Source organism: Vidua chalybeata, chromosome 3 (genome assembly GCF_026979565.1).
Source record: "Vidua chalybeata isolate OUT-0048 chromosome 3, bVidCha1 merged haplotype, whole genome shotgun sequence".
Lineage (NCBI taxonomy): Eukaryota > Metazoa > Chordata > Aves > Passeriformes > Viduidae > Vidua > Vidua chalybeata.
In genome coordinates, this window is record NC_071532.1 from 30,763,555 (window position 1) to 30,907,733 (window position 144,179).

Sequence of the window (144,179 nt, forward strand, 5' to 3'; positions counted from 1 at the left end):
AGGACATGAAGTTTAGGGGTGCACAGAGAAACTGGAGCAAGATTTGATGTAAAATGGTTCTCACCAATATTGACGGGGCTCACCCCCAGATTGGGGTGACCCCGGGAGGTGGTACAGTCTCTCCTCCAACCCGGGTCTTCAAAGAAACACTCAGTAGTCTTCAGTCATCCGGTCTCAAGGTAGTTTATTGCATGTTATATCAAGGCACACAGACTCCCTGACATTCTGTCTGACTCCTTCTCCCTCTGCGTCTCTCTCCGTCTCTCTCGCCCAAGGGCTGGTGCCATCCTTTATATCATATATTACGTGTTAAATGTTTATAGTTTTTCCCCAATGCCTATCACCTATGTTGAACAGTGACTTTCTACTCTAAACCAATCTGTGAGTGCCAACATCACCAAGTACATGGAGGATAGGAAGGAGAAAGAAGGAGGACAGGGCATGCCCAAATCCCTCCATCTTAGAACTTCTGACCCCCATGTACAAAACTCAGACCCCTCTGTACAAGGCCTAAAACCCCCCTGTACAGCACTCAAAAATCCTTCCTTTCACTTTGTGACTACTTCTATTATAATATCTAAACTTTTGTGATTTCTTGTTCTTCCTGCAAGGCTGGTAAATTGTTCCATGGGTCAAATTCAAAACCACAGGGGCTTCCGGCTGCCTGCCAGGGTCTCAAAGGCTTCTGACCTGGACCCGGAACATCCAAGAGTGTCTGAGGGACACCTTGGGTTCCGACACAATATGAATGGAAGGATACAGAAAATAAACATTGCTGTATTTGTGTGCCTTTAAGTTGACAGACAACAAGATTTAGACCACAATTAGGGCTTGCTTTAACCTAGAATAAGATGCAGGAATTGGATTGCCAGTTTTTAGTAAGATGTAGGTCTAAGAGTTGGAAAATAGAACCTTGTTGTTGTCTGTTCCTGCCAATATGTGACTCCCCTAGAGACACCAATCCAGTAATGTGCCCATGTGTGCTAATGTAATTAAACGCAAAAACAAATAAAAGTGGTTTATTGCTTTAGTGAGTTTTACAGACATAGGAATAACAAAAAGAAAAATTACAGGTTCTCCTCTCCCCTGCATTTGTCTCCTCTTTCTATGAACCCAAAAAGCCTCAGATGCTGACAGTGTGATCGATATGCTCCGACAGCTGTAGTCCAATGACATCTACAATCTTAAATGAAATAGATTTGCAACTGAATTAATACATGCACAAAGTTTTTCCCTTATCAGTCATGGCAAACCTTTTTGTTTTTCCTACAGAAAAGGAAAAACAGAAAAGGAAGAGCCTTCTGCACAAACTAGTGGGTCAAAATTTAGTGAAGCATTTAGATGCTTGAAATAATCAAGGTGCTGTTATTTTAACAACTTAGGAAGGGAGATGCTTTAGACTTTTAATTTGGAGAGCAACAAGAAGTCTGTCTTTAGGTCCTTTTTAGTTTGCTAATTGTGCTGAGCTAATCAGATCTGTGTGATTCCAGTAAATAAGCCCCATCAGATTTGGTTGTTAGTACCTGCTAATCTGGACTGATACACAGCTGCTTTCCTGGCTACTTACTTCACTTTTTTATGGGGTGTACTTTTCCCTGCCAGTTTACTCTCTAGTGATTAATTTTATCCCATGGTTTGATTTCTATTTCTGTAAATACCTTCATGTTTTGGACTTTAGATGAAGACTCTCAAAAATTCCCAGGACTATCTCCCACTGCTGCTGGAGACTGCTCAATTGGACTACATATGTTTAGCTCTTGTGAAGAAGTCTCAGTCAGTTCCTGCAACCACATTATTATTTTGAAGCTCTTGTCCAAAGTCCTTCATGTTTGTTTACATCTTTCTGAAGTTCAAATGAAAACACTGCTGGATTGTCGCTGGCCTTGCAAAGAAGTACTTTTTGCCCTTTCTGAATGCAGTCTTCTAAAAAAAGACTAAACTTGTTGATTGTGTTGTTCTCATGTTGTAATGCCTCATCTCATGCATGGGATAAATTAGCTCTTGCTGGAATTCAATTTAAATGACACATCTTTGCAGCAGGGATAAAACAAGATCAGCTCTGAATTTCACACTTCCATATTACTGTGTTTTAACTAACATTTATCAAATTATTTTCCTTCCAAACACTGTGTATAGCCGATACTTTCCCAGGTTTGATTCCATTTAACATTGTCCTTATTCCTAACCCTTTTCTGGCTCTCTTCTGTTCAACATATAATCTGTGAATGATGATTAAGATGCCATTCAAACCTGCTTTTAATACAATTTTTAAAAATACTGATGAAAATTTGGTCTTTCATAACTTTATTCCTTTTCTGGAAACACATGATATTGCCATTGATCCCAAAGAGAGTATTTAACAAAAAAACCTGAAAAGCTGAAGCATCACTTCTGCTTCATATACTGTATGGCTTAACTAAAGCCATTAGCTTTGTTCTAGACAGATCCTTACAGTATTGTTCAGCCTAAGTGTCAATTAAAGATCTTGATCTTCATTGATTTACACTGGTTTGGAGTTCTATAAGGATATTTCTGAGTCCTGTCATATTGTTTTTCTTCTGCTCAAACTGAACTACATGAAGTATTTTAGTTAGGATGGAACAATTATACAACTATTGACAAACTGCTCTGTGATCTTCATTGTCCACAATCTAGTTGAATACCTCCTAATCTCAGGTATGTGACATCAGTGTTTAAAGCGAGGTGATTATTGTATTATTAAAGGAGTGTAAAAGTGAATTTAGCTGTTAAATAGCATACAGTAAATGGCTAAAAGTGAACTTTTTTACTGTGGTTTCAGTTAATTCTTACACTTGACTTGCTGAGATAGAGTACCTTAAGATTTTTTTTACCTACTCTCAGTTCACTCATTCAGCCACTTCTGTAAAGAAGCACATTCAGACTTTTGGGTTTTATGAGAATCTGTTTTATAGAGTGTCCAAGGTGGAAAATGCTTTCGGACCAGGAATGAATGCGGTACAAAGCAATGAAGGTAGGAAGTAAACTTGCAGGTGATGTTGGAAGAGGCCCTGTGCTGCATTACTTCTTGTCAGCGGGCAGAGTGTACCAGCAAGGGTGCAGCAAGCTTTCTCAAGCCTTTTTATAGTCTTAGAGGCAGCCCATCTATAGCACCTATTAGCAGAAGATCCCATTGGGAAACTCCCAAAATGTTTATTCTACTACATAGCAATGCAGATTTTGTGTGGTAAGATCACTTTTATTTCTCCTACTTTGAATTTCAAAAGCTTATCAACAACCTTCCTCCTTTTCAGCCTTAGGATTTATGTACAAGAAAAGACCTTTTCTGTTCTAGTGTGCCTGGTGGAATAGTGCTGTGCCCTTTGACAAGGCTGCTGCTCTTGCACAGTTCCTCCAGCTTGAGGTGTGCTTGAATAGATGTTGCATTCCAGAGCTGCCTGTGAAGGCAAAGGACATCTGTCCCCTGATCCTCTGCCCCTTTTGGGAAAGGCATGGGGCAGAGTGTGGAGCTGGTGGTCCCATGTGCCAGCAGTTCCAGACAAATGCTGGAAAAGCAGCTAGCTAATATGGGATCAGCTTGTAGCTGATGTATGGTAATTTAGATTGAGATCAGGAATGGTATCATTTTCCACTCAGAGACAAGGGAGTTTGTTGTGGTGCCTGTGGCTACTCCCATGCCCTAAACGCTGATCCCATTGCTAGAGAGCCGCTGCAGTTTATTTCTCCAGTGGTTTTATGAGCTAACCACACCCGCTGCTGGTTTTTACAGTACCAATTTACAAGACTGACTGGTTTGGATGAGGAAACCCACATTTCCTGAGGTATCCCAGGGAGCTCAAAAGCCAAGATCTTAAGAAAATTAACAGAAGTGGTGATTTTTTTTTTTTTTTCCCCAGCATTCAGCTTTAGAGAAGGCTGTTTGTTTCTCTTTCTGTGGAGGAGGCAGCTGCAGACGCATGCTCTCAAGCATCAGGAGCTTCTGGCATTGCTCTTGTTGCAATAGTTGGAATTGCTAGCCAATTGTTGGTTTTTAGTCTTGATCCCACAATATCTTTCTGCCTAGGAGTAATTAAACTACAGTCCTTGAGTGCCTTCACTCAGGTAGGTGAGAAGCTGGGTGGAATAAGCAGATGCATCCATTTTAACCACAAAGGAGGAGAGTTCTGTCTCACTCCTCTGCACCAGCTGCAGGCTGCTTGGATTCTTTGAGATGAGTCAGCCTTAATACTAGCACAAATTTATGTCCTTTACACGCTCTTTTCCTCAGTTTGCTTCCTCCTGGGTGAGTCACAGAATGCTTGGGGTTGGAAGGGATCTAAAGATAATCTAATTCCAAGGGCCACCTTCCACTAGACCAGGTTGCTTAAAGGCCCATCCACCCGACCTTGAACACTCCCAGGGATGGAGCATCCACAGCTTCTCTAGGCAAGCTGCTCCACTGCCTCACCACCCTCACAGTAAAGAATTCTTTCCTAAAATTTAATCTATATTTATTATCTTTTGGTTTGAAGCCATTCCCCTTGTCCTGTTGCTATGTTTTCATGTAAAAAGTTCCTCTCCAGCTCTCTTGTAAGTACTGGAAGGTGCTATAAGGTCTCCCCAAAACCTTCTCTTCTCGAAGCTGAGCAGCCCCAAATTCTCTCAGCCTGTCGTCATAGGAAAGCTAAAGTGGCTGATAGGAATAATTTAATATAAGAGAGGAATAGGTTTGGGAAGCTGGATAGAGACAATACTTTTCACCTGTGATGAACAGGTAGGTCAGCACGTTTGGTCCCCTGGAGCTACAGTATTTTTCCTGCAGCAAGGCCTTACTGCTTGGGACCTCTTGTAACTAGGGAGAGAGGAAAAGGCTGGTCCACACCAGCCTCAGCCCCTTTGGACCTCCAGTCACCTGCTGAAGCTCTCCTGTGCTGGCCCTGCAGTTCTCCTGAAGTGCTAGAGTGTTACAAAAGTTATGCTTGGGGAAATAAGGAGGGGTGGACACCTTTTTTTAAAAAGGCATTAGATATTTGAGTGAATCTTGTTTAGCTTGTAAGGAATTGCTGGCATAATTCTAAATAGAATTATTGCAGAATAATTACTGTTAAATTTTATGTACTCAAGGAACTGAAAATACAACTTGCAGGCCAAACTATGTTCTTTGGAATATTAAAGTAATATTGCAAATGAGTTATAGACAAGACCCAGTCTAGGGTAGTGCAAGGCTAAGGCTATACATCTGGAAGTTGCAGAATCAACCCATGTAAAATATACAGCTAGAAACCTACATTAGTACAGCAGCATATCCAATCAATTTTATGGCAGATATTTAACAAATGCTGAAGCGTGTGATTCTCCTGCATAATGACTGCATCCCACCTAGCTGAGGTCCCTGGGAATTCTCTTCATCTCTCTGGGAAGTACTTTTGGGCATCTTGCAGGAAAAAAAATACAGTAAGATGTGTTCCATCCTTGAAGAGTCCATTGGTAACATGCTAATAAAGGGTGGAGAAGGAAAGATATAGGAAAGGATAAAGGGTCACCATGAAATGATGGTCTGATAACACAGCCTGGGCATGCTCACAGTTTGATGATTTATTCTCAATCCTGTAACTTGCAGCAATCTACCCACTCACTGCTCCCAAAGTTCCAGAGGCTTCAGCAGTTTCCACAGTAGGCAGCCAGTGTGATATATTTTTCAGGAAAAGATTTTTGAAAGTAACAACAGTGACGATAATTGCTGTTGGTACCTCAGCTATTGCATTTCTTACCTTATAGTTTCCTTTAAAAATTATCTCCTAATCCTTTCCAGGGCTTCATCCTACCAACTAGCTTCTACATTCATCTTAGAAGTACTCAGGGTATACACTGTTTAAAATTTGAAACGCTCTTCTTAAATGTAGATATCTTAATCTTGCCTCCTAGCAAGTACACTCTCTCACATAGGAGCATGCAAGGAAAGCTTTGAATTAAGCTCCTCACTCCAAATGAATCTTTAGTGTGTTTTTTTGGCAGAAAGGGAAGCTGTTGGCCTGTGAAAGGATGTCACGTGGTCGTGAAACATTCAGGGTACTGGTAGTTTCAGCTGCATGCACGACTTGACACAGAATCCAAGATCCTAGAATTCTAGTGCTACTGTTTATATGGTTAACTACTCTTGTAAAAAATATTCTTATTGACAATAATAATAATTATTATTGAAAGAGACCTGAATATGCCATTTTGTATTGCTCCCTCTTTAAAACAAAGACCTTTTTTCTTTGCCTGAAAGCGTTTCTTTTTAAATAAATGTCATGAATCAGAGCAAGACTTTCTTAAAACCAGAGGTATAAGAGAATGGGAAATTACTTTTCCCAATAATAAAAAAGCAGGTAATTTCTTACAACTTCCCTTTGCTTAAGAAACACCTTTAGAGAAATGAGTTGGAAATTAAGGATCCAGCCAAGTGCAAGCACTGAAGTGCACACTTGTGTTCAAGCAGGAGTCACTATGGGAATTGCTCTTGTACTTAAGATGGAGCATTGTGCTTTATGCTGCAGAGCAAAGTGAGCCTGCCTTTCTAAATTCAAGACTATATTTATTATCTTTATTCATTTCTTGTGGTGCTTTTTTCTTCTCTTATAATGTGAAATAGTTGCTTATGAACCTGGCTCAACTAGCACAGCCATATGTACTGATGCAGACACACACACAAGCTCCTGTGCGCAGATGACCCTGAGTCTTCTTGTGAAAATGAGGAGTGGGTCTACCCAAAATGTAACCTCTACCCCAAATGCTCCATATTGCCCCAATGCTCCATATTGCCCCTTACTTGCTCTGTTCATGGAGAGATAAAGAAGGTATTACCTCTTCATGTCTGGCTAATGATCTGGCCAAAAGTGAATATAGACTTCATCGCAGGAATGCAAAGGACTGAGATGCTACTGGCATCTGTTCAGAAGCAAACCTCCTCTGTGGCTGCCCCACCAAGGTCTTGCCAGTCTGACAGGGCTCTGCCAATGGTGTTCATGTGTGCTCCCTGAAAAGCACTAAACCACCTTGCTGGGTTAAGATTTAGGGCCTCCTGGAAAGCATGGAAGCTGATGGCAGCTCTTCCATCTCCAAAGTACTGTGAAGTGTGCTGGTTTGCCTTGCTGCTGGTGTTAAGGGGCCTCTGAGAAATGTGGTGGTGCTGGAATGGACAGAACTCTGGCCCTTTTCATTCCTTGCACTTTTATACATATGTATTCCTTGTTCTGTTGTTTCTGCTGTGTGTAATGATAGGTACTTCCAAAGAGGCAAAAGGGCTTCTTTTCTTATGGATGTGATGCCTTAAGTTTCAGCTTTCACATTTTCCAGATTCCGTACGGTATTGGTATATAATTCTGAACTTCTTATGAAGTGTTAGCGAGTTCTCTTCAGAGTTTAGTTAGACAAAAAAATCCTCTTCCAGCCTGAGAAACAAGGACACTGTTGCAGCTTCGGGCCCAAAAACTATAAACAGCAAATCAAGCAGAGCAATCTGTGAGGATGGGACTTTATAACCTGAAGCTGTAATTGGACAATTAACTCCAATATGTAAATGGACCGAAACTTACAAAAGTGTGAAAACTCGTGACCCGTGGTCCATCTTGGGTGTTGCCTCAGCCGGGCTATTGTACTGCCTAAGGTGTGTCCTTTGGAGGCCTTTTTAATAAATACCTACTTTATTCCTTTAACACTGTCTAGCCTCTGTTCTAGGTAGCCTCTCAAGGCATCAGCTGAGTGAGAGACACCCCAACATAAAAAAATCCCCTGTGTGGTGTGGCACAAATGGTTAACAGCAGCCAATACTCTTAACTAGTCACAAACACATTGGTTATCCCACATCAGAACTATCAAACCTCTTCTTCTGACAGCCTCACACGAGAGCTCTTCTTTACTGCCTGATAGTCCATCCCTTAAACTGTTGATGAATAGTTACATGTCATGAACCCTTAACTAACATTTTAAAAAGTAATAATCAAAAAAACATAGATTTCTTGAGTCTTTTGATCTGCTGTGGGCATGTGTCCTAAAGGGACATTTTCTTGATCAATGTGGTTGTATTAAAGATTCTTTAAAAAGTTTAATTGACAATTTTTCCATGCATTAAGGTTTGAGGATAAAGTGAATCAAATCTTGGTTATCTGCAGAGAAAGTATTCATGACACAGAAGACTACAATTCTAGGAGATGGATTTTTGTTGGAGAATGTGTGTGTATTTCCTATTTTTATAAAGGTGCTGTCTTTTTATTCTTTACCATGTATTCACATAATTTAAACAAAACAATAACAACAAGAAAAAGCAACCAAACAAAAAAACTCACAATCAACCTTTTGCTGTATCAGTGTAGTTGTAAGAACTCTCATATTTTGGTGCTCTTGGAGTTAGTTGATAGAAATATTAGTTTTGGTGGGAATAAGACTTTAAATATTTTTTAAACAAGAGAGGCATCTGTCTCTAAGGATCTGGGTGCACAGATGGTGTAGGCAGTAGGCAAAAGACGTGAGCACTGAGAGACTCCTGTCCATCCATAGGCTTCAATCCAGAGAAGTACTCAATGTCAGTGTCTCTCTTCAACGGCCTCAGCCAAAATACTCTAAGCTTTGGGATAAACTATAGAAGTTACCAAATCTGGTGATCTTCTGCCTGAAGCATCTTGGTGTGATTCCGTGCTAACAACATTTTAGACTTGTGCATTTTGAAAAGCAGAAAGTTTGGCATTTCGGTGGCAGGTGGACTCTGGTTCAATGCACCTCTCTAGTATATTGTAATGGTTTTTTTGGAATTGCTACAAGTAAGCCAAGGTTAGTACATCTAATGAACACAAATGAAGCCTGAAATCAAACACAGGGCAAAATAAAATTATTGGTATATAAAATAAATAAATAATGTTGAGGCATACTTGTGGGATTTCCATTGATTTCTTGGGTTACATATCAAACTGGAAGAGCATAGGTTTAGATTAGATATTAGGAAGAAGTTCTTAACTGTGATGGTGATGAGGCAGAGGAATGGGTTGCCCAGTGAAGCTGTGGATGCCCCATCCCTGGGAGTGTTCGAGGTCAGGTTGGGTAGGGCTTTGAGCAACCTGGTCTAGTGGAATGTGTCCCTGCCCATGGCAGAGGTGTTGGAACAAGATGATCTTTAAGGTCCCTTCCAACCCAAACCATCCTATGACACCACAAACAGGTGAAAACCATGGTATCTGGTCTAAGAGGTGTGGAGGAAGGAGATGCATATTTGTAGTGCAGCCTTACTTACTGAGCTAGAAGTACTTATACTGAATTCTTCCAAGGCAGGAAATTCTGAGCTATTGTAAATGAATTGAGTTCATTTATTGTGAGGTTGCTGAATTTAAAAGAGGCACCTGATCTACAGCAATTGAGTAGCTGCATGTATTCAGCCTTCCTCTGCCAGGTACTGGCAAAGGAGACTTACGTGAATAAATAAAGAAGAAAATGCTTTCTTATACTGTAGCCTACGCACTGGACATCTAACTTAATTTGTACCTTTGTGTTAATGCTTTACATGAACAAAGGTTTAGTCTGTACTGCTATTGGAAGCCATTGCTTTTAGACAGAGCCTCTGCATTTAGAGTATTTATAAAGTCAGAAATAAAGTGTTATGATGAAATTAATCCATATCTCTGTCATAATTTCTCATGATAATAAAAATCTTGTGTAAAACTGTATCTGCTAACAGAGCATACAGACCAGTACTGTCTGTATTATCCATCAAACAGGCAGCATTCCACTGCTGCCTGCTTGTGGAATTTGTGCTCCTGCAGTATAGTACTTAGGTTTGATCTAATTCTCACTGTAGTCTACAAGAATGTTCTGACCTATTATTTTCATTTGATAAGTGGTTAAAGCTGCAATCCCTTAGTCTTACCATGATAACTGCATGATTGTGTAAGGAAACAAACTCAGAGATAATCCTAAATTAGACAAATCAAAAGAACAGAAGATTATTGTGATAAAGCATCAGTTTAAATTACTTTCTCCATCTAGTTGGGCTTTTTAAACCTAAATTAAATTAACTATTAAAAAAGGTGATAGGGTGATCAAGCTGAGGTTTACAAGACAATTTGCAGAGACTGAGGGCCAGTTCCATCAGGCAGAGTAACTGGTGTAATGTCTCTGAAGGTTTCACCTGTTGCATCATAACATTAGCTATGTTGATGACATGTAAGCATGGGTAACTGTATAAATCTATTTTTCCTTTAAGTTGAAAGGGAGGATGTGTGTGACAGATGTGCAACATGAAGCATATTAATGCAATGTAAAAGTTGACAGGAAATAGTTAATAATTCATGGGTTCTGCAAACTGTCATACTACGTATTTAGATGCCTGTTTGTCTCTGCACCTAAAAGATAGTACCAAAATGTACTGTAAACAAGAGATAACCTTCCATGAGACACCTGTGTTAAACTCCTCCTGAGAATTTTTCTTACTACTGAAAGTATTAAAAACAATATTCTAAGTGGCAATCTGTTCTTCTAGGAAAATGCCAAATAATAAAGAAGTCACCCTGTTTCTAATAACCATTCTCTTTTCCCCCCTCTCCTTTTTTTTTTTTTTTTTTCACTGATTAAAAAATACTTCCTGGTGCAGTTGGAGAACTTGGCAGGCAGTCTGCATTTCAATTGAGCACAACTGCTGCCTTTTCTTCCCTTGGATTCTCCTCTCAGCCCAGCTGTAGAGGCTTCCTCCCTCCGCTGGCTCTGCTCCTTGTGCATCCAGGACCAGGTGGAGTCTGGGGCTGCGGTTATTTACATCAAAGCTTTAATGCTCTTCTTCCGGCAAAATGTTATGGAATTTTTGCTTCCCAGATCTCAAGTATTTTACATTTGAGAACAGAAATGTTTATTAAGAGACAGTAATAATTATTAAGAGACATTAATAATATGAAGACCCAAAATATACTGAATTTAAAAGGAAATAATAAATGATAGCCTGGATGGAAACTAGAACATGCCACATTACAATAGTAGAGAGAGATGTGCTTCCTGCTGTGGTGGTTTGTAATGGTATTAGTCATAGCTAGAAAACCCTCATTGGGCATTTTGTGGCAAAGGCACTCTGAAACCAGTTGTGAAGTCTCAAAGGCTGGTGTTCTATCACCAGGAGGCAAGGTCCCCTCAGTGGTGTTGACATCTCACCTACGTAAATTAGTCCACTGACACATGCTGCTTTCCTTGGAAACTGGTTTTTCGCTATTGCATTCTAAGGAAGAGTAGGCAATAAAGTAGGCAGGCACCTGACTGAGACCTCTAGCAAAGCAAACCAGGCAATTTCAACTTGGTTATTCATGGGTTGATATAATTTCAAGGTTATGTTATCTCATGCAGTTATTTCTAGCATTGTTCTCTCTTTGAAATTTGCCTTCCTGCCCACTCCAACATACACAACAGATTACTTGGTAAGGCAGCAAAGAACAGCGACAAATCGTCCTGTCTGTGTGTACAGTTCTCCACCACACAGCTCACTTGAAGAGAAGCTAGAAGTTGTCAAGCACCTGTTTCAATACACATATAAAAGCACAAAAGAGCACATAGCTCTTCTGATGTTCCAGCACCAGTTCAGTGCCTCAGAAACCTCTTATTTTACAAGTCTCCATACAATTGTGCATTTCATGTAGTAAAAATAAGCTGAATTATATTTACATTATTTGTAGATTCCATAGATCTGTAGCCCAATAAATTCACTCCATAAATTGCTGCTTGTAAAACAATAGGGGGGGAAAGGCTTCCTTCAACATCTTTACTTGCTTTCAGAAAAACACAGGTAGACAGTTTTGCCAGTAAGTATGTGAAGATCCATGGTAATTGATTCAATTGCCCTGAAGTGTATTAGGGCTCCCTTCTTGTTTCTTATTTTGCTGTTTATTGGGATTTTTTTCTTGGGTCTCCTCTCTTCTGTTTTTTTCCTGATCTGTGATATTTTACTTGTGTCATCTTTGCAAGTTTTCCTCTGAAACAGTGAGGTTTAGAAATCTGTTTTAATGAAAGCTGAGATTTTAAATTACTTCTAAAGCAAAAATTATCAACAGTATGATATGAACAGTAGAACTAAACATTTCAGTGTTCTTGACTTCATAGGGGCATGGACGGAAAGAGGTCTCCTGACTCTAACTACTAACTACTGACTCCTAACTCTAACTACTCTTTGTTACTGCACATGAATGTCATAAAATCTTTTTGAAAACATACCAAGTGATATATGTAAACTGTTTAGATGTTTCTTGCCAAATCCTTTGGATACACGGCTATTTATGTTGTTACTCCATCAGGGACGGAGCTCATTCTTCCAGGTGGGTACCTACCACTAGGGAGGAGAGATGATCCATGTTTGAAAATAGACTCTGTAATTTCTCTTTGATTATAAGATTAATAGAGGGGGAAAAAGTTTATTGATTATGTTTTAACTCTATTACATTCACACAAGTTTGTGAGCAGTGCCCTATACACCTCTTGCCAGTCTCATACTGCTGAATCTCTGCCTTCCCATGCCAGCTGCAGGGGAAAAGCCAGGACCAAAGGTAGCACCTCAAGAAAGGATCCACAGCTCACTCCCCCTAGTGATTACTAAAATCTAAGTCTATATAATTTAAGTCTCATAGAATTATAGAATTATTCAGTTTGGAAAGGACCATTATGACTGAGTCCAGCCATAAATCTAACACAAGTTCACCACTAAACTATGTCCCCAAGTGCCACATCTGAATGACTTTCAAATACCTCCAGGGACGACGACTCCGCCTCTACCCTGGGCAGTTTTTTCCACTGCTTGGCAAAAATTTGACAAAGAAATTTTTCCTAATATTCAATCTAAACCTTCTCTGCTGCAGCTTGAGGCCATTTGCTCTTGTCCTATTGCATCTTGCTTGGGAGAAGACAGCAACCCCCATCTGGCTACACCTTCCCTTTAGATAGTTGTAGAGAGTGATAAGGCCTCTCCTGAGCCTCCTTTTCTCCAGACTAAACAACCTCAGCTCCCTCAGCCACTCTTTGGAAGAACTGTGTTCTAGAAATCTTAGTCTCAGTTTTGCCCTTTGCCCAGCAGATGATGATTACCAGATGATTACTTTAGTTTTTGCAGAAGCTTTCTGATGTTCAGGCACTTTGACCCCCTTGGCATTTGATGAGTTGATTGATGATCTGAAGTCATCACTTGTTTCTTTTCTTCAGACTTTCTTAAAAAGTTTTGATGGATGTTCAAAATCTACTTCAGGTAGCTGTAGTAAGGAAGCTGCCCATGCAGGAAGAATTAATGACTGATGCAGATGAGGCTGTCAATGATAGAGAACATGCAACAAAAGGAAATAAATGAAAATGGCCATTGGTGGAGCTGTGAATGGTAGAGCCTAGGCTGCAAGGGATTTAAAAATATGAATAAAGAAAATGTTATTAGTTCACTTGAATGTAGTAAGAGAAGAATAAGCAGTGATGCTAAAGGGCTGAACACTTATATTTGTGCTTTGTATTTGAGAGAAACCCAGTGAAGTAGAAATTGCAGGATGAAATCAAGTGTTTCAGCATCACTCATAAGAAAGCAGCACACTAAAGAGGAGTTTCTTGACTTGCATATTAACAGGCTGAAATTACTTGCATCTATAGTTTCAGAATAGCTGGCTGGCTGGGTCTCTCAGACAGTGACTTCCTCCTCCACATGGTATTTGATACCATGGAGGAGATGAACAGATTTGACCTAGACTTAACATTGCAGCAGCATTTTTAGAAAGATAAATTATAGTCTAATTCTGGAGAAGAGAATGGAACAACTAATACAAAAACTGGTAAAGAATGAACAGGTGAACTTGGTACCACACAATTGTGCCCGCTAGGCAAAACCTTTCTGGAAGTTTTCTTCCAGAAATCAGGAGTCTTCAAGCAATATGTTCTCAACATTTCAATTGATGCCATACACTGTTTACATAAGGACCTAGAATAACCTAATTTAATGCAAAATATACTAAATGTATTAAAACCATGTGGCTGACAGGTCTCAAACCAGACCTCAGTATCAGGTATGTTTGTAACTGTAAATACTAATGTGATCCTTAACTTTATGAAGTAGAGTTTCAGGCAGTATCAATAGAACCTATCTTGCCTGTATTTTACAGAGGAGATGCTTTTATGGTACTTTTCATCTGGTCCAGGAGATTCATCTGGGAATAATTAAAAGAGCCAAAACCTGCTTGTAGTGTGCCACAGGGAGGAAATACGTGCCTGAAGAGTCAAGTAGCAAGAAAGAAGCTGACTATACTGCAGGTCATGAATATGTCCCAGGCAATAGGAAATGAAATTGAAAAAAAAAATCCTATTGATTTTGAAAAATGTGTAGCATGTTATAGGAAGTAGAAGTCAGGACATTTCATGTTTACTATAGGCATTTGACTGGGAGGTTAAGATGTCAGAGCTTTTAATGAGTTGTGAGGGATTCTTGCCAAGAAATATCTTAAAGATACTATAAAACTTCTCTGTGATATGCTGGTTTATTGGCTTGTATCTATGGATTTATGACAACTAGATTTAATGACTCTGTTTAAATGGAGCATTTTGAATAAAAGTGAACTGTCATTTCAGAAATGGATGAAGAGTGACATGGGGAAAAGGCTGTGAAGGGGGAGTCTGGGTGGGTCTGTGGGAGAAGATGGAGGGAAAGAAGAGAAACAGTGAGGATTGGAAGTCAGAAAGGAGCTGGAATTTCATCAGCAGACTCCTGCAGAAGAACAAGTAGTTAGGAAACAACGCTGACAGTGTCAGATAGCAGACAAAAACATAGGAGTCTTTCAGTCTCACTGAAAGGGAGGAGTGCTGTGGTAATTCCTAAAGAGCACTTTGCTTCCTCCCAGTTTGGGTGCAACCCCAAACTGCTGAAAATCCCACTTGCTTCTCTGTTACTTGAGAAGTGACATGTCAGACGCTTCCCAGAATTGGAGAACTAAATCTTTTGAAGAATGCTTTCATGGACATCTTATAAAGCATGAAGATTAAAATTAACTCAGACTTCACAGAGCAAAAAAAGCAAATTCCAAGAGGAAAAAAAATTAACCCAAACCCATTTATAAGGTATAGAATCTTTTGGTCAGCCTGAACAGTACTTTGTGTTTCTCTTTTCTTTTGCCCTATCCTCTTCCTCCCTGTGATGGAACTTTTCATACCACAAAACAAGTATTTCATAGCCCACTTTCTGTTGGAAGCTAATAGGAACTAACCATTGCTGTTGTTCACAGATAAAAATCTCAGCTACAAAGTGAAAGTTTTTCTAAGTCTCTCTAAGTGAGAGGAAAACACAAAGTAACCTTTGAGCTCAGTACTTGCTAGTCCTGCTTTGATTCTGACACTTGCCTGTAACACTGCATCCTTCATGACAGGAGCTGAGCAGCACAGTTTCCAACCTCAGTACTTTCATAATCTGTGCTTCATAATCTGCCTCTGTTATTTATTAAAGAAATTTAGGGTATCAACATAAATTACTTCTCTCAGGAGATTAATTCTCTCGTTTGTTTGCCAGGTTTCACTGGAAAAGAATTCAAAGCTTCCTTACAGAACTGATAGTTCAGGCTTGTCTCTGTTTTCATTCTTTAAAGTTGCATGATAGGGATATTGGGTATTTTCTGCTAAGAATCGCTTCTAAAAATATTCAGTATTTTTTAATGTGAACTAGCTTTTAATTTCAGTAGAAACTCCTGTTGAATTTGCATGCACTCGGACTGCAAAAATTACTATTTCCATCAAAAAGCATTCAGTCACAAGCACCTTTGCTTCCAGAACATTTTTAGGAGATAAGACTACAGAGCATAAACAGAGAAATTAAAAGTAAATAAAACATGTAAACAAAAATATTTATGTACAAGGCAAATGAAGTATTAGTAATGCGGACACTGAGTTAATTTAGCTTCTTGGAGAACTCTGCTGAAGTCATTTATGTGCCTGTAACTATGGAAATATGCCAGCATCCTGTGTTAAGCCAAATCATGAGTATGAAGTCAACGAAGAACTTAGAAACTTAAGTTCTTTACTGTGTTCAGGACAAAACATGATTTATTGAAGTAGGACACTGAGTCCATGTTGCTACCTTGCCTTTGGACATTGCTACAAATTATTGATGCCCTTTTATTTTGCTGACATCACGATATGTGCAGATTTTCAAGTGTTTTGCCTACGATCAGGTGCATTACATCACACAGGTCGAAAGACTTCTAATAAAGCATAAAACTGCATAACTAGATGAGTCTCTGTGCAATCAGTGTTTGGAAATGGGTAAATTCCAGGAAAAGCTTTAATATCCAAGAGAGTTTTGAGCTGAATTGTGATAACAGAAATTGGTGTCTTGATGATTTTATTGAAAACTTTGTGTCATTGTGAACATTATACTCAAGGATCACTGGTGGAAAATCCCACCAGTAGTGATCATTAAGCATCATGAAAACACTTATGCTGATGGTGAGAAATATCTCAAATTGACTGCTATAGATGCCTTTAGTGTTGATTGGGAGAGTGGGCAGGAGGGCCTGTTCTCAGTTTTATAATTTGCTTGGGCATTCTGTAGGACTCGTGCAGCAAAACTTCCACCTGCATCTCTGAAAATTTGAATGGGTTGTTCATGTGTTGTTCTATTTCTGATGCAAGGCCTGTCTGGGACTCTGCTGTTCTTGTCTCTTGAGTTGGTGACACAACTCAGGGTGAAAACTTGCTGAGCCTGTCAGACTGGCCAAGATTTTGGGCCTTACTGGTCTGACATGCTCCACTATTTGAAAAATGTAATTGGAGGTTTTAGCTGTCTTCCCAAAGCCTTGCTGTCTGAGGAGAAAAAGTTCTAAACACAGTTCTCTCCTGTTGGCTGCTGCCCTTACCTTGTCTATAGGACATGTCACATAAAATCAGTAAGTCAACAACTCACATAGCTTAAGCAAATAGTTTTTTACAACTGTTCTGAAGTAGAGGGTAGATGTGGAGCTCTAATAAACTTGCTAGAGATGGAGATTCAGAGGGTTTGTCACTTTCTGAAATTAATTTAGACTTTTGAAAGGCAGTGTGAAAGTTTGGACCAGCTCCTTTTTCACTGGTAATGAAAGAAGAAAAAAAACCCAACTATCTATGACAGTGTCTCATATTCCATGTTGCTGAACAGGATTTTCAGATATTTGCAATCTGACTGTAGTTGTCTTTGGCAATGTAAAGAGTAATTTGGAATCAATGACTATGTGAAGGTATTTATATAGTCCCCACATGAAAATTTACCTACCCTTGTTAATGTGCTGCTGCTTAATATTGGTTTTGAATATGCAAAAATAGGATAATATACTCTAATTTGAATGTATGTGTTGTGAGCAAACTCACTACTCGATTAAATTGTCTTGAGTTCATCATTAATGTTAATTTGGAGAAAGCTGTAATGGTCCTTCTTATTTTAATTCTTATGACTACTGAAACCCAAGGGTCAAGGATTTGGAGATTATAAAACCATTGCCATATCAAAGCAACTTGCAATTAAATTAAATCTATTTCTCCACATAAGTAAATGACTTGGGATATAACAGTTGCAGTTTCTTCCTATCCTTCCTTTTTTTTTTTTTTCCCTTGGTGAAATGATATTTTATAAATTATATATTACAGTATAATGACAAGAAGTACCCATTAGTATGCACAGCCAGGGCCATTATGGATAACAGATGCCTCATGCAGTACATAGACATGGAAGGAAAACACAAAACACAACAATGGCTCTGAGGGAAAAAGGGGGATGACTATCCAACTCCTTGTCTGTATGTGAATCACTGTACTGTTACCAATATTTCATCTTTTCTCTACTTAAGAGCCTATAAATACTTCCAGGAGCACACCTACTTGAGAAACCAGCATTAGACCCATGCCAAATGAATTTTGAACTAGTTCTCAGACACAGAACAAGTTTCAGGGCAAAGAGGGAAAAAGGTGAACTTTACCAGCGCTGTCGGTACTCAGGGTTCTGTAACCTCTGGGCCTTTGAGGAAGCCACTCGTGAGCAGCAGGAGTGTGCTGGGTGGGTGGAGGCTGTCCCAGGTGTCTCTGAGGACTGAGGTAGACTCATTGCTACAGGTCACACCCTCAGGGAAGCTTTGTTTTCATCATTGACTCGGAGGGAGCGAAGGAAGACTTGGTTACAGTAATTCCCTGTGAATATCTACCACTGCCTTGGGTCAGTTAAGGTTTCCGAGCACCGATGCATTTGGGAGTGGTACAGCAGCACCTTTGGACTGGGATTTCAATTACCAAGATCTTCACCTATTAAAAAACTAACCTTCCTCTAGGAGAAAAAAAACAAGTATCTAGAAGTCAGAGAGCTTCAGCAGTAATGTGTGATTATTTCAAAGGACAAGGAAGGACAAAGGATAAGGAAGTTATCTTTTTAGGACAATTTTCTGCCCCCAGGAAAGGGATCCTTGGCAGGGATTTGGCATTTAGGATTGGAGTGGCTGAAGAATTTAGGATCATTTTGCATATTTACAATAATTTGTCACCTTCTTTAAGTAACAAGTGTCCACAGGGTTAATTGGTTCAGTGGCTTTGTTGAATTTAAGGATGGTTTAAAACAAACACTTTTCAAAACCTTTTTAAAAGTAAATTAGTCTTTGTCAAAGAATAAAAACAAATTTTAAATCTATTTACCTGAATTATGCTTACATTAGAATTTAGTGCTGGGATTAAGAAGAGATCTCATTGCTTTAGTTTCATCCTAAACTGAATTTTTATTAAGATTATGATGGAAATTCAGTGCTCTACAGAATGTTACCATAAGCTTGAGCATCACTCATGTGCCCTGCAAATTACCTAGAGGTAATTGCCAGAGATTAAAAGATTTAACAGCTGTGCTGTAGTACTAAGGTTTCTAAAAATCAAATAAGAATTAAAAAGACCCAAACACAAACCTAAAACAAACAAAGAAAAACATAAACAAACAAATGAAACCAACAACAAAACAAAACACAACAAAATTAAAAAAAAAAAAAAAAAAAAAAAACAAACAAAAAAAAAAAAAACAACCCAAAACACAATCTCTTGTCTCTTTTTAAAAACTCAAAGTTCTGCAACAGGCCTGTTACACTGCCTCCAAATAAATATTTGATGAGTGACTGAATGTTAACTACTAGGCATTGGTATTGGCTTCAGTATTGCAAAAATCTTCAATCACAGTTTCCCTTCTCTCTGAACGTTCATCCAGGATGCAGTGCTATTGCTCTTGTTGATAGAGTTCCTCTTCCTCCTCTGTGGTGATAACTTTCTTGGGGATAGGCGATAATGAGTGCTAACAACAGCGCTACAAATTTTGGCTTTTAAAATCCATCTAGAGGAGCGTTTACCCTTCCCATCATCTAAATGTTCCTGTTACTGTTGCTGGCTTTGAGTAAAACATGCCTCTTCTAATCTTGCATCCACATTTCCTCCTCAGAGCTGCTGTCAGGGAGCAGCAAGAGGCTGCAGACCTCTTCTGCCCAATGCTAGTGCTGACAGCTGGTGTGGGTGATTACAGAGGCTGAGGTAAATGGGTGAAAATGGAATAGGAGGCAATCATCAATATTACACCTGTAGTGTGCCTAAACTTCCAGAAACATTGCAAAGGAATTTATGAAAATTAAGTGAAGACTGCATCCACTTCATACTTCATTTTCATTAAACTGGACTTTACTGCATTTTATACCAAAACCATCCATTAATAGACTATATTCCTAGATTAACCTCACCCCTTTCAGGATTTTTCTTAATATGGTGGAATCTTGTTTGCATTCTACATGATGAGACAGGGTCCTGCTTAGCAAATGTGTTCAACTTTTACTGTGTATGGAACAATTTTTAAAAAGTCCACCTTGGAACCTAGTATTTCTAAATATTAAGATATTGAAGGTCAAGATGAAAACACAAAACAAAACCCTTCTCCATTTAACAAGCTGGATTGCATCTGTTTTCTCCCTGGTTTCTTGGTTGAATTTTCCCAAAATTTCAAAATTATATTTTCCAATATCATGACAGGAATGTTTCTGTGTACTTCAACACACTTCTGTGTTAATTAGACTTTGTTTGACCACCTTGCCTTGGGTTAGGCCTAAGATATCCTCAGTATGTCATTTTGAAAAAGGCAGAGAGATAAGCAGAGTAATTTTAAGCCTTTTAATATTTACAGGTACATTCCCAACATTTTGGCCATCATATCTTTTTTTTTTTTTTCATGAGAGTGTGATAGCTGAAATGTCTGGAATGTGTCTGTAAGTAATCAATGCCTCAAAATACTGGGGCTTATCTGTAAGCCTTGCTTGAAGGTGTGCACTCAGTATTTGGAAGCTCTCAAAAACATCTTAATGTCTCCTTCCCTCAAAACTACATTTTAGACTGGCCGGTCCAGGATATCATAGAGACTGTGTATTGCTTTTGGCATAGGGCAATGGGCAGTGCTGCTGTAAGATATTCTTAATATCTGTTTATGTTTAAGGGCAGTCTATGTGTCCTGTTTTATAATACTTTTTAAAAAATTATTCTTATTATTATTATTATTATTTCCCCCCATGTTTCAGGCATATTTTTTTTTTTTTATATTTCCACCTGAGTAGTCTCTACTTTCTCTTGTAGATCTTCTGTATTCTGTCTGTATTTCATAGGGATCTCTTTTCCCCTGCTAATAAATCAACCTGAAGTTTGAAATTTTACTGTCTCACTTGCTATTGTGCTTAATAAATATTTTGTGGCTTTAACTTACTCTGGTATGAGTAAGCGAAGAATCCTGTCTCCTTCCTCCAAAGGATCAGCTGTGTTGAATAACAGGGCTCTCTTTTCTCCCCTTCTTTCCCATCATGTCATTATTTGTTATTACAAGAATCAACTTTTTGCTTTTGCAATATTGAGGAGCCAGAAAAAGAAAGAAATCAGACAGGGATTATCAATGAAGCTAAAACACTTTATCCTCTCAATAATCTGTTTTTAAGAGCTGCTTTTAATTTTAAAAAATATGCCTCCCCTGCAAGAGATAGAGTATCCATGTTTTCTTCTGACTACTCTGGAGCATTAATTGCTGAGCACGTCAAACTTCTGCTTTTCCAACACTCTTAATTCAGTACAGTGCCAGTAGCATGCATACGTAAACCGGAGTACTAGAAGTGCTTTCACTTGGTTGACGATGGCTATGCGCATTCAAACCGGTGTAAGTACTGATTTGGATGGTTGATTCCATACATATGCATATCTTGGAAAAAACAATGCAGCATAACTGGTCCTAAATCACTGGTGTGTTTCAGAATAAGTGGTAGTAATCAGGAGCTTGCCAGCATCTTGTTTGGGTGATGGGGTGTTCTCCATGAGCACCAGGGGCCCTGTCACTACCCTGCACAGATTTCCCAGCTTGTCAATGTAGTTTAAACTTCAGTGTGGGCTGTGAAAGTTGCTCTCACACCACCGGGTTTTTTTGTAAAACTCTCTTTTCCCCAGAGTTTAGTCCAGACACAGCTGACATAAACTGGCCCCCTCTAGACTTGAAGGACCCTTCAAGAGCCCATCTGATAACAAGACAGATGTCAATGATTTCTCAAATACATCACCTGAAGGCTGCTTTTAGAAATTAAAAACTTTGTGTTCCTATTGCATCTCTAGAATAATTCACATAGGAACAACGTGGGTCATCTTCTCTAAGACACAGCAGCTTATATTTTCTCTGACCAGTAAAAGTAAAGAAGTCCCATCTGGTATGCTGATCCTGCTGAAATCTTTGATGGGGGAGGAAAAAGAGGAGTTAACCCCTGTTAAGTTCAGTTCATGACGTTTCCTGAGCACTTTTTCCTCTTCCATGAGATTTTATCTGAGTTACATCTACTAAGCAAAATGTAAAACGTAGCAAATGCAAGGTAAAATGTAAGGAGTAACAGAGGAATATGAAATGGAAAGAGCCTTTACAACGGTAATAGTAATCAAGAGAACAAAGTATGCTTGCTGTCAGTTTAAGGCTTTGTTTGGCTTTTCTGGCAGCTGTATCTTCTGTGGTTAAATAGAGCAGATTTGTAGAATAAATGTGCTCACTAATGGCGTAGTTCCTATCGAAGCTTCTGAGTAGTATAAGGTAAGAGAAAGTCCATGTTATGCTGGGTACTGCTGTTAATAAATACTGACTCATCATAAAGGAAATTAAAGTAGTAACGAGATGCATTTGAAAATACAATTATGTCATTCTCTCCACTGTTATCCAGCAAGGAGAAACCCCAGCAAGCCTCCCCAAATGTGCTGTGGGGTCCCTTATCACCACAGAATGCATCTAGTAAATTGACAGTGGTATTAAAGATACATTTGATCTTCCCCTCCCTGAACAGTCCTGGGAAAGAGAGTGAATTAGTAACTAAAGTAAGCTCTAGAGGACAGGCCATTTTTTTTCTTCATGTTCAAGATGGGGAGCTCATTTGCCAGAAATAATAGTATAGACAACTTCAAGAACTGAAGCTGTGATGGAGCTGTAAGAATCACTCAGTCTTGCTTGCTTCACCTTCCTGATGCAGCAGCAAGATTCTTGTTTTTCTGGGCACAGACCTGTGCTGAAGCCCACCAACCTGTCTGTGCAGAGGAGGACAGGACAGGTGGTGGTTCTTGAGTGGTGCTCAGATGTGAATTCTCCCATTGCCAAAGCACCTTCAGGCCCTGCTGGCCAAGAGAGAGAGAGATTGACACTGTTAATCAACGACACCGTATCCACGTAGGCAGAGCCAACAGGAGTCTGGCCAATGAGCTAGATGTGAAATAATTCAAATTTACTGAGTGGTTTAGATTCAGTCAGTTTGAATGCTTTCCTTGTCTGATTTTTGAAGGCAAGTTGTTTATCCAAGTGAAGTGCTTTAAGATACAGCAAGGAGCATTGACATCAGCAGAGATCAATGAAGGATGAAGAGGTCTATTTAATCTAGGAAATGAGTGACTTGGGTCTTTGATCCTGTTGCATTCTCGTATTCCCAGAAGGTTAAATTTAGTCCTGCATACACAAATTCTGTTTGACTAAGTTTACTTAGGTTTTAAATATTTGTGGGTTTCTTTTGTTTAGGTTCTCTTGTATAACAAGAAAAAAACCCCAACTGTTACCACATAATTAGGCTATTGCTGTGTAAGCATGTGTAGCTCTTTTCAGACTTGAGAGCAGAATATGCAAATTCAAACCCAAATGCATTTCTTTAAACTTTCATACTGTATAAAAGAAACGGAAAACACCCTCTGACCCATTGTATACAAACGAGCCTCTGAAATGGCATAGGGAAATGGCTCAAATTTGTATTAGCAAGAAATAAATCTTGTTTGGCTGATGTTGCCTACAGTACTTCCATTTTCCAGAAGTAAAGAAGACCTCGTGCAGCCTAATGCAAAGGTGTGCATTTGGTTCAAGATATAAAAATGTAAGGTAACCCTTAGAGAACATAAGGATAAGGCTGAAGTTTCTACTATGCTGAAAGACAATATCAGGAAAAATTTTCATAATCCCTTGTCTAGGAAGGTTAGCTGCTTTGGAGTAGTCAAAGAAGTCAAAGCAAGAGGGTTTTTTATTATTTACATTTATCTTAACTCCAGCAAGCTATAGCAGGTGCTAGCATGAGATGAGCTTTGGCGCTTCTTGCCACAGACTCGCTTCACCATGTGTCATCAACCAGGAGTTTTAAAAGTGCCTGAATTGAAGTATCCATTACGACACAGAAAATAAAATCGAAAAAACAGGGAGAGGAAGGAAGTCCCATCAGGGAGGTAAAAGAACAGCCCTTGCTTCCTTGCACATCCCTCTGCCCCAAGCCGCCGCCACGCTCCCTCTCCTCCGTGCGCGACCCGGGCCGAGGGCGGCCCCGCACGCCTGCGATGGCTCCGGGGCCTCGCTCCAAGCCCGCACAGTCCTTGTGGCTTTTATTTTCGTAATTATAAATTTATTTTTTCAACACCCCTGCCTCGGGCTGAACGGGGGGCGCTCCAGGGGGCGAGTGCGGGGCGGCTCCCCGCTTGTGGGAGCAGCGCTCGGTGCCGGGGCAGCACCGCAGCTGCTCCGCAGCCGCCGGGCAGGTGTCGCGGCGGCCCTCGGACCGCACGGGCGGGGAGATACCACGTCTGAAAAAAAAAAAAAAACCCAACCCAAAAACAGAAAGAAGGAGGAAAAAAAAGTTTAATAACAAAAAACTTAAATAACTAAAAAATAAGACAGCGGCGGAGGGATGGGTGCCCGTGTGCGGGAGCCCCGCCGCAGCCGGAGCGGTGCTGGCGGGGCGGAGCGGCCCCGCTGACCCCCGGCCGGGCCGGTGCCGGGGGCGGGGAGCCCGGGGCGCCCCGCCGGCCCCCATTGGCCGGCGCGGCGGCGGCGGCGGGGCCGGGCCGTGCGGGCCGGGTCCCGGGCGGAGGGGGCCGGCCCTGCCCCCGCGGCCGGCGGCTGCCCAAGGTTTAAAGTGAGAACTTTCTGCGGGCGGCGCCGAGCTGTACAGCCCCGCCGCCGCGTCGCTCCTGTCCCGCCGCAGCAGCCGCCGCTACCACCGCCTCCCCCGGGCGGGCCGTACAATCCTCGGCAGTGTCCTGAGACTGTACGCCCGCCTCGGGGGCGACCCGGTCGAACCGGACCCCGCTCCTCGCCCGCGGAGCCCCGCGTCCCGCGGGCAGGTGCTGAGCGCGCCCCGGCCCGAGAGGCGGCGCAGGAGCCGGCAGCAGCCGCCGCGATGACAGCTGACAAGGAGAAGAAAAGGTGAGGGGCCGCGGGCGAGGCGCCGGGCTGCTCGGGCCGCTGCGTCCTCCTTCTGCGGCTGCCCCCTTCGGCCGCGGGACTCCCCGCGGGCAGGGGCCGAGGGGGCACTGCCGGCGGGACGGCGCGGCCTCGCCTCCCCCCGCCACAGCTCCTGTGCGAGGGCTCGACCCGGAGCCTTTGCGGGGACCAAGTGCGGCGGGAGTGAGTTAATTCGCCCAGCCCAGGCGGGGAAAGGGCCAGGGGAGCAGCGCCGCGCCCCTCGGGGGTAATCCGCGCTCCGTCCGGGCCGCCGCCGAGCTGGGGAGCGCCTGCCCGGGGAGCTGCCCCCGCCGGGCGGCACCGCGGCCGGCAGCGCACTCGGCCCCGGCCCGGGGAAGGCGGCCCCCGGCCGTGCCGGGCGGCGGGCAGGTGCACCTGGCAGGCAGGGCCAGCCAGCCGGTGTGCGGCCAATGTCATGTACGCCCATGGCAGGGCTTGGTATCAGCGAGGACAGAGGTAGTAGGTAACTATTTTTCAGCTGAGGACGGGGGTTTTGAAGGTAGCAGCACTCTTAGCAAAACGTGTTTTATAATTAAAGTCGCGTGGATGAAACTGACAGGCTGTGTAAATATTTCGACACCTCCCCGCTCCAGTCCGAGACGCTGGCCGCGGTGCATCTCCCGCGGTTCACGGAGCTCCTCAGCTGTCAGCGGGTTTTCCCGGAGGGCCGAGAGCTCCAGGAGTGTCCAGCGCCTCGTTTGCTGCTGCCCTTCGAGAGGGAAGTAAAGCTAGACATTCCCACACTGCCAGAGCGACCCTTCCAGCGGGAATCAAAGTAACGCACTGGTGGTTTTGTAGTTCATCAAAGAGTGTGTTTTCTTGTTGGTTCTTGAGAACAAACGTCAAAATTAAAGTCAGCGGTCCATAACACAGAAGTTACAGGTGGAGATTAAGAGAAGAATTATCTACTTATTGCTCCAAAGTTATAAACAATTCCTATGGATGAGAGAGGGCACCGACATGGGGAAAACTAAGCAAGTGAATAAAGGTCTGTGAAGTCCTGTGAAAGGATATGTATTCAGTCTGTTTCATACAGCCAGCAGCCGCAAGGATCCATTGATTATCAGCACAGGTTCTGGCTATAGATTGTCTATAGAGATGTGAGTTACAGACTAAGAATTTTATGTTGTTATTTGTCGTGCGTCCAGTTGACCATGCAGTAAACTTTAAACCCTGGGTTTTTTTTTGTGTAACAGCTCATTTTTTATTGAGTCACCCTATGACGATGTGATAGGGGAGGTATAGTGGTGTAAATCATACCTTTTCCCTCTAGTTCTGTTTTCCTCAGTTTTCTGAAAACTAACTTATTAAGGTTAAACAGTTGCTTCAAGTGTATTTTGTTAAAGTGCAGAGCACAAAATATATGTACATTTTGTGTCTTATGTTGAAAAAGTAAAAAATTATAGTACAGTACAACGTAGTTAAAAATGTGTTAGCTTATGAGGCAAGAGAATGAAATAGTGTATATATTGGAAATGCACTGCATTCATTGTATTACCTCTTTTTAATGGGGCACTCTTAATCTCTTCAGTTTTAACCTCTTGCTTTCAAGCAGAGTGAGGGATTGGGCACTGTCTAATCTTGCAGGACAGCAGACTGAAGTGGTTTGGGGAAATACTCTTCGGATACTACACAGGCTTCACGGGACTGAAGTCTGAACCCTGATCCTGACTCTGTCACTGCTTTTAAATATTGTGACATTCAGTAACAATTTTTCTGTTTCTCTCAGAAGTAGGCTAATTGTTATCTGGTTCATGGGATTGTTGCGTAAAATAATGTTTGTGGAAGAACTGGGAGAGTGTCATATGGGGGACATCAGATAACTGGCTTGTGCCTCCCTGTCAGTGTGCTGTGGGTATCTCTACTGAGGATGTACCCTATGTAGCCCATTGAAACAAGATAGTTTTGCTTTCTTCATTTTCCAGTACTATTATAGAGTAGTTTTATTGCCTTGAGTTCAACAGTTAGTATATTGTTTGCTATGTTTTCCAGAACTGAATGGATAAGACACAGCAGCCTAACTTGCTAAGAAGCATTTAAAAATCACTTTCACGGAGAAAAGGTGGGGCGATGTTATCAGATTTCCAGGCAGCTCTGAAACTAAGTTGAGGAGCAGTTATCTTACTGTTAAACAAATGTTCTAAGGAGGATAATCTTTGATTCTTTTAATGGTCCGTTTAAGCTGAAGAACATCCTCAGGTCCTCATTTGAAGCTCTGTTTGCCAGCAGAAAAGAGCAGTTGCTTTATTTAGAACAAATGTTATGGCACTTTCAGTAGGCTGATTTCCCACCTTTAAAGTTAGTCCAAGATACAGAGCTGAGTTTAATATGATTGTTCTTTTAATTAAAAAAAAATTATCTACACAGTATTAGATATTCTCTTAGAATGCCAGTAATTAGAAACTGGGAGAAGGAGAAATAAAAGAGCAGAACACATTTTAGCAAATAGTAAAAGCAAAGGGGAAAGTGTCTGATCTGTACAGCTGTGCAGTACAACAAGAAGTAGTAGGTAAATCCCAATGTAATTAGAGTAGTCTGATACAATATCTTGGCATATTTTTTTGTGGTTTGCAAGACAGGACAATTTTGTTAGGACTGGCTGCTGTGTTAAATGAACAGCTCTGGATGGACAACAGTGTCTATCTGAAAAAAGTTTGAAACCAGGCTCAGGACAAGTCAAGTACCACTGAGAAGGATGCATCATTTGGCTTCACCTTTTCAGTTGTGTTGTTACTTGGGGAATTCTGTGTTTGTTTCCCAGTTGTATGAAAAATAAACCAATTTTGCAGCTCAGGGTGTTTCTGTGCTAGTGGTCCCCATGTAATTACACAATATGTTTTGTGACCATAACCATGTAATGTTACAAGAATCCATTTAACTTCTTCTGGCCCAGATGGTAAAGAAATGGGATTGCCCCCAGTTATTGTCTAGGTAATAGACTGCTTTCATTTACCCTTTTACTTTGGGCTTTATTTGATATTGGGCCCCTCTAATGAGATTGCTTTGTGCCTCAATTTTTGCCGACCTTTTCCTTCAGGAGAGTAGTTTTGCCAAGCTGAGGTCACTCTTGGCTGTTCCTCCTCAGGATGAGGAAACTGTCCTGATGGCACAGCTCTCCAGAGCTCAGGTAGTTGCTTGCTCGTAATGGATATAATTTGTATGTCAGGAAATGTGAGCATCTGGATGTGCCAAGGTGTTAAACTGCAGATTTCAAAAAACATACAGTCTCTGTTTTGTTCTCCCCAGTGCATTTTCTGTGTGTCACTATTGCCAGGTATACTCCCTATTGCCTGTTATTCTGTGATGGTGGTGACAGATGATCTTGTCCATTCTCTTGCCAACCTGGGTTTGTTCTTATACTCTTTTAAACCTCACTTTGTATACTTTAGCTGATGGAGCTTTGAACACTTTCCTTTGCAGACTATTTCATAGATTACTCAACTTCATTAAAAAAAAATAATCAAGTTTTATTATTGCTCAACATCTCCCCATGTATAGCCCACATATTTTATTTACTTCTCTTTGCTTTTGTGTTCACATCTGCCCTTGCAGTTTTTCTCATTTGGAGTTATCAAAAGGAAATATGATCTCCTGAATTCCTGGTGAACAATGTGTTGAAATTGGCTGTTTAGCACACGCTTATGGTGTGTTAACATTAAGCAATTCGTATTTACATTTCAGCACCACAAATTCAGGCGCTTCATAGCTCGCAGGTCATCTTGAATGATCCTGGTCACTCATAGCCCTCCTACTTTGCTATTGCCCCTTCTGTTTCTGTACTCACTGCCCCTTCTGATTCCTACAGATGTCTGGCTTTTCTACCAGAGGGTGGCCCAAGGGTACAGGCTCTGCCTTTGCCTGCAGGGACATGGAGCAGAGGTTGGGCTGAGCTCTGGCTTGGTGACCTGGCCTGCTTGGGAACTCGACTTTCTGCTGCCCAGCTCCTGTGGTTTCATCTCGACAGAGCCAAAGTATTTCAGCTTGATGAAGACTGAATGCCATTTGCTTGGGGATGGTGTGCAGTGTGAGTGACTCCCCGTGTGTACCATCCTCCCAAAGTGATCAGGGCATCTAAGGATTTGTGTTTCGCAGGGATGCTCCAAGGGCTTGCTCTGCTTGTGTTTAGCCCTAGAGCAAGTTAAAAATCTGTCAGCCCTTCATAAACACAATCTTTGTGTCATGTCCTTTTCTCTGCATCTCTGTCACATTCATCTTGTATGGGTCATTAAGAATGTCTTGCATATTTGAGGTACTCTGTTAATTACCAGTTTTGTGTTTATGCTGCAAATTTGGGAGATCCATCACGAGTATCAAAAATAGATCTCTCTATATCTTTCTCTAATATTTTTTTACTATGATGGATTCATAAACAGTAAGTATTTTTGTTTTCAGGTTCCAAGCAGGAGCTGGTGTTAGGTGTGGTGGGGGCACAAGCATTGAACTTTTTACTGTTCTTAGGATAAACATTAGAGTAAGGAAATGAGCAATACAAAGGCAGAATGTATTTAAAAATAATTTAAATACATGGAATGGTTTTATTCTGCTAAAGCTATTTGTGAAATGCAGTTGTGTTAATTACTCCAATATTCATAGTGACATGTATATCTTAATAGTTACAAATAGTTCTACTCCTAGTAGCTGGCAGAAGATTGACAGAGCCCTTCTCTTAAATGAAGAGAAAGTGCAAGTATGAATATTAAGCATCTGGCAGGTTTTCTCTCATTTATCATTCTTGTGCTCAATTTGCTTAAAAGGAGATATAATGAAGTAGTTATCTGGTGAGGATAAAACCCTAAATGTTTATATATTAAAAAATAATTTCTTTCTTACATTTACAGAGCTATTTTTCATGGAGACACTTTCTGAAGTCTGTAAAATGGGAAACTATTTTATTATGCATTTGGAAAGTAGCTTAATAAAGTACAGTAGGCCAACTGGCAGATAAGTAAGTAGTGTTCCAAAGTAACTCACTTAATTATGCTCTTCTTGAGCTCAAATATAATTATGATTTTGGTTCTTTGCTCTGTGACTTTATTTAGGTCTAGAAAATTCAGCTGAAACAAAATCTGCCATAATATATTTTGATTAAATGGGCATATTTGGGCCTGAAAACAGTTAGACTTGTAATTTAATTTACTTGACTGTTATTACAAAGTATTTGGAGTTGGATAGCATCTCTATTGTGCTTCTCTGTCCATTGCTTTATGTGACACAGCAAATATTCAGTATTTATTTTATAGAAAGTCATCAAATGTTTTGCCAGACAAGAAGCAAATTTGCTTTAGTTGAATTTTTATGTCTGATCTTCAGTCAAAGAGGTGCCCTGGTCTTGACCCTTTCTCTGCGTGCTAATATGTGGAATCAGCATTTTGCTTTGATTTAGGGGAATGTTTAGGGTGTTGCCTCCAAGAAGTTTGAAAAATTCAGATACTAACACATACTTTATGTTAGCCTATGGGTGGACAATTAATACTGGCTTGTTGCAGCTTTATAAACAAATTCTGTGCATTTGGGCAGGAGGAAAAGCCACTTTTTTCTTTTATTTTCCTCTCAAGTAGGACAAAACCAGGACAATACAGCTCCTCAGTGGTTTTGATTCCTAACGTAAATTTGTTGAACCACGCCCCAAGTTACAAATGCTGCTTCATTCTATTGTGTATGTATTTATGCACTGATTTGCTTTCAAACAAACATTAAGTAGCATGTGTTTTAATCTCATGTATTTGTGGAAAATCTGTAGAACCAAACTGACTGTTTGGTCAAAGACATTTCAGCAGCATATCATGTTTCCAACAAGAAGCATCTCTCAAACCGCATCTTGCCTGTGCCTGGTTATTCCTCCACTCCCTACTTCTTGAGCATGTCCCTAAATCCCAGCTCTGACCTGCATGAATGAAACCTCCAGGCCAGAAGTTGGACAGTCTGTAAAGCAGGAATTTGATGGAGAGAACAACTGGACTTTTATGGGATTTGGCTGGGATTTCTTTGCTTGTGTTTTTCATATATTTATAAGAGAACAGTGATGAGTGCAGGGTCCTATGCTGTTGCATGCCTCATTCTTTAAATCCTCCCCCCACAAACAAACAAAACAAAACAAAAAAAACCCAAACAAACAAAACAAGAAAGTAACTCCTGTTTGTTTTCACCTCCTTCTCCACAGCCCTGCCAGAACAGAAGGCTGAAGCTCTGACACATCCCTTTATATTTGGATATGAAATATTGTGTGCATTCAACTACTTTTACAAACAACAATATTTTCACAATAACATTTTGGAGCTAGAAGAGCGTGACCAGTCTCTTTTTGTTTCAGGAAATTGTGTTATCTAAGGAAAAGCTAAAATTAGAAGTGATATGGGGAGCGTTGTGCATGGTGACTTTTTTTTGGGGGGTGTGGTGTGGTTGAGTTGTGCGTTTGGTTTTTTTTTAAACAGAGCATCTCTCCTAATGGATGAATCATGTGGGTGTAACTTATGGCATTTGGTAGCAGGCAATCTGTCTGAAGGTATATGTGTAGTAAGATTACTGGGATCATTTAGAAATTATTTGGAACTACTGAAACGTGAACTTAATCTATTGTAAATATTTGTTACTCATTATCTAATATATCAAAATATATGTGGTCAGAGTTAGGCAAATGAAGGTAAGATATAAAGTGCAAAATTTGAACAATGGGCTACCAAGTCCTGGAAAAGCTGCAGATGCATTTGGTGAATATTTTCTGTAAAAACAAATATTTTCTTGGAAAATAATTTTCCAAAGCACAAGGGAAATAAGAGTTAGTGTTCTAGTTTGAGCTAGACTAAAATGAAGGGATTGGGTTGAGAAATTGTCAAGACATATGGAGACTGCTGAAACATTTTAGATTTGGCTTCATTTTTATAAGGTTTCCTGTGTTACACTGTGTTGTTAATTGAAAACCACATGTTCTAAATTAATTTGAATGAGACTTAAGTAATTATTAGTCTCTTCTTAATATAAATATTTTTCTTTTTTTGTCTTTCTTTTTTGCTGTCGGGCTTAACTGGGGTTTTTTTCCAGATCTTTATGGTACCGAAGTCTACAACACACATATATGTGTCTGGTTTGGTGGCTTGACCTCAATCAGATTCCTGTCTTCCTTTCAGGAGAAATCTTCAAATTTATCTGCTAAACCAAAATATTGGCTATTCCTTTTACATTATTTACAAGGCCCTCATTACTTAAAGCCTTGAATTCAAAACAGTCCCAGTCTTTTAATAACTGCAGTTGCTTAGACAAGTTACCAGGTCTGATGAAAATACTTAGTTCTCTTTGGCTTGGGTTAGGCAGGAAGTGTGACTTGGCAATGACAAAGGTCTTCTCTAGCTTTGGTTATGTGAACAGCTTTTTAAAGACTCTAGTATAATTGAAAACATCGCAATGAAGGCTCTCCATAACCCCTTACTGGCTCCTGACACAACAGACAAGAAAGTCAAAATATGGGAGAGATGAAAAGAGCATGTTTACAGAATTTCTAAATTGTTCTCAAAGGACTGATAATTTCAGAGCCATGTTCTCAAAAACCTGCCTGCATATGCTGAGAGATAGATATGTTTGCCTTTCCCAGGAAAACTATTGCTTCAAGTAGCAGATATTATTATAGATTGAAATACAGTCATCCCAGGTGATAACCACCTTTGGCCTAGTACATGTGTTTTCTTTATGTAGTCAGCTTCTGAGTCCATTATATATATACATTATTTAATACACAGAAAGTGCTTTGCTGAATGGTTTCAGTTTAAGAGACCAGTTCAGTGGCCTGAATAAGTTGCATGAAATCTTAAAAATGTGCCCTATTCTTCTCTTCTTAAAAGAGAATGCTGGTGCACATTTGTTGTGGCAGAGGCCTTATGAACTTTTTTTAATCTGCGTGGGGAAAAATCATTAAGGGCTCATAATTTTGGTGCAAGTTTTCTGATGGTGTTCAAAAATTACTGTATAGTATTTTTCACTTAAGATACATTCACACTCTTGTAAGATAAATATTTGCTTAGGTAATAAGCTGAAGCAAGTATGAGGTGGGATGCTTATTAGGCAGCTTTTATAAAGGTGGTGGAAGTATGCTTTAAAGAACATTCCTTGTATTTTGTGTCACCCTTAGCATATCTAAGGTATTTAGTGCCATAAAAAAGGTGCTTAAACTGCTTAAGCTCATGGTATCACAGCTGTAGTCGTTTGCACTTGCATTTGTATGATAAACTACAAAGCAATCCTATTCAGTCATTGTGTTTGGGACATTCTCTGGCTGCTGTTGGTCTTCAGGCCCTGTCTGTTCATTCACAATTGTATCACCCTCTCTGCCAGTAAATTCTAGGTATTATTGGGTACTTATTGTCAAAATACTTCAAAGATCATTGAGACGTTAAGAAACCACCCCACTCTATTTCTACACTTGTAAATGTGGAATGTTGCTAGGAATATTCCCAGCTTTTAGCTGTCTGTGCAATTTGTATCCAAAAGTCGTTGCAAATAGCAAAATATCTTCTGAGATGATAAGCATTGTTGTTCTTGGTTAGATTTTTGTGTGGCATTATGATGAAATAACAAACTCGTTAGCTGATGGCAATGGCAGTGTCTTCAGATTCTTAGGTATTTATGGTGAATATTGACTTAAAGCTGATAGGAAGTTTGCTTAGAACAAAAAGCCTTTTGAGTGATCTGTGGAATGTCAGTGTCATACGTGGATGTGTGAGGAGAAATTCAACTTTAAATTGCTTTATCATGCCACAACTCCTTAGGCAGTATTTCTCTGGAATACAAATCCAGTGACCATTTACAGCCATACTCCACTCCAGGTTTTTTTTTTAAGGTCTCAGTTGCCTCCACTGTGTTTCATAACCTGTGAGAGAAGATTGCAAACTGGTGAAAGTGCTTTTGGTATTTTCCTGTAGTTTTTGCCAGATGATTCTTTCGGAAAAGCTGCATTTGTTTAATTCAGTGAAGGTGGAGAGCCTTTGGAAAAGGGTAAACATTTTGGAATAGCCTCTGCGTATTGCCTTCACGATATGGTCTTTGGAAGAACAGCAAGGCTTTGCCTACTGCTGGTTTTTCCCTTTCCTCCTCTGTCGCTAAGGAAAGCCATGGCAAATGTGGCTCTTGGTTTACTTCTTCCAATTATCCCCATATTGATCTGGGAGACAGTTCCCGTTGTCCTGTAAGGTTGTCTTTCACATCGAAGAATGCAGAGAGTTGAAGTTTGCCAGTTCTTGCACATGGGATAGCTGACTTTTGCTTGCAGAGCAGGAAACCAATGCCTCAAGACAGATAATTATGCTTGGTCTTAACAAAACAGTGTTATTTACACTTTCAAAGGAAGGAAGACATTTGGGGGCGTTGACCCCCTTTATTGCTTAATGCAGCACTTTTATGTGCGTGATTAGGTAGAAGATGTCACATTTCACTGAGGGAACATAGCTTGGTTCAGCTGTGGGTGGGCTGTCTTTGTGCTGCAGCTGTAAGATTATCAGTTTGTGTTAATAAATCTGGTTCTTGTTTTTTTTCGCCATGAATGATTTGAAGGATGTGTTTATTGCCATTACTAATCAGAGGGACGTTTTTATGGGAACATCCTTTCTGTGCTCAAGTTGTCTCAATGCTTCTACTGGCTTTTTTACGTAACAGCACAGCCGTATTTATGTTCCCAGTGATTCACAAAAGGGGACTATCCCGTTCGCTTAGGCATGTGCTGGCTTGAAAATGAAATAGAAGCAAGTGGAGATATCTTGAGGGAAACTTAATGCTGGTGTTTCGAAACAGCCATTATTTCCCATTTAAGAAAAACCAACCCCCCAACCCTACTTTTGTTTGTCAGCTGCATGACTGGCCTGAACAAAGCCTCTCTGGCATGAGAACCTGGGCCAAAGCACAGTGAAGCTGAATAAAATCATGATTTCGATTCTGTCTCTTGAGCTTGTTCACCGCTCTCAGTAAAGCTGGCTGTGAAAGTAGCGTCTAGTTGCTGACCTGGCTGCTGAACAACAGCTTTAGCAAGTGGGTCTGGCCTCTGCAGTTGCGTCTTCTGTCTCCTTTCCCCTCCACACCTTCTCTGAAAGTCCCTTGCTTAGCCCGGCTCTTTGTTCTGCTGGGTACTCAGGGCATTACGTTGATAATGTAGCCTGGACAGTGTGGTGTGACTGATCACTGTAGTTATCCTAGCTCCTCTGTCTGGAAAACTGGGATGGTAGTACATCCTTCCTTCCACCCTTTGTGTGTCTTATTTATTTAAACTGTAAACTATTTAAAATAGGGACTTTCTATTTCTATGCCTAACACAATGCTGCAGATATGTTGGCAAGAAGCTTGTAGAATAAACCTAACTTGAAAATGCTTTAATAGGAGGTTGTCAAGTGGAAGGAGTTTGGTTATCTCTCACTCCTATATTACCTGGTTAATTGCTTTCTTTACTGCACCACTCCATATTATCCCTCAATATGTAGGTTACACCCACGTGCTGGCAGATGACCTACGCCTTCATTTGCTTCACCTTTGAATTTGTCCTCCTGTCATATAAGATCTATGTGCAATTTAGACGCCCCAAGCAATTGAGAAGGTGGGGGTGTTGGTGGTGGCAGCAGGAGATCGCAACACCCTGAAAGCATCTCAGAGATGATAACCCCCTTATTCCTTGAGATTTCATCACGGAGCAGGCAGGTGAGTAACCCACAGGGAAATAAGAGTGAAAAGGTGTGTTTGACGATCACAACAAAACCGGTCTTTTCTGCAGATGGGGAGTTCAGCAGGGTTTCAGCCAGCAATAATTTGCTCTCCGTTCCTTTGAACTTACGTAAGAAAGTAGAAGAGTGCTAACATACAGGGTTATTGGGACATGGGTTTAGAGGTCAGAATACGCAATCTCATTCACAGAGACTGAAGCCTGTGGATCTTCATTAGTTAGGCTTCTCTTGCATACGGGTGCCAGGGTGAGCCTGAAGGCAGAGCCCATACAGTGTTTAGTGTAAAGAAGAAACAGTGAGAAAAGTCTAACATTTTAGACAGACTTGGCAGCTTTACATGCTGTGTGCAGGCCCTGAAGAAGATAGTGGAAGAAGCCATGTTATCTGTGTAACACTTCTTTCCCTTTGCCTACCAAATCATAGGACAACATCCCCTGCCCCTCAAACCTAAATGTCACTGTAAACATGGTATAACTAAATTCCAGCTTCTCAAATGGCAGATATGAAGCAATGAACCAGTGACCAGCACTATTGCTTTCTGGCATTTTTAAAAAGAAGTATTTTAAAGGAAGCAGATGACAGCAAATGTTGCTTATCCAAATAGGAACTTTTCAGTGCTCTTCTAATGTGGGGAATAAAATGAGCAAGGAGCAAAATTGGCATTGCAGGTCACAGTAGGGATTTTGGGTGCAGTGACAGCTAATGTGGAGTAGAAGTCCATCTAAAGGCAGAGCTGAAAGAGGAAGAGTGCCTGCCACCTGACCTGTTAAAACCTTTTAAGAAGAAACACTGCCAACGTGAAGTCATTACAGAGCATTCCTTCAGAGGGAGTCATGTGATGAATACGGTGCAACTAAAAATGATTTCATGTTATATTGCATTTTGAGTAGGTTACAGCCAGGGAAAGAGCCTACTGAGTTATTTGGGCTGTGTGCTCCTGTTGATTTGGTTCCCTAAGTTTCTCTTTGTTTACCTTAATTAACAGTTGGAGTGCTCTGACTTTTGTACCAAAAAAAACCTCCATGTCCATAATGTCTAGAACTTTTATCAAAATGGAGTTCAGTTCCTGCCTCAGACCTCTGGGTACTGTTTCGTGAAAATGCCTTTGAGGAAAATAAAATGTCAGCTGTGTGTGATATAAAACTTCATCCTTCTTTAAAGAGGGTTTTGTGATCATTTCACTTCAGGGCTTAGCTGGTGGATTAAGCAAATGAAATACCTTTGCAAGGTATGAGGAAAGTAAAACAAGCATCTGTTCTTATACTGTTACTTGTATAGGAAGTCAGTTCTGATTTACACTTGTAAGAGGGAATATTTGGTGGGCAAATGAATTTCATTGTGCTGTGTTTGCCCGTATACCAGGAGATGTTTTAGTGAAGCTGTGGAATATGAAATCAATGTATTGAAGGAAAATAAAGAGGAAGCCTCAACCTAGAGATATACTTGCTCCTGAGTCAAAACAATCTCCCCTCCCACCTCAGAGGAAGTAAATACCTTTTTGTTCTTGTGGTTGGAGGTATATTATAGTTTGCTGTTGCTGAATATGGATTGCATATAGGAAGTCTGCATAAGGATTATGGCTCAGTGAAGTACTTGGAAATCAAAAGAAACTTTAACAGATGATGAGACAGTGATTAGATGAATTATCCCCTTCTAGCTTGTTTCCTTAAGGGATCGAGGTTTACACAGTTATAGTATGGCTACCTCTATGTCTGATAGAGCTGTAGAGACCTCAAGGATATTAAATAACTGGGAGTAGATGTTGTAATGGCTACAGGGAAAAGTTACAGCCACAAGTCCATTTCTCTGTAGAGACTAAAGACTTGCTATGGTTGAAGAAGTCCAGGTGTCAGCCAGCTACACGCTTGCAGCTTGCTGTGCCATTGGTTCCAGGATCCACCAGGAGTCTGCAGAATCTGGAGGAGTGTGTTTTTGCTATCGCCCTTGTTGGCACAGCAGCTTGTTGCTTTTGTAGCGTGGTTCACTAGTTAACCCTTGTGATGTTTTAAAAACTTACTGTGAGCTATTTGCCTTGCTATTTGGCAGAAATAGATACAGATAAAAGGCTGGTCCTTACTCTGGGCATTTCTGAGTGTTTCAGTGTGCTTAGACCTTACTGGTTTTGGATGAAGAAACTGCTGTGCTACTATGATTAATACAAACACTCAATACTGTGGGCTACTGTAGACTGGCCACATTAAAACCACCAATGTATACTACACACAGGCCTTGAAAAGTGTAGCTAGACTTGTTTCTGCTGGATGGGGATCTCTGACTTCAGCTGGAGAAACAACTGCACTTCTCAACAGCTTTAACTCTGGGTCAGGCTGTAGAAAGATCTGTTTTGGTTGGAGAGGCCCAACTGTGTGTGCGTTGGTGTTGATTGCTGGGGTTGTGATTAATTTTGGGCATTGTTATACTGGTGGTAACAATGAAGGCATTGTCACCACTAACATTTTCACTTTCCTGTGTTGTTGCAGGGCTTGTTTAATTATTTTTGCAAGAGCAGTGGGTTATGGGAATCTTTTCATGTACAAACCGCATTGAAGGCGGGAATCTCCTGTTAAGAGTTGCATATTTTTGTTGTTCCCATAAGCAAAGGTAATGATGAGAACTTTTAAAATTGGTTCATTGGCTTTGGCAATTGGTATCTACTGAAGATCTCTTATGCTTCTCAGAATCACTTCCCCCAGTTGAGGCAGTACTACTGTTTGGTTTTTGTTTGTCTTGTGTATTTGCTGGAAGGAGAGCGCTATTGTGTGTTTTTTGAGGGTGATTACAAACATAAAATAGATTCTCTTGAGAACGCTTTGTCTACTCTCATCACAATTGGTAATTGTTTTGTGTTGTGTAAGACTGCATACCGTGCTTCTTATTTGGCAGTATGTGTGTGTGAACCTAAAACTGGATTTCCACCTCCAGCATTTTATCACTGATGTTTTAAAGGTGAATCCTGGAACAAAGCATAAAACCTCTCTGAACTCATGTATTGCTGTACGATGAATGTTTACTCAATTATGGCCAATTTTTTCAGTCATTTGGGAAATCAAGTTTGCTACATTTTAATGGATGTCTTCTCCAATTAGGACCTGCATGAGGTAGCTTTCAAAAATTAAAAAAACAACCAAACCCCACTCTCAAAACAATTACTTTTGACATTGAAGCAGACTAAAATAGTATATTTATGTGCAAGGTGCGTGTCATCCTTTTGCACCAAGTGTATTTTCATAGGTCATTCCAAAACGCCAAGGGAAAAGGAATCTGTACTCCTCATATATCCTATTAGCAGAGTCTTGAAGTAGAGATGGGCAAGATGTGTGGAAAAAATGTGGCTTCTGCAAAACATTTTCTTTGTAGGTCACTTATTGTAGTTGAAATTACAGGGAGCGTAAGAGCAAGTGATCTATTAGCAAAGCCATGAAAATAAACCATTTGCCACTTCTAACGAGTGTTGGACCAAAATATGCCTCAAATTTTAAAAATAAGTGAAAACTTGGCAAAAAGTAAGACCCGGTTTTATCTGCATTTCATCAGGTACATGGCGTCCTGGAACACAGCCCACTGGCAAAAGCATGGGGAGTGTTATCCTTTGCAGCACTGGGAATGTTCTCTGCTGAATTTGGCGCCAATGACCGAGCTTTGCTTGTTAGCTGAAGTTCACACAGACTCCTTGCCAGGCCTGCCCAGAATGCTGTCTCCTCTGACTTCCTGTGGTCTTGCATAATATTTCCTTGCTTCTTGTATAACTGCGGCTCATTCTGGTCACTGCCCAGTTTATACGGTCGACTTTTTAAAAGGCCAGTCCTGCAAACGTGCGGCCGAGCCATGTCAGTGGCAGGAGGCGTCCCGGTGGTGACGCCAATGGAAGCACCCTTCCACGGGGAAACCACCAGCAGCGGGGGCGTATGTCAGTGCCGACACGTCTGAAGGCAATAAAGTTGGCTGCTGCAGCCTCGTGACAAGATAAGCGTGAGGCACGACTTCAGATTGACTGCACCTTTGAAATACGTGCCGCTGTTGCTCTGCTTTCTGTAACAAATATAGGCGTTTATTAAGGGTGGGGGAGGCAGCACGCAATGAAAGCGCATTTTCAGGTGCTCTGAAATTCTTGTTATTGCTAATAGTCCCTTAGTTAAAAGTCCTTACATTTGCCTTGAAAACATGCTCTGGGTATCCAGAGTGTTAAAGACAATGATAGGAGTGTCAGGAAGGAGTTTCAGAAACCAGTATTTTCATGCTGATGGTTTTTAATGCTTCCACACAAGTTGTTTCTACAATTGTCTGTGGTTAAAAATATGCATTAGTTTTGCATTACTGTTGAAGCAAGTGTATTTGATAATGTTTACCATTTACTAGCCTAGATTATTTGTATGTGTTTTGAAAGTGTATTTCATAGCAGCTTGTGCCATGTCACTGCATTTATGCTGATTATTTTCTAAACATTTGTGTTTGCATATGTACTTATATGTAGAACACTATGTGTACTTGCAGAGCTTTGTCAGTAACTCATTTTCAGAAAGATGTTTGTCGAATTTGACACTTTCTACACAGTTTAAACACAGTTTTCAAACTGTTACTCATGTTCTGTGGCAAACTTGTTCCTGGCATGGCTTTGAAAAGCTGAAGGGTAGAGATGATAAAATAGTCACTTCAGTACGTTTGTAAACTTACTCAATAGACTCTAGTGTTTTTTTCTGTTATGGTTCCTGGGTCATGTATGATCTTCCAATGAAATACTATCTGCTTTGAAGAAACAGAAGAAATATTTCAAGGGAAAGCATTAGAATTGACTTAGTCATCTCAATTATGTGAGATAGTGTTTAAATTGTCTCATACTATCATCTTTTCCATGAATCCAGGTTATCCAGTTGTCATAGAAAAACTCATGCTGCCTACACGTGATTTCTTGCAACACTGTCTTTTAATCTGGTTAATTTAATGGAAAATTAACTTTTACTGGTTAATGTGTGTTATGAGACAGCTTTCCTGGTCACTTAATGGCTGTAGTCTGGTTTGTTACCTTGTATTCTTAGGATCAACATTTTAATGGCTACAGTCCAGCTAATGTCATACTTGGAGAATTGTCAGAGTAATAGAGTGGCGATACTACTGACATCCTGCAAATCATTTTATAGTATTGAGAATATGAGCACTTCTTGGGGGCGAGTATAACAGATGGATGCAAAGCCAGAAATCCTAGTATGGCTTGACCATACAGTTTGGTTGCCAAATAAACCAAGGTAACCTCAACATGTTGTGACCAATGATGGAGAAAAGCAACAAGCTTGCTCCACAGTGATGGAGTTTGTAGTCCTGGATAAGCCATCCAATATGAATGAAGAAGTAGAAGTAGACTGATGCTTGGGTTGGCCCTAAGATTAGGGAAGACACATAAGAATTGCAAAAGGTGTTGGGCTGAGCACTGTTCAGTCAGCTGGAGAACACATTTCACTGTCAATAAAGATGGATTTTTCTCTCCAAATGGAAGCAGTTAGATATTTTAGGACTTGACAGTCCATTTCTTTTAATAAGTGTATGTTCCTCCTGTGTACATCATTTTAAATGATTTCAGAAAAATTGTTTTGCCTTATAAAGTCAGAGCTAGAAATTTACTTTGCATATAGAATAAAAAGATTTAGAAACTCCTGTTCAAAAAAAAAAAAAGGGTTGAGCCTTAGTCCTCCTTTTGGCAGTGTTAAAAAGGCACACATGCTCTCTGAATCCAAATGTAGCCAAGTGTTGGAGAGATCCATGGTCACATGGGCATGTTCACTTTTCCTTTTTCTTTGATGATTTAGAAATGTGCACATGGGCACTGCAAAAGGCTTGAGGGTTTAATCCTCAGCTGTAGAGGCAGACAGATACCCGCTGCATTCAGTGGGAGTTTTGTCCCAGTAAACAGCTCGGGATTGTTCCCTTGTATACATGTCTAAATGTGGATCTCAGTCAAGTAAACACATGTGTAGCTGTACTCGTTAATCTGCTCTCAGAGCTGGGAACACCCTGTGTCCCTCACGTCACTGGGGACACGGCCACACCTGGAGCTTCATGCGGGCCTATGTTAAGGACACCGATGGCCCATCCAACATGTGTCCTGCCGCAGGAGAGGAGTGATAGGTATCTCTGGGGCTACAGCAGCCTCCGTCACTCGGCTTTTGGTGCATGGAGATACTGCTCTCCTTTGAAGGATGTGTTAGGGCAGATACACGCTTCCAAAATGCCTGTGCTCACAGATAAAGCAGAAGGGAGCAGCTCGCCTAGCACCAAGTATTTTCAGCCTACATGCCTGCTCCTTCCTGAAGCTGAAGAGCTTGCTTGGTGTTTCTCAGGCTGAACTTTTACAGAAGCAGGAATAAACTTCTCATCTAGGGAAGAGTCTGTATAAAGGTTAACTGGGAGCAGCAGAAATGTGGCTATGCTCACAGTGCCAAAGAGCTTTAGAGTGCTTCTCGTGAGCTGTATGCTGCAGCTGGCAAAGTGGCAACACCTGTGAACCTCTTTCACAGTCAATGTGCAGAGGGGAATAAGAGACTTCTCATACAGGTACTACTGTGGAGAGAGAGGGGCCGATATTTATTTTAGATTATTCTTAAAATTTAAGGTTTTTTAATGGCACTTGCACACAGGTTGTAATCTGTCAGCAGGGAAAGTCAACCTTGTGACATTACAGCAGAACATGCCATGTCTCAGTGTAACTTGTATGCTGTCATTAGGGACCTGGGCACATGAGGGAATGCTGTAGGTGTGTAACAACAATTTTAATGCATATTATAAAATCCAGTCTCATTAACTACTGAAGACCTCAGGAGTTTTGGAAGAGCTTCTCCTACTGCCTGATGTAGTAATTCAGTATACTTAGCCTCTTAGAGAATAGGTCTAATAACAACAATTAGTACATTTGTATGTTTAAGTATGCTTAAAAAGCTTAAATGGATGTGGTTTGAAAAAGTGAAATGAAAGAACAGTAAAATTAACACTAAAATCTAGCATATGCTATGGTGAGGAAGTATAGTCTTAGCCATACTCACAAAAAATAGAGTTCTGAAAAGGTTCCTGGTTGACAGATCTGTCAGAACAAGCAAAAGTGAATAGTAAATGTTAACTGTTGCTTATTGTGTATTGGATTTTTTTTATTTTTTATTTTATTTGAGTTTTTCAAAGCATTAGGGATGTGGTGCTGTGCAATAAAAATTATGAAAATACACCTTTTCAAAATGTTAACACAAAAGTCCCAGAAAGAACTATAACATCTTACACAGTGTTCACACTTCAGTTTTTCTAAATAGGAAAAAAAAAACCAAATTTTTTTTGTTTGCTTTAATAAATAAGTATGGGAACATTTTTGAAAGAAGAGCTTAATGCAAAAGGAGCTTTAAGAGAGGACAAGAAGCACTTTCCTTTTGCTGTTACTAGAGTCCCTGTGAGGTTGTGTTTTTGGGTGGAGGTGGCAGCACCGATTCTGTGCTGGGGACTGGGAAGGAGCAGAGGGGGTCTGCCCTTCCTGCAGAGGGAGCTCTGTTCAGCAGCACGGCTTTCTCCTGAGGAGTTTGCTGTATGGGAGTATGCCCAAAGGGAGGGCTGGCAGGACAGGACCAGGAGCTGTGAAGGTTCATGAACAGTACTTGTCCTGTGTCATGCTGGCTTACCACAGCAGGCAGCTTGAAGGGGTTCTGCCGAGGCTTGTGTGTGTGTTGGACTTCAGTCATCAAAAGCACCCATAGCCACTGCTGGAGGTTTGACAAACAGACTTTCCTGGGGTCAGTGCTCAGGGGAAGGCTGAGAGGCAGGGAGGCGGGGAGAATGTTTTGGGGAAACGTCTCTGCTTTCTGTGTCCTCCTTGAGGTGTCTGCTGATTGAAATAGGCTGATGGAAGATGCTGGGCTACATCACCCTTTCACCTTGCTTGCCAGGGCTATTGCTGTGTATTCCTCTGTAGGAAAGGGTACACCAAGGGGACAGAAAGGGTTGATGAAGGGGCAAACTAGATTTATTTTCATTCTGTCCAAATCAACAGCATAACCCATTCCCACTGATTTCAGTAGCCATACATGCTTTTTGACCAGACATCTCATGGTTTTATATTTGTTAATATGTGTATGAACCAACTTTTAGTCTGATGTTTAATAGATAAGGGCTCTTACAAAATTCTGATTTGCTTTTTTTTTGCTTTTTTTTTTCCTTTTTTTCCCCAGAGAAGCAATAATACAGTCCCAAAGAAGCATAATTATTACATACCAATTATTCAGGCTATTCACCAAATTACATGTGGTTGTTTCCACAGCAAAACACATTTTTACATACCCATAGCACAACACTAGTCTTGGCCTAAGTCTGGGGGATTATAGAGATAAGATATCAACCATGGTTAGCATCATCTTCTGATAAACTGGAGCATCAGTAGGGTGCAGAGCTATAGCCTTGAAGGCAGAGAAAATGGTATTTAGGGCTCTTTGAAAATCTTGATTTAGGGATTGCATAGGAATGATAAACAGATTTTTGCAAGGTTGTATGGGGACATTGTTGTTAACTTTTGCAGTAATTATTGAACTCCTTTCTTGTTGCTTGAGAACTGGTAGTCTCATTCGTTTGTCACTGTTCAATCATTGGAGTGAAGCACTTGGTAACAAATTGCAGCATGGGGAAGTACTAAGGTTGTCTATTTCAAGCAACATTTGAATACTGAAAACATAGGTAAAATGAAAGGCGAAGGTTAATGATTTAATAACAAGGTCTCCAGGACTGTGCCTTATGTCTAGAAGGCAGTAATTTGCATTTGTTTCCTGTAGGGTGACTTTACTAAGGAACTGAAGGCACTTAGCATATGCAGATGCTGAAACTCTTCTATGCATCTTTAAAAAATATAAAGTCTGTGGTGGAGACTTTAGAGATGTCAAAGGAGAAGGAGTGAGGCACTGACAGACAGAAGGGTGTTGGTGTAGGCAGGGAGTGACTAAGAGTGGAGATGGTTATGTGCCTTCAAAAGCTGTGGGGACACCAGGTTGGTTAATAAAGGCAAATAGGCTCTGTTTAGGGAAGGGATGTTTATGTGCTTGATAGAATTGCATATATAGCAAATCACCTTAAATACATTTAGTGGTTACCACTACTTGTATACAAAGCAAAACCATAATTACAAAGCTGTTCTTGTTTTTGAAATGTCATGTGCCAAACAAGTTGTAGATATTTGTAGGGCATGGTAATGTCAAAGATCACCTGAGTGTGAAAAAGATAGGTTTATGGGTAGCAGATGTACTCGCAAACCAGCTGAAGCTAAATTCTCATTTGTGTCACGTTGTGAAAACTCAACTTTCTTCAAGTATTTGACGCTGGCTTCTGCAGAACCTGCAGCAGATGTGTGTGGTGGGTTGCTGTAGACCGGGCATCTGGTGGAGCAAGAGACTGGCGGCCTCAGGCTCTTCAACATTTCTCTGATGCTGGTCAGGCTGTACAGTACATGCAACAGCATCGTTAATGTCCCTTTGTTCTTCCCCAGTGCTGTATGAACAGCTTGGGGCAGAAAAAGATCTCTTTATGTTGAACTTGCTGATTATGACAATGTCTTGTGAAACTCCGTAGTTTCTCTTTGCCTCTTTGATCATGCTGATAGCTTCTTCTGGAACCACCTCCATTATATTGACTCTCTTACTTTTTTGAAGTGTTTCAAAAAGTTCAAGGAAAAGTGTTGGGGGTTTTTTGGGGTTTTTTGATTTTAATTTAATTTTTTTGGTTGGTTGAAGGCAGTATTACAAAAGTGAGTCCTAAGCACAGTTGGAATGGCAAGTTCCTAGACAGTTCAGCACATACATCCAGCAGCATTCCCTCTCCTACTGATTTCCCCAATGTTGTCTGAAGATAAATTACAGATATGAAATAATGCACAGGTCAGATGCCTAGCACAGGAGCCAAGGGCTTTAGCTCTGGCCGAGTGGCCAAACTCCCACCAGGCGTCCCCCAGGTTAGCTGCAGGGTATTGAACTCGCTGCTCCAGTCCAGCTTGTAGAGCTCACAATCTCAAATTACTCAAAATTGTTCACTGGATCTCTGCTCAAAACAAACAAAAAAAAAAAAAAAAAAAAAAGTGAGCACCCCCAAGTCCTTTTGTAAAGCTTAATAATAGTTCACAAATAATCGTAATATATTAGGGGGAAAAAATACACCAAAATATGTCCAATGTCTGCAGTAAGGGACTGGTTTTGTCATCCTTTCACAGCACATTTTAAAAGACTGTAAGAGCACTAACTGTTGCAGACATAAGTACTAGGACTAGCTGAAAACGTAGCCATTTGGTGCTTTTGCCTGCCCTGCTTATGCCCTGTTCAGTACTAATGGGACTGTATGGGATGTCACTGGCCACAGCACTTTTGCTGTTATATATAAACTAAATTTAAGGAATTTTTAGTGTTTGTTGTGCACAGTGAACCTCTGGGAAAGCTTCAACCTTTGACCTCTCTAGTGGGTTATGACAGGGAAGATTCGTAAGAGCTTGATTTAGACTCATCTCTGGAAAGCTGGTTAAAAATATTCAACTACCATGTTCTTCCTCCTCCCCCATCTCAGTAAAGGTCCTCTTAAAATACTTACCCTGACACTTCATTTTTGTCATTTCTTTGGGAGCCCTGTAGAGAAGGCTGCTTGTAAGGAAATGATTAAATTATATTCATGTTTGTGCTTTAAAATTGTCTTGATGGTAGTCCAAGAAGTATTTTCTTGATCTTCCAAATTTCCACGTGCTTTAATATTAATCTATTTTTATCAATGTGACCTGCCCCAGCAGTAACATTTGTTTGTAATAGGGCATGTAATGTTTGCTGAAGAGACAGAAAAACTAAATTAAATTTATCCGAGACTTTAAAAAATCTTATTCTGAGAAAAATGAGGGATTTATTAGAAAATATAGACATTTGACAAGATTGGGCTAATATGTCACAAATCTGAATAGTCAATAAAGAAATTATGGTAGCAGAACTCTTTGATTTTGCTTCTACAAAGTAGAATTTTCTTTCTTTGAAATACTTTGTTGCCAGCTTTTAATTTTGTATTATATGTTAATAAATGTTTATGCTTGGGTTATGGCAGCAATTTCAGACTGAACATCTGGTAATGGCTCTTTGAGAAAGAGCCCTTTTATGTGGGTTGTATATCACAAATTAGAACTATCCCAGATATCTAAAATTAAAGAATATATATATATATATATTTTAATGGTAACACAAGTAGTCTTCAGACCAAGCCAGAATATCTGTCTGTCAGTTCAGACTTTGAAATTCTGTTTTTCTAATATAGCTTTTTTTGTTAAGCCCAAGTGAAAGGCTATTTAATAAAAGAACAGAAGTGACTGGATTATTTAGTTAGAATGGTTATTACTAATGACTAATTACTTGCACTTTTAGAGCAGTCAATAATATTTTGTTGTTTTTCTTGCAAAATTGTTTGTAATCAAAGCCATTAAACTATCATTTAAATGGGGAGCCCGCTGTTTGCCCAGAACAGCTGGCTTGCTACATTAGCTTCTATAAATAAGTTTATTATTTTAGATGAAAGTTATAAAGCAATCTGTTTACCTCTACTGAAGTAAGTAGAATAGCTAAAAACATTGGTAAAAAAAAAGGACGAAGAGGAGCACTGGAGCAAAATAAAGTCCTCCAAGTGTTCTTTATGCTTATTTATTATTTTAATCAAGCACAACTTCTCTGTGGTTTTGTGGTCTTAAGAAAACGGGAAGGAGGAAAAATGTTATTTCACTTTTTAGTTGACTGAAATGTAGTATTTTCCTTCTTTAAAATACTGATTCTCCATGATTGTCCTGAGATGTTTTTGGAAGCACAAAGAACTGAATGGAGAAAAAATATTAAATATGAAAAATTACAGAAACTTAACTGTGTGGAGAGAATAAAAGCATTAGCATGAAATCTGTTCTCCTTTAGAAACACATATTGTTTAGAAACAGAGACCTCAGTGCCACATATGCTGAAAATGTGGTCTAAGAGCTTTAATTTACCTTCATCTGTCAGTGTTAATGGACAGAGCAAGTGCTGGAGCTGTTGTAAAACAAATCTGTTTTCCTTTTGTCTGCTCTGCCAGATAATGAAATAAAAGCTAAATTATCACTGATAAAAGTAATTTGCAGAAAAGCATTGATAAAAATATAACAGAGCTTGCCATTAGCAGTTTAAATGGATAATGTTTACTTGTAACCTACTTCTGTCCTCTGGTTTTTATTGTCTTCTCCCCCTTCCCGAGTGAGGAAGGGCCTTTTCGGTAGGGGCTTCAGGCAATAAAATTATGGGCATACTAAATCCTGGCATTGGTAAGTTTCTGAGGGATAACTCCTACTTTTTCCTCTTCTTTTTCTGTACTACAGTATTGCCAAGTCAAAGTTTGTGCACAATTTGAAGTGCAATTCTCAGTATAATTTTATCCATCTCACCTTGAGGAATGTGTCTGCTAATGACGAAAACTGAGAAAATTATTTCTGTCATTGCAGCACTGGTAGTTCCTACCATGAGTTACACAAAGCATTTACTGTGAAGGCCTTCATTCCTCATGTTCAGGTGTGAGACACGTACTTTCTTTTCTGTCTCTCTGTATGTCTATGTCTTTTTTGTATTTTTTTTAATTTAATAGTTTAAATTTGAAGTTGTGTCCCAGTTGCTTTCAAAAATTCAGAAATGGGAAGGCAAAGACTTCTGAGCCCCATGTTTGTATGTTCATGGTGATTCTAATGTGTACAAATATGAATGTACCCACACATCTACAAACATTTAAATTTTACCATTTTATTGTAAACCAGACTTACTTTTCGTCATTTTTAAATGCTTGGACTTCTTATTACATTGACAATGGGTAGCCAGTGTCCAGGGTAAAACATTAGCCATAGGGTATATGAAGGATGTTTAGTGTCTTGCAAAAGCTGGACATGCTCACTGGTACATTTGCAGTTTGTAAAAGTATTTATTTAAAGACATTGAATTCTGAGTGACCAAATAGGGAACCACTGCTGAACTTTAGCTGCAGTACTTAAAGTATTTTATAGTTGCAGCCTGGACACTGCTGTAAAGTGCTTGCCAGTTTGCAAATGTCAAGGACAGTTACCCTCTTACATTCCTAAATTACTTGCTCCTGACCATCCTTCAAAATACCTGCCCTTTCTCCAACTCCTTCTCCAGCTATTACTGCCAATTTCTGTTCTGCTGTGTGACTGCAAGGACTGTAATCCTTGGGAAGGCTAGGTCTTGTTGGTCCACACAATCTGCAAAGTATACAAACTCCCTCTCCTTAGCCTAAAAACTAAGACAATGGCACCTGAAAAGGTGGAAAGTCTTTTCCTGTGTGTAGCTGTGTAGATTATTAGCTAGAGCAAGAGTCTTGCTGGTCTTGGTCAGATAATTCCTTACAGGCCCAGGCTAATACAATGTGCAAAGGTACTATTGTTTTAATATTTCATTATGCATTAATATCTTCATGTCTAATGTAGGAGAAAATATCACAAGTATGAACTTTCCAAAGTACTTTTATCTGACAAAAACCTTTGTGTTAATCTTGTAAGCAATATGGGTCTGTATTGTACTGTAGTGCCTTAGCATTTATTGTGGCTGATGCTGTTTTTAGAAATCTATAATGTTATAATACTTTGAGCATTGCTCCTGTATTATGCCCATTCTGTGGGTAATCCTTTATTCCCTCTGAAGCTTCAAAGTGTTTAGAAAAAAGGGTAGTGTGCTATTAAAAATGTGTTTATGGCAGAACAAGTAACTGAATTCCTTTTTGTCAATACTGGTCAAATACATTAAAGTTGTCTTCAAAGGTGAATTAGTGGCATAATATTTAGATAGCAATACAATGGAGTAATAACAATGCCATACTGTAAAAAACCCTACGTTCTAGTTGACTGATATAAATGCAAATTTAGGGCAATAACCTGAAGGTATGGTGGCAGAGGTTTGTTTGCAGTGTAGAGCAACAGGCAGGCAAGATGTGATGCACAAGGTGATTTCGTTCATGGCATGTTAAACAAAACTTCAGTGAAGTTAAACTTTGAGTAACATCAAAGCTGTATTACCATAGCTGGATAACAAAGCAGTGTAATGTATTGGCACTGTGTTTACACCTGAGAGAGAACAAAATGGAGTAGCAAAACTGAGGGAGTGTGAATGCCAATGTACAAGTAGATACCGGGGAAACTCTGCTGTTTGTCATATTTACTTACTTATTTGTGATCTTGTAGGTATGACTGGATGTTGAACAAAGCAGTTTCATGGCAGAAAATGGTCCCCAGTTCCCTGATGACAGAGTGAAATAGAGAGGTAACTCCCAGAACTACTGAAACAACAGCATGAAAGGAAATAGGAAAACAACACCTCTGGTGAAAACTCAGTGTAAAATACAGATAGAGATGCAGAATTAAATCCTCAGGACAGCTAGTCTTAGACTAAGTTCTAGTTTGAACTTCAAATTCACCTTCAGGGAGGAGGATGCAAGGGCTCAACTCCTCCTGGCTTGTGATGTGAGTGTCAGAAGCACACTAGAAAATGAGCCAATTTAGGTAGTTTAGGTGAGCAGTTGGACCAGGGATAAAGCATGTAAGATCAGAGATACTTGGGCAGACAGCCATGAAAAGAAGTTTACTCAGGCCAAATTGGAAAATACTTTTCAATAAATGAAATGGACTTTGCTTCACAGGACAGGTGTTCTCACTAGGGCAGCACTTAACTTTCTGAGGAGGGCTAGCAGTGGCCTTGCAGGTGCAAGGGGTAGCATGGAGCTCACTGAGCAGGTAGCCATGGGGGCTTGCCATGGGCAAGGATACAGCAAGCTTGTGAGCAGAAACATGGGAAAAAATACTTAAGCATACAGAAAATAGATCCTGACATAAAGTTTAATCTAGTTTTAGTTTTTTTGGGTTGTGGGGTTGGTTTGGTGTTTTTTTGAGGGCTGAGTTGTATCTGCACAGTTGCAGTCATGTATATTTGTATGAAGGTACATTTTCATCTTCCCTTTAAAGTTTTTATGCAGTATCTTTTCCTCTTCTTTACTGGATCCCTATGGGAATAAGAAGTGTATCTTTCTTGATGAAGCTACTGTGCAGGCTGAGCCCTGTTGTTCTTAAAAAGCATTATTCATGGAGTTAAACAGAATTAATCTTTGTCCTCCTGACAGTTCTCAAAGCCTGGTTAATTAAGATGATCAGTGCTTGCATAACTAGGACTTAACAAAGTCCAGATGTTCCTGTATTTCAGGCACACCTGCACCTTTTCGCCTTTGTGAAGCAAGACACTTAGGGTGAAAAGTTCTTGACTCCTCTCTTTATGTAATTCTAATTGTGCACTTGGAAATGTTTTCCATATTCTTGAAGTCTTTCTACACTCATGGGATTTTTTTTTTTGGTTGTGTGCTTTCCCTTTCCTCTCCCTAAATCTGCTGACGGCACTCCCAAATCTTTATCCCATTTTCTGAATTGTGTTATCTACTTCCTCCAGAGATGGTTTGATAAAAATCTGGTTTCCAGTTCTCTCCATGTTTCAGGCTTCTGTGTGGAAGAGAACATCATTTAATGAACTTCTGTTTGTGGTCTTTCTTGCCTTTTTATATGGTTTTCATTCCAAATGCTCCCCAATATTTTATTTCTTTTTCTCTACTGAAATAGATTTGTATTGAGGCATTAGAAATACTATATCACATACTAGTTACAGATTCATTCTCTCATGGCCTCTGGAATTATGTGAAACTCCCATTGTTTTCTATAATAGACTTATAGAAAAAGTTACTTTTTTTCCTTGCAGAGCCCTTGTTTTGTTTAAACTTTTTCCAAAACTGTTGTTTCTACCTACTTTCTCTTTTAAATCTTTATCTCTCTCTTGATAGCCAAGTAACAGAGCTGATGTGGGTATGTAGATGTTCCTTCCCATGCTGAACAGTCACTGCCTCTCAGTAGCTGATCTGGTGTAAGGAGTGTGACATGTCCCAGGAGAGTCTGAGAGAGAAGTATTTCCTGTTTTTTGGCATTAAAACAACAGAAGAAAACATAAAACTTACTTTGAAGAGTTGTGTTCCAATCTCCCATTGGTGCAAGTCAGAATAACTCCATTTAAGTTAGTGTGATGAAGTAACAGGGACAGGTGTGATGTGATTCCTGCGAGAAACACTTGGGAGGGGAGACCTTGCCTTTGTAGTATCACAGGCTAGTCCTTCATCCTGAACTCTGTTGTGTCCCCCCTGTGTCCTCTTCCTTCGTACCACAAGTGTTGTTTGGATGGAGTTTCAGATGTTTTTTGCTGTCCCTCCTTTCCTCAGGTCCCCTGTTTGTGCATAGGGATGAGTGTCAGTATTGGATCCCTGCTTTGAGTGGGAGTCAGATGGGTCAGACATGGGACATGTCATGGCAAGTATGTTTTTCCCAGTTGCTTTGTTGCTGTTTTGTTTTTAATGCTAAAATGAGGAAGTGAGGAGTTTAATACTTCAAGATGATAATTTAAATATAAAATAATTTAAAACATAGGATAGAAATGTTTTGAGACTGGCTTTGCAAAGCTGCTTTTGTCAACTCTACCTCAGAGGGTATGCTCTATGGCATTCCATCCTTCCCATGTAAACACTAGAGAGGGAGAGGTCACAGAAACAGGCTTTGCAGCTGCTGCCTGTAGCCACTCTTTGGTTTTTACTGTCCAGAGGAATCTGTCTGTAGAAATTTTGTGCCCAGCCCATCGAGTGCTGATGGTGCGTGACAGTGAGTACGAGTGACAACAGTGACTCTGGAAGCACCTGAGGAGTGACTTGCTGTGGCTGCTGCCTGTGGAAGGCAGAAGGGGAAACAGCGTTCACCAGAGGCAAACACTGGATTTTCTGGGAACTGGGGTGGGGAGTGTTTGTGTGTGTGGGGGGTTTTTTTTCTCCCGAAACCCCACAGCTTATCTTGCTTGTTTCTCTCCCCTCTGGCCAAAATCGACTTCGTAATTCTTTGCTCTTTCCTGCTTGACCTGATGTCTTCTCATGTTAAATGTTGGGTTTGAATTGGCACCTAGTTTCTGCACAGAACATAGGAGTGATGCAAGACCTGTTGGTTAGGAGGTTTTTCACAGTATGAACAGAGACTGAAAGTGAAGTGGTATTGGGTTGGTACACCAGTGCCCAAAATAACTTCAGGCCTTTAAAAATAGGCAGTAAGAAATAAATTATAATGGAGGAAAAAAGAAATCTATACAAATATTTTGACAGTGAAGGTGACTGACCAGTACAGCAAGTTTCTAAAGGTTCCAGTGGGTTGGCTTTGGTTCTCCATCCTTGAAAGTTGCTTAAGTTGGTCAGACTGTTGTTTTAAAGAAATGCTCAGATTCAAATTGTATTAATTCAAGTGAATCCTGCAACCTCTGATCTACAGGTTAGACAAGTTTTTTGCATTCTTCATTTCTGGGCTGATGAGGTTTGACGCTGTCATTCATCCTTCTCCCAGAGCTGTTAGCAAGCCAGAACTTCAGGGAAACAAATCTTCATTCAAGTTTTTAATAAAACCTGCTGTAATCACAATGAACAAAATCCCTGTGTCTGCAGAGGCACAGACCTATGCCCTATATCAGTATGAGTTGGAGCTTAATTGAAAATATAGCAAATACAGGAGAGCCTCTTTCTTCTTACATCCACTTCTTACGTGGTAGATTGGTTTTGTTCACTGTGTTTTTAGAAAGGTTTTGCCAGGCTTTGTTGTTAAAGCTAAACAGCCTGTTGTCATCTGTGGTAAACATTTATTGATAGATAACGAAACTTTATTTAGTATCAGTCATGAAAATCTCCTGTTTGATTCTTTGTGATCTGAGAGACTGGTTTCCTCTTAAGTGGATAAACTGTAGTTAAAATATTCTTCCACATGGGTTTGTTCTGGTAACGGCTGTTGTCTTACAGTCCTTGAAGATTTTTCCCAATGTTTTCAAGTTTTCTTCAAAATCAACAGAAATTGAAGTCCATTATCTGTATGGGAAAATGATAATATGAACAAAGGAGAAAAGTTTATATAGATAATTTTTGTATACAGTCATTAATAAAATGGCTTTTAAAATTTTTAAAATGTGTGATAAAATCAGTAGTATGTTCATGAAGTATATTTCTTCAAGGCTTGTTGCTTTATAAATGTACCATTGACTAAAAACTATGTTAAATCAAGTCATATTTGTACAACTTAGATTGTCTCCATTAGATGTTACTATGTCTTGCTCTTTAATTATGACTCGTTTTCCATATGCCTTAGTCTTAAATGTATTTCACAGTAGCATAAAGCTGTTCCAGCAAAAGAGTTAAATATTTATTCATGTTCTGTATTCTGTACTACAGGACCTTTTTTTTTCCCTGCCTATGAAGGGATAAATATATTTTTATAACTACCCTTGACCACAGCAGCATGTTCTGTACAAAGGTAGCTAACTGCACTGGCAGACACACACAGTTCAAAAGAATACATTAGCGCAAGAAGCGACGTTCCCTTTTGGATTCAGCTTCTATCAACATGCGTACGTGGTACTCTCTCTGCGCCTGCCTCAGCCCTCCCCTGCACTTCTACTGGTGGTGGTACAGTTGTTTCTCAGCCTACCTCAGCTTTGGCTCTGTACCATCCCAGTTGTGTTTTCTAACAACATAACCATGATTTTTGGCAGTGAGTGCAGCTTCTTTTCTTTTATTCCTTCATTTTTTTTCTTCTTCTTTTTTTTCCTTTTTCTGAGAAAGTAGTTAGGCTTTGGGAAATTATGCAGTTCAGTTAATTAAGTTACATAATTTAGGGAAAGGATGAGAAGAAAAAAAAATGTTCTTTTCCAAGAACCACTGTAAGGAGCCAGGTTTACAAAACAGTGTTGGTAGTTACTGGGATGAGAGCACCCTCACTCCTGACTTGGGAGATGCCATCTGTTTTGTGTAACTCTTGTGGCCACTTCTGTGTGTACTGATCCAGTTGCATGCATTTCAGCATGTGCATCTTGGACATTCTCATCAGAAATTTGGTTGCTGTATAGTTAGAATTAAAACAGTGAATACTGAGGTACCACACCCTGACAGATGCACAGTTCTGATAGATCTCCAGGACCTGCCTAGTTGTAATGCAAGTTAGCTGTAATGTTAAGCTGTAAGCAAGTTAGCTGTAATGTTAAGTAAAGCTGACAATTGTGGATGCTATCATATGAAACAAAAAAATCTTGTTTCTTTTCTGGAAGAACTGAGTTCTTCCTACCTATGTTTTTCATAAACAGAATTTATTACAGCTGACTTCTGCCTCCTGCCCTCCTGGGGTGATGGGACCATGGTGGAGATGAGAATCAGGCCCAGTGTATGCATATGTGCCTTGTTTGCTTAAACTTAAGGAGAGCAAAAGCTCCAACAGGAATAATGCCAAAATACTGATACGTTAATTCATAGTTCTGAAGTAAAACCCAGAAAATAGAAAACAAATGTGACCATGGGAATTTACTTCTGTATCTGTACATAATTTCTTCCTAGCTTTGCTGCTTCTCATGTTCATAATATTTTTTTTTCCTTTTCCCAGACTAACCATTTTTTTATTGTAGCTACATAGAGGTTTAGGAGTTAGAAGACAGTAGGAGCGGGGAAGCAATAAAGTAAGAAACACCAAAAGAGAAACACTGCATCCACTTATTTACTTTGTGTTACAATACAGACTGCCTTTATATCAGTTCCCTTTGAATATTAGTGTTTAGTGAGTAATTCAGGTGATGTGTCAGAGGAGCTAACGGCCAATTCCCAACAGAACCAAGCTTTAATTTGTAAAATATTTTAAATACTGCCGTTGAATGTTGAGGGGCCACAACTGTTTCTTCCTCAAGTACTGGAGTTTCGATGTCCCTCCGGCTTCTGCCACAAGCATGGGTGCGGAGGGGCAGGCCAGCAGTGAGAAGACTCCTCAGGACTTTGCCAGGAGCTGAAGGTGTGTGTTTTGGGGTTACTGATTGCCCCCAGGTTACATCACTCCAGGTTCTGGTTTTAGCTGTAAATTTAGAGGAATTGCCTAACTTGGCTGAAGTGACTGCTGCTTTTCTGGCCAGGTAGCTGAAGCAGTCTGAACCTTTGGTATTAATCCTTTTACCTTGTAGTTAGCAAAGAACAAAATTTACCCCAGCTCAAGCTACTAAATTTCGATTTTTATTGACTTAAACTTTTGAATAATGAGAACTCAAAATCACAGCATGCAAAGTTATCACTGCTCCAGTTTAACCCAATGACTTACTTAGGAAGAGAGACAATGAAAGAGCTACTGTATAAAATAACAGCCCTCCAAAGAGAAAGCAGGGGCTGAGAATGAGCTGTGTCCTTGGATGTTTGTACAGACAAAACCCACACTCCACAGGGCAAAAAATATAGCCTGGCCCTCAAAATGCACTTGGTCATTATTGCAGGAAGTGGAGGAAGCTTTGTTACAAGGAATGATCAAAATTTAGATCATCTGTATTGTTACTTTCAGGAATTATTATTCCCTGCTTGCCAAAGAAATGCCTGTTTAATCTTTCTTTCTGGATATTCATCATGTTACCATGGATGGCTACAAATAGCCAAGAGATAGAGAAGGAGAAATCATTAACTTCCATAATTACCAAGTGCACATGAACATGGTTAAAATCCAAAAAGTAAAGAAGGGTTGGCATTATTTAATACAGATTTTATTGCAAGATCTGCTTTCTTAACTTAGTATTAGAAGATTTGACACTTCAGGAGGACAAAGCATGACTTATTAACAGAAAACAATTTTAGTGAGTGTTTTGAATGTTCTCTAAAGGAGACAAAACATTTTCATTTAGAGTTGGCGTGTGCCCCTGCTGCAGTCTTCAGAGCATCCATCACAGAGACCTCATGCTTGAAACAAGGTGACACAAAGTGTCAGAATTTCTGTTGTGGGTGCTCCGCTGCCTTTCCATACAGAACACACGAGTAAGGGTGCTGTAGCGAGCATCATCAGAGAGCAGCCCAAAGCCTCAGGAGAAGGAGCTATTTCTGTGTTCCCAAGGCTGGGGCTTCACTTGCTCAATCTTTGCTCTCTTGGAAAGCTCGCCGACTGTGAAAGAGACAAGCCTCTGTGAGACTGGCTTCAAGTTTACATCTGTCTGCTGGTTTCAGAGACCCATTTAATTATGAATTATTTATTGCTTCTTTCTCTCTGGTTGCTGTTTTACCTGAAATATTTTATTAGTTCTAGCTGAAATTGGTAGGAAAAAAAATCACAGCTGAAATGCATTGTACTGGACTGTTTAGCAATTTTTTCAATTGTGTCAATATAGTTACTTTTCAATCCCTATAAATGCTTGTTATCCTGTATTTGCTAGCCAATACACTTTTAAATTTCAATTTTACTCTGAAAATTAGGATGTCTATTTGAGTCAGCTTACATAGAGCGCCTGTAGATGCATAAGAGAAGAAAGGGGGTGTGGAGAGGTTTTGGTGGATGGCCTTTTACGTGGCTCTTTATGATGAAGATTTCTACATCTTTATGGCTTGCTGGGGGGTTTCAGGGGTTGGAGAACATACAACATATTGAAGGGTGGGCTGTTTATTTTCCCTGTGTTGTTTTTATGTACTGAAATATTGTAGTGAAAATAGCTGGGTGGGGTGTAATGAATGTTTTCAAAGACCTTCCTTTGAAAGAGGCTTTTTTCCAGCCCTTGGTGGTCACCACCCATTTTCCTGTGCTGTGCAGGCCTCTTTCATTGTTCCTACCCACAAAGGCCCCTTGTGTGAACCTGTCAGCAAATGTGCCAGCACAACAAGCTAAAATGTCATGAGATAGTGGTCCAAGCCTGCTGAAGCCCCAGGGATTGCCCCCACAAATGTTGGTGGGTATTGCCCAAGGGACAACACAGAGTTAGATCTTAAAACTTGGGATTTATCAACAGTGCTCAGCGTGACTCTCTGAACTGTTTACAGTTGAGTGGGTTTGGGGCTGAAGCGTAGGTACGCATACCACTGACAGCAAAGTCATGCGATGGCAATGTTTGTCCCTTAGGCTTGAAATAAAGCTTAATTGAAAAATTGTCCCTGTTTACCTGCAGTTGTGCCATCTTGTTAAATTATGCTGGCTGTGGTTTGGTATGGGCTGGGGATGTGGTCAGTGCCCCATTGAAAAATGAGGCTGGTTTTGAATTTAACTATGGCCCACCTCCCTCACCCCCCCAGCCTGCAAATTGCACTTCATTCACCTTTAGCTTTAACCCACTGGTGAAGAGATAAAGCACATCCTTTCATATGTGTTTTTTTAGAGTAGGTAAATAGTTGGGTTATCTGAAAACAGATCTTAGCAATACCTGCTGAGCCTTTGAGAAACAATGTGTATGGACCTCTAGATTAGCTGTCAAAATTGACTGATTACTACAAGTAATGTCCCGAGATAAGGATCTGTAATCTCTCAAACACAAATCATTGATAGCCATCTGGGGTTGTGCATTGTCATAACCAACCTTATCCCCACCACTGCAGTGCGATTCCAGGAAAGAAAAGCAGAGCGATACATTTATCACCCACAAAAAACAATTTGCTGATTTAAAAGAAAGTTCAGTTTTGGCCAATGTTGAAACAGTCATTTCTGTTGTGCTGTTTACAGTGGTTGGTGCTGGGCCTTCTTTAGTCTGCAGGTTATCTCTGAAGCTTGCCTTGTCTTGGCTGGTGTCAGAGTTGATTGCCACAGGGAAGGAATCCATGATGCTGATGAAGAAAAGCAGTGCAAAACCAGTCTGGGGAGGGAAGACCTGAGCTGAGATGAATGGCTGGTCCACTGAGATTTGACCATATGCTGTCCTCCTTGTTTCTCTCCAAATGTCTCTAATATTTGAGAAGATGGAGGACGTTTTAAAAGAGGGCTGATTTGTTTTAAATGTGCGCGGCAGTAGCTTTACAAAGGTGACTTGGAGCTGTTTTGACCCTTTGTGAGCAGTACTGATGCTTTCTGAGCATGCAGTGACTTGGAGCAGGATACTGCACTTCCTGAAAGCTACGCCAGAGTAAAGTCATCTAGCCTTAATATAGGCAAAAAGGCAGTGCCACTATCTGCTCTAACAGCTGATCAGCAGCCTGGCATCTCCTCTGCACGCTGTGGGCCTCAGGTGGTTCCATAGGGCTGTGCCTTGCCCTGGACAGAAAGCATTTGGCACATCCTCTGAGGTACCAGGCTTGTGCTGGCGTGGCAACTGCAGGACAGGCTGGCACTCTCAGCATCGTAAAATAATCCAGGAAAAGATTAATGGCTGCCGAAATCCTAATACTTATCTTTCTGGTCAAGGTACTCATAAAACCAGAGGAAAAAAGGAAGAACATAAATCCTTAGACATTGTTTTGCTTACTATGATTAAATTTATCAGACTCTGTTGACATACTTGAGCCTAAATTCTTTAAAAAATGTCAGTGCTCCTGCAGCCTCAGTGAGGTTTGCAACATTGAACTTCCAAAGTGCTACATAGTTGCTGTGATAACTTTAGTATTTACAGTGATACCTTAAATTGCACTTGCAAAGTGTTTTTCTTTTAGTAGCTGCATTAATGCAGTTAGTGGTATAAAAAAGATGCCAGTGCTATAAACATTTTAAAACTGTATAGGTGTAATGCTTTTTGTCTTAGTACCACCTTTTTTTTCTTTTTTTTTTTTTTTTCACGAATCAATGCCAAGAATGTTAATGAAAATAAATAAAATACAAACCCAATCCTTTAATGCATTTAAATTATTATGACTAAAGGTTCAATCAGAGATTCAGACACTGGAAAAGTTATAGTCTCATGTGTGCCTTTAAAGTACATATAAATTTATCCCCTGTAAAGAAAACCTGTTCCTGTGTATGTTACTGTCAGCTGTGAAGGTCTTGGTGTGATATGGCTTTAGTGAATCATAAATATGTTCGAAGGCACCAAAATGTTGGTATTCATTTAGGCCTCATCTCTTGATACTGTGTTCGTAGTAGCCAAATCCTCTGTTGTTGTGCCAAGCATTCTAATGAGAATGGAAATGAGTTCCTCACTCTTAATTAACTCTCTTCTCTCCTCTGTCCCTGAGACACTCAGATTTCTCATTTTCCTATCATCTCACCTTTGGTTTTAAACTCTGGTGAAGGAATTACATCAATTGCTATGGCAGTAGGTGCCAAGCTTTGCTGAACTACAAGGGATTTGTTATTTAATGAGTATGTACAGAAACACAAGAAATTCCTCAAACAGGCCAAGGAGCTCATGGGGAGTTACTGTAAGTCAGGGCAGCTTTAAAGGAAGGGTGGAAGATACTTAATTTCCTTTTTTTGGTAATAGCCCTTTCTGTTAGTAGCCTTTCTTGGTACCTTCGAACTTTCATTTCCTTTATTAACAAATTCCCCATTCTGGTGTCCTTTGAGTTTATTTTATCTTTGTACTGGGTACTGTATCCCAGTGGGCAGCAATACTGCTTTAGCACTTGCCCTCCATGAGCACTCCACATATTTCAAACTGGTTTTGGATTTTTTTCATCAGCCTGAAAATAACTCTGTGTCCTTTCCCTTCCTTTTGCTCTTGCTGGTGTGCTGAACTTGGGCATCTGGTGTCTTGTCAGGCTTTAGAAATAGTTATTTTCACTGGAAAGAGGTATAAGGAGGGATCTGCATGGCACTGTGTATGGGTTTCCTTCACAGCTTTCATAGTTTGGCCAGAGTTCATGGGGATTGAGTAAATTGCTGCGTCTAGCACTTTTTATTTACCAATGGTCACTTTTATTACTTTAACGGAGGGAGCTTTCAAAAGCACAGCATGCCATCCAGAATAAACTGCTTTTCAGGTAGAATGGTTACAAATACTTTTAAAAGGAATTTTAAGGCTAAGTAAGCATGACTGCTGGCTGCTTGGTGTCTACAAGCACATCTCTGGGGCAGTCAAGTGGTGTGGTTCTGAGATAGCTATGGAGTGCCTCACAGTCAACAAAACTCCTTTTTTATTATTCTGGTTCAAATAAACTAAGGATTTGCCAAGCAGAAAGTAATGCAAAATATAAGCTCAGCAAAAAATGTATTTGCTAGATTGAAATAAATCTTTTTTGTTATCTAAGGTAGTACTGCCTGTTAAAATATTTTTATTGAGTTTTTACAGGTTTGAAATCTTTTTATGCTAAGCATCTGATTTTTCATTTATCTGTACTGTAAAGTATTTTCTTATCTTTGCATGCACAGAATGTATTTTTCTTGTTCTGCAAGTTAGCATTTGATGCTTTAAACCATTTGAAATGAGCATTTGCTAGAGAAATTTCATGTGACAACTTAATTAACTGTGGATTCTTGACCTTTAAAGTGCTGAAGCTAGAAACATTTAATAACCAGCCATTGGATATAAAGTAATATGCTTGTTGTTTTACTAGCTTGCATACATGGCAGTTTGAAGCAAAGTCCAAGGGTCAACAAAATCATGAAGTAAACTCAAGCGGGTCTGTCTGAACTGCATAATTCAAAGTGCTGTCCGGATGTGTCACACAGAATGTAGGTACGAGCGAAGGCTACCGGCTTACTTACGAGATATTTTTCTGCAAGGTGTGCATTTCAGTTTCTCTGAAAGCTTCTGTGATCTGGAGCCTGCACAGTGGGCGTGTAATTCAGTGCAGCTGCTGCACTGCTGAATCTTAAACAAGTGTGTCTGTGTGTGTGTATACAACCTGAGTATCGACCCACATGGACTCGTGAAGAGCAGCGAAACCCCAAGCAGAAGACTGCTGTCCTGGCAAGTCCCCTCCATCAGCTTAGAGGAGGTCACCAATGTCCTTGACAGAAGGGAGGACCCCTGATGCTGACTGCCTGGCACTCTCATCAGCTGAGTGGGTACCAAGGGCTTTGAGGGGGTTGGAACAGCCTGCAGGAAGGACCAAGCAGATGTATGGGTGGAGGTGGTGGGCAGGAATTACTGGTGTAGATGAAGTACTGATGGGATTTAAACCGCAGAGAGCGAATACTCACAGTCAGTGGAAACAGGATTGAAATCTCAGCTTAGTCCCTGGCTGCTGAGTTGAGGAGGACTGCGTGGGTGCCTAACCAAACTTTGGATCAGTGAGTGACGCCGTGTGCCGAAGCTCCCAGGCGGGAGATGATCTGTGTGCCCCATTGTTTGTGGGGCTGATCCTTCCTGTCTCTGGGTCACAGGTACCTTCTGAGGATATGCTGCAGCAGGACAGTGGCAGCAGTGCAGCCTCTGGCTGAGTTTAGCTGCCTCAGCTGTTTTCCTGGCTGCTGGAGCCTGGAGCTGTCACAGCCCTGGACACTGAGAAGGCAACTCCTAAGCTGACATGGTAGTTTTGCAAGATTGTTTAAACCAGATGGGTTATATGGGGCTTCAGGTTTTGCCAATAAGTGCAGTCCCTGAAGTTTTTGCAGTCCTGCAGTAAGAGAGGCTTCAGAAAGTCAGATTATGATCTTCACCCCGGGTGTGCAAGACCTTTGTCTGCAGGCATTCCTACTGATTTCGGCGAAGCTGTGTTGCAAGGACCTGCCAGACATGAGCAAAGAGATAGGAATCTGGCTCCTGGGATCCATGCAAGGCATTTCTACATCACCTGGGGTGTTTTCACCCAGTGGGATCAAGAGCTCTGTTCCTGGGCATGGGTGTACCCTTGGGACTAGTTTGGTGTTTGGATTCTAGGGAGAACAAACTGCTTATAAAAATTTGGAAGCTTCACCTTGGGAGTGCAAACAGTTGCCAGTTGTTTGTCATCTTTTCTCACGTGCATTGGCCCATAAATTCTATTTTCAGAGTGCAAGCTAAACCCACCAGGAAGGAGTGGGAAATCATGTAAACAGCTGTCCTGAGGGTACAGTGCTGTACTTGTGTTCTATGTCACAGAACTGCCTGTGCCTCTGGAACTCTTCCATTCCCAATGGCTTGCACGCCCATAAGCAGTGCAGCACTGGCACATCATCCATCAGCCCTGGGAGAGTCCTTGCTGGGAAGCAGCACCTCCCTCTTCCTTCTCAAGTCTCCTGACCACCTTTTATGTAGCCAAGTCCTGAATGGAGTCACCAGACCCATTCCTCAGTTTGGCTTCCCCATTTCCAAAAGAAATTTGAGCTTCTCCATTCCTTTCTTGGTTTATTGCGACCATTTATGCTGTGATTGCAGTGTGAGGGTGCGTGTGCAGCTCAGTGGAGTCTTATCCTGCCCGATACTGGGATTCCTGAAGAAGCAGGTGTCCAGGAGCTCCCCAGAGGGCTTACCTTGGAATACCCTGGGGCTTTGGACCAGCGTATGGGTGGCTTGATTGGTGGTGGCTTTCTCTGCGCTTCCCTCTGCACTTTTAGAAATCTGTCAGAGCAAGTGAGGTTTCTGCTTGTGTTGCTTTCTCCAAGCAGTGACGCACGCGTGTGCTTTTTTTCTGCCACATAAGTGGGTGGTTTATGTGCTAGGAGGGAATGATTCATAAATTAGCTAGAGCCCAGGCCTTTTCTTTATTGCCCGGGTGATGTGTGAAGAGGATTCAGTGTCAGCCTTTCTTTCTTCTGGCCTTCAGTCATGCAGGTTGCAGTCACTTTACCACTCTCCAGCTACGGGTGGTCCAGCCTCACCCAGGGTGAAATGCTAATCATGTAGGCGTAACTGCAGAGAGAATTACTAATGGCCTACAGGTCTGCAAATAAAAATCATGAAAATACTGCTTTTTGCAGAATTCTGTCACTCAACTGCAATTTTGGGAGTCTTTTGCAACCAGGACAAGCAAGCGCAGAGTGACCATCTTTGACATGGACATCCCTGGGAGGCACAGCAAGCAAGCTTAGATGGAGGTCTTGAGTGGGGAAATGGCATGGGAGCGTTTTGGGTCTTGGTGGGCTTATGCTGCCCTGGCTACAATAGCAACATGACTCAAGGGTGTGCTGCATGAGGGGAGATGGGGAGGAAAATTGAAGTGCAGGAAGCCACAAGAGGGGAATGCTTAATAGGCAAGTTGTTTATTTATTTGAAATGATAATGGATGAGCAGAAAAGTCTTTTGAAAGCAGCCTGGCAGGCTGATTCCTCCCCGTTTTCTGATGTGAGAAAGCTCTTGTGTGGTGTGTAATGAACGGAAATGTCTCTCTGCAGAGGACCTTAGCAGGACAGTCAGAAGAAGTGTTGAGGGAATGCATCTGTAACAGAGAGAAAATCTTTCTCTGCTTATAGTGTTAATTATTAGAAACTGTGAGCAACCCATGGTTATTGAAACCAGTTTGTCTCATTAGCCACACTTCAAAATTATATGTACAGAGGTTAGAAAACTAAATATTTTTTTTTGTGGCTGCAGTGGTGTCATGAGAGACCCTGTCTTATACAACTTATTTTTACTGTATAAATTGTGACCTGGCTTTGGCCTTGTTTCCCAAAGTTGCATAATTAAATGAGGAGGAACAGGATCTTGTTTTGCCCAAGTTGATTGTAATGTGAAAATTGTGGCCTCTAGATTTAGAACAGAGCTCAAACATTTATAGTTGAAGTTATATTTTTCCAGCGACAATTGGAAATGCTCACAAATACCTCTACATAGTTTTTGTCTGTTTGGTTTTGTTTTGCTTCTACTCTTTTATTTTCTTGGTATAATTAGAAACTGAGATTTGTTCCCAGTCTAGCATCTGTACAGGCACAGAGCAGGCACATTTTTCTTTAGAGAGCAAGACATGTTTCTGAAAGTACCATTAGTATATGTATTATACGTGACTCTCCTGTAGCCAGCAGCTGCCCCAGGACAACATGGGGCATTTTTTGTTGTATCTTCTCAGATAGTTGTAAGAAGGGACTTTTTTTTCACATGGATGTAGTATGACTCTTACTTGGCAAGGAGAAAAGTATTGAGTTAGTGTCACCCTGTGAATTTCCTTTAGATTCAAACTTAGATGGGTTGGTGTTCACTTCAGCAATACCCTTGAAGTAATTATTGAAGTTGGATCTTGCCATTATGTACTGAAATGTGTGTAGGTCTCCTCCAGTACACACCTTCTGTAACAGAGACCATTTTACAGAACAATCACCTTGGGCAAAATAATTGTGAAAGTGGTTTGCTGAGGGCTGATCATGGATCTTGAGAAGATACTATAAGAATTTGAGCCCCCTTGCCCTGTTAGCACACCCATTAGTGAGCACCTGTCTGATCCCACATATGTGTCTTACTAATTCATGAAGCCTCCTGTGGTTTCAGTGCTAGAAGCTTTTGCAGACTGTCTATGTCTTGAAGAAGCAGTAATCTTCTTTAGAATACTCTGCTATGGATTAATACTCCTTTTCTATTTTAGGCAGTTTAGCATGAGACTAATCATGATTGAAACAGTTTCTAGAATTAAGTACTGCAATTAAGACTTGTTTTCCTCAAAATTTTCATCCAACAGAATATATTTATTTAAACTCTTGGTTTTGATTGGGTGGGGTTTTTTGGTTGGTCCATTTTTAGTTTACAGGCTCATTATTTTATATTGATGTTGGAAAAAACAAGTTATAAGCTGCTTAATTTTTGGGAGCCTTGCTAGTGGAGAGAGGTGCTGCTGGTGATTCTAGAAATGAACGTGCAGCCAAAAGAGCAAAAACAGTGAAACTGTTCTGTGCTCAGTCAAGTGGCACTGGTGGACTGTTGCAAAAGTCAGCCTGAAAAATGTATTTTGTGTTGGTGTGACTGCAAAACCTCAACTCATGCAAGCATAGCAACTTGTAGTATCATCAGAGCTACGTGGGGTTGAAATGGCTCAGGGTTTTAAATGGATTCAGATGCTTCATGTTCTGAAATTTAATGAAATTGTATTTCATTAAAGAACTTTAGAGTCATAGAGCTTGCTCTTAAAATGCCCTATCCAGAACCATTATAAATTTATTCCTTGTGCTTCTCACATGTTAAATTTAGCTTTATGTCCCTTGGTGGCTTTAATTTGCATACTTGCTTCATGAAATGTCTTCCCCTTTGTTGTTTCCTGCCCCTCTGTTTTACATGGAGCTCTAGTGGTTATGTTATTTTACAGAAGAAGCAATTATTTTCATAGACAGTGGAGAGATGATTTAATTAGAACAGCTTCTCCAAAGAAGGACTATCTTGCAAGCGACAGTATTTTCCATTTTGTGCCCTTCATGGTCAAAGAAAGATGGCTTTCTGGACAAATTTTGGATTAAGAGCTGAGACAGTTCTATAGACCAAGACAATCTGATACTCTACTACTACTTTTATTTTAATGTGGAGTGCAGCCATTGAAAAACTCCACAACATTGTTGTATCTATGTCACAGTCATATTCACTGTAATTATTTAGCTTTAAAAATGGATTGCCACCCTGTTCCAGAGTAAGTAAATTTAGATTGAACAAACAAAAAAATTAATGTTTCCTGAATCCAGAAGTAATAATTTGCTATTTCATTTTGAATCTCTTGCCTAAGGCAGATCTCAATTCTGTTGTACTGCTTGGGGATTCAGGGCATGGAAAGACTGACTCATGTACAATTTGAGCCTTTTCCAGCTGTGGCAGTCCTCTCCTAATTCCAATTCAAAGGGCACAAATAGGTATTAAAGCTTGGCCAATTGATTTCAAACACTTGACAGAATGGATTCATTGCTGAGAAGATACACTCTTGTAAATGCCTCACAAGTAGTGAATTTCATTTCAAAAAATGTTTTTTCCTTTCTCTTCTTTACCTATCAGAAGCAGTTCCGAACGGAGGAAGGAGAAATCAAGAGATGCAGCAAGATGCAGAAGAAGCAAAGAGACCGAGGTTTTCTATGAGCTGGCACATGAGCTGCCCCTGCCCCACAACATCAGTTCCCACCTGGACAAGGCATCCATAATGCGCCTGGCAATCAGTTTCCTACGGACTCATAAGCTTTTGTCTTCAGGTAAGATCTGGCTAAAAGAAGTTAGGTGTCTGGGCTGGCTGATGGCAGCTTGGTAAGATTATGCTCTTCTCTGACTACAGAGTTACCAAAATAACAATTTGTGCAGGGTTTTTGCCTCTCTAAATAAAACCTCTGAGAACTCTTTAATGTGGTTTATTGATCTCAATTACAAGATTTTGAGCTTTTAAGAGTTTAATCAGAATTCAAACATATGCCTTAAGCTTCCATGCTGAAACAAAGAATTTTTGATTTGGCATGGCAAGCATGTTTGTGCCTGCACATTCAAACAGCAGCTGGGACTCTCTGAAGGTCCAATAATTTGTTTGAATGGAGTAATTGTGCTATCCACTGGCAAAGAGTAGTAGGTAGGTTGCTTAAAACAGGCTATACTAAGATAGTTATTACAACTGCTAAATACTTGATGTGAGTGGATTCTATACAATCAGTTTTGCTCATGTTGGACTAGTAGGAAATGTGAACAAACATAATTTTTATAGCCTGTGAAAACTGATAAAATTAGGAATATTCTTATTTTGCCCCTATACTTGAATAAACACTTCGATGGAAATATGTGGCTTTAGTAGCCTGTAGGATCAATGAAAACAACTGATGTTCCAGAACTTTCACATGGTGACCTATGAATGTTCAGAATATGTTAAGAAAACAATGCCTGCATTGTTTGTGAATGGCAACCCCAGAATTTTGTCTTTTCCTTCATTAATGACAAGACTCCCAATAAGGTCACGATTGCACTTCCTCTACTCAGAAAAGTTGAGTCATACAACATCAATTATTTTAATAAATGTTATTAGGAAGCATCCCATTTTGTGGTCTAATTTGCTGTTGGTTTTTTGTTGGTTAGTCTGAAAGATACAGCAAATTCAATTCTGTTTCTCTATGCTCTGTAATTTCTTGTAGCACTTTTGGCTTTTGCTGAAGCCTACTGTATAAAATGTAGGTATTTTTATCTTAGCCTATAGAATGTGGTTTTATCATGTACTTCTGTGAAAAGAAACATTTATGTGCTGAACAGTCTTTGGAAATCATCTCCGATTTTGTCATGTAACTAATACTTGAAGAAGTTGCGTAAATAGGTAAATGTTCTTAAACAAAGCCAATTTGTTAGTAATGTTCTCATAAAAACACAGCCTCTGCTTTTCAAATATTTATATGGCATGAACTAAAGACTGACACACCACAGGAAAAGTAAACTTCTGAGAGGCTGTAACCGATAATATAAGTAATGTGCGTGCCTGTAAAAATCGACATGAAATAGTCGGACACAGTCATCATCAGAATAATACATTTGCTAAACTGCTAAGATTAAAGTGAACTTTTGAAATTAATTTACATTTCTCAGTGAGAAAAAAATCTACTAACTAATACATTTATTTTGATGCTATAGTGTTACGGCTTAGACTCATTATTTGATAGTGATGACAATTCAGTATATGTGTATAATATGCATACAGACACGTAAAGATATGATATTTCTGAGATATATTTCTGTGACAGTGTTTGAAAAATAATGTGATTCATGTAGACAATTGATATTTTCTTGAAATACTACCAGTACCCAGCATCAGAAAAGAATCTGGAAATAAAATGCTACAGTAGCAACAGGCTGTGCTTTAATATTTCATGCTTTCTCTATATTAGTTATTTGCTTAGCCTTAAATCTGATGGACTCACTTCCTCAGTCCAAATATTAACTTGGAGTAAATCCTCTCATTAAAATTTGTGTTGTTAGTCAAATGCAGATTTGTCCGTGGCTGCATCTTTAGGCACCAGAGGTGTAGATAAGGGTTTCAAAGTCTTAGATGCTTCTATTCTGAGGAATTGAACTTAAGGTACTTTAAAAGGATGGATTTTCTGGAAATCTTGGGTATTATTTTCTGATAATGAAAATACATTATAATTAAAGAACTCAAGTCAGAAAACCTTGACTGCTTCTCATCTACTCTTCTGAGTATAGCTAACATATAAATTAAATTTCCTATCTTTGTGGACCTCTGAATAATGCCAGTCTTTGTAAGGACACTGGCTTTCACTAGAAGGCCATCCAGTTTAATTCAGAGTGGTAGATTTTTGATGCAGCTGGAGGCTCACAGATCAAGAGGTTTGCTACTTATCCTGTTTTGACAAGTGTGAAGCAAGATGGAAAATGGGCTTGGGTGATGTTTGTACTCGTTCTGTTCTTGCTTCTGCTTTAGACCCTTTCTGAGCCTCAAGCAAAGCTGCAGCAAAGGTTTCATGTGCATGTTTAGCAGCCTGGAATTTGACCATAAACATACTGTTGCATTTGAGAAATCTGATTTGACTGATAGGGAGCATAGGGAACACTGTATCATCTCTTGATGGATGAACTGGGACATAGACAGGTGGAAGTGCATAGAATCAAATGCCCACCCCAGCCTGCAAACCCCTCTTTGCTTTATGTTGTCTTTGTGGAAATGGTTTGGATTATTTGGGCTGGATGCCTACTGTAAACTGGAGTTAAGTGAGTGTATTTGTTCTGTCAGTAATTTGGACGTTGAAATAACATTTGCTGCAACTTGAAAAAAGTTTCAAAATGGGATAGAGATAAAACTACTGCTTGATTACCATTTTTCTTGTTTCTAATTTAGTCTATCAAAACCTACTAGCACACCATACTTTATTTTGTGTTACTGTTCGTGGGCACAATTCTCAAACACATCCCTGTTTTAAGGCAATTTTGCCTGGAGCAGAGAGAACAAGGCCTCTCCCAGGACTGTACCCTCATCTTTCTGCAAGCTGATGCTCCAGGTGGGATTTTGGAGATGGCTGTAGGCAACTTGCCAGTCTCACTCTACTGGCATTGAGTGTCTCATGCCCTTTCCTATTATTCCCTGAGTCGGAATAGGGCTTTTCACTTGTGTAACTTGGGCTGTTTTATTAGCTGTGTCTGCATAATGATCATTTATCTGTTGGGAAGCCAAGACCTAGGGAAATCTATGCCCACATTCTTTCAGCAGGTGAATGGCAGAGCCCCTGAATCTGAGCCCTCATTGAAAGCTCTCCCGCTACGTGCCTCAAAAAATCCCGACTTCTGGATTGCAGAGTGCACGTCTCCTGCAGGCGTTGTAGGGCCCTTGTATCCTATCATAATAGGAAATAGCTGGTTGTATATCTCAGAGTTCAAAAGGGTAAAAAATACCAGGTTTAGCTTTATAAAAGTTGCTGCTTTACTTAGTAACACGTTACCCTTTGATTTTCACAGTAGGCAATTCTGTGTGGGAATGTTGGAGAGGAAGCCTTTAACATTTAGAAATGCAGGCTGTTCGTCTGACGGCCTGATTGAGATTAGTATCACAGGAAGCAAACTGAAACAATAGCTTTATAATACTGTTTCCATGTTGTGCACAGAACAGTACATGGTATAATTGGAATGCTAAGTAGAAATATTTAATTGTGATCATCTTAAATATTTTTCAAGATGTCTACTAATTCTGTTGGCATAATACATTTTTACCATCATCACATTCAAATGTTTGGGATAAATTTAGAACTGATCTTTGTTCATTTCAAGTAAAGGTTTTGATCCCATAAAGTTGCTGCTGAAAATAGGCATTCTGATGCTTATCAGTAGTGGAGCTTTTGGATTTGGGACCTTATGTCCTTTAGTGTGGTCAGAAAAATGTTAGCAGTACTTTTCCCATATTATTTTCTAGTATAGCTAGTAACTAAGGCTTACTAAGTAAGGCATTACTTAAGTAATGCTTTTTGGGAAGCTAATAGATGGCAAAAGAGAAATAATGGCTTTTGCTAAAGAATGGCTGCCTTGGTTAGCAGCTAACATTGTGGTAGCTGCTAAGGCTGCCTCAGATATTCTCTTTTTGTCTGTATATGAGGAGGAGAGTCAATTTTAGGAAGACTGTTTGTACACTGCCAATAATTTTAAGTGTTTATTTGAACCATGCTGATGCTAAAGGTGTTACAGGAACCAAAACTCTTTAGTACAGTGAATTTCTCTGTGCCAGGATGATGAATTTTTTAATCAGGCTAATCAGGCAAATACAATTTTATTGGCTTGCCTTAATCCCATCCCAATTTTGTGGTCACCCGGGTGTCTTTTCTATGCAGAAATCCAGCAAAGGAAACTGGCTGGGAGTTGTTCTTGTGCAGGCAGACAGGAGCAGAAATGGGGAGGGAACAGGGATACAGACAGGAAGTTATTTGGGAGAAGGGAGGCCACAAGGAAGCCAGTGTGAAGGTTTCAAGGGAGGGAGACAACAGAGCCGGAAAGCCAGCAGGGAGCAGAAGGGGAAAAAATAGCTTTTCTCTAGGCTTTTAAGGGAGAGGACAGACTGTAGGGAGAAATGATGTGGGCATTGTTTTTGAATGTCTGGACAAGCGGCATCTAATGTCAGACCATTGTGGCATAAAACAGTGCTTTAAAAATAGCATGTCTACTTGATTGCTTTTATTACATTGGAAAAATAGTAATTTTATGCCAACCATGCTGCTAGGAATGAGAGTGAGTCAGGTGCTGAGTGTTTCGGCTGCTCAGAGTGATGTCCCCTTTCAGGGAAAGGTGCATCCAAAGGTCCCATGGGACTCAAAGCCTGATCTGATGGGGTGCTGTATTCCCAACATTCAACACCAATGGCTGCAGGACTGCAGGCAAGTTCCTGGGAGCGGCATCTGAATGATTTGTCTAGATACAAACTCTGCAATCAAAACAACACTAACATAAGTGTTTTCTTTATCCAAGATTGCTTGTGCACTTGGAGATAAGAGCCCTTCAGGAAGCTTCAAGTTTAAGTGTAGCTTTTTCTTGATGTATCTAAATTGAAAGCTTTTATTGAACACATTGAAAATATCCCCTTGAACAGGATGTACTGCCCTGTCAAGACAGAAAAACGGGGGGAAAAATCACTTTCCTTTGATGGAAAAAAAGAAACCAGGAAGAGATGTCTGTCCCAAAGCTGCTCTCTCTGATGCAAGATGAAGCTGCTGTTAGATCTTCCCTAACTTTTGCCTGCTGGCATCAGGCAGGTTTGGAACCCTCCTCTGGAGTGGCAGCTGTAGCCTGATATCAGTTATGTACAACATGTAAACAACTTACTGGTACTTATAAGAACCAGGATGAGACAAAGCCAGAAAAATTCTGTGCAGGTGATAATGTGACCTCCAGTAGAAACACGTTTTATCATTTTCTACCTCTGAACTGACCAGAAAGACCCCTTTGAGTCAGATCAAAGGTGTTGAGAGGAGTTACAGGCTGTTCGCTAGGAGGTTGTTTATACCTGCACAGTTATTTCTTTTAAGAAGAAGCCTGATTTTTGAGCCTTCTGACTCGTTCCAAGAGGTTGGACTGAAGGAAATGAGCAAGCATCTACGGAAAAAGTGTTCTTAAACTTGGGAACAGTGCACATCCTGACAGTGAGAATTAATCAAAGCTTGTTTACAAAAGTTATTTTTAGCATAAAAGGTTATCATAAACACTGCAATAAGCCTTTGCCATTACAGTTCAAAGTTTCTTGTCAATGAATAAATTCTATTTGGTGTTTAGAAAATTAGTCAAAATAAATACTTACCAAAATTTAATACAGACTGAGACATGGACTGAAAAATAATGTATCAAAATTCAAGACTTTCTGCCTTGGGGCAAAGTGAGCAGTGGATGACCCATCAAATGTTGGGACATGGGACACCATTGCTCTGTTCCTGGTTCCCCTGTAGCTCTTACAGTCATTCCAGGAAGGCCACAGCAGCAGTTTTACAAGGCTTTTTGACATGTTTCAACATCTCCCAGTCTCCCCTAGACAGGGATTCTCCTCCTGTATAGGCTTTCCAGCATTACATGAACACAATCTTGGCTGGACTCCATCAAGTCCCTATAATATGAACAATAATATTACAGCACTTCATTCTGCTGAATGTGCTGTTAATTTAAACTGCCATATTTGCAGTCCAGTGTCCCTGCTATACTGTCATGGTGTCAAAACTGAGGTATTCCCCTTGAGACGAGTGGAAAATGTTGTAGGAAAAAAATCAGAAACACATCCTTATTTCAAAATTTAGCTAGCAGCTATTTTGAAATGCAATGCTAACAAAAAAAAAATCAGACAAAAAACCCCATCCTCTAAAAATCAGTATAAACTGAGTCCCACTGTTACCTTTCCCAAAGACCTGCAAAAACCTGGCAAGTCTACATGAGGTGATGTTCTCTGGATAAAGTGACCTCAGACCTATTGGAAACCCAAGGCTGAAGTTCTGCTCTCACCTCCTCATGCTAACTTCCCACTTCCCTTTGGTCCCAGCCTTCTCAAATATTTTCTATCTGAAGCTGAATTTTCTTACACTAATGCTCCTGTTCAGCACCAAGGTAAATTAATGAAGACAATTTAAAGCAAAGTGAAACACAGTGGGGATTTCAGGGAGGAGCTTGCAGTAGCCATGCCATTATTTGTTTTGCATCAGCAAAACAGATTCTTTCTCAAGCAAACCAGAGTTTTGCTAGTGGCAATGACTGAACTGCTTCTGATGTATCACTCTCTTAAAGTGTGTATGTCCTCTGTGTATTAGCAGCTAGTGTTTTCCACAGAAGAAAGGGAACGTGCTCTAATGCTGACACTGCAGCCATAGGAGGGACTCCTATTTATTATTTATATTACTATAATTATACCAAGTTACCTGATACAGGGCATACCAGGGCCGCCACAGTGCAGCCCAGCATATTTCTTTGCTGCAGACTTAGGATCCTCAGGTAGCTTGATCTGCTTCAGAGGGTTAGCACACATGACACCTTCTGTGTTTGCAAAGAACCTGGAAACAGTCAAAGACATGAGCACCTTTGGGGTGTTCCCCAGTGCTGGAGCTGCACTGGGTAGGCTGCTGTGGGGACAGGCAAGGAATAGATGGGCAGCAGCAGCAGAGTGGCACTGGAGGTGCTTGGCACCCACCTTTATGTGCCTGATAGCGCCCGCAGTTTCCTCGCCTTTGAAACGTGAGCACGCCCTATTAGGTACTACAAGAAACCCGTATCTGCCAGCTCCCCTTTCCTGCTGCAGCTAGGCTGCTGAGGAGAAAGGAGGGGGTGCAGTGGGGTTTATTCAGTTACCAGGAAGGCTGGAGCATGTCTGCAAAACACCTTTGGTTTGGTTTGGTTTGGTTTGGTTTGGTTTGTTTGGTTTGGTTTGGTTTGGGTTAGGTTAGACTGGGTGCGCAGCAGCACAATCAATCTCCTCTACCTCCTCTATGTCCACATCACAGATGCCTCCAGCTGGACAAAGATAATTTTAATAAAAACAGTGTACTCTGATCCCACAAACCCCTGTAACCACATGCTTTAAAGCTGACTATATCTTCAAGTGTTGTGCTCAGCTCGGACCTTAAGGGTTTGAACCTGCAGCCCTGATGTGAGTGATCCATGTCCTCTGTGTGTGTTTGTATAAGTAATATAATTTATATACAGGGAAAAGCAAACTTAATCATCTGATAATACAAGTAAAGTGTTTGTCTTTCACTGTTGGAGGCATTTAAGAATACAAATGCTTTGAATAGCCTTCCTGCCTTTGAATGGTCATGTTTTGTTAATGCAAACTTAATGAGCTGGGAAAAAAAAATGGAAAGGAGGGTCTGGGGTTAGAGCTGAAAAGTCATTTTTTCTCTGAACCCACACTTGGCTGATTGTCTTGGGCTATAGCCATAATCCCTGCTGAATAAACCATTTGTTTGCTTCCGGAAAAGTAAAAAAAGACCCTTGACATTCTTTATGCAGCAGAACAAGCTTGGGAGCAGATGGTCACTTACCTCTTTTTTTTTTTTTTCTTCTTCCTTTCCTAAATGTCATTTTGGTCAAAGTGCGTACTATTCAAATATATTATTGTATATTTTCTGTATTTTAAATGGTAGTCCTGATGCAATTTCCTGAAGTCATTTGCTTTGTACTGAGGAGGAACTGGCCCCTGCATGTGTAGCCAGAATTGCAGTGCAAGAACGTGAAATGATAAATCCCCAGCCTATGCTGGCCATCCCCAGAGAGCGTCCTCTCTTCCCTGCTACCAGTCTTGTTGAGAGGCAAAGGGTGATAAACCAAGTGCTCTCCATAGCTCTGGGGTTGAGTCCATTTCTTCCCTGGTTTGCATGATGTGTGATGGACTGCTGCCAGTGAGGGATGTTGAGGAACAGGAGGATGCAGCAGCAGCAAGCATTGTTTTTGTTACCACTTACCTGTTCCAAACAGTGCTTGCTGGGCTCTGCATTGCAACTGCTCATCCCTCTTGGTTTGCTTGCAGTCCATCCTCAGGCACTAGCAGATGCAGTTCCAGGAGCTGTATAGATCAAACTTATCCTTTAATCATCACTCATTAGCGCTTCAAAGTAAAAACTGCGTTCGTTTGGCTCAGCCTCTTCCCTATTCAAAAAAGCAACAAATCCAAATCATGTAATGTTTTACAAAGCAATGCTCTATTCCTGCTTCTAGACTTCTTGCAAAATAAGTATTTCAATAAGACACATGAAGGAATATGATCAATGTGCTGTCTCTTTGAGGAAAAGAACAAAAAATAATGACTTTTCTCAAGTGCTAACAGTATGTGTACTACAGAACAAACTGTAAGCTGAAATTGCAACATTAAACCATCAAAGGAGAGCAGCTTCTCCAAGGAATTTGTGTCCCACTGTTCTTGCAAGTAAGGCTGATGCAGTTATGGTTGGAGCCTCTGGACAGCAAGATTGGCGGTGGGCCCAGCCTGGAGCACTCTTGTGCCACCAGGAAGGAGCACATAGAGCAGAATCGCTTCAGCTCTTCTCTCATCATCCTTGCTGCCATGGGCTCTAGGGCACCTTCAATCTAGATGGGACTTACCCATGGCCCCAGATCTTGGAGTTGGCTATTCCTTAATCTGAGACAATAAGGTGGGGTTTTTTCCTCTTCTTTTACTTGCTTTTTCCCTTCAAAATCAGAGCCTTACCATGACATTTGCAATGACTGATCACAAACGTGCAGGCTGACAAAACTGTAAAGATAAGCCCACCACAGCATGTCTGAGCTACACAGACCAGATACAATATCTGTAAGTGGTTTTGTAAAAAATAATTCCAGAAGTTTCACATAAAACATATCAAGAAATTAATGGGCCAGCTCCTACACAGAAATTTTTCAATGCTAGCTGTTTGCATGTCAATCCCTGACAGCTTCTTATTCATGGAGCTGAGACATGCTTAAAAGAAGGGAAATGGGCATTTGTGTGACTGGCATCAGGAGGAGCAGTGCCTGCCCCTTCCCCCTGTGCCTGCAGTTTTGCCTCCCATGGCACAGGATGGGCCACACAACAAGGGCATCACGGTGCCATCGATTGTCGCCACACTGCAGCCAAAAGGTACCAGGAAAATGTATAACCAAAAGAAAAATAGCTGTAATAAATATTCTATCACAGCCTTAGTGGCATATCTTTCCCAGAAATTAGTAAGGTGCACTGAGTTCATTAATCTGCATAGGCAAACATCTAGGACATAAGCAGAGTCTGAGGCTCTCCTTGCAGGACAGGGGAAGTGTAGGTGGGTGATGAAACTTGTCAGACTTTGGTGGAATGGAGTATAGGAAGTCCTGAGGTCTGCAGATGAAAAAGCAGGTATCAGTGAGATGGATCTGTGGTTTTCCAAGGAATACTGAGATTTATGGGATAACAAAGAGATTCATTCAGAATGACTTCAAGGGAGCAGTTTTCTACTTTTTCTATCCAAAGTAGTGTTAAGAGATGTGTCTGTACTGAGTAAAGAGGTCTATTTAGGCATGTTTTGTAGGAGCTGTATTTGAACTTCTTAGAAAGCTTGACCTAATGGAAGAGTCCTGTTAGGTGGTATAAATGTTGCAAGTCGCCAAGAGAATGTGCACAAAGAAGATGCACCTCAGTCATTTGCATCTGCAGGTGTTAGTGACTGAAAACATGTCTTGCAGAAACATGCTAAAGGTGAAGAGAGGGTCTTGCATTTGCCAAAACATTTAGAAAAGTATCTCCTGCCTTTCTAATGATAAGGGCGTCCTTTTCATAGGCTGTTCTCAAGGCCCCACCAGAAGAGGTTTGTTGAAAGGAAATTTTAACAGCAGAAAAATATTTTGTCGCCTTGTAACCGGATGTGCTTGCACTGAAAAAAGCTGGCTGGGGTGCTGAAGGCTTTAAATGCTTTTTTTTCTTTTTATTTCTCAGTATGTGCTGACAATGAGAATGAACTAGAGGCAGACCAGCAGATGGACAACTTGTACCTGAAAGCTTTGGAGGGATTTATTGCCGTGGTGACACAGGATGGAGACATGATCTTTTTGTCAGAGAATGTCAATAAATATATGGGTCTTACCCAGGTAACTTGTTCCCTTACGCTTTCCTCTCTTTGGAATACAGTTCATAGAAACAACTCTTATGTCTAAATGCAGAAAACCCAGCTGTGTGTCGCTGCAAGAAAGACTGGAAATAAAACGTCTTATTTCTTAGGCAGGTACCCTGCATAGCAGACAACATGGGTTGCAGGTTCTCTCCCCCTTCCTATCTAGTTGTAGTGTCTTTGGTGACTGCAAAGTTGCCGTCTTGCATCTTACTAGGGAGATGAGAAGGCATTATTCTACTTGTGCCTTAGATTATGGGACAAAGGGGATAGAGCTTTCTTTTTGGTCCCCCCTTTTCTGCTTTGTGGACTGGTGTTTTGTCCTGTGTCGAAAATAATAAGAGGTGTTGACTGTTAACTGCACTGTGCAAATTCAAAGATAAGAGAATCGTTCTGGGGAGAAAAGGAGGAGTTATGCATAGGATAAACAAGGGGAGGGTCATGGCATTTGTGTCTGTGAGCATCCTGTCAATGCACTCAGTTCAAGTGACCAGTTTCATTTCAATTGTATTTAAAAACAGATAAATACTTTCAGCTGCTTTGATTTGCTATGTGTAGCTCTTACTTCCACACAGGTGGAACTCACTGGACACAGCATTTTTGACTTCACTCATCCATGTGACCATGAAGAAATTCGAGAGAATCTGAGTCTGAAAAATGGTAATAATGAAAATACAAAAGTCCCTGTTTGTTTCTAAAATAACCAAATGAAGTAAATGGCTAGCAAAAGAGATTTGTTTGTCATGGTAAAAGGAATTTTTGTTCCTAGAGTAATCATTAACTGCTACTCAGTGCTTTGCAGATTCATTTTGTTTTGCCAAATATTGCTTAAATATGATAGTACCAAGGAACTGTTTTTTTAGTATTTTCCCTCATCAAGTTTAGACAGGTATAATGTTTTCAGCTGTAACACTGTGGAAAGATTCATGTGCTGCAAGCTAAAACATAGGTTTAAAATGCACAAAGTCCTATTTAAGTTCCACTTAAAGTTTTAGGTCTGAGCTCTACAAACTGCTCTGCAATGGTCCATGCATCTTTGATAGTCTCTGCAGGTAAATTATCTGAGAATTACTGTTATTTCTGTTGAATCCTTCATGCTTATAAGTAGAAGAAATCAAGAAGGAAAATGAGAAAATTAATTTGCCTTTTCCTTAAACAGGTCCAGGCTTTGGAAAGAAAAGCAAAGAGATGTCAACTGAGCGTGACTTCTTCATGAGGATGAAATGCACTGTTACCAACAGAGGCAGAACTGTTAACCTCAAGTCTGCCACATGGAAGGTACAATATTTGAGCCAAATTAAGTAGGTTTTATTTTAATAGACATTTTGACGTGGAGAGAAAGTACATCCTAAGTTTGTTTCTTCTTATTTCAGGTTTTGCACTGCACTGGGCAAGTTAAAGTGTATAACACTTGCCCTCCTCACACTCTGTGTGGGTATAAGGAGCCTCTTCTCACCTGCCTTATAATAATGTGCGAGCCTATTCAGCACCCTTCAAACATCGATATTCCCCTGGACAGCAAGACCTTCCTGAGTCGCCACAGCATGGACATGAAATTCACCTACTGTGATGACAGGTATGCTCCAATGGCTTTTCCTTTCCAGAGGTGTTTTTTATTTTCTTGAACAAAACAAGCAGTTCTTTCAAATATCTTGTGTGGACCTGGTAAGCAAGGACCAGAAGAAAATTCAGCCTGTCACCAAAATGGCTATTTAGTGGCTCACTTAATCCACCTCAAAAATTTCAATTTGGGTGAAACTGTATTCCTGCTGTATTTCCTCATCCTGCCAAGTGAGGAATTCAGTTTTACTGGCAGAGGATGAGGTGACATGGAGCCACAAATGTCAGCTTCTTGGGGTTTAACAAACTGAAGGGTATGCAAGATTTCTGTTTTAGAGAGTGTCCCAGGGCACGCCATATGGACCTTAGTCAAGGACTGTTTTATGGTTGGTTTGGCCCAGGATGCTGTTATCAGTTAGCTGGCAAGTACTTTATGCTCTGCATTAACCAAGAATTGCCAAGGCATACAGAGTACCTGCTGCTCTGAAATGGAGTTGCAGCCTCTTGCTCAATGAAAAGCAAATAGCCTTTATTGGTTGTCTCCCTGCGTCTTTTAGTGACAAAATGAAGGGGAGGGGACCTTGGATCAGGCAAGGGGCTTGTCCTCTGCTCCCCACACTTCACTCTTGAGTGAAAAAAAAATGGAGATCCCTCTAGTTTCCACCTGCCTGACTGTCCTGGGATGGCATATTTCATGCCATCTACCTCTTCTCCCTGTCGTGTACTGTGATAACTGTTCCATGCATGCTAGCGAGCCAGAGATCCCTTCCCATGAAGTGTCTTCCTGTCCTCCATTTGCCCAGAAAGTCCTGTCTTCACTGCTGTGGATTTGGGGTTTGTTTGGGGTTTTTGAGGTAATCTATGAATTTAAGATAAACTTTTCTGCCTAAAGAAATTCAGAGATGCTAGGTACCTCTGAGGCCTGGAGGGTTATCAGTGAGATTATGCACATGCTTGCAATTTACGCAGAAACTCACAAGACCAACATCTTTGTTGATTTCTTCAACCTTCGAAAGTTTTTTTAAACTTTGCTAAGTAAGATTATTTTTTTAAACAATGTGATGAAGCAGCCATATAAACTTGCAGTGTTAGCAGCTGGGGATGAAAGCAAGATTGCAAGTGTGAAACTTGTGACTGACCTTGTGACCTCTCTGAGAGCTTCACAGCAAGTAACTAGAAATGGTCTCTGATGTAATCACAATGAGACTTTTTCCTTTGTTTATATTTTCAGCATGAAAATATTGAGATATCAATAGGATTTTGCTGCTGGAGGGAGTGACTCAATATGATAGTGACTCATTATTAAAAGCAATGTGCTCAGAATTACTGGGGCCATTCAGTGACAGGCTACAGGAGAGTAGCAGAGGATTTTGCTTTACTGCAGCCTTCACACGTCTGCAAGACTTAATGCATAGGCCATTACAAATGAGAATTAGAGGGACTGATGCTATCCTATTAAAGATACACATGCTTATTTTAAAAATAATGATACATTATGTCTTGTTCTAAATAGTGGACATTTGATTTACAGGGAAGATGTTTCAAATGGCAGTGAAATATGATAGCTTCCTCTTGTAGGGATTTTACAGTTTTGGTTTTTTTTTTTCCAAAACCAGACTATAAATTAGCATATCTTTTACTATATAGTTTTGGTTGGATGTTTCATTCCTGTGTTATTCAGATTTTGGTAAAGCTGCAAAAAGATAGCCAGGGCAGAGAAGGAGGAGATTTCACAAACCTTTCAGGTTCTTTGCAGCAGATCCACCTGGCTCTCGCTTCCCTCCTAGAGAGATGCTGATTTCTCTCCAGCAGGTGACACATCACTAGACACATAAAAATGCAAAACACTCAGCTGTTCTTATCAAATTCAGTGCTGCTAGACAGATTGCATTGAAGGAGCAGCTTATGCCAGGAATGTAAATCCAGGCTGGGAAGCAGAGGAGGAAAGGCAGCATGTGCCAGTCAGATGCCTAAACTCTTTTCTACGTACTCGCTTCTTTCTGCAGCAACACAGCAGGGCTCACACAGCTCATTGCTCCATAAGGGACAGTGTGCTTCCAGTTTAGTGCTGGTATTATGGAGAGCAGTGTGCCTCCTCTACCAGGCTTCTGCAGTGGTCCTGGTATCCTCCTTGCAGTTCATCTGATGTGGACAGGTCTGTCCAGGGAGCATTATGTTTTTATTTTCAAAGCACTCAGTCAAAGAAACTCTGGGATTTCTGAGTATAATCTCCTTAGGAAAGCTCACAGTCACTGTCTGTCACAAAGCAACATACAAAATATAGACTGGCTAACTTACAGTATTTTATGACAAAAACTAGTTGGCTTTTCCTTAGGAGGGCATAGGGTAGATGAAATATGAAGCAGGCAAGACTGGCCATCATTTAAAATATGTGAGACAGTAGCCCATATAATTTGCCTTCCAAAACAAAATTATGTATGTGGGCCTATGACTTGCCAGTGGTTAGGTGGGATATGTTTGTAATCTTAAGACAATTTTGCAAGGTGATGAGCCTGTAGAGAAAGGTTTGTGGATATGAATAATAAATAAGGATTGTTCTCTTAAATGCCTGCTTCAGCCATTCCTGGAGAGTGATTTAAAACTGTTCCCTTGCTCCACTTATCTTGGCTAAGTGGTTTACAGGAAGGATTATTTTAGCTGTAATACAGAAATGCTGATCAGTGGTACAATTTAATAATCCAAGTGAGGGTTTAGTTCAGCTGCACAATGCTTTTGTGTCAGGAAGGATTGCCAGTGAGGGTGTTTTAGTCAGAAGAAAAGACATATCTTTGTACGAAGGCAATTTTGTTACCTTGGTGGCGTTGGCTCGCACTTTGAAGGCATGGCTTGCTGTGGGGGATCGTATGTCCCTGATTACTAAAAAAACAATTAATTATATGCCCTTTTCTTCTTTTTCTTGATTGGGACATGTTAATGGTAGAGTTGAAGAAGACAAAAGGAGCAGCAGAGGATGTGTGGTGATTCAGAATAGGATGGTACAGGAAGATGCAATGCCATAGCGTTGGTCCCAGTTAGATTTTCCATATCAGTATTCATGTGGGGATCCAGGCTGTGACCAGCTGAGAGGAAACTGAGATTTTATTGTGTCCCAGTAAATAAGAAATATGCAGGCATAGGAGTTTGGATGAGGATTTAAGTCAATTTGCCATTTGACTTATACTTGGGGAATATTTTTAAGTTAAATGGGAATGCAGGGAAGCATTTGAATGGACCTCCTGTCCTTCCATTCTGGCTCAGGGGAAAATGCAGTATGGAAATGAGTGAAGTGGTAATATGTGAAGCCAAAGATCCACATTTGACAAAACTGATTTTTGGTATATGTCATATTTAAGAGTAATACATGACCTACTTCTTTTGTTAATAACAAAACCTTGATTCAGGTAGACAAAATGAGTGGGAGTGACAGTCCTGGTGAAGATTTTCATGTACACATGTAGGTTTTTTTGCCTCGCAGAGCAGATACACTTGACCAGGACATCCATCCTGCTCAGTAGTGGCCAGGGGTCCCAGGATTTTGCATTTTGTTTTGTTTTGTTTTTGTTTTGTTTTGTTTTGTTTTTTGGTTTGTTTGTTTTTGGTTTTTTGTTTTGTTTTGTTTTGTTTTGTTTTGTTTTGTTTTTTAATTGGCCAGAGTTAGAGTAGAAGCAGCCACAAATATTTTTGAGAGGAAGTGTGGTTAGTTGGCAAGACTGCCCCACTGCCTGCTCTAGCAGGCTGACAGAGTGCTTTACCCCAGGCATAGTGTCTGTGTTGGGCTTTATTTTTTTTTTTCTCTTTTTTTTAACTCATTCTGCTTTAAGTATAACTTTGCTTTGTTTGTTCCTCTCAAGACCAATTTAACTTCAATAACTTGGTAACAGTTTGAATACAGAAAGACTTTGTTAAGAGATCCACATATACACCCAACTATTTTTTATAAACAGTAAACATTACAGCAGTCTTTCACAGAGCCTGGCTTCTCAGTCCTGATGGTTCTTACCATACTATTTTAACTCAAGAAATGGTATACAATAAAAACTTCTGTGCTCCTATAAAGGGACAAAAAAGCACAGTTTTAAGAAAAACAAAAATACTTGAACTAGATCATCTTGTAGGAAATGCAGCCTCAAAGCAGTGAGTTTCGACTGCTTTGCCGTGTCTCAAAGATATAAAATAGGGAAAAGTTGTACAAACCTAGAAGTGGGATTCAGATTGCTTGTTTCTTAATTGCATACCCTAAGCACAAGATTTAATTCCATGTCCCAAAAATTCAATATTAAGATACTTATATATATTGTATATTTAAAGGAAACTGAAATAGTGCTCAAAACATACTTGAGTGGTGGCAGTTGGGATACATCTCCTACTGCAGATGGCTATTGCCCACCCCTTCACTGTGTTTTCTGAGATTTTGACCTCTGTACATCATGATGACAAATTTAGCTCAGAAAACTGAAGTGCCAGTGTGGCAAAAATTAAGATTCTCCCAAAGATATTTGTGTTCTCAGAAACGAGCTGGTAACAGGAAAATAAACAGCCTTAGAGCCCACCTGTCATCTTCAACAAAAAATTATTATCTTACTAATGAGCATTCTACAGATGCAAAGGAAACACAAAGCCCACTGTGACAGGAATGCCATCCAAAACCACCATACAGTTTGTTTTCTAATTTTGTCATTCCACAGCTTGCACAAAGAGCAATTTTCTGTCTGGTGTCTAAACAAAAGTAGAAGTCTTGTGCCTGAACTCAGTTGTGTAAATGATTCTTTGGTATTATGGGACCTAGACATTTTCCTGACTTTCTTAGCTATGTTCTCCTCCTTCTCATAGCTCCATGGGATGCCTTCAGTCCCTTGTGTGTTCACTTGGCATTTTGTGTTGCCAAAAGGCTCCTGTGGAGAGCACACAAAGTTTATAGGGTGCATCTCCCTGGCAAACCTCAAAGGCTCAGGTGAGGTTTACAAGGACCTGTGCTAAAGCACTCGCTGCCTCCTGGCCCAGGGGCTGGTCAGGCTCTTGGCTTTGCCCAGTCTTTTTCTACAAACATCTTGTGAGAGCCACAGGATGGGTGTGATGGATAAAAGGATAGCTGCCCATTTCAACCCTGGTGCATAATGTGGCATGAAATACGCTAACCTGATTTCCAGCCCTGCACAGCCTGCAGCCTACAAGACATTTTTGAACCTTTTCAGGGTCAGCAGCACCGCAGGAGAAATAAAGGAGGGTGTGAACTGCCAATTTATGCACCCAAAACTGATAGAGATAACAAATATTGGAGAGAGATTGTTTTTTATAAAATAGTGGTATTTTAAAATGTCTTTAGGAAACACTGTCAGACAGTTTTTGGCGGGGGGGGGTGAGTGGGAAAATTGAACATTCTACAATTTTTTTTAATCATGTCATTTGGAGGAATCTTCAAAGAGAGGTGGAATGAATCTGAATAGTGTTAACAGATGAACAGATCAGTCAATGAAAGCATAGAGACTGTTTAGCCACTTAGTATTTTTTAAAGTAACTATTTTAAAACAATTAGTATTTCACTGTTACCAGGCATGGGTTTAGAACTTAGCCAATGTTGTGGGGTTTGTGGGTAATTTTTTGATATCTTATTTTTATCTTTTCATGTAATATGCAGTTGCTTGCAGTAAAAAGATACTACCACCACTTGCTAACTTCCATCCAAAATTACATTAGATCTAATTGGATTTGACATTGTCAAATTGCAGAATTGCACCAGAAGTCATTCTGTGCCATGGAATGACAAGAAGAGTAATTTTATAGTGAGGTTGCTCATTATGGACAGCAAGGAGCAGTTTGAGAAGGGGAATTACAGGACTGGAATACATAAATTTTGCATAGAGATTACAATTCCTATATGAGAAGAGTCCCTCAGCCTGCTGTAACATGTATTTTTTATTTGCTACCTCAGTTCCATTGCGACTTCCATGAAGGCTGTAATGTGGTTTTGGATTTGCACTGGTGCTGCTGGGTACATAGTGCTTCTGGTTTTTCCCCATTATCTTCATTTTGTTTTCCTTCTCCCTGCTCAACCCCCACTTGGCTCTCAGCTCCCAGTGAGTGCATTAAGAGTACATACTCAACTTCTTGAATTTTAAAATCACTCCCCTTGCAATGAGCTCCAAACTAACTGGAATGGCTTTATGGTATTGTGCTAATTTACAGCCAAAGACCATAGTTTCTGATTTTAAAGATCATGTATTTACCATGGTCCTGGCAAAAGCTTCTGGTCACTTACACCACTGTGTCCCAGCTGGTTGTATAAAGGCAAGCAGCAACTGTATTTTGTGAGCTTTAATTTTATTAGAGCTCCTTGAGTATTTATTGTTTTCTCCTGATGATTCAGCTTTGATGACCAATTCATTATGAGAAATACTTTTCAATAAGAAAGAAAAAACAGTTGTGGTTTCAGAAAAAAATTTAGATTTGAGTGGGATGCAATTTAAAAGCTCAGAAGCTTGTCAGTGAAGAGAGTAAAAAAACTCTTTGAAACATGTATTCAAACATTTCCTCTTTGTTGGTCTAATTTTAAATGTAAATAAAACTGGAAATACAAACAGAAGAGTAAGTTTTTGAGGGGAACCCGATACAAGCTACAGCTTTTGCTCAACTAAAGTATTATAAACCCAGGTTTCTTCCATGGAAATCAGGACAGAGAATACTTTTCAGAGTGACAAAACCAAGGAGTCCTGGGGCTATGAGCTATAGAATTCTGTGGAGGTGGAGGCAGGGAAAAGCTGACTCAATACCTTGGCATTCAAGCCATACACAAGATAGTCCCATCTTATGTACCTTCCTTGCTGGAGGGGCATCCAGGAGATGAATGCCATGCTCTTGCTCTGTTTGTTTTACAGTATTTACATGTCTGTCTTGTAAAGACATGCTTGTGTCTAGAGGGCTGGGCCAAAGCTGTCCTTCCAGGGAGCACACAAACCTGAGGATGTCTCTTAAAAGTAGCAACACTACAAATCAAATGTGGTGGCAGATAAAGCCATTCTGAGTGAGTTAGTGACGTGGCATAAAACTTGGGCACTGCCACTGACAGCTGTGAGGTGCTGCAAGATGTGACCATTCCTTGCAAACCTCCCAGCTTTTAAAGGTTGAGGACAGCTTCACAATCAGTTTGTGTGCTGCTGTTCTCTGTATTACAGGTTATTATAAGAATTATAATAGGTAGGAAGATGCAGTCAAGAGTGTCACTGTTTTGTAAACCAGAAAATAATCTTTGCTTTTGAATTAATTTTTTATGTACTTTTTTTAACTTACTATGTTTCCTGTAAAGCTGTGTATGATGGTATTTCCAACTGAAATAAAACATTTTTCTTCCACCCCCTCATTAGAGAAAATCATCTGCACATTTTGATGACCTATTTTCATTGGCTGTGAGAAACCAACTTGTGAGAAATCTGGCCTTGCCTCAAAAAGACTTTAAAAAAAAAGGTCTACTTTTTGAGATCATAGCTTTCTTTGTGTAAAATCCTACTTAGTATGTGGATTAGTCACCCAAGTAACCTAATCCATGTGCCAGAGTTTTCAAATGATAGAGAAAAGACTAAGTAGATGAGTATTTTTTTTTCCTTTTAACTGCCCATACTTTCTCACCTGGCATTTTTATTTTATTAAAAGCAGTACCCAGAATACCTTCTGTGTATGTTTTTAAAATGTACACATACTTTTAAACCTGGTGGCACCAACCACTACCTGCCTCACATGTATTTGATTTTGAATGGTGCTTGCTGGGACTTTCTGTATATAGTGGGCAGCTTGAGAACTCTGTCAGTAACAGAAGTTGATACCTTCTATTAGAGATAGCATGCAATAGGCATAGGGAAATTTGCAGTGCTCACACTGACATCCTTAGGAATTTTTATTCCAGTAGTAGGACAAGGCAGTTTATTCTTAACATGGAGACGTTTCAGAATGTGATCAGAAGTCCTCTACAGCTCCTTGTGTGTTTGGAAGCTTAGAATTTCTCATTTTGCTTTTTTAAATCTGTTAGTTTAAGGACTTGAGCTGATAGCTGCCCTGCACATGTAAGCATAAGGCTACAGTGACCTGAATTTTAAATACTTGCTTTTTTTTCTTGAACAAGAATAACAGAGTTGATTGGATATCATCCAGAGGAGCTGCTGGGTCGTTCAGCATATGAGTTCTACCATGCCTTGGACTCGGAGAGTATGACCAAGAGTCATCAGAACTGTAAGTCACATTCTTATTTTTCTTTGTTGCTTGCATGTGAAGCATAAACTGTGGGTACCTCAATACATATTTGAAAATGCAAGTGCATTTTGTGTGCAGATACTCTCCAAGAGCAGTATTTACACCAGGTTACTGTGCTTATCTAGCTGAAATCTACTGCTGGTCCTTCCAGAGGGCCTGGGTTTTGCCATAATTTAAACTTGGATGTTAGAGAGAAGAATCACTGTCTCTCTAAGGTACTGTGCAAGGTTCAGCTGAAAATTTGGAAAGCTGAGTTAGGCAGTTCTGCCCTGGTGAGAAGGGCATTTCCTGATGGCCAAGACAATTGTGATTGTTCAAAAAGAAAAGAGAAGGTATTGGTTGCCTAAATGTGGCCTTCCAGTAGCTGAAGGGAGCCTACAGGAATAACGTAGAGGGACTATTTACAAGAGCATGTAGTGACAGGATAAGGAGGAATGGGTTCAAACTGACAGAGGGTGGGTTTACGTGAGATATTAGGAATAAAGTCTTTAATATCAAGGTGGTGAGGCACTGGAACAGGTTGCCCAGAGAGGCTGTGACTGCCCCATCTGTGGAAGAGCTCCAGTCCAGGTCGGATGGGGCTCAGAGCAACCTGGTCTAGTGGAAGGTGTCCCTGCCCATGGCAGGGACTGGAACTAGATGATCTCTAAGGTTCCTTAAAGATCCCAAGCCATTCTATGATTATCTTTCCCATGGACTCAGCAGACAGAGCTAAAGGGAAAGAGGAAGAGCTTATTGCAGTGTTTTTTTGAACGTCCCTCTTTTGCTACCAAATAACAACAATCTTCTCCATCCAAAGTAGATGTGCAAGGAGATTTCTTAAAGAGATATTAATTATACAAATAATACCTACTGCCAGGAACAGCTGCTTCTTGTTATTGTTATGCCTATGGAATGCCAGTTTTAGCTGCTCTTAAAGTAAAGTATCTGAATTATTCTGGGAGCAGAGATCAGATCTAAGATCCCTCTCTTCAGCAGGCCACACAGTTACAATTTCCATCTCTTTCACATCAGGTGTCTTAAAGTAATTGGATTTAAATCTTCAGTCTCTGTCCTTAAAAGTTAGTGCTTTGCCTGGAGACAAGGTAGTGCATTAATGTACAAATGACATTTCCCACCCTTGGCTGTTATGCCCCCCCCGAACCAGTTTATTGTAGAGGTCTAAGCAGCACATCACTAAAACCTCTGCAGATGCTCTTTTAATAGAAACAAAGCAAAGCAGCTACACTGGAACCTACAAGATCAAAAAACAAACCCCATACACCTTGTAGTTGCTGTGATGAAGGCCTCTGTCCTCAGGAAAGAGCCCATGACTTAGGTCACATCTAAAGGGAATTGGCCACCAAACAGACTTACAGAAAGTATTTCTGTACTTCCCAGAAAAAAAGTTGCAGCAAAGAATAGCTGACTGATCTTAAGGGGTTAGCTCCAATGGCAAATATTCAGGACAGTTTTAAGCTGTAATGTTTCTTGAAAAACTGTTTGGCAGTGATGAAAGTTGTGTGCTGTAAAACAGTGTTGATATGAATCATCCTGTTTCCAAAGCTGCTTAAAAGAAAAAAATTAATCAGCCCATACTCAGTGAGAGTTATCTGGGCATGTAATTTTAAAAATTGTTTCTTAGGTAATATGTTAGTGTTTTTACCAGTAAAAATGAATAAGTGGTATTTATAAATAGGATGTTAATATCCTGTGTTGGGCTATTGAAAGTCATCCTGTGAAATCAGGGGTGTGTACTGCGCTGTTGCTTTTGAATTATTGAGTTTGATTTCTAAGAATGAGACAGTACCGGGAGGGAATAAACTGGGAGCCGGCAATCCATCTGGTAACAGGAAGGGGAGGCGGAGCAAGCCCTTGGTGGTAATCCCCATCTAGTTAATGAAATGAGAGCACTGTGTTACTTGTCCATGTAAAGATTTCTGGAGAGTTTCTAGTCCCCACCATGACCAGGCATTAACAGATGTTGTTCCTTACTCCAGCATTTCAATCACCCTCACATAGTGCAGGGTATGTGTCCAGATGCCACTTGTGCCCACTGAAAAGGGTCATGTCCTACAAACCTGCTGCAGGGTACAAGGTCTTATCAAGAAGCAGAATGAGGGCAAGATAAGCCTTAGAGGGGTGGTGTTACAACCGCAGAAGTCCTCAAGGCACTGCATATGTTATAAATGTTTAGGATCAAACTGTTCCATTGGATTTATGATAGCACAGGATCAGCATGGATTATCTTTTTACTGTTGGAAGCACAGGACCAAAGTCTATTGCTGTGATAAATGCAATTTCCCACAACAGAACCATCGGTTTAAACTGCCAGCAAATTTGACCCCTTTAGTTTTTCTAAGATAAAGAGTTCCAGGCATCTTCTAGGACCATCAGGCTTCTTACCAAGTCAGAGAACAACCACAAGGACAAAGTGACAGCAAGCTGTAACTTGACAAAATACATGTAAACCCTTCAAATAGGAAATGCCTGGATTCCATCATGTGTGCCATTGAGATGCTGTGTAATGCAGGGTAACCAAGCAGGTATGGAGTTTATACAGACCTTGTTCTTCCAAGCATGTGGCTATACAGAATTTACTCATTTTCCCTGGCCACATCCTTTTGTACGCGGAAATAGCCACCTCAAAATTCATGTTCAGCAGACTTGCATTTATTAAACAATAATTTTTATTAGAAGTATGCTTTGTATAGAGTATATCTCCTTGCAATAATGCAGTCATCAATTCTGACAGTGCCCAGTAGTTAGCAGAAGTTCAGCAAGCCTTGCAAGGAAATCATGGTTTTGTGTTCTACTAAATTCATCCCTGCCTTCCCCCTCTCTCCACACAAAGATAAGTAATATAATTGGAGCCTATTTCATTGACATGTAACTAGTTCTGTACAGATACAGGTAATGTATATTTTATAAAAAGTAAAAAAAATTGAGACGCAAGAAGTTCACTCTGAAGGCAGAACCTTAAATGTAGCATTGATAACAAAGCAGTTACAAGTGTATTAGTAATTTATGAGATTACCCCCCGGAGGGATTCTGCTGTACTTTATTATATCAGAACATGACATGCTTTGAATAATAATAATAATAAAGATTAAAGCAGTAAAAAGCTTCTTTGTAATGTAACAGGCGCCTACACTGTGACTCTTATTGATGAGCTGATGATTAGGAAGCAGTGTAATTATGTTTCACAAGCAGAGCAGAACAGTCCAGTCACTAAAACACTTTGAAATGAAAGCGTTTTGATTTTGTTCCACCAGAAGTATTTAATCAATAAAAGTAATGTTCTACTTTGTCTAAATAAATTAAATGAAGGATGATTAAATACTCCTAGGAAGAAAACAAACAAACTTCAGAAATAGAAGGATAAACACAGCAACAATTATCTGCAAAACGGTTATTGTATTTCACAGGCCTGGATTTGTACATTTGTATGGTGGCAATGTAGGAGAGGCTGACAATAGCTAGCTTCTTTTAATGGCCACATTCACAAGGAACTTTTCTGTAAAAAGACCACGGTATCAATTTTTTAGTCCTCCTGAGTCAAATTGAATTATTTCTAGGGCGTTAGTTTGATGGCATACTTCTTTTGGATGTAAAAGCTGTTTAAAAGGAAAGGTTGCCAATATGTGGTCAAAGGTTGAGTTCAGCCAGTTCCCACTTCTGCTGCTATTCAGTGTGATTATGTCTGCTTATAAGTACAAGCTCTTATTAGTGCAAGTACTGCTTGTCTACTCCAGCCCTATTTTTTTTGCCATTGATCGACATTATTTTTCCTTCACTGACAGCTTTGAATTACAACAGACAGAACATCATAAAACCTTACATCTCAGAAGTCCAAAGCTCCACACTGAAAACTTGTTCTCTGCAAATACTGCAAAATAATGGGGGATAGCAGGGCTACAGATTTCACCCTTCAAACATTTAGAAGCTTTAAACCTAAGTTGTACTATTGTCAGTTTATTGTTTGAGAAACACAGGATAGTTCAAAAAAACAGAGTTAAACAAACACTACTTGATTTGGTCGTGTGGGTCTTGGTTTCTCCTAGGCTGCTAATTCCAAACTCTTGCAGAGGAACAACACAGTTCAACCAGAGAGAGAAATACAGTAGCTCAGCTTTTTTTTTTTTTTCTCTAGACAAAACAGTCCTGCTTACTATTCTTACTGTTGATACCTTTTAAAAGTGATATTACTACCATAAGGTCTTAATTAAAAAAAAAAAATCTTAGTGAATATAGCTTTTAAATCACCTGATTTTTATATTTATCGATTACCTAAATAAGGAAACTATAGTTTCCTCAATAAATTCACTTTTCTACAGATCAATTTGGGAGCCTGTCACTTCTACAACAGGGACTCAAGAAACATGCAGTCAGCAGGCATTGTTTTGGGAGTTGAGATATTATATAAAATTTTTTCCACATTCTGATCTGAAGATTCAGGCCATCTCAAAAACTCAAATACCAGAATTCAAATTTTCAATCTTGAGTAGGAGCCTCAAATGAACAGCCCCTTTCATGTTTAAAATGGCTGCATTTCCCCAAAGTTAAGTACATCCCTTGTCCACAAATGCCTTCGTGCACTTCCGCATAATGAAAATTCAGAAGTGGATGTATTTAAAACAAGTGTTACACGTTGTGTGTTCCTGTCCTGATGCATTATTTATATCTCTGCCCCCTTTTCTCAGTGTGTACAAAAGGTCAAGTAGTTACGGGCCAGTACCGTATGCTTGCCAAGCATGGGGGATACGTATGGCTGGAGACCCAAGGAACAGTGATTTACAACACCCGAAACCTGCAGCCCCAGTGCATTGTCTGCGTCAACTACGTGCTGAGGTGGGTTCAGGGGACACACCAGAGCACATGTGCATTCACATGCTGGAGAAACACAATATTTGGAGGAACTTTTCAAGGGTCTATTTATTCAACGTTGTTGTCCCGAAATCAGTTTAGTCATATTTGTTCAGTCTTGTTTACTGATGTTAGACATCAATGAAAAATGTGGCATGCCTGTTCCCATACGCGCTGTTGAAATACACCACAGCCTTTCTCCTCTGCAGAGTGGCTGCTGTGCTTGTACAACAGAGAATAAGGTCTGTACCGAAGATTTTGTTGTGTAACACAATTGCTAATGTGTTTTGTTTTTCTAGTGCTGTGACCAAGAGATAAAACTAAGTAGTAACTGTATCGTATGTTGCTAGGAGAAGTTGTTTACAGGCTTAAAAATCAGGACCAATCAGAAGTTTTGCCTTCATTTGGCAAAACTCAAATTTTTTTGGTCCTAGCTGGGGCCAAAATAGGAAATACTTATTTGAGTGATAGTCTGGGTCATTACAGCCTCGACTTCATCCCTTTAAAAAACAGAGCAACAAAGCCCTGAGTATTCCCACAGAAGTCCTGACCACACTCTCTGCGTCATCCGAAATGGTGGTGCTCAGCAACGTTGGAATTGTGCCTCTCCTGTTGAGAGCCTGGCATGCAACCGAGAAGCCAAAGTGCTCCTATAGCCCCAGCTTCAGGGAGTTTGTACTGCGTACTTTATCCACATCTTTCATCTTTATGGTACAAAATGCCTAAAACCTGTTCTCTCATTAGTGAAATTGAGAAGAACGATGTTGTGTTCTCCATGGACCAAACAGAATCACTCTTCAAGCCCCACCTGCTGACAATGAACACTGCCTATGACAGCAGCATCCCTGTGACAGAGAAGAGTGACTTCTTGTTTACTAAGCTAAAGGAGGAACCAGAGGAACTTGCTCAGCTGGCACCAACACCTGGTGATGCCATTATTTCCCTGGATTTTGGTTAGTATTTGTGTATATTGTTTTTGTGCAACAAAGAACCACATGTGAGCCTACATTTAGAAACTTAGTAGACAAGGTCTCTTTGCTGTGTGTACAAATTGGGAGTAATGGCTAAAAGAGCCCACATGCTCACACCAGTGGAAAATTTCTGTGAATGAGAGCAGAATCAGCCTTTCTTGCTGACTAAATAATGTGCATTAAGTCTATGCCAACTTATTGTCATGGCAACTAGGAGCAGTGTTTACTTTTAATGAATAGCTGCAGTTATATCATAACACTGCACCAGCTAAAAGTATTCATTAATATTGTTAAAACCCCATCCAGGAACACAGAAGTTTGAGGAAGCCCCTGCCTTCACCAATGCTGTTTTGACACCAAACAAAGCATGGCCAGTGGAAGTGAAAAGCCACCCTGCTCAAGGTGAAACACTGACGATACCATCCTTTACAATGCCTCAGATTGCACCTGGCAGCAGTACTCCAAGTGCAAGCAGCAACAGTAGCTGTTCCACGGTAAGAAGAGCTTAAAAAAACATTAAAAGCATGTTATGTTTTGTATCCAAATCCCATCAATAAATATAGACAACATTTTTGTGTTGGCACTCCTGACTCACTTCTTACTAGCAAGGCCCAGAATATCTTTATTCTTCCTCCACTGCATCATGCCTTAAGAATTAATAGCAAAACTATGAAATGGGAATAATATCCTGGCTTCACATTAGAGTCCTCATTGTCTTCCAGCTGTCCCTTTAGTAATTACTGTAACTTTTAGGAAGCTTAGCCACGTCAGGCTCTTGAGAGCAGCTCCTTGGAGTTTCCCACAGAAGAAATGAATGTGCTTCCATGGCACTGGCCCCAAGAGCTGGAGCCACTCTTACCAGAGGGCATCCAGTCTTAAGAAAAGCACGGAGGTATTGCTAAGCATCTTCTTTCTTGACAAAAGTATTTAATGGTGTACATTTCTTGTTCCTGGTCTCAGCTGCCAAAAAAACATTTAAAACAGGATGACAGCTAGGTTCCTGTAATGGGTGCCTATGTTTTGCACTGATGATCTAGTGTCAGAGAAAAGTTTCTGATAGCAGTGGACAGTTTTGGGTTCTGAGCACCCTAAATATACCATCTGCCCATTCACTTTTCATAGGAAAGATCTGTTACTGAATAAGAGCATGGTATAAATGACATGATACTAAGCCAGTACTGTGGTTGTGTTCCTGCTTAGAAAAAATTGTTATTTCTATGCAGCCCAGCAGCCCAGGAGATTATTACAGTTCTGTGGATGAAGACCTTAAGATCGAGGTGATTGAAAAACTTTTTGCCATGGACACAGAATCAAAAAGTCAGTGTACCTCCCAGGTAATGAACTCCCTCTTCCAAAAGCCACCAAGATCAGTCTCCTGCTAGTAGACAGTACAGCTGCATGTTGTGCGTGCAGATATTGGGATACAGCATTTAAACTACATTTGCACAAGCACCCCAAATCTTTGATGCATATTAACAAAACAGTGCACTTCCAAAAGCTGCCATGTCAATCTCTGTCCCTAACGCTATGAAACATGAGGTTTGGAGTGCCACTCTGGTGGCACTGCTAAGAAGAATGGATCACCAGAGAGCTTTCAAAATTTGGAGGCTTCTGTAGATTGGATAACGAATATAAACAGCAGCAATTTGTTTTTAAATGCAGCCGAATGACTAATGAGTAAACATCCTTTCTAGAACAAAATATAAATAAACTAATTCTTGCAAAACAACCAAATGAGAGAGGAATGCCCCTCATAGCACACATCTCCTTTAACTACAAAATGAAAACTCATTTTAGATATATGCTTCCTCTTTTACCCCTTGGAAGTTTTCAGAAAGACTTGACAATTCCTTGCACGTAAAGTAACACAGTCTCCATCTCCTGCATTCTAATAATGATGTAAGAGTAGAAATTTCCCCTATAAATAAATAAACCCACTATTACAACATTACAGCAAGTGAGCTAGTGAATAAAAGGTGTGGGCCTGATTCAGCTTATTTAACTTTAGATACTTAATTGAAATGCCTTTGTGAAGAGCTTATACTTTATAGTTGAGAGAAAGGAACAGGCACTGCTGACTGGTAGCACAGACCTCACACTCTATCTATTAATCCTACAGAAACTTTGGAATGCTGGGGCCAAATTAGGTACTTCCATTAACCAACACTTCAATTTGCAGGCTTAGGTAGGCTGTAATCCATGTTCTGAAGAAATTTTGTCTAAGTCTGGACATAGAAATGAAAGCAAGAGAAAGAGCGGACAGATAGGAGACAAGTGTGGAGAAGGATGAAACTGCAAGATTTTACATGTGCAAACTTCAGTATTGTCAGATTCAGCATCTGCTTGCTCAGGTGTTTCCCACCATATCAGCTGCTTTGCTGAGAAAAATGAGTATTATAAAAGTGCTGCAGGGTTTGGGGGGCCAACATTGATTATCCTCTCTGTTCAGCTCTGGTCAAATGCCAAGAGAAGTGAATGTAGGTATGACTAGTCCTCCAAGGGAAAAACAGAATACAGATTTAAGTGTGATAATGTCCTTCTGGCTACATTTTTTCAACCTTCACATTTTTAGACACCTTTTTTTTATGTAGCTGGATTATGAGAAAGCTGTGTTTTCTATTTTAACATGAAAAAGCCTGAGGTTGAACTACATGCCCCATGTTGTAGAGTCTTGGCAGACAAGTTATTCAAAGCTTAGTGAAACAGCATCTACTTCAGATCACAATGACGGTGGAAGCTGCATGCAAGCTGCTTTAACAAATATTGCTCCTCTGGGAGGTTTTTTTTCCTTCAGTTTGTTGTCTTAATTTTGCTGATGATGATATGATGAACATGTATGCTAGCATAGAAATAAGACACCTTTAAACAGGACTTTGCCAATTTCATTAGGTAAATTTGGCATACAGTGATTTTTCAGCTTTGTTAGTATTCCATATCACACTAACTGCCACGACTATTACTAATTTATAGTTTCTTTATGAACTTACTTCATCTTTGCACAGACTGATTTTAATGAACTGGACCTTGAAACCTTGGCTCCTTACATTCCTATGGATGGAGAAGATTTCCAGCTCAGCCCCATCTGCCAAGAAGAAAGTCCTCTCTCTGAAAGTGCACAAAATACCCAGCAGCATCTAAGTAGCATGAGTACCATCTTCCAACCCCTCGCTCCTACTTCACAGAATCAGTTCCTCCCAGAGAAATATTGCCCACAGCTATCGAATGAAAAAATTAACTCTGGTCATGGGTCCCTGTCATCGGCGTTCTTCAACAATATGAGTAGGTCATCCCTGCCACCATACCATGACCAAGCCAGCACTCCCCTGTCTTCGATGGGAGGAAGATCAAACACCCAGTGGCCACCTGATCCCCCATTAGAATATGTTCCTGCAAAATGGAGACTCATGGAAAAATACTCAGGATCCATATCAAGTTCCCCCTCAGGTCCACCAATAATGGGCACTTCTCAGAGAGTGCCCATATATAAAAAAAGGTATGTGTTTCTGTGGTATAACTATGCATATTTACCCAGAAAATATTCTGGGAAATGAGAAGGGTCATAATCTTGAAAAGTAATTTTTCTCAATTCAGCTGAAACAATTTGTTGTGATAGGCATCAGACTGCAGCTCTGGGGAAATTATTGTGGTGCTCTCCCAGTGGCAGTGAGTCTGAAGGAAGCAGAAGTGGGCTAATTTTTCATTGCCTGTAAGGATAGGCAAATGAATTTCCTGCTGGTCTGGTTAAAATTACATCAGTAATTTTGCAAAGCATGCTTGACTTTATGCAATTTAAGAACAGTACCAAAAAGACTTACTGGCCCAGCAGTAGCAGGGAGACACCCATACTTTCTTACCTTGCATATATTTTCTGCACAACAGAAAATGGGGAAGAGAGAGGAATGAAAGTACATTATAATTGGCATATGTAAATACTAGAGCCAAGACTTAAATTGCAGGCTCTTTTTCTACAACCTTTTTGTTTGCTTTCTTACATGTGAACAATATGTGATGAGATATAGATCAGAGGGCGCAGTCCTAGAAGTTGCCTCATAGCTAGAAGTTTCTCTGTAGCTCTTGAATTTTCAATGTTGCTCACACTGTCATGTTCAGGAAGTACATAAAACAGCAATGGTCATTTTAAAACGTGAAGCTGTGCAGTTTGCTTTTTTGAATTTCTTGTTGGCAGAAATACCAGTGTCTGAATATGCATCTGGAAAGAGAGGGTTTGTCCCCAGTCAACAACTTGTGTGTTCGTACTTAGTATGTAAAGCAAGGGGACATGCAAGGCTCCCAAATCCAATTCTTAAAAATTACATTACTTTCTTTTCCACAGCATTTTTTTGTCTGCCTGGAGATCCCTAGAGGCTGTTTATGCTAAACTTTCATAAGTCTTTGATCCCAAACGTCAAAAGTTTCTAAAGATGGTGGGATGACTAATAAAAGGAAATAAAAACATTTGATGTTTGAGATCTGTCCACTGGCAAGTCTCAGACACCTTAAATGTCTTTAAATGAAAGAAGAATCTGTAAATGAACCAGATGATTTTGATTTGCCTTCCTGTGCACTCACAAAGATCTCCTCTCCACAGGCCCCTTGATGCTTTTGGACAACGAGGCATAGATGTAAACCCAGCAAGACTTGCTCTGTCTAACAGTTTGAAACTGAAGCGACAGCTGGATTATGAAGAACAAGCCTTGCAACAGCTGAGTGGGGTAATCATAAGAAATGCATCCCCTTCACAACTTTGGACTCACCATGGTCATCAGTGTAATTGTTTCGCTTCCCTTCTCATTCTAGGGAGATCCATCTGTCATTAACCCAACTCACTTAATGTGGAAGAGAATGAAATTTCTCAAGGGGGAAAACTGTTCCTTGGTTACAGAAAAGAAGTCTCTCAGCACAGGTGTTCTTACTGGTAAGACAAAAGAAAGTGCTTTCGCAATATTACATATTGAAACACCATTTTAAGACAGGTTGAATAGGGAAAAAAAGCTCTCTCAAAAGGAAATGTAAATAAGCTCTGTAAATATTACATTAAGCTAAACTTAAAGATGAAGTTGTATCACTAAGAGCTGAACAATTTAAAGGTACATTTGATAAATACCATTCAGTTGGTTTCTCTTATGTTCACACACTTGCTTAGGAGGGAACAGAAAACAGCTTAATGGAGCTGTGTTTACCTCCTGCTGATCCAAGGTGTGGATATCAGAGCTAGAACAGATACTGCTTCTCTACAACACTGTGTTTCCTTACACAAGCATATCTTGACTGCAGTACTACTGCTAGAGCTGGGGCTATTTCTAGACTTCCTTTGTGATAAATGTATTATCTACTATAATTATTGCACTGTCTTCATTTAGCTTTTTTTTCCCCCCTAATATTTAAATAACAGATGAATTTTTCTGTAACTCGAGAGGTCTGAGCCAACCAATGAATCAACTGCAGCAACAGCAGCATCAACCCACCTGTGACAGTCCGGGTGAGAATCTGAAAGCAGGAGTGTTTCCCCCTCTGTTTTACAGTTCCCACTGTCAGGACTACAGTGTCCAGCCAGCTCATAAAGCATCAGGTAAGAGCTGTCAAAGACAGACATGGGAAAATGTTGACATTTTGTTTCAATACTGATTCCATGAAAAAAAAAAAAAACACACAAAAGGAGGAGGATGATAAAAATCAAAATATAGCACAAAAATCTGTAGTTTAGTGTGAAACTGTAATGTAATTTGTAATATATGAGAAAAATATTTTTACTGTTTATTTCAGTTAGACTTAACACCTTTTCACCTTGGAGGACCTGTCATCCTCCATCCATACTCTTGTCTTTTGAAAGAATTGATTATTATATCATACTAAACAACTTGACTGCAGCATTGATTTGGAAATTTGTAAATTAGAGTCTTAACATGTGTCTTCTAAATGTTGAAATAAGTAATCAAAGAGGATGTGTGTCTGTTCTTTTTAACACATGAGAGGAGTGGTGTCAATTTAGAAACTATGTCTTTTACTACAGCTTTTCTCATCTGCACCAAAATGGTTTTTCTCAGAACAATCTCAGTTTGGGGGTGGAGGTGAAAAACTGGACTTGTTAGTGTGACACCCTTGCAGCAGTTTAAGGAGGGGCAGAGCACAGGTTTGCTCTGACACCTGGAACTGCTAGTGGTTTGAGGCATATTGACATAAAAACAGAATGAAACTGGTGTAAACAGAAGAGGTGGGAGGAAACAAGTGCCCTTTCTAGTCTCAGCACCTTAACTTACTTCGCTGCCATGTTCCAGGTATGACCAGTCGCCTGCTGGGGCCCTCCTTTGAGCCCTACTTGCTGCCCGAGCTGACAAGATATGACTGTGAGGTGAACGTGCCCGTGTTGGGCAGCTCGATGCTGCTGCAGGGCAGCGAACTGCTCCGAGCGCTGGACCAGGCGACCTGAGCGACCCCGCAATATTCCACGGCCTATACTGTTCAAAACAGCTTCTGGTTTTAAATATATTTTTGCAAGTAGACAATTTCTAATACCAGTACACTTTTACAGGATTTTACTTAGATATTGAACCTGTCCACATTACCAAATAGTGGCCTTTTGAAGTTATTCACTTTATTATTCATATTAAAGAAATACATCTACTGTATTTTCTCTACTGCAATTAAAGTGGTGTTTAGAGAGTTTGATTACCCTCCCCTTATCTCATTACCTGTAATTTATATTCTGAATTTTTTTTCCGAATTTCATGCTAATAAAAAGCTGTGGTATAAATGCCTCATCATGTGATACTTTGGCTGCAGTACTGCAAAGATATATTTTTATTGCCAAAGAGGAATGAAACAAATTTGATCTCCAACCACAGTTTTTTGTTGATCTGCCAAATTAAAATCCTTTTGAGTCTTTCTGTTTTCCAGCATTTATTTTATTGTAACTTTAATAACTTTTGGAAAACCATACTAAGGAAAAATCCTAGCCTTCTGCCTCCCATCCTTTTCCTTCATTTTTATACACTTTGTTGAAAGAAACGTGAATGGTGAAATGCAATGTTTGTGGGTATCTGTGAAAGTTGCACGTTTTAAGCTCTTTTCCTCAGAAGCAAGCCACATTCTCAGCTGCCTTAACCTGGCTTAGCTCTACAGCCAAGGGAGTCCTACAGATTTGCCCCAGTGGAGGATTTAGGCCTCTGATTTCATTTGTGTTGAGGTTTCTTGTTTTGTTCTTTGTTGTTGCCTTTATATTTTACACAAAACAGATTTTTTTAAATTATTATCTTTCTCTGGGTCAGTTGTTAATCACCTCTTGGTACTTTTCGCTGTATCTATGACACAACTACTTTAAGAGCTGTTTCTGCTAGAAACTTGTAGTATTTGTTATGTTGTTGCTGATATTTCAGGAATCAGAGCAGTGGCCAGTACTAACACCTCTGATTAATGTTACCCTTTTTCATTTTATATGCCAATTAGCAATATAATTTCAATATTGAATAAAAAAAATCTCAAAATAGTATTTTCCAGTGTATTAGGCTAACTCAGTTATAATTAGACAAAAAGAATTAGACAAAAAGGATTGCATAGTGAGATGAATAGCCAGCAGGGAGGTCTTTCATTTTTACTTGCATTAAATTAATCAGCAGCTAAAAAGTCATTAAAATGCAGCCAGACATTTTCAGAACTCCTTTTCAACTATCATTAATTGTCATGCACATATTTAAAAATAGAGCTTTGACTGCTTTCAAAGGCTTTTGAAAGTTTAAATTACAACATCTCTAAACAGCAAAAAATAATACAATAAAAGGCAGGTGAGCAGTTCTGACTTAATACATACAGACTTAGATCTGTGTTGGAATCTATCTTGTTTCCTCCACTGGCATAAATCACTGTAGATTCACTGAAGAAAATGAAACAGTGGCCAAGTACTAAAGGTAAAAATCTGGCCCAGAAACTTAGAACAAAAATATATTTTTGAGACTTCTGAGTCTATTGAAGCCTGGTGTATAAATTTGCTTTATTTCATGCATTGACACTTGCACAGAGGGAGCCTTGGGTTCATAGAGCACTTCAGAGTTTCGCTGTGCTAAGCGAGTCTTAACCACACATACTTAGAAAAGCTGAAGACCTTTTGTTATGGGTACATGATGTAAAAAAAAATATACTCCCTATTGTAGGCAATCTTTCAAGAGTTTATGACCAAAAATAATCTACTCATAAAGTGAAGATATTACTAAGTGAAAAAAATTTATTGTAAGCATCAACATCTGATGAAAATTGGCTATCCACATTTGACAAATTTGCAGTGGCACAGACTTAAGGCTTCAAGGATTAAAGACACTTGAATACTGCTCTTCTGTTTCTTATTTCTGTAGTTTCAGCATTAAAAATGTTATACCCTAACAGTTTACTAAAACACTCTGAAAAAAATATTCCATGTCTTAATATTAATCATACTTTTTATCATAATTATTTCATAATCTATATTGCTGAATTCTTATTGACAATATTATAACTGTATGGGAAGTTTAACTTGATAAGGAAATGTATTTTGACACTGATACCTTATTAAAGTATACTGATCCTAAATTCTTTGTGACTCATTTGCTATGAATTTGTTATTTGTTGTATCATTGTAAAACAAAAGTATTTATTAAATTATTTATAGAAAATAAAGGTTTGCATTGATCTTTGAAGACTGAAAGAACAATCAAATGCTACCCGTGTTTGAGAGCTGGGAATGAGCCTGCCAAAGGTCCATACTATCAACTGCTTTGTATAGTTTACCTGGCTTGCCTCAAAAGAAGAATTAATGCCCTGCAGACCACTGCCCTTCTGGAACTTGTCTTGTGGCTCAGACCGCTGCTTCTATTTCAAAACTCTGTTTCTATCTGAGGAGCTAAGGGTGCCTTTTGTAATGCTACCCTTACAAAAAAAAGAGAGGGAAAATTAAGTCCACCAAATCACAGTTCAGAGGCTGAATTGCCACAGTTCCCAACCTGAGTTTTGGTGGAGAAACAGAAGCCATCATATTCTAGCAGTCTTGGCAAGCCCCTGACTAATGGGCTTTCCCCATCAAATCCTTCCAAGCCTCTGCTTTTCTCTGACAGTAGTCATTAATCCCAGTGCTGCTGTTAAACAGGTCAGTCCTTTTCCATGTAGAAAATGCCAGTTTTGCCTGTGTAATTACACCGATCACATAGTAGGAGGACAGACACATTAAAAAATTAATTTCCAAACATGCACCTAAACTTCAGTGCCATGTAGAAGCTGTTAATGCTTGACCCTTCTGATACCTGCCTTTGAAACATGCAGTGCCCACACAGACAGCAGTGAGCTGCTCAAGCAGCAGCAAATCTTGTGAAGAGCCTGCAAAAGTGGGCTGTTGATACCCTCTTTCTTAGACTGGACACTCCGTAGGAGTGGAAATCAAATCCTTGCCTCTAAATCTGTTGTAATTAACGTTAACTATACAAAACTCTCCCTTTTAAAGTATCCCCTTAGTCTTTGTCTAAGTGTCCCCAGGACTAACTCAGCACAGCAGATCCTAATCCAACTCAGTATTGGAAAAAAACAAAAAAACAATCTCTGAAATAGAGATTAACCTGTTAAGATCAACTTCTGTCTTTTGAATAGTGCAATAGCTAACTGTTAATATAAATTAGTGCTGTCAGGCATTATTTTTTGGGGTGTCCAAACAGCTGATTGCTTACACACTCATACTTAAGAGGGTTCTGCATTCACCATTCCCATGTTCAAATAACTGAAGGAACATACTGGTAGTGCCTTGAGCTGCCTTTTTTCTTTCCCCCTCTACAGCTAAACACTTCTCATGTTAGTGAGCTTTAACAGTTTTTCCTTACATATATGAACATTCTGGACAGCTAAACTCTGACAGTACAATTTACATACCCCAAAGACACAAACCCTGGTCAGAAACACAATGCAACCTATGAATTAATAGCTGTGTTTTGTTCTGCTGAACAGGGACTTATGGCAGCTTTTTAATTTTTTTTCTCCCCAGTAGGCCAGCAGAAGTGCTTAAAATTCAGCGTACATCATCTTTCACTGCCTAAAAGCACCATTTCTTGGCATCAGACTTTGTATCTCTAACAGCACAGCACTGATCCCAATGATGTTGTTCAACACTCATTACATTCTGCTGAAAAATTGGCCTGTTTTGCCAAGCTCTCATGACTTGGGCTGGTCTCCGCCTCTGGCTGATTTTCAAGTCTATCATCTTCTTAAAATGATCAAGCAGCCATTTTTCCTAGAACACAGAATTCACTCAGGTAAGATTCATGATGTTTATCAAAGAAATACTTATAACAAAATGCAATAGGAAATTCTCAACATGTCATTACTAATAAAAACACAAGAAAGCCCAGTAAACTTGGATAACAAAGTCCAATTGTCTTTCCACTGGAGACACAGGCTCCTAAGCCATACTGAGATCTGCAGACACTACGTGATTCATCACACTCACTTGGAGCAGCAGGCAGAGCACAAAGAAAACTAATGTACAGATGCTCTAGTTCTAGGTGGTAAAGGTTTCATCTGTTACTTCTACCTGAGGAGCTTTATAAAGCTATTCACAGACATGCCACATACATATGTGTTTGTATTTTTTTTTTTAAGAGCTACAGTGGAGAACAGGAAATATTCTTCTACATCTAAATAAACAGTTTATTTTTAATTTCCCCTCCAACTCCTAATTATAGGCTTCCCAAGGGAGGAAGAAATAATTTCTAAGAAAAAATCAAGTCCTTAACATTTTATTAGGACAAGGTCTGTCACACATCCCTGTCCTGCTCCCTTAGCATAAGCCAACACACAGCACAAAGGCTGCCTTTTGGTTTCCTGGGCCTGCATCTGAGCCCACCCTTGCCCACAGGGAAGGCAAGCGTGGATTCTCGCTGCTCCAGGCTCAGTTCACTGATGTTTCCTTAGTTAACTGATAGAACAAAAGCACCATGGGAAGGCTCCAGTAATTGGGACATAGCCCAGTTTTGGGTGTTTGCATTAAAAATGTATTTGACTAAACAAATTCTTTTTTAAAGTGAGAAACATCTTAGCTACGTTTTGTTGTTGTTATTTGACTGAAAGCCAGCCTGAAGTTTTGGAAGCTTGTGATGTGCCACAGGTCTCACATGGAACATTTTCCTTGAAGAAGTCCTAAATTCCTGTAATCAAGGAGTTACTTAATTCTCTTCAGTCATGCCTCCCAGTTAGGATTGTGGTTAGGATGTCTCATTAGGGAACAGCAGCGAATTCATGAGCCTGGCTTGCAAGGACTACCTGCAAGCCAACCAACCAACACTAGCCCTTGACATGCTGGAGACAGCAGCACCTGTGTCACACCTTAGATACTATCTGATGTGGCAATTCCTGCATCTTAACTTCACTTGGGTTGCATCTCAAAAAACCCAACTCCTTTTAGCTTAATTAAAAAAAAAAAAAAAAAAAAAAGAAAGAAAAAAGAAAATAAAGAAAGAACCAAAACCATCCTATTGTAAAATGCAGGAAATGCAGGTGAACCCAGTGGGAAGAAATGATGATGTCCAACTCCAGATCAGAAGGCTGAATGATTTCTTTATCATAACTATGCTATAATACATTAATATACTATATACAGGAAGATACTAAAACTACATACCTACTTTTTCTAACTACCAAATCTAACTCCCAACTTGTGACCCTGTTCTCAAGAGTCCAGACACAGGTGGATCTGATTGGCCATCAGGCTCAAACAATCCTCACCAGAATCCAATCAAGCAATCACCCCAGGTAAACAATTCTCTAAACACATTTCACATGAGAAAAACAAGGAGCAGAAATAGAAATTGTTTTCTCTTTCTCTCTGTGCACCTCTATGAAAAATCCTTAGAGAGAGAGAAATGTGCTTACCACACCATCCCTCAAACTTTTCACTTGAAAAGTCTGTGTTTAGGTCTTAGAATTACAGAAAAAACTGGCAAGCTAGATCCTCAAAGGCACCAGCACCAGAAACCAGAGTGACTTTGTCGCACCAGGCATATTTTAATATTTGAGATCTGGCTGTTGATCTTTGAAGGACTGGCACTAGCCCTAGGGACTGAAGCTGTCTCCCCACAGCACTGGCAAAGGCCAACCAGAAGAAAACTACCTCAAGCATTGCCTCCTCCAGGCTTATTGGTGTCCAGTGCATAGTTCCAGAACCAAAGGTCCTAGATAAAACACAGCAGCACAGCACCGCCATCTTGATGGCTTTTTCATCCATCAAACTTCAAATGTCCTCTAGTCTCTCCACAGCTGAATTTGTTTCTTAGCTGCAGCAAGCACCTGCAGACAATTGCTTAGTCTTCACTCCTGTCCTTTCCTCTAAGCCCAATGCATTCCTTCCACTAGCCCCCGGTCCATGCATAGGTCTATGGTTTCAGCATTCTGATTTCTGCCTCCTGCTGCCTTCCCCTTGCCCAGCTCACCTTCCCCTCCTGACAAACCTGCTCAAATCTGTCCCATCTCTACACACCCTCAATGCAGGCAGCAGTTTTCAGCAAGGATTTTGGGACTCGCAGAGTGGGTTCTTTCTCATCATGTCCTTGCCTTGACTGCCTGTTAGATATGATGGTCAGCCAGACTCCCAACCATTTCCACCCAAACCTCAGCTTCTCTGCTTCTTGGGTTGAGCTTATGTTAAAATATCCACTCTAACCACTGTGCATAACAGATCACAATCCTTTCACTGACATGAAAGCAAATTTAATGCTTCAACTTACAAGAAGTTAGTGCATCCTCCCAAGAGCTGCAATACTACCCCTGAGTAATTTCAGACATTCTTCTCAGCCTGTTTCCATTTGCTATTCAAGCAAGCAGTGGTGGGGTATGGGTTCTGCTGGCTCACAGAAAATATAGTGTCTCTTCTATCAGCCCCTTGACACAGTGCTTCAAGAAAAATACCAACAAATTTCAGATGTGCACATAATTTATCCTGCAGTTTTGGAAATGAGAGCAGAGTTGAGCAAGTTCCCCAGATGGCTGAACTCTGATCTGTAAAGCCAGAACAATTTCCCAGCCATAAGAGGAGCAGGATGTGTTTACTCTTTTAGTCCTATCAGCACCATAGAACTAACACTAGTGGGAAGAAAATCCATATTTGTGGCTCCTCAAACCTTCTTCCCATACAAATCCTTGCTTGCTCAGGACAAGAATTAAGCCTGAGACAGAGAGAGGTGCACACATTTGTTAGACTGCTGCCAAATGCTGCTATGCACTTGACAGACACCAACAAGCTCACAAAGGGTTTGATTTCCAAGTTGAACTTATTCATCAGCATTTTCAAGCCTTGAGCAATTCTTATACACTCACTCCAGAATTTGGCTGCCCAGAATTTGGAGAACCCCAAGGTGCCCCAGAGGAGAGTGATCCATGGGGATCTCTCTCTGTCTAGTTGTATCCTGTAAGTTGGAAAAATTAAAGGTTAAGACTCACGCAAGCAAGCTAAAACCTGCTTGTATGTCCACTGGAGAGAATGACAGGAAAGTGATTACAACGCAAATTCAGCAGAATTTTCCAGAACAAAGCTCTTTTCTAAGACATTGGCAGGAATGTATTTTCCCAGTTACATCTGTTTATGCAACTGAATTATATTTTATGTTCTCAAGTGGGAAAAGAACATCAAACAAACCCAGCAGCCTGAAAGTCTTGCTCTCTTTTCCTCAAGATGTTGGTAAACACCAAATTTGAGATAGAAGGGGAAAGCACGAATACAAAAATCCCACAACTGTCAAATCCCCCAGACCAAAGCACACAGCTCCCTGACATTATTTTGTAGCAGAAGTTGCACAAACTTCTAAGTGGCAAACCACAAAAGCTGCCTCATATAATGAGCCTTATGATCAATACAAATACATATTATTTTAGTTCAGCCCCTCCTCCACACAGCAGCCCACAATAGTATTACACTGGATCAAACGAAGCATAAAATGGGTGCTGTCACCATCCATTTTTAGATCCGTCGCATGACATCCACTGGCTTTTTTCCTGGAACAGCAGGCAATACTAATTGTGTCTATCACTTTACTGCTAACACAGATAGTGCTGTCCTTAACTGCAGCCCCCAGAACACATTGGAGTTCACAGAAATCAAACCAGTGGAAGTTTACTGGGAAAACAGGTTGCTCTTCTTTATTTTAACTTCAGCTGCAAACATCATTATGAGTTTTCCTGTGCCTTGCTCAACTACAGAGATGCTATTTTTTAACATACTGACACCTTCTAACACAGGTTGTTCTTCACAACTTCCATTTTAATCTTTAGTCAGTTTTTGGAGTGCACAGCATGATCTATTTCAGAGCCATTCTGGTCACCACAGAAATCTCAAAGATAAAAGTGACACCAACACTGAATAATTCTTGGTGAACTTCCCTCTTTTGTCTTAAAACCTCTCTTCTGCAGAAGAGATTGTTTAATGACCTTGAACTACTACATGGTGGGTTTGCTTTTATCTAGCACCCCTTTTTGCCTTCCCCAGTGTAAACAAGCACTCTGAAACGTGGACAAGCACTCCGAAAAGAGTTCCAAGCACTCTGAAAAGTGCACATAAACCTGGCTATTTTAACCATCAATTGTATCTTAATATACTTAATAAACATTTTAACTTCTACTTTCATTTTTAGAGGGACTTCTTCAAATTCCCCCTAAATGTTCTCCTCCCCTCATTCAAAACAAAGAAAATCATCTTAAAGTCACTAAAATATTTGTCTGGTTAACCAGCAGAGGAACCAGGAACCCATGACATATCTGGAACTCAATGGAAACAGGGAATATTCAAGTCAACAGTACTCTTATTCTTCTTTCTGCAATAGTCCCTTGCTGGGCAGGGTTTGTTTGCACTGAGGTTTGTATTAGAAACATACACACTTAGCTAAATTACACAAATTCCACAAACCTACACTAAAAATAATAAACTGAGTGAAAAATGCCTGTGCCCAGCACTTAAGAGCCACAACAGGTGCCTCTGTATGGCAGACTGCCATGATAGCCCTACTCAAAACACTTGTCCCAAAATCTGCTCAAAGAAGTGATCCTCCTTCTTCCCCCCTTCCCCTTTTCCCATATAGTCCCCCCTTCCCATGGAAACCTTCAAAGAGTATTTTGATTCTTGCAGGCAAAATCATGTCCTGACTCATGCCTAGGAAATAAATTCCATGTGCTTACAAAATCTATGGTACAAAGTGGTTGCTAAGGTGCCACCATCCACAAGACCCCGAAAAATGGGTCTTCTGCAGCCTATGGCAGGAGCTCATGCTCTCCACAGGCACTCCTGATCCTGGCATGGGAGCATCCAGCATGCTGCATGACACACAGTGGCTGTGAGACACTGCTGCTCCTCGAGTTGTGGGCCAGAAGTGCAGGGGCTGAAGAAGCTGCACATTTCCTGTGCTGTCTCCAACACAGCTCACCTCTACAATACCCATCTACTTAGGTTTAAAGTAGGTAATAAACAGTTCACTTATATATGGAGCAAGGGGGTAAATAAGCCTGGCAATGCATTACTTCCACGGTTCATGGAAATACTTTGTGGCTATGCATTACAGAGCAACATCATTCATGGCAAAAGTCACCTAACAGGAAATTTCCAAAAGGAATTTCCAGGAAGATTTCCAAACCCCATGCATTCTACTTTCACACTAAACCCCCAAGCTTCACTGCCCAAAGGGCAACAACTTAGCACACCTCCTACTCCAATATCCTATCCTGTTCTTCCCAATGAGCCAAACCACAATGGCAGGAACTTGCTAGGGCTGAAAGCAGCATGACAGGGTCCCCCCCCCGGCACACTTGTGCTCAGCCCCTTACTCACAATATTTCACAGTGATCACATATCTCTCCAATTTGCAGGAAACTCCCAGCCACACCCTTCCTTTCCTCACTACCAAGATGCCAATTTTTTCTCCTGAGAGAACACCTCCAGATCACTTTTCCACAATGTCCAACAGCATTCAGAAATCCTTTTCCAGATGCACTTACTGGAAATGCAGACCCCACAATTACAAAAGTTCTGGGATCTTAACTGTACTAGTGTGACTAATCTTTGAAAGCAGTATTTCAAAATACTTCTTCGAAATACACCGAAACATACATTCAAATTACTTCTTTTTTTTTTTTTTAATGAGCTACTGAAGAAAAAGGATGCAGCCAGTCACGTGCAGCACTAACACTGCAGTTGGACAGACCTAGTTTTGACAGTACAAGACACATACAGAAACAAATCAGTTCATACCCAGAGAGGAAGGGGCTTGTGGGACTAATCTCTGTTAAGAAAACTAGGCATTCAAACCCCAATTTTCAAGATAATATGTTGTAGCTGTATAGCAACACTAGAAACAGGAGACTGCTGTACCTCTATCACACAGTGTCAGTAACTGAACTAATGTTGAAAGAGTAAAATCATGCCCCTTCAGGATCTTCCATCAAGATCCAATCAAACAGGTATTTTTACAATAACCAAGGCAACAGGGCAGAGTGAATTCGAAGGCAGAACTCAGCAGGATACAAAGAGGCCTGTCTGAAAATAATGCCAAGTAATCTCTCCGATTTTTAAATGGAAACAACTAGTAGCCCTTTATCAATTTCCACGTAGTTATAACCTGTTCCTGCCCAACATATCTTTCTGCTGATAACTTATTACATCTTCAAGTTTCTCTGCTCTATTAAAAAAAACACAACCAACCAAAAAAAAATCACCTGACAGGCTCGTTTGGATTTTTCAGCTTCTTCGTGTCTCCTGTTAAGAGCTACAGAAATGCAATTTACATGCTCTAAAAAAAATGAGCTACTTTGAAAACATAACTTTTTAAACAGTTCAGAGAAGATGTCTGTCATCCTTTCATTTCCAAGCAGCAGTTTGTGTAGATTTTAGTATAATCAATTCATGTCCATGTCATGTTTCATTTTCATGCTTCATTTTCAAAGCCCACTAATCAGACTAATGAGATTGAATGTGAAGAAATCCCTTTGTTTCAAACTGAACAGCTTCTGAAACCACAGTTATAATGGTCTTTCTTTGCTTATTCATTTCCTGTTTGCAAGTAATAGCAAAAAAAAAAAAAAAAAAAAAAGGCATTGCAAAATTTTTCTGCTAAACCCTTAAGGCAGAAAGCCATCTCAGAACAGCATCCTCTGTAATTTAGAGGAGCTCAGGCTTTATGTTCCTGTAAGGGAGTCGCAGTGCTTTCCACTTTGTGAGCATGCTTAAATGAAAGTAAAATCCTATTAACTGCTTTGGTAGGGTCACAAGTATGCTCTATATGTTCCAAAGCGGGGGCTTAGGACGGTCCAGTGAGCAAATGCCTGTCTGTAAGCAGCAGGGAATTTGTGCTGTGCTGAGCACACTCCCACATGAAGTCATCGATTCCCCCATGGCTGTGTACAACATGTCTAGGACCTGCCTGGGGATTGGGAGCCTCCTGGTTCCTTGGCCCACCTAAACCATCAACCACACATATACAGATAACCCAGTGCATGAGACAGAAGCCAGAGGTGAGGAATGGAAATTCCTACTTGGAGATTCATCCCAGGCCGCAATACAAACCTCCCTGTGCTCCTCAGAGCTTTTTGTCATGCATCAGTGGGAGCACAGAGAGATGCACCAAGAGACTTAGAAGGGAATACACTCGGTTATGGAACAATGCCACAAAAGCCAACATTGTCTACCCTCCAACAACACTGATAAATTTGAAATCACAATCTAAACTATCTTGGCTTTAATTTGTTCATTCTGAAGTTGGGTTATTTTTTTTTTTTTAACATTGCATACAAGCAAGGCTTGTTTCTGATCCTCTAAATGCCTGAGGAGCTGCCCATGCTGAACAAGTGACAAGTACATCACAGAGTTAGAGGATCAGAAGCATTCCACCAAGCTTACTGCGAGTGTCACTAGACCTGCTCAGAATGAATATATAAGGTTCAGCTGTGGTTCAGACTTCTCTGAAAGAATCTGGCTACACCTGTAAAGGGGCATGGAAACGGAGAGGGGGCAAGTTTCTCTTTTTAGCCTGTAACTTGATGACAGCACAAGCAGCACAATGCCGTGGTTTACATCTGACTATGGTCCCATTCAAAGCACAAAGTATCTACAGACAAAATCCAGGCAATCTATTTCCTCCTAAAACTGCAAGCCAAACATAAAAACATCCTCCTGCTACAATACATCCCAGGCTATAACAGAAGCTGTAAGACCTTCACAGATCACCAATAACATCAGTGTGGCTTTAGGGAATTAAGGGGTACCAATTATTAATCCTCCTGTCCCCAACCAGTACATAGAGAAGGGATGAAGATGTCAGAAGTTAGATTTACGACTGCACAGCAGGAGCCAACACTACTCCGTATGGTCTCTGCCTAAGTTAATCTCCAGCACATTCCTTGGGGAAAGAAGGAACACCACTGGTGAGAAGACAAAAAAGGCTTTTCACCTCCTGCTCCTTCCCACTCCTGGAACAAAAACACCTATTGCCTAGAGGCATCTTCCATATCAGCTGGAGTTTGGCTGTGGAAACAAATGTGGAAGGACTGGGGCAGAGTCCATGGTGGGTTACAGCACCAGTCTAATGGCTGCTACCACCACAGCGTGTGTGCATGACCATTAGCCAGAGCCTACAACCACCCAGAGCTACCAGATATTTGAAAGTGTTTTTGTTTTCCACCTTCATTGGAAACAAACCTGAGCCCTCATTTGCAGTACCTTGGCAAAAAATAACTGAGAGCTGACAGATCTGAAGAATTCTGTGCAGAAAAATAATTTTAGCTTTCAACTATCTCAAATGATCCTCTGATGTTTAATTAGGAATAATTAAAGAGCAAACAAAAACCCCGAATCCTTTCATGAATACTTCATAGGTATATACTAGTTATTTCAAACAGGAGCTCAGTTCTAGGGTGGCAGACTCCCTTTGCACAGGAGCTGAAGAAAAGCAAACAAATCTGTTAAAGAAATAGAGCAAAAAGGTGTCAGATTTCTTCCAAAACAGTGGTATTTTTTGTCAACAAACTGGTTAGGAAGCTTGAACAAGATGCCTGACTAATGACAGACAGTGATCCCCCACACCAGCCTCAAGACACAGGTGTCATTAAAAGTCAACATGAAGCTTTACTTAAGTCTTTAAACACTGTACTGCCTCCCAGACCTGGGAAAATAATAAAACTGCCTGAGCAGCTTGGGTTTGGCATAGAAAAAGAGCATTAATTAAGGAGTTGGGTTATTCCCAAATTGTACTGCTTAAGAAGCCCCATTATACCTGCTGCACAATAGGTGGGATGCATTTTCTTTCAGCAGTGCTGATGTCAGATGTTAATTGAAGACCGTGTAAGAAATACTCCCCTAAGATAAACTACCTTCTGCTGAAAAGATACCAGTCATGTTGCTGGGAGCCCTGTAAGGGAAGCTCACTCAATGTGTGGCTGAAGAGCAGGAGATATGGCAACACACACTCAAACAACTTTAAATCTGGAGGATGTAATATTGTTTAGAGCCATCAGAGACACAGGAAGAGCAATGGAAAAGGATGATGGCACTCCTCAAGGCAAGGGAGTGCAGCCTCTACCATCCTACTACACCTCCTGATTTGTCTCTGTTTTTTGGCACAATCTGTGTTTTACCAACCTGAAGAATGTCCCTTCTGTGCTGCCAGATGCTGTTCCCACACTGATCAGAGCAGGAGATAGTCACCACCTCGTGAGCATCCCCAGGCACGCTCATCCTCCCATGGGGGCAGGGGGGGAGGACAGGACAGAGCCCCACGGCTTTGGCACAGCTGTAAGGGCAGCAAGCCACACGCCACGGGTGAAGCGGCAGACACGTCACCTCTCCAGCAGATGTGGGAACAGCCTGTGGAGACCTTCCTGTGTGAGGGCGCAGCTGGCGCGGGGGCTGCCCCCACATCCTGCCCCCACCAGTCCAGCTGCATGGCCCAGCTGGGCACTGCTCCGGCCAGGGGGGACTGGCACGCACTGGCACGGAAGGGACGGCGGGCACAGCAGAGAGCGCCAAAAAGCAGCATGGAGAGAGTGGAGAAGTGAACAACAGCACCCCCACCACAACATTGCACCCCTTCTTAGAAAGCCCTGTGCCCCAGAATGACACAGGGGCTCATCTTCCCCTCTATGGCCACAAGAGCCTCCTGAGTGCACCAAAGGTCACCAGGGCAAGTGGCAGGAGCATCAGTTGTAGTTAGCACCTGGTCTGCAGACCTTCTGAGAGTGCTGAGGAAGATCCTGAAGGTTGGTCTGGAGGCTACACTCAGAAATTGAGAGCGTGTGCTGCATGCGGAAGAGCAGGTTCCCAGCTGCTGACTACGGGAAGGAAGGAGGCTCTGGAGCCACACTGGGAGGCACCCAAGGTGTGGAAGGACAATGGGGTTGGGGACCCTGTCTTCCTTGTCTCACTGGTCCCTTCAGATTTGAAGATCTCTGGTGCAGGGATTTTTCCCTCCATGCCGGTATCTCCAAGAATGGTACCTTGAAAGCACTGGTGGCTCTACAGATTTCCATAGATATCTATTATACTGAGCAAGAAAGAGGAATTTTAGTCACAGGATGACAATGTAAAGGAGGTATTTAAATCAACCTCTAAGCACTTACCACTCACCAGTAATGCTTTCACTGTACTGGTGTGCACTTCTTTTTGGCTCAGCAATGCATTAATTCAGCATTACATATGAATCCCCAAGGCAATTTTTGGTTACTTCTTCATGCCCAGCCCATCTTCCCTTGCATCTACAAAACCAGCATTTCACACTAAATAATCCAGAAGTCTGCTGACTAGAGCACTTCCTAACTGGAGAGAAAGCATCACAGCTTCACCCTCTTCCCCCTGCATTTCCAAGGGCAGCACACTCTTCCTGTTTGATGGATAGCCTTTCTGTCTACAGCACTTCTGTCACTGTAGCTAAGCAATTACTAACAGCTAAGCTCCCAAATCCTAACCATAAAGAGTGGCAGGGCTGCGTGCCTGAGCATCACTTAATAGTAATAATGTTAATTTGAACCACACAATCTACAGCCTGATGCACTGACCACTCTGGACACAATGAGGAGGTCCAAGGCAGCCAGCAGACACCCCACCCATTGCCCCAGGCAAGTTAAAATGCTGAATTTAATCTAGAATCCCAGTCTTGCAGATGTTCCTTCACCATCTCCCAGCCCAGCTGCTGTTCTTGCAGTTTATTAAATACTTCAGAGGAACAACAGTATCTTTCTGAAGGAAGTTCAGCTGCACACAGTGAGCAAAACTAAGTAACAATGCCTCAATTCCATTTCAGAACTAACAACCCTACATAGCTTGGACAAGCAAAATCATTTGCAGAACAAATGATAGTCAACAACTCACCAGCAGCAAAAGTCACATTTGTTTTTCCCTTCCATGTCCTCAGATAGTGCAGTCTGACCTCAGCACAGAGACTTCAGAATTTAATCAAAAGACATGAAAGACTGAAAGACTGTTTCACTGATTTAAATATAGAACATCGACCTTAAAACCATCCTGAATTGTTATCCACCTTAGGAAAGGAAGAAGCAAGAGATACTGTACTACTCTAGGATTTTCAGCTACAGCTGTTAAATAAATTTTAAATTTTATTTCACTTTTTTTTTTCAATATTTTCTGCAGAGAAATTGTCAAGAAATGTTACAGAATATCATGAAGGGTACACACTTGGAAACAAGAAAAAAATAAACACGCGAACTCCCAGATTACCATCTCCTCCCTTAATTGCTTTAGATCTAAAACAACATGCTTAAAGGTAGAATACTTGTGCAGTGGGAAATATATGGAGTGATACGCTTTAGTGATTATTACTGGGAGGGGGAGGGAAGACAGGTTCCCCCTTTCCTCCCATATATTTCAGGTGAAATTTTGGACGTGAAAAAATTTACAGAGCCCAAAATTAGTTACTTTTTGGGGAAGAGAACAACACAAATACATTATGAAATAGACTAATACCGTTTAACACCAAGAACAATAAAGGAACATCACAATGTTATCTAATGTATTCCTGGAGTTTTCATAACATGTCCTCACCTATCCACTCTTCATACTTACGCCAGGGAAACACACAGCAATACCTTGTGTATACTTTCATCTGCAATCTTTCCTCAATATAAAAACACTTTTTTGCTACTAAAGTGTTCTTACTCATTCCTCCAGGAAACATTAACATCAGCAGATCTGATCAGGGACAAAGTCTCCCCAATGGTTAGACAGTGTTTATACTTTTAGTAAAAAAAAAATGCAAGACACTAAGCCTTCTGGGATGAGTAAGCAGAAAAGAACATCTAGACCAGTGCAGCTATGCCATATGTTTCTTCATTAAAACAACTGTGCAACACTGAGTTAAAAAAACCACAAACTCTATGCCTCTCCAATAAGCAGTGGGGGAAATGACCTTATTTTTCTACACCGCCTGCCCTTTACCAATTGTCTTTTGAAGGACAACAAACCACAGGCAAACAAACTCAATCATCCCTCAAGGATCCCTGAAATAGTTTAGCCCTGATATTAAGTTCTTAAGGGGCTCTTCCCAGAAGCACACATATTTTTTTCATAAGCATTTACCTAAGAAAAGTGAAGCAATGAAGCACACAAATGCCAGTTTATGTAAGCCCATTCATGTGCAAACATGCACATAAATACCAAAGGCTGAAATGTGGGATCTCATTCGAAGGTACTTAGAGGGCAAATGTCTGACTTCATGCAAACAAGATCTTAACACCTGAGGTTCTGGGGACTGGAACTTAAAACTCATTGCGAGAAATCGGTCTTGGTCATGATGACATACAACTGTAGTCAATATTTGTCTTCTGAAGGCATCAAGTGTTTTGCATACATAAATGTTGACAATTTAATTCAGTAAATCTCAGATGCGCATAAAGCAAAATTATATTGAATTCAGTTACAGTATTGCACAATACGTAAAGCTTGTCCACTTTCAGTTTTATATATGTAAAAAAAACTTAAACCTTTTATTCCTCTTTTTTTTTCCTTTTGGTCTGTGCTTCTCGATTTTCCTAGACCCCACAGGAAAGATGCATTTCACTGACAGAGTGAATTGTTTACCCTTCTCAGTGATGACCAAACACAAATGGACTCTGCTTTAGAGACTGAATTATCTGTGCAAATGTACGATTAAGACCATATGGCCTTTTGAGCTAACTTACAGATGCAAAACCATCCCATTCAGAACATTTTCAGTCATAGCATGAAATGAAAGAAAATAAAACCTCATTACATTTTGCTATCCATAAACACAAGCTTTTAAAACTCACTTCTTGAATCCATTGGAGAGAACAGACCACTAAAGCCCCTTCAAAACACTTCCCTGCATGGCTTACTTATCTATGGGAAATTAATAAAATCCTCATTGTGATAACAAGTGATCATCATTGCAACTGCTCCCAGAAGCCCAAGATGCCTTCTCTGGGCTGTTTCTGAAGGAGAGTCATGAATTACAGAAGTGTGTGAAGGTTCAAGAAATGTTAGACCCAAGCTTATTGTACCTTTCCACTCCACTGTGCCTGTGGTGAAGTACCTGTGACCTTCCACTATAACCTTTTATTTCATTTCCTCAACAACGCTTAGTAGCAAAGAAAAAAATCTTAGGTCCCTGCATTTCAAGTACCTGTGATGAAAGAAAAGCCTCTAGGTCACATTCCCACCATCCAGAGCTAGACTATTTGAAACAGATCCATATGCCACTCCTGAAAGTGATTTTGATGAGCAGAAATCACTGACTAATGATGCCCATGAGGTGTTTTTCTACCCTCTGCAAAGCCATTACCATTTTCAAGATTCATTACCCACTACTGATAGACCTTTCTATCACCATAGTGTATTGTTGCAATTTACATTCAGTCTCATTTCCCCATAATTTTATGCCCTTCCTCCCTAGAAGGACGCCAAGAATCACTGCACCTTACCATGAAGAAACTAACTTTGCCAACAGGTCGACAGCAGCTGCTTCTGAACATCTGGCTTAATCTGTTGCCAGAAGCATAATTATCACCAATAATGCTTAACTTCCTGAGATGTTGGCAAGAATCACAATTTTTGGTGGGTTTTCTTACCCATATAATGGACAGCAATTATCAGACACGAAAAGACATCAGAAAAATTCCTCCCTTCTAGACCTAGGTGGCAAAAGCTGTCATCTCAAGATATGACTTAATATGCTTTTTGGGCACAGTATCTAAAGAACCCCAAACCACCAAACATTATTCTTTGAATACTAATCTTTCTCCTGGTTCATTCTGCTGGCAGTGACAAGAGACAGAAGACAGATTATAACAAATGGTTACTCAAAGCCACCTCTGAAACATCCTGAGAAAGGACTTGTCTTTAACTGGTAGTATGTACAAGGGCCTGATAAAACACACAGTCATAATGAAAAAAAGATCAAAGATCCTTGGACTAACTGATTTATTGCTAATTTTTCCTATTTGGTTTCATGCTGTCATCTTTTGCATACCAGAACAAAACCTCTCTGCTATCTCAAAATTTTCACATTCTGCATGGGTTTGACTTTGATAGTCCCATGGGTTCTGAGGGCATACCAGTACCAATATTCCTCCTGAAATTAGAATCAGGCTTTCACCTGTCTGGAACATGATAGTGTGAACTGTTCCCAGTGTAACACTTGGTATAGTTTAGATCATTTCTTCATCTGAAAGCAAATTTATGATAGAGAAAGAAGCTCAGAAGGGAAAGGAGTAAATAAACTTCTAATACTGCTAAGAAGCTGCCGGACAGGCAATAATTTCGTGTTACATTATTTAACACTTACTGGAGAATAAAGAAGGTAGAAATTATTCCCCTATTTCACATGGCTTTCTGTCCAGTAGGCAGGTTTCTGTCCAAGTTCTTCCCATCTTTTCTGAGCTTGAGCCCTTCTTTATAAAAAGTGATCCTTCACCAGCCTCAAACATCACTTGCAGCTCCTGGCCAAACGCTTGCCTGTCTTGAATTTACAGGTACTGTGGTGTCTACATAAACCATCTTTGTTTTTATTCATTAGGTCATATACATAACTTGTTACTGGGGGACAAAAAGATGTAAAATTATTGCCAGAGCAATTCTTTTACCTCTTTCCCACTCCAAATCAACTCTCTCCTATGTATTCTGTGAAAAAATGCAGAGTTTAGACTTACTAGCCACATTTTAAAACTGTATTCTTTCTTATTAAGTATGACCATTAGCTTCCTCTCTTGAGTTAAGGATTTTTTGCAAAGTTGAAGTATTCACCTCCTGTGTTTTTGGTTATATTCCAGACTTTTCAAGCTTGAATTGACAGATTTTTAACCATGATTTGCTAGGAATGGGAAGTGAGCATGCCCAAGAATAACCTCCTTCACTCCTTTGCCCATTGGGGATTATCATACCTTACAAGGTATTTCAACACTATAAACCACTTAAATTAGTCTAGCCATTCTTCTTTCGCTTACTGATCCTGGAATGTCTTCATATGCAATGTCTTTTTCACGTGTTGCCAAACAATTGTGGAGACTTCATTAGTAATCCTATCTGTTTTGTCATAAATGGAAAAATTGAACAAAGAGTTATTCAGTTCCAGCCAAAGTAGCATTCAAGCAATTTTTAATTTTATTTAATCCACAGCTGAAATATAAGCTGAAATATAAAATGTATTAATGCAGACTTCTGCTTCTGAGAATGAAATTTATCCCTTACACCAACATGTAGCTCCAAGGTAGCCTCAGAGAGGAAATTACATAGCCTGATTTTGCTTTAGCTTTTCAGAGAGTAAAGTGAAAATAACTATTGGTTGTTATTGAATAAGATAAAGTAATTAGAGTCGAAAACTGCTCTATGTAATAATTCTCATTACAAAGTGTATAACTGCTGTCCTACCTTTTATATTCACAGCAAGCATTCAAAGGCCATGAACTTGAAGAGCACACTGTTAAAGTCTTCTCCCACATGCAGGTGTCAGTGTGGAATAAGGAAAATACTTCTCAAGCTGTTTTGCTTGTGCATATCTACAGGACACAGGTGAATACCTATGTGACTTGCTATTGATTTAAACACAAAATAAGTGTGAATGTGAGAAGCACACCCAGATTCCAGTTTACAGTCAACTTGTGTAACCTCTTTTTAAGTCAGATATTTCAGAGTGTTCTGTCTCTTTACCTATCTAGTTATTTCCAAACACAGAGCCCATCTCAAGGAAGTTCAGTATTTTACACAAGAAATAACTCTTTTTTTTCACCAGAAGATAAATATTTTACTGGGCAATGCCAATAAAATAGCAGCTCAACAGGACCAAGAACATCAGATACTGATCTTGTAAATCTATGGCTTTCAATTCTGCCTCTAATTACAGAATAGCATGGATTCAGTAGAGCACGAAGGCATTTTCTTGTGTCAACAGGACCATAGCAATGTTCAAATACTTCTTGTGCTTTGGTTTTGTATCTTATGATATATCTGTTGCTTTTTGTATTCATGTCTCAATCCTGATTCACCTTCAGTGAACCGGGTGACCTTGATTCATGCCTACGCAGATGGCCACATTCAGGCTCATTGGCACATCTCACACACCTAAAAGATCACCTGTCCCGTGCCTCTTGGCTCACATGTGTTGCTTAACCAAGCTGTATTGTGCGCCATGTAACAAAATATCTTCCCTTTTCCAGGACACCAAATACATTATCTGCCCTTCTCTGTTCATATTGACTTTTCTGTATTAGCACAGTGCCTCTGTTAGCAAGGAACAGCAGGGACCTCAGCACTGTGTTCAGGCAGGCAAGAGCACAACAGAGGTTCTGGTTTTTAACCTCTGCTCTACGTCCACAGTGCTGCAGTTGTGGCAGGCAGAGAGCTGTACAAATCTCCAAACACATGGTGTTTGCCCTGTAGCAGACTGAACCACAGCTGCATTTGTCCCTTCCCCAACTCTCCAAGGGCTTCCTTTTCTCAAGAAGAAAGACGAACACCACTGGTGGGAAGATCCAAGCTGGGAAGAAAAGGAGAAGTACAAAAGCTGTATATTCAGGAAATGCTGTTCAGTGCTCAGTTTCTTGGTGAGATGATCAGGACCAACAAACTGAGACAGGGGAGGACAGAGTGATAAAGAGAACACAGCAGGTGAAAAGGAGAGCTGGGATCTGCTAAATCACTGGGGTGTGATTAGCTCCAATCCCACATGGAAAATTCAATCTATTTTTCATCTAAATTGAATCCTGGATTTCTAATAGGCAACCTGCATAGCTGCATACAAATTCCAGAAATTCATACCAAGTACTGCACTTGATGGAGGTCTATACTGAAGTGATGGGAATAGACACTCAAAGACATCAACTGGCTATTCAAGCGCTTCCAGGAAAACACAGCACAGACTTTGACTCAACAATAACAGCTCTGCACAGGCTTCCTGTGAATCCTCACACATGGACAAGTATTTAGAAACGAAAGGCTCTAGTTCAGCCCACTGCAAGTGATATATACATGCTCTGTAATTTCCATATCTTATATCAACAGGTCTTTTGGTAAAGCTGTCTTGAAAGGCGCAGTGTAATTGCCACAGATTAGTGGGTTTTGGTATAGTCAGCCTCAAAGCCTCCCTTCAAGCTATCAACAAGAACTTTGTATCTCTGGGATGTAAGGTTTCCTCACTCAGGCACAGAATAGATGAGGCTATGCAAGATGAGTAACAGCAGGCTATTTTAAAGCTGATATAGGAGCAAAAAGCAATGTTGAAATACAAACAAAATGAAATCTTTTTGCTCCCTTCAAGACTTGTCACTAACTAAAAAAAGGTGGCTTCCTCCTTTCAGGGGAACAGATTTGATGTTGCTGCATCTGTTGTGGCTTTATTCAACACTGTGCTGAGGAGGACAGAACTGTGCACCTTTTGCAATACAAATAATTTTCTTCACCTTTCAGTTTCCTGGATCAGCCCCATTTCAAGCTCATGATATAATATTCCAATAACTCTGCTTCCACCCTTGCTTTCCACTAACAAAAAAAAACAAAAAAAAAAACAAAAAAAAAAAAAAAACCCAAAACCAAACAAATACCAAAACAAACAAAAATCCAAACAAACAAAAACCCAAAACAAAACAAAAAAAAAAACACTATCACTGATGCAATATTTGGCACAAAATGCTGTTTATTTTAGCCTTTTCTAAAATGCAGAGCCTTTCAGAACACTTTCTCCAGTCATGTATGGTAATGGAAATGAGACCACAGCTGAATAAGCTGCAATAGCATTAAGCCACCCTTCTGCCCACTTCTCTCTACAGTTTCTTCTAAAGCTACACAATTAGAATATATGTAACCAGGAGTGGGTGGTGTTTTGCAGCTTCAAGCAGACACACAAAGTATGGAGAATCCAGAGAAGCAAACATGCTGCTCTAATCTCCAAGGAACATTCAGAAGACACACATGGTTAGAGCATGGTGCTAATAACACCAGGTTGTGTGTTCGATCCCCTTACAGGCCATTCACTTAAGACTTGGACTCGATGATCCTTGTGAATCCCTTCCAACTCAGAATATCCTGTGATAGTCTACCTTAGACATGGTTTTCACCTTAGGTAAAAACCACAAATATCACATTGGAAAAATGGTTAAATACACTGAAATCTCAAAAATAATCAAGCAAGCAAATCAAGCTCATGCAAATGTGAACATTTAGGCAACATAAGGAAGGAATAATTAAGAGAATAAGAGTGATTGCTTACTAAAACAGTAATAAAAATTTTAATCTTGTGGAAGCAGTTGTATAAGAAAGGGTTGGGTTATCCAACAAATGAGTTCCTGAGATGTCAGTGGTTGACAAATCAGGTAGGAAGAACCAGAGACTACTTGACTACAAGGCAGGAGTTTCTCATATCATCCTTATCTGATAAGATCTCTTGCTAGTCAAGGAGGACGTGCTCTAAAGCCAAACAGTCTAATGTATAGAAGCCTGAGAAGAAATTTGTAGCAGAACAAGCTGAACTCAATCCCCTAACCATTGGGTCATCACTGCTTACCAACACCTACAATATAAAGATCTTTATGTGGCAGTTTAAAGAGGAAGACCAGCTAGTGGATGAACAGAGGTTAGTTGCATACTGCAGCATTATTTGCATGGGATTTTATACCAAGAGAAATGGTCTATAATGAAAGGACTCAAGATTTTTGTTGCATTAGAGAAGTGAGGTTCACATACTCCCACCTTGCAAGTAAGAAGCCTCAAGCAGAAACATGAAAATCTACACATTTGTCACTTAAGTCTAGATTACATATTTTCTTACTAATTTCACCTCATGATCAATTTTCGACCATAATACTGAAAGAAATGGGACAGTTACGATCTTAAGGGAAACTCCTAGCAACTTCTATCTCCTGTACAGCTTCAAAGTGTGGACAGCAGCACAAGCTGACTAATGAAGCAAGGCGTTGGACTGCAACTGCAGTTTTCAGTCCCAAGATCAAGGATACACTGGCAAAGGCCAGACAGGGAAGAATTCACCTCACCATGTCAGAAGGCATCTTGGAAAATAAAAATCTTACTCTTCACATTATCTTTCTCTGCTGGGGATGAGGGAAGAAGAGCACGCTAAGAAGCCTTCTAACAAGATGATTTGCTTATTTTTTTCCTTTTGTAGGACAGAATCCCCTATATCACCTGGTTTGTTGCTGGAAGACTATCCCTGCTACACAGGCTTGGTTGACCTATCCTCTGAGAGCACTGCCTTTGCTATAGGCAGGCAGATGTTCTTCCTGTCCTGGAAAGAATAGGTACTGGAGAATGCTGCTGGGATTTTTCCCTAAACATCCTTAGGAAGTAGACTTCAAACAGAAATGCTACAAGTCTAAGTACCAGATGTAGCTACATGCTGCACAAACATGTTTTAATGATTCCAAATTAGGTAGAGTGGCAGGATGGCACCAACCAGCTTTGGGGCAATTTATATCATAAAGTAATGACTAGGGGAAGAAAAGTAAGAGTAAAATGGTAACCTGCACTTTGAATGTTCAAGCAGCAAGCACAACATCAAACGTGTGAAATGCTTTGGAACACAGCTAAGGATGAATCTCCAGGTTTCCCCTGCCTACAGAAATCTGTGATGCAGAAAGCTAACAAATTTTACTCAGTTGATACAGAGCTTTGAAATGGGCTATATGTACTTACATGTCCAGACTGCAGACCTGATAGACTGGGTTGTATAGAAGAGGGCCTCTCCGTATTAATTACTGGAATCTACCCCAAAGATTTTTTTGTGTGTGTGCTCTCTCCTTACAATGAGAAAGAAAAGTCCTAGCCCTAGAAACCAAACCCAAATGGTGCTTTACATAAGACCTCTAGCTTCATATTTTTCACAATATGAAAATATTGTGAAAATATTTCTGTCAAGAGCTTTATTTTTGCAATACATAGAAAGTAAATATTTGTGAAAATATTGTGAAAATATTTCTTTCAAGAGCTTTATTTTTGCAATACAGAGAAAGTACTTGAAAAGCTGTGACCTGAAAGAGCACAGAAGTTCATTGTGACGCTGATATCTGCTTAACCTCACATCTCTATTTCTGTTCCTACTACAGCTATGACTGACTGATTTTAATCAGTATCACAACCTTTCATATTAGCTCTAGAACACAGAAACATAGAACAGAGAGGGGAGGAAGAAAAAATATGGCAAAAAAAATTACCTTCTGTATTTAATTATCAGCATGACCTGTCTTTAACCCAAACACTATGGTTAATAGGTTTCCTGTAGCCATCATGTGATTAGCAGCTCTTGCACCTGTTGGCATATTTAGGCATATATTTTTGAGTTAACAGTCAGTGTCTCTTTCTAAATAAGCCATGACTACATTTTAAATTGCTGAAGTCAACTTCCTCAAGCAACCACAAAGCAAGACATTCTCGTGGGAAAAAAAAAATAAAAGAAAAAAGTGCTAGACATCAGTTTTGAGCTCAGAAAACCTCAACTAAACCCGCCAATTATTTTATCAGAAGAATGGAAAAGCAATTAGAAGCAACCTGGTCAAAATAGAGAATAAGAAATATAGAGTGGGATAATAGGGTCACAGGTGGAAAAATATCTTTATCTGTATCTTTATCTTCACTTTGAAGTGCTGTTGCTTTACCCTGATTATCATAGATAACAAGTTCTCTAAGGGCAAACATTGTAGTATTCCTCTAAAAACACTCAGAACAATATAACTAATTCCCATTCAGGAAGAGAACAGAAGGCTTCTGGCACAGAGCACCTCACAGAGTTGCTTTAACAACTCTCTTACATGTTTGCACTTGGAAAATAACATCACCCAAAAAATACAAAGTTGGGGGGTTTGGGTTTGTTGGGTTTTTTTACAAAACAACGGAGTCATTTACCCTATTCCTGCTTTCCCTTGTGCCTCAAAGCATTGTAATTAAAATAGTTTTTGTCTTCCAGGTTATGTTTCAGGATCAAATTTTGTGATCGTAGTTTACATTACACCCCAAGTAACACATTTTGATCTCATCCTCATCTCCACTCATTCCTTTCTCAGACCTCCTTGATGGGGCAGAGCTGGATTTCCACTCCCTGCCCAAGCACACCCAGCTCCTTTCCCACCAAAGGGGTAAGGGAATGATTCTGTCTGGGGGGGTTTCACTCAAAGGCTTTGTAGGTACCTTGTACCTAGTGTCACCACACAGGGTCTTCCCTGGTTACCAGGCAGTCACTGTGACTGCGTGACTGCATTTGTTTGAGACCATTGCTACAAGGACATGTACCAAGCTTCATCTGGGTGTCTTCCACTAGTATTCGTTCATGGTTTCATATATAGGAATGAATGGAAAGATACCCTAATACCAAATACCACAACACTGGCACTACCTGTTCAACTGTATTTGTGGGCTGCGTAAAATACAATCCTTTGGAACAGTTAAGGCCGTGTGGGTTGTTTTTTTTTGTTTGGTTTCTTTTTTTTTTTTTTTTTTTTTTTTTTTTTTTTTGCATGGATAAGACCCAAGATACTAACTGTCATTATAAGATTCTGGCTTGCAGTCAACTGATCCTTTTGTATGGATCAGTTGGGCTTTTGCATGAGCTCTGCCCAGGCACAGCCCTCAGCTCAGGCTGCTCAAATTGAAGCAAGCACGTCTTCATAAAAGGCTGCTCTGTACTAAACACGCAACCACTGCCCAGCATCACATGAAGAGAAAGAAACAAATTGTGAGTCTTTCCTCCAGCTCAGTTTTTTATTTGAAAAAGAAACCATCTCTGCAAAAGCTGAGGGTGAAGAAGAAAACTTGTTATTAGGTCTGACTTTTGCCCAACAAGCAGGTTGATAGCTTGTTGAAGAATTTGGTAACTAGGTGATACAGAAGTGAAAGAGGGAACCTACAGCTTTCACCTTGCTACAGAAAACAGCCTGACAGGATATGCAACCTAACTCACCACAAGGACAAACCTGGGAGTTTGTTGCCATCATCCTCAGATAAAGCCCTTAAATTTTTGTGAATAAATTGTGTTAACCGTCATAAATGCCTCCTATCTCATCTCCACATGAAGCCATACACTTCCGTATATCATTATTGTTTCTATAACATACTAGTGACATACTATGTTGCCCCAGGGTTTATTGCTTGATTTCTGTTTTTGAAGTTGCTGTATCTGCTCTGAGTACTAATTATGGTTTTGTACTTATGGTTTGAAGAATGATGTTAAAAAGAAATAGCGAGCAAGAGCAGAATTGCTACTACAGAAAAGTAGTTATGCTGCTTTGCCATGGGTTTCGCTATACAGTTTTGACAAGGGTGATACATGTGTTTCTCAGGCACTAGGCACATTGGGTAGCCATGAATTAAACAGACACAGATTTGGGTTTTCCTGCTTACTCACCTTTTTTTTCCTGTAGCTGTTTAAGAAGTTGAAAGAAAACCTCAGGAGTGTTAGGTCATGTGATAAAAATTCCTTTGCACACACCCAAATGAGCATAGAGACATGGTGGCAGGAGGGGAAGCCCAAATAATACCCTGCCCTGGCTAGTCACAGGAGCCATGAGCTCACCACAGCCTGATCGCCACAATCCCACAGGAATATGGAGGCACTAGGGCTGGAACCCAAATGAAGAAAAAGAGACTCTACCTAGACCCCTCCTGGGACTGTCCCAGCAGGGCTTCAGACCCAGTGCCCAGGCATGAAACTCATCAAGATGGATCAACACTAGAATGCCTTTTGGATGGAGGGAAGTTGCTGCCCAGGGGTATGGGACATATTGTAGAATACAGGGGCAGAGCAATTTGGGATTGCAGAAGACTTTCTACAGGGTGTTAGGAAAGGCACCAGAGGTGAAGAAATGAATGGATTTAGGTGATTTCGGATGAACAGCTATGGGGAAAAGAAGGATACAAAGGAATATAAAAGATTGGTCACATGTAACCAGTTTGCTCTTTGGTATACTTGTCTGGCTGCACCGACCCTGACTTCTTATCAAATTAATTTCTAACTTTTATGCTGGGTGAGGGATTCTATTCATTATGTAAATGCATGTGTACAGGGATCTGAGTGCATCTGCTGGACTCAGAGCCTGGGCTGAGTGTCATGTATCCATGGAGTGAGCACAGGTGTGCAGGGGAGCATGTGAGTGCAAGAAAGGCCTGAGCTGAACTAGCTAGTGAGGAGATGAACCAGCCTAGGAGCCAGGGATATCTCTATGGGCAAGAATGCAAGGGAGTCAGCTACTGGAGACCAGGGCCAAAAATACATATACCTTTTCCCCCACCCCTCAGTAGAGGACCTCTACTCTACTCAGCAGGAAAAGGGAGCAGCATGCAGCCTTTACTAAGGAATGCATTGCCTGGGAATACATTGTTAGCCTCGCTGCAGGTTGGGCCTGGAAGTGCAGCTGCCTCACCTATCTCGGGCTGCTGGTGATCTATCTTCCCCTAACAGAGCACTCTTTTCTGGATTATTACGACTTGCACATAAATTGTTGTCACTACTCCATACCACAGATATGTTTCATAAAGTACTCTAATAATCAAGAGGGACCTATATGCAACAAATGATTGTTTCAGTATCTTGCCTTCTCAAGTTCACTCTGACTTATAAAAAAGAAACGCAATGGCTACTATATTAATAATCCTCTGAAACTTAGATTGAGGCAATTCAACTGGGGAAAAGAAGAGTCATGAGAGAGTGAACCATCTATTATTCACAGGAAAGAGTAAATGTGTTCGTTGTTCACTGGCAAATCCCTGACTAGGATCATGAAGGACCTCCATATCTCTTAATTTATCCATTATCATATATTAAGGGCCATAGCCCTTAACAGACATAGACATAGCCCTCCTTCAGAGATGAGGAAAAGTAGACTTTCAATACTGAAAGCAGTTGGAGAAGGCTCTGCCTGAAGGGTGTGCAGGCTATATAAACAGGAAAGGAAACACAGGCAGGGAGAGGCTGAGTGCCTTTCCCCAGGTCATGCGCCAGAACCTTGAGAGAGCCAGAAATAGCACTCTGGCTTCCTGAGACCCCTCCATCCCACGGCACACCTGGTCTCCCACGCAGTTAGCCTGCAGACATCAGTCTCGGCTAGAGACACCCTTTCAGACATCAGTGCATCTGGAAAACAGAGCAGCAGCAGCCTCACAGGAGTAGCATCTTTACTCTTTTCAGGAACTGAAGTTTTAGGAGAAAGTATTGGGACAGGACATATTATACAACAGTGGTGATATTTTAATATTCTTCACTCCAAATCAGTTGTCTTTCCTTTCCTGGATAGCATTTAAAGGATTTGTTCTTTACTGTAAACTCATAGTTTCTCCTCCCACATACGAGGCTATTTTTAATCATCAACACAAAGTCGATGGACAACATCATCACAAAGTCTAGTTATACGTCTGCGAAAAAAAAAAAGCTCCCATTTTAAGCACTAATAAACCAAAAATCATAGCACAAGAAGAAATCACTCTGCTAGACAAACATCAAACACAATACACAGCATTATTGTTTGCCCTTCCCTGTGAACAGTGGAGACATGTCACCCTGGAAGTCATTCTTAGTTAAAGCAACTGAAGTACAGAAATACTCATTCTCCTCATACTCCATGTGATAACAACTGCATTATCTGAAAAGAGTGCTTGGGGCCTGTTAACCCACAAGCAAAATTCATCAGATGAGAATGAGATGGGTATTCATTCTTCTTGGCCCTTTTCTACCAGCAGAGCAGTGCTTGGGTTCCTTAAGTAGCTCAGAAAATCAAGAGTGCAGGCAGTGGTGTCTCATTCAAGAGCAGCATCTGCGTCATTCCCACCCAGCAGCATATGCACTCGGTGCTCTATTTCATACCCCCAGGACTGTCTGGCTGTGTTAATGCAATAAGTAGGTGTTTCAGTTTCCTTGTTACTGCTATAGCAGGATTTGGGGGAGGGTTTGAATTTTAACCTAGGGAAATTGTATATAAATTTTTTTCTTGAGCCTCTGGGCTGCTTTCTCTTCCAGAGGGAGCATACCTTAGCTAAACAAAATGCCTCCTCCCTCTCTTCCAGGTTTGAGCTAATTACACATCCATATTACTCAGTATTCACAGGCTGCTACCTCTCTTTGCAGTAACAACAGTCATGTAAGAACCAAAAAATGTAACATTTGTGAATGCATCCTGCCTCGGTACATGCAGCCATGCACCACCACAACCACACCAGTGTTACTGGGAACATGTCCTGCCTCATGCCATCTCGTGCCACTTCTGCCTCCACCCTGTACATTCCCATCCTATGGCTGAAGCTAATTTGCTTGTAAAGCCTCCAAGCCCTAGGAACAGGCTGCTGTCACCTGCTTTCCATGGTCTTTCAGCTCCTTTGTCCTCGAGGTTTAATTGTCAAAGCTGAGCTCTCCTCGGCATGTAGCAGAAGTGGCACAGCCTAGGCTACCACCTCCTCATCAGAGTGGGGCAGGGGGAGAGGACAGCAAAGCATAGCTCTGTGCCCAGCTCCAGCCCTGCACCGGGCAAGAGAGAAGGAACCAGGCAAGGGAGAAGGGCACCAGGCATGCCAGGCAGGCTGCAGCCTGGGGAGGTGCAGGGGAAAGGCTCCTCTCATCCCATTTCTGTTTTGAGATGCGTTACTCTCATTTGGCAAAATCTTGCTATTCTTCTTGAACACCAGGCTCCTCTGGGGCTGAAGAAGGAAGGGCCAAATGTTTTGATGATGCATGTAGGGCCTGGAGTAAACCAAAGTGAATTAATAACGCTACACCTGGGCACTGAGTGCACACGCGGCCTATTACTCGGAGGCTGCGAGCCAAATGCCATTAACCTCCGAGGCAGATCATTATTAGACCATAACACCCAACCTGTCATGTATCATTGTTTCATTAACACAGTTCTGGAAAGCCTCTAATAAAGTCAGGGAAACTGTTGCCTCAAAATTAGCAGAGATTACAAGATCTTCCATGTGGATACTGAAGAGAAGAAAAGGAAGTTTATGACAATAATTTTAAGGGCATTAGAGATAACTGTGATAATTTTGCTTCTGATCTAAAGCCCACTGAAGGCAGTAAACAGGCCCCTATCCTTTTCTTCTGAAACAGATTTTATTATTATAAATATGATTCTCCCCCACTCATTTCTTAAATTAAATTAGAGGTTGCCCAGCCCAGAAGAAACCTGTAATGCATATGCCAAAATATTTGCATGGCTGACAAGCTCTCTCTTTGAATCTTCATGAAAGGCATATAATTGTGTTTAATGCAATTTATTTGTCATTAAAGAAATAAGCTTTGATCCAAACATCCTTGCAACAGAGATCCAAAGAAACTAAGACTCCAGGTCTATTTTAAAGCAGTGTGCATTTAACATTCATTCCTTTCCTTATCTGATTAGAAAATTTATTCCTTAGTAGATTATAAAAATATAACAAAAACAACAAAAGGTTATACTTACATAAGTTTATTAATGTATTATAACTTATGCCTGGGCTAGTTTGCTGTTGGACTATTTATTGTTTTAAGAAGGGTCATTTCCACCCCACTAATACAAAAACTCTTCGCAACAAATATTATTGACTATTCCATCCCCCAACAAGTTTTAGATAGCATCTAACCAAGTAGGTTTCCAGTGTTTCAATGGGTCTCCCAATGGCAGCTGACAGAAACCCCCAGAAATTTAACTGAGGAAAGAAGGACAATGAGAGTTTTGAAAACCTTTAATTGAAACACTTTTATTAATTATTTTAATGACAGTGGCAGTTTGTCTGCATTTAAGCATCTATGCAACATGTGCAGGGCCAATGTGATCAAGGTACTTCTGTGCAAAGGGGAGGAACAAGCTACTGGTTTGGAGGTTTTCTACGTAGGTTTCTTTTTTTCTTTGTTTTTGGTGTAATCCAGATATGAACAAATTAAATGCTTCAGAATGTGATCAGTTAAAAAAAAAAAAAAAAAGAGGGAGGGGAAAAAAAAAAAGCAAACAAATGGAAAAGTAAAAAAAAAAAACAAAAAAAACACCTCTAACAGAAAAACCGAAGGGTTTTTTTTTTCCCCTGACAAATGCTTCCAGGAAACTTTCTGTAGAAGTTAGAATATTCATCTCCCAGAATCTGGCCCCTAGTGAGAAACTGCAGTGTGCCAAGCCAAGAGTGTAAAGAGTAAAAAATATGGAAGGAAATTCTACATCGATTGTGAAATAATCCAGACCATCCAATTTCCTTTTACATCTGTGAAATATTTCTTTGAAAGGAGAAAAGTTACTTAGAAGTCATGATTGCCTAAATACAAAAAGAATCTTTAAAGAGTTGACTTTCAAACTGATTCTTATCCACATGAAATTTAGTTATTGAAGTGTTTAAAAATCACTGACACACACAGTAGATGGGCCCATCTTTTGGCCACATCAGTCTCTATAGCCTGGGTAATCTGTTTCTGACACTGGCAAATACCAGATAATGGGGGGAAAAAAGCAAGACTAATGCAAGCATGTGGCCACTCCTCACTCTGCCAGGATCAGCACAATTCACAGGTCTCCTGTGAGACTCCTTAATCCCACACTCCTCAACCCATGTGAAGTTCTCGTACCTCTAGCCTCTGCACAACTGCTTAGATGACATTACAAACCACGTCCCCTTGCTTTAAATCCCAAACCCACTAAAATTTTTCACATTCCCTGGATCTCTGATTATAAGCAGCAGCAAGAAAATCCCTTTTCATCTTCTCTTTCCTTGTGACATCAAAATACTCTTGTCTATCCTTTCTCAGTAGCTTCTTTCCCAAGAAAGGAAGTCCCAAGCCTATTTGCTGTACAGAAGTTGTTAGGTGCCTTTGACAATTACTGTTTCTGTGATCTGAATCTTCTCTAGCTCTGACCTACCTTCCCTGATGTGGATTAGATGCCCTTAGACATTTTCTGTGCTGATGGCTTTTGACTACTTATCCCATTTTGTGAAGCCTTAACGAAGGCAACAGTGAAACCAAAAGCCCTTCTGAAGATCAATAGTGAGGCAAGCTGGGTTTTACACTCATCACTTCCACAGGGTCTGGCAAACAAATAAATGCATTTTTAAAAACAAACTAGTACCACACTCCAAAGTTCTCTCTGCACCAAAAAAAATCCAGTAATTCCAGGTTTTCATTCCAAGTCATATAATTTTTTAGTGAAGCTGAGTCAGATTTTTTAACCAAGCAATTTTTTTTAAAGAAGAGAAGACAATTTGAGAGCAGGCCCAATGATATAAACAGATTAGTTAAATCTAATTTCTAATGGTACCATGCTAGTTCAAATTACTATTATTACTATTATTATGAAGATCCTTTTAGTCCAATCAAAGTGGTAAAAAAATTGTCATGCTGTAAAGACAAAGCTACTTTAGAGTGCCTGCATAGTAGAAAGCTCAGTCCCAGTGAAATTGTCTCTAGAATACATTTGTTAGTTTAACCCTACATTACAAAGGGCCTAAAATATAATGTCAGGCTTCTAGGTGCAAAAGATCCATTCTGGAAAGTCTGTTTTTCCATATGTTTTTAAGGAATAACCAGCACATGCCTTTGAGTGTCCCAAGAGGTAAACTTGGATTTCTGTCCCCAGATGGAAGGACAGAATTATCTGCTTCTGCAGACATTTTCCATTCCATTCCCTAGGTTCACTGAGCTCTTCAGTCACGTGTGTAAGGAAGTGGAAACATCAGAGTATGAAATGCATTCCCCCTTGTCCCATAATGACCACTGGCTGGATCTTGCAGGAAGATCCACAGGCTTGTTGCTGCTGTCAGACCCAGCAGTGGTTCAGCAACTTCAGGAACAACACTTGTGCTTGTGGAGTAGAGTCCAGGCTGGCGTAAATACAACTCCACTAGAAAAACATCAGCAAGCAAAGAGTCCCAGCTCCAGAGGGTCTGAATGACAATACAGAGACAGCTTCAAGTCCTTCAGGTCTCACCCCACGCTAAGCAAACACTGCATAAACCAGGAAGCTCTCCTTATAACTGAAGAGTACAGGTCCAGGCCTTTGGCATGGTTTTTAGGGAATGGTTGTAGCTGTGATGACATTTTAAAAAGCTGTGGAAGCCCAGCCATAGATGCAGAGATGAAGCATTCATAGCATGCATTCTAATAATTCTTGTTTACACAGCTTAGGAAAAAAAACTTAACTATAACTAATCCCTTTTCGTGTGGGAATCTGCTCTGGTTTAACTCAAAGGTCATTTTTAAGTCTGTGTACATTTACAGTGCTAGACAAATATTTGTCAAATATACAGGCTGCTGGCCTCGTTTGAAAGATAAATGTTATGGAGGGAGGAGGGGAAAGGAAAAAACCCAACCAATACAGAACACTGAACTGAATGAACCTTAAGGAAAAACATCCATCTGCCAGCAAGAGACACACTCCTGCTAGCAGAGACTGCCACCTTTTGGGGAACAGCTTCAGAGGCCAAGCAAAGAGGATGCTTCCAAGCATCCATAAATTTCCAAGCTTGGTTCTGCATTTGCATGTATGTCAGAGTCAAACAGCTTTAATTTCTCAACTTCCAGTAAAACTAAAAAAAGAACATTTACAAGAGGATGTCTGAGCTCTGCTAGTTTTTTCCTTTGTTTCTAAAAAAGCATGGTATATTTTGTTCAGTCTGTTCATCTCTGCTGCTAGTATTTTCAAATCTCAAAATTACTAATGATTCATACCATTTGAGCTAGCAGAACTCAATCAAATTTCACAGAAGGGGAAATACCTCGGATCTCAAAATCCCAACTTGCTTCCTGTGAATTAGCAGTTGACAAAATGAGGTACATTCAGATTCATGCTTCATTTGGGGAGAGCAAAGGAAGAACTTAGGTAGGACTCTTTTTGGCTGGAAGCAGCCAGTCAGCCTGGATGTGGCTCTCCAACAGCCACTGCAAATACTCTCTTACCCCAGCGCTGACCCCAGACACACAAACACTGGGGTCATTACGGTAGGTAAGCAAGAAGCAAATTAGATCACAGATCTATTGGATTAAAACGTCATTGACTCTGCTACTCTTTTGGTGATTGACTTGTTCATGCACAGGGACAGAGCCCACAGGGAGAAAATGAATACTTTCCAGTCTTCACATGTGTTTTTATGGGTGTTTTTGGAGCATGTGTGAAACATTATTGTTAAAGACATTGCCTTAGGATTTTTGGATATGTTTTATCTGCAGTCTGACATCAAAATAGGTCACTGGGTTAAAAAAAAAAATTTAAAAAATCTTTTTTTTAAGACAAATAATCTTACTACATCTTTGAAGTAGAAGCAGATTATTCAGTAATTTCTGCTGCCCTTCTTGCCTCACTTGACAGAGAGGCTTTGGGTTTTATTCTCCCTTTTAAAATAAATATCTGCCCAGTTCCAATCCCAATTTGACAGAGACCTCAGGGATATTAGGCTCTTGTAAGAGTCCTGACAATATGTATGAAAAGGACAGAGCCTGAATACCTCATAGAGGGACAGACTGCAGCCAGAGCTAAGCCACACCATTAGATACCAGGGGCTGTGCAGGAAACAACATGTTACATTTTATCTCACAGCACAATCTGTACCTGTGCCCCACTCAAATCCCTCTCCTGACCTGCCTTTTTCTGGTTTTATAAAAAACAGTCTTTGCACTGACACTGCCTCTCCCTCACTTGCTTGAACAGGGAACCCTGCAGTCTCAAATCACAGCAGAAATCTTCTGTACAGCCCTGGGGGGGTGATTCTGTACAGTGATTTCACAGGAGTCTACCCTCCATCTAAATTACCTTCCAACCCTCTAAAACACTGTCTTCTATCACCATTCTCCATTCAGGAGAATGAAAGGGCATTGCCTTTCAGAAGGTCAAAAGTACCTATGTATTGTCTTTGTACTACCAAAGGGAATTAGGCACAATATTGTCATCTTCTGTATCTCCCAGAGCAACCTTTCCTAGTTGCTGTCCCCGCTAAGCTGCTACATTCTTGTCCTCTCCATTCTGCTCCTTGTCTCCAAGCTGAAGAGGGCATTAGAGGAAAAGGAACTTTGATGCAACTGTACCAGCCCCAGCATATTTGTGGAGTGGGAGTTAAAAGACACCCTGGTCTTCCTGATTTTCTTCTCCAGCAAGAAAGGGGAGACAAGAGAAAAAGTTTAAATACTTGTTTCATATGAAACCTGCTGAGAGCTTACTGGCTAGAAGCCACAAGCACCAGATCTGGAAGCATCAGAAGAACACAAGATATCTCTATATAAACCACTACAAGCTGCCCTAGTCTTCAAAATGCAGTGAGATGTGCTAAATGCTACCAAAAACTGGCTGACTACTTATTTCCATTTCCTATGCTGGAATACCATGGTGGCTACAAGCAACTGGAGCCCACATAAATTTGAAGCCTAAACCAATTTTTCCAGCAGCTATTCTAGATTGTATCCAATCAGAACAGCACTTGTTCCAATTTTGGTGTTAGCCAGGATTCAGGAGGACAACTGAACTTAAAGGATTTGTTCCACCATAGCGGAAAGTTTAAAGCATCTTAGGGAAGTATGCTCTTAAAACTCCTGCTATTAGAGTGGCTACTTATCCAGCACCTCTGAATTAAGGTTTGAGACCAAAATAATTTTCCACCCCCTACAGGCTCTGGAAGGAACATGCTCCCGCCAGCATAGGAGAATGTTAAAAGAAAAGAAAAAGTAAAAGGAAAAAGAAAAAAAGAAAAGAAAAGAAAGAAAAAAAAAAAAAGAAAAAAAATCAGCCATTTTCTTGTCTTAATAGACAGAGGAATTATTAATTGCACAGGAAGAAGACAGAAGATAACTTATTTCACCCTTGAAAAGTTAATCTTCACAGAGACAGACATTCAGAATACTCTTTTTAAAGCTGAATAGCTTTGAAGGCTGCTGTGATCTTGGTGAGTCAACAAATGTCAATCAATTAATTTCCTTTTTCTCCTGGGAAAAGATAAAGTGTTTTCTGCATTGGAATTGCAGCAGCAAAACTAACAACACACACCAGTCCAGTGAGCGGAAGAACACTGTTGGGAATATGTGACAGCTAAAGGCTTGAGTGAACCTTTGTCCAGCAAAGACACAAGATCTGGGGTAATCCCAAGTTTACAGGATTTTATTATGAAGTGCCCAATAATGTGATCACAGACAAACCAAAAAACTAATTTGGCCCCTTGAAGTCTTCAACCTCAAAGCAGGTAAGCTCACTCTGAGAAGACGGCCCTGAAAACAAGCAAAGTAAAAACAATTGGAGCTGTTGTGGCCTCCCTGAGCTGCCTTCAGCCGTGTCCGGATTGCATCCCTCCTACAAGTCTGACTATCTTCTGCCTGTTGGTTTACTCTCAATGTCAAAGACATGTTGCTTTGGTCAGGAACATGGATCAGAACATCAAGAATCACTCAGGATATCTCATGAAATTAGGTAAAAATCAGGCTTCAAGGGAGTATTATAGTAAAGTAAAATAGATTTGCTCCTAGGCCAGCAGAAACATTCAAAGTTTTCTTCTCCCTAAAACAAATAATAAGCTACTCACCAAAATTTGTCAAGTCAGGCTTTAACAGCAGGATAGCAGAGTGTTCACAGGCACACCAAGTTTGTGTCATGTTAAATCACCTGGGAAAATTATTTTTTTAAAACCTTGACAGGTGAATAAAATACATATGTTTTGGTTTAGACACCAAAATGAGGCTGGATAAACAGGTCTGGACCAATCTGTCAACCTATCTAAATTTAAACAAATATTTCAGCATTACTTTAGCTAAAGAAAATTTTTAGTCCTTATACCATCTTGTTGCCCTGTTCATATTATTAAAAAGAGGTTACTTGCAACATTTAAGCAGAATGCAATTTAAAATCATCATACATGATCAGCTGGAAGATTTAGGACACTGCATTCTAACACAGAGCAAGATTTCCTATGGCATTGACATCCTATGACATTGAAACCCCTCCCAAAGTTCAGCAAGGTTTGGTCATCTACATCCCTCTGGCTCCTTGGAACTCTACCCTTGCTAGATTCAAAACAAATGCTTTGAAAGGTTGATTTATTTCTAATCTTCCATCAATTTCCCTTGTTTCTAAAGGAAGAGAAAAAATTAAAGCAAAAACCCCAACACCTAGAAGACAGTTGTCTACCCCGGGGTGAATATAGCAGCAAGTATTTTGAATTATTTTGAAACTTTCTACTGATTTCTCCAGAAGGAAAACCAAGCCCCCACTTCGGGGAAGGAAGGGGGAAAAAAAAAAAAAAAGCAACTGAGGGCCTCCAAGAGAGGGCAGTCTCAGACTAGGGATGATTCACAGAAAGCACTACAGTTACACCTGTTTTCTGCCACATTTTACTGTACGTATCTAAGAGGCTTGATGTTTAAATACCACCATCCATCAAAAAATCTTGGGTAAAAGTCTTGCAACTTACAAGCTGGCCTGCTGCAAGTTTCAAAGGAAGAAACAGTGCTCCACACATGGATTTAGTCCAACAAATATGACTCATAAATACTGCTCATCTTTACACACACCATCAGTTTTATAGAAGCCAGCTCACTTAGCTTCCAAGGTTACCAACAGCAAGGTCATAGTGAGATACAATCACACAGATTCTGCAATATCAAATACCAGCATAGCAAAAATGATTATTTTAAAATTTGCAATTCATGTAACATATCTCCTCAAAGACAAAGGTTCTCCAAGGCTTTTTTGTTTGGTTGGTTTTAAGTCACTAGGAGCTAGCTAGGCTATGCCAGCCCTGTCCATTTTTCCTTCCAAGCAGAGGCTTGTCTACCTAAACAACTAGGGAGAGAAAACTACACCAGATCAGAGCCTTTTCTACTTTTCATCAAAGCCACGGTGTCAGCCCCCAATACAGTCCAGTATCTTCTTTCTTGTCAGTGAACAGACTGGCTTCTAGAAAGATGCAAACCTTTCCACTAATTCCCACCACTTCACATACCTCCAAAGCATTAGACCCATCCTTTTAATACTGATACTTCAGTCAAAGCACCAACTGCCTGATGGTGGTCTCCAGGCCCTGTGGAGACACCACATGTTGGGTGATTACACTCAGAAGACAAAAGTATTATTTCCTAGCTGAAAATAACCCAAGTTGCATAATTCATTTACCTCTATTCATAGCAACGTTGAAGGCAGAGCCAGCTGCTGACATGCAGGAAGCAGCACCCAGAGCTCTGGGCACCAGAGGCAGTGGTGCTTGTGCTGGAGCCATGCAAAGCAGCAGTGCACTGGGGACAGGCACTGGAGAAGTGCTTACCAAACTAGGGATGGAGGAACAGCTGTGAGCATGGCACTACTTCAAATTATTTGAGTAACAAGACCCTGATTCATGTCCACAAACCTCCTGCTAAGACCCTTAGTCTGGCTGCACACCATCACATAACACCTGTGAGATTCATCTGCTCCTGCCCTGCAGGTGGCAAAGCCCACAGACAGGTTCACCAGTCAGAGAAACTGGAGTCCAGTGAATTTTGCTCCTTCAGCCAGAATCACCCTCATCATCTCAGAGATGCGCCTCATACTTTTTCTATACCTCTCTCCCTAAAGAGAGGTATAGAAACAAACACCTTTGTTCATGTTGGTGACCAATCTCAATGAAGTTCAATTTCATTAATTTCACTAAGATGGTGAAAAAAGTCACATCCCCACGTTTTTTCTCCAGTGAGGTTGACCCATGTGGCTATCAGGATTTTCAGACAGCAGTGAAACTTTCAGGGCCAGAAGGCGAAAAAATGAATGCAGGGGGGAGATATCTTAATGCAAATTGAACTTCTTTAATGTGATTTCAAGGTTGCATAAGAAAACAAACAAGGACCTATTTTCTTGCTTCCTTCACTGAGAAACTAAAAATCCTCCAAACAAACAAATACTCCTTTGCTGCAACAAACTCCACCTTTGCTGCAAGAGAACACCACCATGGGAAACCCCAAACAACTTTTATCTAGGGTGGTGCCCAGTGTGCAGACCCAAAAGGTTTTGTGTCTGAAATTAGACTTTTACAGCCAAATATGCCATTGGTCTCTACAGTGATAATCCTCTTAAGAGCTTTTACAAGACAGAAGAGTTAAGCTAGCTACCACTGAGGTTAACAGAATGATTTTCATTGGTTTCAGAGAAAGTTAGCCTCAGTGCTACATGGTAAGGTCATTGGACAAAAGCATCAAGGGAGGATTTTTAAATTCTCTGTGCAGTAATAAAGTAACAACATATCTCAGGATATCATGGCTTTTAAGAAGTCAAATCCCCATTTGAAAACCACACATCCAAAGTCTGGTATTTCAAGTCAGTTGAAAGAATTTGAGTCCATGAAGTGCTAAGCAATTGGAGTTCAAACAAGTAGGGAATCCCAGAAGTGCAGTTAATTACCCCAACCACAGCACTACAGACACCTTATTTTTAAGAGAAAAGCCAAGAAAACAGGTGTTTGTGCAGACAGGTGCATTTTTGTAGAAAGGTAGTATCTTGCTTTTAAACATGCAATACCTGTCAAAGCCAGCCCTTATACAACCAAGCACAGACAAAAGGATAATTCAAAAACCTTATTGTAATTTAGGTTCAATGGATCTTGGCAAAAAAAAAAAAAATGGAAGATGACAGAGAGCACTAGGATTTAAGGTGTGAGGCTTCTTGGAGGAGCCTGAGTCCAAACCTGGCTATGATCAGTGGCATCCCAGGTTCAAACACTTACCCAGTCAGGCCTCAGTTCCCACCACTGAGAGGAAGCAACTTGCATACACAAACCCACACTTTTTACACCTTAGTATTGTACTTTGGAGAGTCATCCTCAGAACTGTAATACAAGTGGGAACCTACCTCATTCTGTAAGACCTACAAAGAAGCTTATAAAGCTGAAGGCAGCAGCCTATGTTAATCTAAAAGGTGGTCTCAGAAGACCTGAAAGTCTCTTCTCCCCACTCTCCCCAAACCTAGAGTACATACATTACACCTAGAAGCTGGCTACTCATGACTGCTAACAAGTGTTGTACTGGCCTTTAAGCCGGTCCCAAATGGACTTGGAGCAAAAACATCCAACTGAGACCAACAGGAACTCTATATTCAACTAGCAGAACTGCACCAAACTCTGCCACAGACAAATTTGCTCCATAAAACCAGTGGGGCAGGAGTCCTACCACCTGCCTTTACTGACACCCTCTTTCCTCACCTGTTCCTACCACACTCAAGGTGACAAGGAGCACACCTGAGCACCTGGGACAGTGCTGCAGCTTGGCAGAAACAATTTCTTCTTTTCCTATCTCACCTGATCCCTCATAATGGCAAACTGAAAACCATTCTTAGCAAATTAGTACAGGTTTTCCATCTGAGCAACACTTCTGGGATTGCATTGGTGAAAATAAGCAAAATTAACATTACACTCTTCAGAATATGAAAACGCACCCACAGCATCCTCCGTTCTGTTACAGAAGAGTTGAAATCACTCACCCTTGCATGGCACTGAAGGTCTCCAAAGTTTCCTTGTGCCTGGCTCCCAGGGCCAGCCGGCGCTTTCCCCCCGACGGTCACCCGCGATGTCTCAGCCCGCCCCTGGGAGGCACAGCCTGCCCGGCCCTGCCCTGCACGGCTCTGCCGGGGCGGGGCGGGGCTCCCGCCGCGCCCGTCCTGGGGCAGTCCCGGAGCACCCGGGGCTGGCTGGCAAAGCTCGGGAGCTGCCGGCTCGGTTGGAGGGCTGTGCTGTGCTGTGCTGTGCTGTCCCGTCCCGTCCCGCGCTGTGCTGTCCCGCCTTCCCGGAACGCCGGCAGGCGCCGGCTGCCTGTGGCTGCGCTTTGCGGGCACGGCGGGAGCCAAAGCTCCGGCTGGAGCATCGGCCGGCCGAGCGCTGCCGCGCTGGGACAAAACACCGTGGGCGATCTCCTGGAACCATCTTCCTTTCTGCCGCACTGCCCTTGTCCTCGTCCCATTTCCTTAGCCTTGCGCTACAGAAGTAAAGAAAAAAATCAGGAAGGTTTTGATCAGGTTTGTTAAGCCTGTGTAGTGGTAGGAGCTCACCTTGGGCTCCAAACCTCCATCCGAGCTCTGAAGTCACCAATTCACTAAGAGTCGTCTGTGCAAACTTTTGGCAACAAATCCTACAGCCTTCTAAAGCCCCTCCCGCTTTGGGTTTAGAGAAATTTCGAAAAAAGTTTCAGTTAACTAGTGAGTCAGTGCATTCCTTTTGCTTCCAGATTTGCCCTTTGATTTGCTGCACCTTATGGGAGAATGCCAAATAAAATATGTGAAATGTAGCCTTGACTGAATTAACAAACTTTTTGTTTTGCTAAGGTCAGTAATTCCCAATTTGGGTACTAATAAATCATAAATTAGCTGCCAAAAATGTGGGAATTATTATTATTGTCAATCATAAATCTGGAGCTCTTCATGTGGCTGATGATATTTTAACTTACGGTACAGCCATGAAAGTTAAAAAGCTTTTTTTACCTGCTATGGTCTCTTGAAATCAAGCCAGCTATAAAATACTGCCCACTTTTAGGCTTAAAATAGCTGAAATTACCATTTCCTGTGGTTGCACATGAAACTGTGCACTTGGTGATGAGTGTGCCTACTGTTGTAAAATAAGGGCAGAGGGCATGGCCAGGCAACTGAAAAGGGGTGTTTGTCAGACCAGAGAAGGGCAAGAACTGATCACAGCCCAGAAGGGCCTGGAGCAGATAGGGAGGATCTTGGATTTTTCTGTCCTTTGCTGTATTGCTACTTCTCGTGACTTTATCAACCATTATTTTCAACTTTTTGAGCTGCAGGTCCCAGAAGCTAGGCACCTACACAGAAATTGCCACTTAAAAAAAAAAACAAATCTTGCTTTCATCATTATGGGAATCACTTTGGAAGTATAGCATGGGTACTGACAATGGCTCAGAAAGAACCTATCAGGGAAAGGCTAACCTATTTTGCTCCTTGATTTTATTATTTTGAGATATATTTAAGACTATTTAGTGTTATCTCCTGTGTTCAGTAACTAAAATGCAAGAGGTTTGTTCTTCCCCTCCCCAAAAGTTAGCATTGATGATGGTTAAAATCATGTTTTTGTGCAAACTCTCCATTCTGAAATTTTCAGTGGTCTTACATCTGTGACTGTGAATTTGAATTAATATTAGATACAAATGGATATCATCTCTGCTGCTGATGAAAGCCCAGGGATTACCAACAATGAAAATAAGTATTCAAAGTTGTTCATGGTATTATAAATCATATTTCTATACAGGTTGTGTACAGGAAATGTCAGATTCAGCAGAAAACAAAAGCTTTGCCACCCAGTTGTCTGGGTGACATTCTTGTGATTTCCGTGAGAGAAGAACACAGATTTGAAAGCAGCTTATTTACAGGTCTTACCCTTGAGTAATTTAAAAAAATAAAGTCAAATCACTGTCTCCTACAGAAATATTAAAGCAGTGAGGGGGCTTAAAGTTATTTTCCTGTTTAAAACACAATGCAAAGAAAATGCAGACTGAGACAATGCTTATTTAAATAAAAGACAGCAAGGGATGTACATGAGGATATATGGATGAATTATGCTCTGAGCCTAACAACACTGAAAGGTTGATAAGACTGCATTTACTTTAACCTGACATACCATATGGTAGATGACTCTTTACCTTTCCTCAGCTGGAAATATCCTCTAAGGAATTACTAAAGTTGTATGAAAAGAGTCCAGTCATATTCTCACTAGACAAAATACCTTTTATTTGGGCTGTATTTCATATCTTTCCTTATCAGTATGGAAACTTCAGAAGTCACAATACTTCAGCTACAAAGAATGTATACGGTCCCCAGTACTTGCTGTTCTATTGATGACAGGTATCGCCTGTAACTGCAGAGGGTGGCACAGCACAGAGGACAATGCTTCTGTCCCAGGGGCACAGACAGCCCTGAGGCAATGCAAGGTGCCTGCCCAGCAAGGGAGTGAACACATAGCAGAAAATTAAATTCTCCTGAGCACCTCCTTTCAGGCTAATAAACTCAGCTCTGAAATTTCTCTGCGATAATTTTTTTAAAAGGTGAGCCCAAGTCACTGTGTTAATCTAAGGAGATAAAATAGAACACATTGCAAAATGATTTCTTATTGGGCATAACTTTATTTGGATAGGTGAATGCCCTTGCATGATGCCAAATATGTTGGTGATATGATGTCACTCAGACACAGTTTTCTTGAGGAAATCAGTTCATTTTCCATAATTGGGCTACTGTGTGTGTAATAGCTGAAATCCTCTATGTATGTTTGGTGTAGTGAGGAAAAAATAATTAAAAAGCAGAAAAAGAAGGGCAAAGAGAGTATAATAAGCTGCATTTTTAAAGAACATTTTTTCTTATTTTTTGTAATAATGCTAAAGCATCTTCAAGGATGTTCTGGAACAGAATGGGGATATCTATGTGCTGACAAAGATGTAGGTTAAGGAAAGGAGTGACTGAGGATAATGTAGGCACATATAAGGCATACTGGAGCCCATAGGAAAGTAGCTAGGAGCTTAACTCTCATTTATGATTATCATGTTCCTTGCCTAGATATAAACTGATACTGAATATGGGCCTGTAGGTAAATCTTCCAAAAACCTCACCTGAAGGCTTTTGAAGGGAGAATTTGTCAGCAATCCCTTGTACAGTACTCCCTGTGGAGTTGGCTAGGGGCCACCAGGAAGTAAGAACAGTGTATCACACTTCTTTAAAATGTAACATAACCAATATCATTTTGTAGCTCAGACAAGGAAATTTTTCATGGAAATTTTTTTTCATGGAAATTTACCTTGGGGCAGGGGGGGTTGGGGTGTGTGGTTCTTACTGTGTCCAGTACAGTCAGAGCACAACTTTTAGGGTATTGTCTAGTCATTAGCTAGAAGCCAATCTCATCCTTTTAACTGACTAGAACTAGGTTGGCATTTCAGCATGTGAACTTAAAGTCAAACCTCTTGTTTCCAGGTTTATAGCACTTGCTGCAATTTATAGAAGTGGGTATAAGACCCATAAGACATAGATTTCATATCTTAGAAAATATTTGAGTTTATAATAAGTCAATCAAATTATTTGTTATAGACTTTGAGGAAGAGGAGCAGAAGAGGAGGAAAATAAAGCCAGTTATTATGGTGGCTAACTAATGTCCAAGGACAGGGTAAGCAGCAGGCAACAAACACTTCTTCACAGGTTTTTCATACAGAAAATGTGAAAACAGGTGACCCAGTTCAAGGGCCAGGACACAACCACCACAGAGATTCTGCCCTTGGCTGATTTCATGACTGGTGTGTTGCCACAACAAACTGATGCTTATTGTTGGCAAGGTCACGTTCTGTCACATTTCTATTTTGACCCCTGGGACAGGATCCAGGCTCCTTGAGTGGGACAGAGCTTACCACCTCCATCACACACCATCCTACTTAGTCACTGTTTTCTCCCTCATAATTATATCTGTATGTTACAGTGAAGCTTTCTGCCAGAATTTGTGTGCTCCCAGAATGTCCTTGTGCACAAGCAAATGAGCTTTTTGTTCTGGAGGCAGGTTTATTGGATCAGATAAAGCAACACGAAAATGGCTATCCCATTTCAGTGTTCCTGAATAGTTTCTTGTCAAGGTGTTGTACTGAATCTCATAGATCTAATTAGCCCAGGAATCTCTGCACTGTTCTCTATTCCCTAGTGTAGATACGCCACCATTTCTTTTCCCAGCTGTAAACTGGAATTCCTTGTGGGAACTGGTCACAAGTTCACAGTGACTTTGTGATACAGTAAAGATGTCTGTAGTAAGGTAAGGTGAGGTCTTTAACAATCTTACAAAAGACTTTCTTCTTTGTTATTCTCGTATAGGGAGACAAAGTTCTACTGTTATTAGTCTATATAACCTTTCAGAAAAGGATCTATCAATTACAGTTTATAACATATAAATAAACACAGCACCTCAGTTGCTTTTTGCCCTGTTCCATCTATCATATACACTAGTGCAAAGCAAATATATTTGCTCAGTAGGTGATGTGTGGAGAGCCGGATGACAGATACAATGAAGATAAGAAAGACTTATGGAGTTACTGAGACCACTTCCTGTTGAATCATTTATCAAGTGTTCTGTCAGTTTACAGATTTTTCAAATCCCAAAGCACACTGAAGACAGAATGATACACAGTTCTCCAGAATTCCACCATTAGTTCTAGCTGAATATATTAGTTTTTAATTGTTTTTTGTGCCAGTGATCCAATTACCTAGTTGAACTATTATTCTAGCTACTGAATAATCAGTAAAAGAGCAAGAGGGATAGAGGGTACATGTGTATTTGCATATTTACCTTATGCTTTCCATATGTGTATTTTCTAAGAAGACACTGAAATGGAGCCATGGCAGTCTCTTTGCTTTAATTAGCTAGCTTCCCTGAATTCCTTATGGAGAATGCAGATATCGTAATGCCTTAAATGCTTTCTAATTATGTATTTGTTCAGCAAGTCTCAAGACATCCTCATGAATTTCTTTCCTCATAGATCTTCAAGAACTGCAAAAAGGATTTTCATCTCTGTCCAGGGATCAAACCTTGCAGTGCAGTCAGGTAATCAATTTGGTTTTGCTGAATGAGTTAATTGGCAAATAGGAGGCATAGGATACTGTTTGGCAGA

The 144,179-nt window shown here is 40.4% G+C and overlaps 1 protein-coding gene across 1 annotated transcript; it reads left to right on the plus strand.

Moving 5' to 3' along the window:
• The first annotated feature begins 24,375 nt into the window (after positions 1-24,375).
• On the plus strand, positions 24,376-99,048 carry EPAS1 (endothelial PAS domain protein 1). The gene is made up of 16 exons (XM_053937809.1): positions 24,376-24,676; positions 66,012-66,202; positions 76,381-76,532; positions 77,128-77,212; positions 77,712-77,830; positions 77,926-78,128; positions 86,223-86,329; positions 91,033-91,180; positions 91,940-92,148; positions 92,473-92,660; positions 93,390-93,500; positions 95,169-95,659; positions 96,755-96,878; positions 96,964-97,081; positions 97,559-97,735; positions 98,442-99,048. The coding sequence occupies exons 1-16, from the start codon at positions 24,651-24,653 to the stop codon at positions 98,591-98,593; spliced, it is 2,601 nt and encodes an 866-aa protein (XP_053793784.1). The 5' UTR covers positions 24,376-24,650; the 3' UTR covers positions 98,594-99,048.
• Positions 99,049-144,179: the final 45,131 nt, after the last annotated feature.

Coding starts and splice junctions, on each gene's coding strand:
- EPAS1 (XM_053937809.1), top strand. CDS start 24,651: ATGACAGCTGACAAGGAGAAGAAAAG. Junction 77,213..77,711: donor GAATCTGAGTCTGAAAAATG/GTAATAATGAAA, acceptor TTCCTTAAACAG/GTCCAGGCTTTGGAAAGAAA. Junction 92,149..92,472: donor CATTATTTCCCTGGATTTTG/GTTAGTATTTGT, acceptor AACCCCATCCAG/GAACACAGAAGTTTGAGGAA.